The sequence below is a fragment of the Balaenoptera ricei genome, chromosome 17, assembly GCF_028023285.1.
Source record: "Balaenoptera ricei isolate mBalRic1 chromosome 17, mBalRic1.hap2, whole genome shotgun sequence".
NCBI classification, from domain to species: domain Eukaryota; kingdom Metazoa; phylum Chordata; class Mammalia; order Artiodactyla; family Balaenopteridae; genus Balaenoptera; species Balaenoptera ricei.
Window position 1 is genome coordinate 16,351,470 of NC_082655.1, and position 128,563 is coordinate 16,480,032.

The 128,563-nt window shown below is 45.0% G+C and overlaps 3 protein-coding genes and 1 non-coding gene across 5 annotated transcripts; 3 read left to right on the forward strand and 1 right to left on the reverse strand.

The window, feature by feature from the left end:
• Window positions 1-1,739: 1,739 nt before the first annotated feature.
• Window positions 1,740-25,181, forward strand: ZHX1 (zinc fingers and homeoboxes 1). Of its 2 annotated transcripts, XR_009498458.1 has the most exons (5): window positions 1,740-2,113; window positions 9,648-9,764; window positions 18,223-21,072; window positions 21,459-21,555; window positions 23,595-25,181. XR_009498458.1 is itself a non-coding variant. In XM_059901665.1 (4 exons), exon 3 carries the CDS (start codon window positions 18,448-18,450, stop codon window positions 21,067-21,069), a length of 2,622 nt encoding a protein of 873 aa, XP_059757648.1. In that variant the 5' UTR covers window positions 1,740-2,113; window positions 9,648-9,764; window positions 18,223-18,447; the 3' UTR covers window positions 21,070-21,072; window positions 23,595-25,178. The 2 variants fall into 2 exon arrangements, 1 of the variants encoding a protein (XP_059757648.1); XM_059901665.1 differs by lacking the exon at window positions 21,459-21,555 and having other exon boundaries at window positions 23,595-25,178.
• A 12,533-nt stretch (window positions 25,182-37,714) lies between these two features.
• Window positions 37,715-61,569, forward strand: C17H8orf76 (chromosome 17 C8orf76 homolog). Its single transcript, XM_059901666.1, has 6 exons — window positions 37,715-37,864; window positions 40,814-40,909; window positions 41,618-41,761; window positions 46,134-46,591; window positions 56,884-57,016; window positions 61,246-61,569. The coding sequence occupies exons 1-6, from the start codon at window positions 37,748-37,750 to the stop codon at window positions 61,441-61,443; spliced, it is 1,146 nt and encodes a 381-aa protein (XP_059757649.1). The 5' UTR covers window positions 37,715-37,747; the 3' UTR covers window positions 61,444-61,569.
• A 13,279-nt stretch (window positions 61,570-74,848) lies between these two features.
• Window positions 74,849-96,040, reverse strand: FAM83A (family with sequence similarity 83 member A). Its single transcript, XM_059901824.1, has 4 exons — window positions 95,561-96,040; window positions 85,439-85,606; window positions 83,694-83,818; window positions 74,849-75,383 (listed from the first exon to the last, which is right to left on the reverse strand). The coding sequence occupies exons 1-4, from the start codon at window positions 96,038-96,040 to the stop codon at window positions 74,849-74,851; spliced, it is 1,308 nt and encodes a 435-aa protein (XP_059757807.1).
• Window positions 96,041-113,920: 17,880 nt separating this feature from the next.
• TRNAM-CAU (transfer RNA methionine (anticodon CAU)) lies at window positions 113,921-113,993 on the forward strand. The gene has a single exon. It is a non-coding gene; the product is annotated as a tRNA-Met (tRNA).
• Window positions 113,994-128,563: the final 14,570 nt, after the last annotated feature.

Genomic DNA, 128,563 nt, shown 5'->3' on the forward strand with positions numbered 1-128,563 from the left:
ATAAATCCTAAGCAGTTCTCAGTGGGCACAGCAGTGCCCCTAGGGGGCATATTGAAATTTTGTTGGGGCAGTTTTTGTACTGTAGTTCTCGTATTGGTGCCAGTTTTTCCATAGTGAAAAACATATTATTATTTTTATTGATATTAGTATAGTATTTTTTAATAAATTTATTTATTTTTATTTATTTATTATTTTTGGCTGTGTTGGGTCTTTGTTGCTGCTTGCAGGCTTTCACTAGTTGCGGCGAGCGGGGGCTACTCTTAATTGCGGTGCGAGGGCTTCTCTTGTTGCCAAGCACAGGCTCTAGAGCGCGCGGGCTTCAGTAGATGTGGTGCGTGGGCTCAGTAGTTGTGGCTCGTGGGCTCTAGAGCGCAGGCTCAGTAGTTGTGGTGCACGCACGGACTTAGTTGCTCCGCGGCAATGTGGGATCTTCCCGGACCAGGGCTCCAACCCGTGTCCCCCTGCACTGGTAGGCAGATTCTTAACCACTATGCCACCAGGGAAGCCCAATATTAATACAGTACTTTAAAAGACATTGCTTTCGCTTATTTCACCTTTGTATTATTAGAATATTACAGTGTTTTCTTGCAGATAGTTTACATTATCAATAAATTTAATTCCAGGAGAGTAAAGTGGTGTTAAATTTTTGTTGTGTTGAGTAATATACAGGGTGTTGAGTATGGCAGGATTGAATACCTACGTTTACAAGATTAAGCTTTGCTTGCTTCTGCTTCCACACGTTCTAGGATTCTAGGACGAAACATGCAAGTAAAAGGAAGCTGGTGTACATTGATTTCAACCATCAGGCTTTCACTTTAAGCAACTGCATGTTTTAGGTTTCATGTGGCTCAATGGAGCGCTGTTGTCAAAGCACAGAGGGTCCATGACTGGGATGGGGGCGGGGAATGAACATCAGGGCACCAGAGAGTCCTCACACGTCCTGGCCCGTGAATCCATGCAGAGTAGCCTGGAGGGTGAGACGTTTCTCTTTGCTTTGGTCTGTATTTTTCTCCATTTTAAAAATGATGGGGGTGGGGGCTGCAGAGGGAAGGAGAGAGGTGGGAAGGGGCCATTTTCCCCAAAGCCTGGGTCCTTCGCTGGCCTCTGCCGGGGCTGGTTCACATTGACGCTATCTGGATTTGAAGACCACAGCTTGAAAAGAAAACCCTCCAGAAGAGTGACTCGTAAGGGGGAAAAGGAGGGTTTTCGGGGAGCAGAGGGCGGCTCCGTCTTGCACCGCGGTTCGAAGTGAGGTTGAACCGAACTTTTGCTGTCAGCGAGTGGAGCGGCTGCTTTTGGTGGAGCAGGAGGCGAGAGGAGGCGGGACAGCAGTTGACAGGAGGTGGGGCTTCGGGGTAGAATCGAGAAGGGTCTCAGGAAGGCGGGGCTTCTGTTGACAGTGGGTGCGGTCTCCCGCCTAAAGGGGCGGGGCTTGGATCGTACTGCCGCCAAATGGGGCTTATGATGACAAGGGGCGTTTCTCACGATCTGGCGCTGAGACTAGAAAGGCGGAGCGCCCAGAGGGCAGGGCCACAACTAACAGAGGGCCGGGTGCCTTCTGGATTGACCTGAGTGAAGACCAGTCTTCTGCCAGTAGCGGGCGGAGCTATCACCGGCAAGGGGCGGGGCCACTTCGAGACCTGGAGAAGGCGGGGCTTCTGTTGACAGAGGGCGGAGCTTCCGTAGACTGGGGCGGGGCTTCTGTTGACAGAGGGGCGGGACGGTTCCCTACCTCCCGCCGTGAGGCAGGGCCCGCAGAGGACCGGGTCGAACCCCAGGGGAGCAGGAGGGTCCGGGAGTGGAGAGCCAGGCGCGGAGCGGGGTGGGGGCGCGCGGAGGGCGCGCGCGCGGGAGGGCGCCGCCTGGGTCGGCTCTTCCCCTCCCCCCGCTCCCGCCCCCGGTCGGCTGCTGGGGCGCGCGCCTCGCCTCGCACCCCCACCCCCGACTCCCTACGCTCCGCGGAGTTCGCAGAGCTTCCGAAGCCGTGAGCCGGCCCGCCGAGCGGTTCCGGGTGTAGGGTTCACAGGTCAGAGTTGACTCCCTGAAGAGTGTAGCCGGTTTGAAATGCAAGATGGCGGCGGCGGGGCTCTGAGAGGCGCGGCGGCCCCTGCAGGTAGCTGCGCGAGCGGGCTCCGCGACCAGCGGCCCAGGGCGTCCGGGGCTACGGGTGGGAACCGGCGGCGCAGAGTCCGCGGCCGGCGCGGCGGGCCGGACGGGGGAGGGCGGCCCTGGGGCAGAGACCCCGGGGAGCTAAGCGCGCTCGGCGCGGCGGGTGGCCGGGCGGACGGGCGCGGGGCGTCCGAGGGGCAGGGACCCGGCCTGCCTGGGCCGGGATCGCCGCCAGGGGACAGACCCTGAGCCTCCTTTGCGCTCTCGGGGTCTCTGCGGCCGCGGAAGGAGCTGGAGTGGGCTCTGTAAGGGGAAATTTCAGCCCCCCTGCCTACGAGAGGGCTGAGCAACTTGGGATTGTTGAAGGAAGTGAGGACTGGGTCTCCCTAGAAGGGGGGCAGGCGCCGCAGGGATGGAACACCCCAGCAATGTTGAGGGTCCTAGGGGAGGTCGGGAGCCCTGCCCTGCGGGGGCGTGTGGCCTCGTGGGGACTTAGTCTCCCTGAGAGTCAGGAGAGATTCTCTTGCTGGAGCTGAGCGCACTGGTATTGGGGTTGGAGCCCGGAGAGATCCTTCGGGGAAGGGCTGTACCTCACTTCGGGGAAGGCTGGGCACCCATTTCGGGGCAAGACTCAGAGCTGAGTCCTTAAGAACTATATTAGCTTTTGAGGGAGCCCTGGGACTTAGGGAGAAGTTGATTAGAGAGAATGGAAATGTTATCCGTCCCTTTCAGGAGGGAGAGAGGGAGGCTGACCATGGACCGCTCCAAGCCTTAGGGCCTGAAGGGAACAACCTCCCGGTCTTTGCAGGGAATGAAGGGCTAGGAAGGAGCTGTGAGAGGAAGGGGGTCTAATGGCAGTAAAGAAGAGCCCTGGCGGATGCTCTTTCCCTGTGTATTTACACCAAAGTTCTAGGAAACGGGACTTGAAATTCTTTGTTTCAATACGTCCCTCCCCACCTCTCTGTGGGTAACAGTAAGGGAAAAGCAAAACCCCGGAGGAGAAGAAGGAAAAAAAAAAAAGATAAATTAAAAAAAATACAAGAAAGAAAGAAAAAAATAAAGAGAAGAAAAAGGTTCCTTTGGATATCCTTAGCTTATGTTAGTGCAGGATCAAGCTCTCTGGCGGGTTTCAGTGAGAGACTCGGGTAGGAGAATTAGGAAGCGGGAGAGGGGATGGATAGAGGAGGCATATGGGGAAGAGATTGGGCAGAGCGGGAATTCCACAGGGCTTTTCTGTCATCTCACCCCAGCTCTGAAGAAAAACATGAGAAGAGGCTAATCTTTGTGGGGAGAAAAAAATGTCAGGAAAACTAACTGATAGAGAATTTGTAATGTGTTTAGGTTGGGATTGCATGTAACTTGAAGGGAAGAAGCAGCTCTCTTGGAGAGTGAGAGGATAGCAAAAAAGGGAAAATCACAGGATTGGGAAATAGAGTAGTTCCCAGTTAGGGAGGAAGAAGCAGCTTTATCCCAGGAATAGTGAGTATTTGTTGGGTTGGAGTATATGTTTGTGCATAACCTACATGAGTGCACCTTAAGATTTGTCGGTATTGGTCATTGTTTCTCAGTCTTTGTCTGAAAGCTTTAACTTGTGTTATATGGTGCTACGTGAATTATCCTTGCTTCTGACAAATTATCCTGAAAAAGTCGTTTGTTTTTATGCCCGTGGTGAGGATGAACAGGATTTGGTGTTAACAGAGATACTGACCCTAGCATATCCCATAGATTTTTTTTAAAATTTCTTAAGTAGCAATTCTGACTCTTGACTTTAAGCAAAAGAAATGTGAGTGCTGCCAAAAACAATAATGCTGTAACAGGATATAAAAGAAAAGGGGCTCTCATGAATATTTTTTCCTCTTAGTTTTTCCCTTCTTACTCTAAGCATTTTAGGGCTAAGCAGACTAATTTTGTGCAAAATAAGTTGTCAAACCTTGGGTCCTTTCAATATAGAATTGATAGCATTTCATTTATCAAGGACTCTTTTTGTAGAAGAATCTCTTCAAATGCTTTATTTAGTGATCAGGATTAAAATGAGAAAAAAAAGAATTAAAGTAAGACTTGGGTAACTGATGACAGCTCTGATTCATACAGATTTCTTGAACCATTCTAGTATTTTTTAAAAGAGCTTTAACGTCTTCAATAGAAGTGTTTTTAAAAACATATTTTAAGTATAAACTAGTTTAGAGCTACATGTTTGGAACATTGTTATTCATGTGTGCAGTTCTTTGGTTTCCCCAAAGTGCACGTAAGTCGAGTTTTATATTCAATTCTGACCAGATTAGGCTGGGTGAACCAGAAAGGCATTGCTGCCAGATGGTTTGAAAATATGCTAAGGCTGAAAACATAAATGTGCCTGTGCCGGTGAGCGCTCATTAGTAGATGTCTCTCCTTTATAGTGAGCTGATTATTTCACTGGATTGGAGGACAGTTCATGAATGATGCAGCAATTATTTCACCTTTAATGATACTTGTGTTATAAGTTCTTTTTTTCAATAAATGTGAAAAAAAGTTTTACAATTATTTTATTAATGAACTTGATAGCATAGGTGAGGTGGCTCATTTTGGAGATTTTTTCCCTTTTGTTATTATATTTCACATTGAGACTGAAAAGTGATGTTATGATATACTATACATTTTCCTTCGTGTAATGTTAAATAGGCACAAAAATGTGATATTTGGGACTTACTTAAATGGAAGTACTCTTAAAATTAATAAAATGATTACAAGTGTAGCTGAGGAAATAACCTTTTTATGTGCATTGCAGCATTGTGGATTTGGGCTCAAAAGACTCTACTTATTTGAATATTAACAGTATTGAAATTTCAGTGCCTAAGCTAGTTTTTAATCTAATATCATATTCAGTCAATTCAGGGAGGTGTCCAGAAATATCTATTGCACTGTTTGTGGTAATAGCCAGTATAGCACATTCACTTTTATGTCTAAATTTTTTCTAACTTAAAATCCTCTTAAATCATCCTATGTAATTTCAAAAGTAATTTAAATTACATTTATTTGAAGGGAAAAAAACTATGGTACTAGCCTTTGAGTAATAGCCAGTGTTTCCCTTATATTATTGTATCCTGTTGCTCTGATACATTAACAGTTGTAGTCCGTGAGTAACCAGATTCGCATGACTGAGCTGCTGATTAAATTACTAATCAGGATATACATTTGCATTTACATTTTGGAGATCTGTATTTTATACAGTTAATTTTTTTTAATATAGATTTTATTTATTTATTTATTTATTTTTTGGCTGCGTTGGGTCTTCTATGGCTGTGCGCGGGCTTTCTCTAGTTGCTGAGGGCTTCTCATTGCGGTGGCTTCTCTTGTTGCGGAGCACAGGCTCCAGGCGCGCAGGCTTGAGTAGTTGTGGCTCGTGGGCTCTAGAGTGCAGGCTCAGTAGTTGTGGCCCACGGGCTTAGTTGCTCTGCGGCATGTGGGATCTTCCCGGACCAGGGCTCGAACCCATGTCCCCTGCATTGGCAGGCGGATTCTTAACCACTGTGCCACCAGTAAAGCCCTATACAGTTAATTTTTAAAGTAAATATTTATGTAAATTTTTATGTAGGTTGCCAGGTTTTGGTCTTAAAGGGTACTTAATCTTTTCAGTTTATATAATCTGTATCCCATAATGTATTTGAAAGGTATAACGATGGTCTTATGTACCTTTGGTTTAAACAAATATGATGATATACTTTGGAAAAGAAGTATATATGAGCAGTTTAAGAGTGACGTTTATTCAAGGGAGTAAAAACTGAGTAAACCACTTTTTATACAGGATTTTTGTTTTCAGTTTTAAATTTATATTTTTAAAAAGTCATATTATCAAAGCTTATCTAAAAAATTAAACCATTAAAGTGATAGACATATCATATACATATTTATCATTTAAAATAAAATAACTTTGTCATTAAATTTTAGTGATTTAATATTTCCCTTAGGACTTCTGACTCCCTTTTTCCCCTTCCTAAAAGTCTTTTTCTTTTTTTGATTGTTGTGAGGAATGAAAGGACATAGGAATATTCTGATATTTCTAAGCACTTCACTCATATTTATGTTTTTCTTCTTTACTAAGTTTATTCCCTTTTACCTTCCAATATTGTGAAAAAGAAGTTTGTTAAAACTTGTCTGGGGGCTTCTCTGGTGGCGCAGTGGTTAAGAATCCGCCTGCCAATTCAGGGAACACGGGTTCGAGCCCTGGTCTGGGAAGATCCCACATGCCGCGGAGCAACTAAGCCCACGTGCCACAACTACTGAAGCCTGCGCGCCTAGAGCCCGTGCTTCGCAACAAGAGAAGCCACCGTGGTGAGAAGCCCGCGCACCGCAACGAAGAGGAGGCCCCGCTCTCCACAACCGGAGAAAAGCCCACGCGCAGCAACTAAGACCCAACAACACAGCCAAAATAAATAAATAAATAAATAAAATAATAATAATAAAAACTTGGCTGGGCTTGGACTCTACTTGGGAGTGGGGGTTGGGAAAAAAAGAACACTCTCACTGTATTACTATAAGATTTATATCAGAAGTTTGCGAGTTCTATGAAACACCCCTTAAAACGTGTCACATATTAGTGATTCATCTTGAAGCTGAGGTCAGAGGAACTATGTGCATGTTGGGGTGGGGGGTATAAATTATGATTGATTAATGTCTACCTGCTAAAGCCAGCCTATTCTAGCATTGCTTAATATGCTCAGAGGTATGAAATGGAAAATAAAATGGATTGTTTTGTAGACTTTTAAAATATTTTATAATGTTTCAACATTTAGCAAATTGTGTGTGTGTGTGGTAAGAACTCCTAGGATTTCGTCTTTTGACAACTTTCGTATATAACGTAGAACAGTGTTAATTATATTTATCATGCTGTACAGTACATCCTTAGTACTTATTTATCTTATAACTTCAAGTTTGTACCTTTTGACTACCTTCATCCAATCCCCCCTCCCCCAAGTCCTGTACCCTGCCTCAGTAACCACAAATCTGATCTCTTTTTCTATGAGTTTGTTTGTTTTTTGAAGTATAACTGACCCAGAACACTATGCTAGTTCTCAACATTTAGCAAAATTTAAACAAAGACTTTCTTTGTTGTATAACTTAGTTAATACCTTAAATAAGAGTCAGAAAAATCTAATTGCGGACTTACTATGGGCCAGGAAATAGTCCAAGCACTTTACATGTGTTATTTCTTTCAATACTTACAGCAACCCTATTAAATAGGTACTATCATTGGCCCCATTTTACAGATGATGAGGCTATGGCACAGTCAGGCTAAGTGGCTTATCCGGGACCACACAGCTAGTAAGTGACAGAGCTGGGACTTGAACCCATGCACTCTGGTTCCAAAGTGCAAATTCTTCATCTTTATTTCCAGTCCGTCCTCTACTGCCAAAATAACTGATCTGTTTTATTACATAATGTATGTGGTTGAGATGACTTATTTAATTTTCGAAGTTCACTCTGTTCCTAAATTTTAAAAAGATACTTTGAATTTGAGAGGTGTCCTAAAGTACTCCCAGTATCAGGAACCGAACTAACACCAGGCAAGTATGCTTTTCATCCAGAAATACTGAGGAACTCATTCGTTCCTCCTCTAGTTGCCTTGTGCCTTTGCATGTCTTGGCAGCTCTTCTCAGAGACTCTGGTTCAGTAAAACATCTTGCAATTACTGTGTGATTTAAGAATGGATTCAAATAGGTTACCAATTTCCTATAATATTAATAATTCATTTTGGAAAATAACCTCCCCGCTTTGGCAACTGTTTCCTATCCTCTCTTCTAGTCCACATCTTGTAGATGGATGGCTGAGGAGTGTCAGAACAAGGAGGTACCAGGAAATGAAATTGTAGAATCCCAGGCTGCAGACAGAACAGGATGCTCCACTGGGTCTACCAAGAAAATGCTCTTTTGCTTTTCATGAAAATAGTGTAATTATTCAGCCTAAGCTTTAACTTACCCTACAAGTATTTTACTAAAGGACTGATATATTTACATGATTTCTTGATTTAAGTGGGCTCTTCATAAGCAATGCTAGAATAGGCTGGCTTTAGCAGGTAGACATTAATCAACATGCACCCCAACACCTACCCCAACATGCACATAGTTTCTCTGACCTAAACTTCAAGATGAATCACTAATATATGACACGTTTTAAGGGGTGTTTCATAGAACTCACAAACTTCTGATATAAATAATCTTATCATAGTAATACAGTGAGAGTGCTCTTTTTTCACCAACCCCCCACTCCCAAGTATAGTCCAAGCCCAGCCAAGTTTTTTTTTTTTAACTTTTGGCTGCGTTGGGTCTTTGTGCCTGCGCGCGGGCTTTCTCTAGTTGTGGCGAGCCGGGGCTACTCTTTGTTGCGGTGCGCGGGCTTCTCATTGCGGTGGCTTCTCTTGTTGCGGAGCACGGGCTTTAGGCGCGCGGGCTTTGGTAGTTGCAGCACGTGGGCTCAGTAGTTGTGGCTCGCGGGCTCTAGAGCGCAGGCTCAATAGTTGTGGCACACGGGCTTAGCTGCTCCGCGGCATGTGGGATCCTGCCTGACCAGGGATCGAGCCCGTGTCCCCTGCATTGGCAGGCAGATTCTTAACCACTGCGCCACCAGGAAAGTTCCCAGCCAAGTTTTAACAAACTTCTTCATAAAGTTGTATGTAATAATAGCAGGAATCAAAGGATGAGGTACTGAGGGAAATCATCTTCTTTAATATTCATTCACTATGGTTTTCAGAGTTTCAGTGCTTAAAGAACAATAACAAAAATGCTTCAACCCTTCAAAAGCATTATTTACTTTTATTTAATAAGACAAACAATTATAGTTTTTACTTAATTTTCCTGACTGGTTTAACAACTGTGAATAATATACCACAACATTTTTAGACACAAATCTGAGTTTTCAGAGAATTTTCAGTTTGCTTGATTTTGTGCCATCTAATGCTTCACAATGCACTGATTGAAAAACCAGTTAGTAGTAGCTTTCTTACAAAAATGAAATAACCACCAGTCATTCTATTAGATATATCATACGTTTAGGGGTAGAATACCACTAGTTTATTTAAGTAGTATTGGCATGTCCCCAGCATTAATGATCCACTGCATTCCAATTAATACGTAGTAAATTAGGGTACAAATATCACTAGGCTTATATGTAAACATACAAACACACACCGCCTCCCAACTCTTAGTTTAACTAAGTTGTCTATCATAACTTTTGTGTACTAATTTTTTACAATCCCCAGTTTCTTCATCTCAGCTTTCATATTATAGACTGCATATATTCACCTTTTGAAAACTTTTATTGAAAATAGTACAATAGTGACTTGGTTGTTTTATAAAATATAAAGATATTTTGAAGTATAGTTTTCAGTTTTGAATTTCTTACTAAGATTGAGTTTGGCATTTCGATGATTCTTTTAAAAGTTCTGTGAGGATATGAAATTTTTTAAAAGTTACATTTATTTTTAAAAAGCCAAGGCATAAGCTTAAAGTTTCCGAATAAGACTGAATCGTATCTAGAATAATAAAGCGATATTACTTTTCTTGTAGGAGATGGCAGATAGGTACTTTGGACCTGTTGGTAATGATGGCCTGAGCTAAACATCTCCTAATTTGAAGGGACACCCTTCTGTGTCAAAGAACAGAATGCGGAGGAAGCTATGGCAAGTATGTGTTTCATCGTTTTGGTATGGTAAAAACTCAGATACTGAATGTGCTCACTTAATATAGTAATACTATATTTGGCTAAAGTTTTAAAAGCTTTTCTTAAAAAAGCAGCAGATATATTCTTAACTCTTTTTTAAGAAATGTACTTTCAAACTTGAAAAATATAGAAGTATTGTCTGCTTTAATTTCAAAGGAAACAGCATCACACTTCATAATAAATCTATGTGGTATATTTAGAATTGAGTTTTCAATCTATTCAGTACGTCTGCTGACATCCACTGTGTATCAGGCACTGTACCAGGTGCTGTGGTAATAGTGGTGAACCAGACAAATGAAGGTCATGAGTGAGGGTAGAGACCTTTTCTGTGGGGAAATTGATCTAGAAATTTTACTATTCTTTTGCCTATATCCAGAAAAATTCTTCAAGACTTACAAGAACAACTCCTGAAAATATGTTTTCAGTATACAGTTCTCTAATAATAGTTAATTACAATTATAAAATTTAAGATATTAATAATTAAATACTTTGATTTAGGTTAAGCATACCACTATTTAAACATTTGAATATATTTGTACATAATTACTTTTATATTTTATCTACCTGGTACGAGTTGGCTTTTATAAGAAGCATTAGATTACATACTATACTGTTGGAAATATTTATTTAGTCCAATTGTTATTGTATATGATTCCAGAAGGTACTAGGAAAGATTCCATAACCATTAATATGGTGGTTCACTTACATTTTTTGTGTTCTTACAAGTTGACATTACCAATACTAATTACCATTATCCTTCAAAGTATTTTTTTAATTAATTAATTTTATTTATTTATTTTTGGCTGCATTGGGTCTTCGTTGCCGTGTGCGGGCTTTCTCTAGTTGCGGCGAGCAGGGGCTACTCTTCGTTGCTCTGCGCGGGCTTCTCATTGCGGTGGCTTCTCTTGTTGCAGAGCACAGGCTCTAGGCGAACGGGCTTCAGTAGTTGTAGCACGCAGGCTCAGTAGTTGTGGCTTGAGGGCTCTAGAGCGCAGGCTCAGTAGTTGTGGCGCATGGGCTTAGTTGCTCCGCGGCATGTGGGATCTTCCTGGACCAGGGCTCGAACCCCTGTCCTCTGCATTGGCAGGCGGATTCTTAACCACTGCGCCACCAGGGAAGCCCCCTTCAAAGTATTTTTAAAAATTGAATGATTATATCCTGAGTGAAATAGGTAACAGTTACTTTATTTTATAAATGGGGAAGATAATGGAGAGATGAATGGCTTTTCAGCCTTTCAATGATAATCTCACTTAGAATCAAGAATAGCATTCTTGTGTAGATTGTCTGTGAAAGACTTAATACACTTCCTTGAGAAAAGTAGGGGAAAATTATTTTCAGCCGAAAATTACTTTTGGATCCTATTCACAAACTTGAATAATAAAGACAGGAGATTTCATTATAGGGCTAGTTTGTGTATCACTCTCATTATATGTTACATACCGACCTACATGCCAGCAGAAGGTGGAACACCAAGATGTTAGTGTCCTGGAGACCATTCAAAAAGACATTTCACTCCTCAAATCTGGAGTCAGAGCTTACCAGGAGAAATCTGTCCAGCTTAGATTCTTCTTTTAATCTTTAGCAGCGTTAAAGTTGGCTTTCTTGGGTAGAAAAAAAACAGGTAGGATAGAGTTTCTAAACCTTTAAGCCTTAATTAGCATTAGCAAAGGGATCTTCTGAAATTAGATAATCTTTGGCCACAGTTTCTTAGATGCTACTACTTGGATCATATTCACTCCCGTCTGTATTCACCTTGATCTTGAGTTTTTATTGTCTTGAGACCATTTTGGCAATTTTCTTGAGATTTATCTCTTAGGTAATAATTCTAGGTTTCAGTAATTTTTACAAACGTTTGTTGTGGGTACAAATTTGGGTTGACAAATCGCTCATTTTTGTTTTTGAGAACTTGACTCTTGTTTCTAAATATTTTTATATTTTAGCTTTGAAAAATGCCTCAAGTGTGTAAAGACCAAAAAAAAATTTTGTAATTAAAAAAAGTATCCTCTTGGACACCTTTTTTTAAAAGAACATGGTAGATAGCCTTTGTTTTAATATGAGTCCATTATTCTTTGTTCCTACTATTATTTCAGGCATTCTGTGATTTTGGTGGATTTGTGACTTTTAGTTTGAATACAAACATGTAAAAATAAGTATTTTCAGCTGGCTAAACAGAACTCTGACTCAGAGAGGGAGAAGTGAAACTAAATAGAATACAGAGTCCTAAGAGTTCTCAGTTTATGTATAAATACACATTTCAAAGGATTCTTAGTTTGTATATTTTAGTTGTCCTAAGAACAGTTTTACTTAGTTGGTACTAGGTCAAAACTACCACAGTACTTAAAAATTATAGTTATCTTCTAAATGTTCTTATTTGACCCAGAATTGGCCTAAAAACAAAGTTTGTTTTTATTCGCATAAAATCTTACCAAAATAACATGCCTTTGTGGCATAACTAGGCCAATAAACTGTTAATCATTTAATTTAAAGTACAAGACAGCCAGAAAAATAGAGGCTTGGAAATTCAGTGTAGCTATGGCCCTACTTATAAAATTTTTTAGACTTTTTTTTTAGCACTAAGTATAGAATTTGAAACAATCCACTAACTTTTTATAGTGTATTTTATTGAGAACCTGTTTTTAAATCTCTTTAAAAATATAGAATATCATTAAAATATAGTTTTCTCTTATAGAGAAATAATGATTCTAAGTTCAGATTTGCACTTGCTATCTTTATAAGAACTGTGCCTTTTCTTCCGCATTCTACTGCAGGACTAATTCTTTGAATGAATTTATCATCCTTGCTTCATTTTTATATAGTCTACAAATTTAGATATACACTAATCACACATAAAACTGATTTGTTATGGTAGAATTATAGATATTGGTAAATATTTGTTGAATATCCATTGCTATATTTTAATAAATAGAGTGTTTTATATTTGAGCATGTTTTCATATTCTAGTGACTAAGGTAATTTTATTAGTAAGGATTTTACCAGTGAAAGTACTGTAAAGCGAGCACAGTTGTTCTTTATAGCTCCTCTATAAATGAGTGCTTAATGAGTAGAATGTATGTTATAATACACAATACACATATATTTTAAAGCTTTTTTTTTCCCCAGCAAATATTATTGGGGACTTCATAGGCACTGTGTTTGGCCCTGGGAATAGTGGAGAGCTAAACAGACATTCTCTCTGACCATGTAAGAAGAACTACTTTTAGAACTGCTCCAGATTTTTATTCTGTGATGAAATAAATTTTGCTTTCACTAAATGCTTTTCTGCAGAGAAAATTTCATGTAATTATTTTCATGAGTTAAGAATCATGAATTGATTAAGGAGCATCCTACCCTCAGGAGAAGAACCAGTGCGCAGATAGAACCATGGAAATTGGCTTGGCCTAGATCTACACCCTGGAGATTATGTGTGGTCTTGCGGGCTCTTAGAACCAGTCTGACTTCTCTACTGTGGGGCAGCAGCCCCCAAAGATGTCTGGAATACCCCTGAATGCTGTACATACTCAGATTCTTCTTCTTCCTGAAGAAACCTTTATGTAGCACATGTTTTTGCTTTAAAAATAGAAAGTAAACTTTGTTTCCAGCTTGAGACAAATGACCATAGAAATATTTTAGTCTATTTGCAGTTTTAAGGCCTTGAAACTATTGTTTGTTGTATTTACAGTAAAGCAATGTCATAACAATATTAAAAAAAACTTGTAAATACCACACATAAAAAGATTTCACCCATAATCTCATGTGAAAATTTCATTTTTTATGTTCTCATCTAGTCTTTGTCCACATGCATACATATTTTCCCATAGTTATTTTATAATCAGTATACAAATTTTGTTCTGATTTTTAAAAATTTAACAGTAAATGGATACTTTACCATATTCCTTAATTACTTTTTTGAATATCATTTTTAATGGCAGTGTAATGGATTTGATCATTTTTTTTTTAAACATATTTCTCTACTGAAAGATTAACTGAAAATAGCGTTCAAACAAAATTATATTTACAGTGCTGGATGCATTTAGAGCATAATTTTTTCTTTTATTGGCAGACTTCACTTTAATTATGTTTTAATTGCAAAGCCACCTAGCTCCTCAACTGAACTCTAACCCTCTTTTATAGGTAAATAGTGCAAGCTTCTGCACATTGATTTTAAGCTTTTTTGAGTTGACTTTCAGAGGGAGGATGAGATGCCTGTCAGCTAATAGCAATTTCTATATGGCAGTTTTCCTGTCTCAGCCCCACTGCACTGTAATGACGAAAGGAGATGAATTGAAACCACACCATGGAAATTCTTATTCTGTATTTTTAACCCCTTTTGCTTTTTCGTTCAACTTGTGTGCCTTATGTTGCTTGAGAGATAGAAAGAAAGAGAATAATAGTAAATAAATGGTATTTATCCATTCCCAAAAGAATTTTTCAGGGACTGGGGGAAAAAGCATTAATTAGGCACCTAATGTATATCAGAGTGTGTGAAGCATTTTTATTTGATCAGCCTCTGAGGTAGGATACCAGTATTCTTATTTTCTCCAGGGCAGCCTTCTCTGCTTCTTTTCTAGAAGCCTCCTGTAATGTGCTTATATAGTTCCCGATACTTCCTCTCTCACTGCATTGATCATAGTTAGTCTAAGGAATTGTTTACTGCCTGTTTTCCTTGCTCAACTGCTAGAACCTGGAGAGATGCTAGAGATGATTTGTCCTGGTCACTGCTGTAATCCAAGTGCCCAACACAGTGCCTGGCACGTGGTTGACCTTCAACAAATAGTTGTTCAGTGGATTTGTTGAACTGAAGAATTTTGGTTTTATAGGTGAGAAAACTGAGGTTGATATGAGGTTGATATTGGGTAACTTTTCCAGTCACCTAACTACTAAGTGACAGAGGAGACTCTAAAACCTGTGGTTTTACCCTATATCACAAAGCCTCTGTGAACTTACCCCCTGGGCCTGGGTTTCTTCTTCCATAAAAAATGGGACGATTGTACTGAGGTCCCTGCTTCCCCCCCAAATCATGACTTTATAATAAGGACCACGAGGATGCCCTTGTTTGTGCTTTGATTTATTTTTATGTTATATACGTAATAACAGAACTGAGCCATTGGACCAAATCTTGAGGCTCTTTTGGGAACTCTTAGTCTCCCTTTGGAAATATGTTAAATAATATAGTGACTCTGGTTTGTTAGCAAAATGTGAGCAAACAGTTTTAGAAGTGAAGAGGAAAGAGTATTTCTCAGGTCTATGTAGTTGAGTATAGAAGTAATCCAGGTTGAGGCAACCTAGGATACTCAAAATAATCAGATTTTTAGTCTTTTGCATTACTGAAGATTTTTTTTAAGCCTTTCTTTTAAGTAGCTTATTTAAATTTAATTATAATTTTAAAATTATACATTTAATTTAAAATATTTAATTTAAATAAATTTAATTTATAATTTTAAATTTTCGAATTCCTTTCAAAGACCAGTACTTTCAAAGGAAGAAGCACAATTGTGTGTATATATCATTAGATAATAATATATGAATATTTTGTAATTTTCATGACTTTAGCAAAAAATATTTAAGCTTTTAAAATTTTATATCTGTTTCAGTTCTTACAAACTGACCATCCTGAGCTAGTGAACTATAAGGAAAAGAAATAAAAGTAATAATTTCGTAGCATATTCCTATTTTTATACTAGATAGGATAAAAAGTAAGAAGTTTAACCCAAGAGCTAGAGAACCAGAATAATAAAGGGATTTTAGCTCCTCAAGTTTCTCTTCTGTATCTTTTTATTAGTATGGGTTACTCTGTTCTACTCCTGGGCGCTCCAGGCCTGCCTTTTAGAGTGAAACAACCTGAAAGGACACATTAAATTCACTTTAGCTTTCACATTTCACTTAGCACTGGCAAGCTGAGGATTTTTGATGAAAGTATTTACATTTTTAAGGCAAAGTCTTCAGACACATCTCAGAACCCATCAGAGGTGGGAGTAGGGATTGTGGGGTCCGTGGGATGGGGTCAGGTAGTAGTTTAGCTTCTATACTTCTCCGACCAGTGGCTATATTCTTTAATCAGTTTTGCACTTGGGCTTCTCATAGAATTTTGTTTGAAGAAAGGGCTCTCCTGCTTACAACAAAAAGTTTGAAAACCACCACTTTCAGGAAATGTAGTTTCAAGAAAAACCCCTCTATCTTTGACTTCTGGCTGTTAATATACCCTAACTAAATATAATCTAAGATTCTATGAGAATAGCAGTCACAAAATAGCTTACTCCCCTGCCTTTCAGCAATTCTCCTTCACTGTCAAAAATGTGGGTGCTGCTCATTTGTTACTCTTCTGCTTAAAGTCTTATTTGAGGAATTCCCTGTTTCTAATGAGGAAAAAATGATCAAAACAGTGGTGTTCCCTATTGAATTGAGTAGGAGAGATGGTATTATCTTAGTTTATAACATTTAGTTAAGAAATCGTTTTAAATTTCAGTGATTTGTTTATTTTCCCTTAGAAATCAAAGATTTTTTTATAGAAAAAAAAAACACTGACACTTTTGAGAGTGGGGTTTGGACTGTTGATACCATTATTATTACTAAGCTGATGCTCTTTATTTTGTAATATGGGAAATCAGGACATTTAGTCCGACTTTTGGTCCAACTTTCCATCTGTTGCTTGGATCCATCAAATGGATATGTAGTATATATTTGAATAATCCCAGTGAGGATGATCTTACCACCTTCAAAGGCAGGACATTCTCTCTTTGGACAGCTCTGTTTCCTAAAAATGTTTCTCCCTTTACTGAGTCTTGGAGACCTAGTTTTGCTATAATCTTTGAAATAAACTTTTTCTCCTCATTCAGCTAGGACAAGGATTATGCTAGTAAATGAAAATAGTTCCAATTTGTGGTACAAAATAAGTGATACCACTTATTGTATTCATTTTCATTTGGTTTAGAATTTAGAAGGACACCAACTTTGATTTAGCATCAAAATTGTATTTTAACTATTTTGGGTACAAAAGTATTAAAATGTATTTGTATGAGCATAATTCACTTTTTCTTGATGATTCAAGGTCATTCTTGTGAATTTCAGCTACGTTTTCCATGGTGATGCCCTTAGGACATTTTGAATTTTACAGGACTCTTTTTCTATTCATTCTAGTTCAGGTTGGAAGTAGTTTTGTGTGTGTGTTGGGGGGAGGATCTTAGTTCCCCAACCAGGGATTGAACCCCGGGCCACAACAGTGAAAGCACTGAATCCTAACCACTAGACCACCAGGGAACTCCCTAGTTCAGGTTAATAAGCATTTAGTGAGTCTCTACTTCCAGGCTTCTGTATGCAAAAGGAGATATAGAAATGTATGAGAAGTCAGCCAAGATAGCTCAGCTGGGAGAGCTTAGATTGAAGACATAAAGGAAATTGCCTCCATCCAGTTTCAGGAGCTTTGCTATGTCTCAAAAAAGCTATTACTTTAAAAAAGAAGGAAAAAATGAATAAGGAAACTGGAGGTTTCGGGACAGAAGTGTAACATTCCTCTGGTACAATATGGTAAGTGCTAGACTAGAAAATAAACCGGGGAGGAGGTTGGGCCGAGCTAAGGGGAGAAGGTGATCTCTCAGGCAGATCTATAGAGAGGTCATCACACCCAGTGCACAAACAAGTGTCCTGGCACAAGGAATGGCCTGCACTGAGAGTCCCTAGAATAGCAATCGTTTTTGCTCTGTGCCTAAAGCATAAGGAAATAGGAGTCAGGAGGGAGATGGTAGGAAATTGAGGTTGCAGCCAGGATGTGAAGGGAACTACATGTAGCTTAAGGAGTTTGAATTTCATTCTTTCAGCACTGGGGACCCATCATAAGCTTTAAGTCAGGAGACTGATATGATTAGATATGTTTTACCAATTTTGATAGCATTGTGGAGAATGATTAAGATAATGTTTCTGAAACTTTGATCATTTATATTCTGCCTTTGTTGCTTTTGCCATACTTGGGCATGCTTTTGGGATAAGACAGACCAGGAGGAAGAAGCGGGCATAACTGATGGATTGAATTTCTTATATACTTAGTGGTCATAGTCTTGAGTATCTGTGGCTGCTTTTATAGTTTTAAAGTTCCTCCCCTGTTAACAGATTATCATTTCACATTGATATTAGTATGCCTGCCTAAGCAGACTCTTTTTCCCCTTCCCTTCCAATATATAGCTGGCTAGCTGAAAAATCCAAATAAACAAGCCCGTGAGCTGACCCATGAGGTACAGTACATGACCTTGAGTGAGTTGGCTTGGAGACATCTATTTTGATCCTTAGAGGACTTTTTTCCTGGTCTGGTCTTATTCTACATCTTTATAACTGAGCTCTCCAACAACTTCATGTAAGTGAAATATAACTGTAATTTGTTTAATAGATCATAATCACTCATTTAAAAACATTTTTTAATTTATCTTAATGTAGGTGATTGGAGTTGTGCTTCAAAAATTTCAGCAGTTCAGCAGTATTTTATTTGCCAACCATAAGCTCTTTACTTGATAGCACCATGAAAAAGCTGCTAATGAGACTTGTTGAGCACAAAGACAGACTTGAAGAACCAAAAGCCATTGTTTTCAAATGAAGAATACTGAACAGTTTTAAGCCCCAATGCTTTTTAATCACCACTGAGATTTCCCCCGTAACATCAGAATGGCAAGCAGGCGAAAATCCACAACACCCTGCATGGTCCTAGCCAGTGAACAGGATCCAGACCTCGAGTTGATATCAGATTTGGATGAAGGTCCTCCTGTACTTACACCTGTAGAAAACACCAGAGCAGAGAGTATCTCAAGTGATGAAGAAGTTCATGAATCCGTGGACTCTGACAATCAGCAAAATAAAAAAGTTGAAGGTGGCTATGAATGTAAATATTGTACTTTTCAAACTCCAGATCTAAATATGTTTACTTTTCATGTGGATTCAGAACATCCCAATGTAGTGCTAAATTCATCCTATGTTTGTGTCGAATGCAATTTTCTTACCAAAAGGTATGATGCACTTTCCGAGCATAATCTGAAATATCACCCAGGAGAAGAAAATTTCAAGTTGACTATGGTGAAACGAAATAACCAGACAATCTTTGAACAAACAATAAATGATCTGACTTTTGATGGTAGTTTTGTTAAAGAGGAGAATTCAGAGCAAGCTGAATCGACAGAAGTTTCTTCTTCGGGAATATCTATCAGTAAAACTCCTATCATGAAAATGATGAAAAATAAAGTGGAGAACAAACGGATTACAGTTCATCATAATTCAGTTGAGGACGTTCCGGAAGAGAAAGAGAATGAAATCAAACCAGACCGTGAAGGAACTGTGGAAAATCCAAGTTCTTCAGCTTCTGAATCGAATACAAGTACTTCCATTGTAAACAGAATACATCCAAATACTGCCAGCACAGTTGTGACCCCAGCAGCAGTTCTTCCTGGGTTAGCACAGGTTATCACTGCTGTATCAGCTCAGCAGAATTCCAATTTGATTCCCAAAGTCCTCATCCCTGTTAATAGCATTCCTACCTACAATGCTGCATTGGATAACAACCCCCTTTTGCTTAACACCTACAACAAATTCCCTTATCCAACAATGTCAGAAATTACTGTTCTTTCTGCCCAAGCAAAATATACAGAGGAACAGATCAAGATATGGTTTTCAGCCCAACGTCTAAAACATGGTGTTAGCTGGACTCCCGAGGAAGTAGAGGAGGCGAGAAGAAAACAATTCAACGGAACAGTCCACACTGTACCTCAGACCATAACTGTCATCCCCACCCACATTTCCACAGGGAGTAATGGTTTACCATCCATCTTACAGACATGCCAAATAGTTGGCCAGCCAGGTCTGGTCCTTACCCAAGTGGCTGGCACGAATACCTTGCCAGTAGCAGCACCTATAGCCTTGACAGTGGCAGGGGTTCCAAATCAAACAAACGCACAGAAAAGTCAGCTCCCGGCCGCTCAGCCTACTGCAGAGACCAAGCCAGCAGCAGCAGGAGCCCCATCCTCTCAGCTTGTAAAAAATGAAACCGCAGTGGCGAACCCTGATGCGTTCGGCGTTCGGGCAAAAAAGACTAAAGAGCAACTGGCAGAATTAAAAGTTAGCTACCTAAAGAATCAGTTTCCCCATGATTCCGAAATTATCAGACTTATGAAAATCACAGGGCTGACAAAAGGAGAGATTAAAAAATGGTTTAGTGACACAAGGTACAACCAGAGAAATTCAAAGAGTAATCAGTGCTTACATCTCAACAATGATTCCTCCGCCACTATTATCATAGACTCCAGTGATGAAACCACGGAATCCCCAACTGTTGTTACTTCACAGCAGAAACAATCCTGGAATCCTTTTCCAGACTTTACTCCCCAAAAGTTTAAAGAGAAGACGGCAGAGCAGCTTCGTGCCCTACAGGCAAGTTTTCTCAACAGCTCTGTACTTACAGAAGAAGAATTAAATAGGTTAAGAGCGCAAACCAAACTTACCAGAAGGGAAATTGATGCTTGGTTTACAGAGAAGAAGAAATCAAAAGCTTTAAAGGAAGAGAAAGGAGAAATAGAGGAAAGCAATGCAGGTAGTTCCAAAGAAGAAACTGGAGAAACTTCTCCTGGAGATGAGTCTAGTGCACCTAAGTCAGGGAGTACGGGCAAAATATGTAAAAAGACACCCGAGCAGTTGCACATGCTTAAAAGCGCATTTGTCCGAACACAGTGGCCGTCGCCAGAAGAGTATGACAAATTGGCTGAAGAAAGCGGGCTTGCTAGAACAGACATAGTTAGTTGGTTTGGGGACACCCGTTACGCTTGGAAAAATGGAAACTTGAAATGGTACTACTACTATCAAAGCGCCAATTCAAGCAGTATGAATGGTCTGTCTTCTCTTAGAAAAAGGGGGAGAGGGAGACCCAAAGGAAGGGGAAGAGGAAGACCTCGCGGGCGGCCCAGAGGAAGCAAGAGAATGAACAACTGGGACAGGGGGCCGTCCCTCATCAAATTTAAAACTGGAACTGCAATACTTAAGGATTATTACCTGAAGCACAAATTTCTTAATGAGCAAGACCTCGATGAACTTGTTAACAAATCACATATGGGCTACGAGCAGGTCAGAGAATGGTTTGCTGAAAGACAGAGAAGATCAGAGTTAGGTATAGAATTATTTGAGGAAAATGAGGAGGAAGATGAAGTTATTGATGATCAGGAAGAGGATGAAGAAGAAACAGATGACAGTGACACTTGGGAACCCCCACGACATGTGAAGCGGAAACTTTCTAAATCAGATGACTGAAATGTAAGTTGTTAAGCTGCGTGTGCACTCACCAACCACATACATTTAGCACAGTCACCTTGTATTTGTCATCGTCACTTTTGACGGATTTTTTCTAAAATAGTTTCTCTTATGCCTCATAAGAGGACTAGGTGCCATGAGTATAGCCAAGAGATACGATTATCATGTGTAGTCTGATTCTTGTGATGGTTATGTTTATTTTGTAGAGTTTAATGTTGCCTTAATTATTTTTTATGTGAAATGTTCTTTACTTTGTTTTAAGGGAAAGTTACCCATACTCTAAGAAGGAAGACTGGTGGGCGGGTTGGGGATTCACACATACTAAAGATAACTAAAATGTATTTCTTGCAACCCTCCTTCACTAAAGCTTCATTTTTTGCCTGTTTAAGGAAAGAATTCAAAAACGAAAACTAAAAAGAAGGGGAAAAGTATACCGAAGGAAAGACTTACCACAGGGGTGAAGATTGCTCAGTTTTAGGAAACTAGGTGAAAATGGCTATCTCTCTTTCTTTATTCATTGTATTGCCCCCCAAACTATTAGATTTTTAACTAGAGTTTAAAATGCTTTAAGTATTAAAATTATTCAATTTTTTTTCTATTAAAAGCCAAAGGTCTGTTTTAAGCGATATATAAATTCATGTTTGCTTTGGTGGCATCTGTCTTTGAAAACTGTGATATAAATTATTTCTGTTTTAGGGATCAGTGGTAAATAACAAATTTTATATTAAATTTACTCAATTGCCTAAAATGTCTTTTCCTTATTTGATATAAAACAAACCTGCTACCAGCAGAAACACATTATTAAGTTAAAAATATTTCTCTGTAGGCATAAAAGTGCAAGTATATATGCTTTAAATTTGAAAGGTTTGGCATGTTCCTTAACTCTTAATTCTTTTATAGGTTGGATTAATTAAAATTTCACTGTAGTTGCAAATCCAGATACCTGATTTGGAGTTAGAACTTGAATTCTTAATACTTTTGGAATTCAGTAGCATAGTTTGCTTCTTTTCTACTCTCTGTTTTGGAGTGTTCTAGGATAAGACTGTACTTTTTTTAAAAACAGTGCAGTTGTCATGAAGTGTTTGTATCTGTCCATCAGTAGTCCAAAAGCACCTTGTTGTCAGAAATCACTGCAGTGTTCTCAAACAGCAGGGGAGGAAAAGAGGCTTAGACCCTCATCATGTGAGCATATTTATTATACTTACTTCCATAGCTTTTTGCATCCCTACCCCATCTGCTACTTTTACGCTCTCTTATTCTGCACAGAATTTCTTTAATTCCCCCATGCCTTCCTCCCTGGTTTTATTTAGTTTTAACAGTTGTTTATAGAGAGCTTAATATGTACCAGGCACTATTCTTATTGCTTGGCAGTAAGCAAGATATTCTTTTTTTCCAGATACTCTTTTCATTAACAGGTTTTTTTTTTTCAGGCAGAAAAACAGATGAGACTAAAAATGCACCTATTTTAGAATGAATCTTACTCCAGGTTATAGAGCATAATGTATCCTTGTGAGTCACAAGAAGTTAAACAGCCTTGTACGGCTTTATCCTGAAACGCAGCCCTCCATTTCCTTATGTCAGAAATCTTCAGGACAGGCTTTTTTCTGACCCAGATGCAGAAAATATTTTTTACAGGCTTTTTTTTTGTTGTTGCTAAACACAAGAATGTGCACTCGGCCAAGATTGAATCAACAAATTTGTTGCTGCAGTGAATTGTTGTCATTGTTGTAGTAGTAATCTCTGCAGTGATTTTGGAGGAAGTTGTAATCTCATTCTAAAAATAATGTGAATTTTGTTGTACAGCTTAGTTTGACCTTACTTTAAGTTTGTGTGGATAATTCATAAGTTATATATCAATATGCTAATGGACACTATGGTCAGAAAATTCACACAAAGCCATGCATGATTTTTTAAAAATTGTATCGTATATGTTATACATGTGCTTTTGTGGTACCTATATTGGCATGCTCTAATTTTAAAATGTGCAAAAGTCTAAAATTATAAAACCCATTAATTAGCAAGTTATCATTGGTTTAACAAAATAATTTTTCATCTTATAAAAGGATTCACTGTAAATTTCCTCTAAACTGTTACTTCTTCATTTATATACGGTTTAATTTACCAAAAAAAAAGTAACCAAAACCTTTCCAAAATAGTTACTGCAAAAAAGTCATAAACACATATGTCTTTTGCACAAGCTAGCCCCGTATATAAATAGAAAAAAATACAAGTCTTTAGATTTCATAGTCTATTATGAATACAATGAAATATATACTTCCTACTAGTATTTTTTTATAAATTATTACATGTAGGTAAAAAATGTCTATAAGCAAATCTGGTATATGCAGAACATATACACTGGAGTTGCAAAATCTGCATTACACAAGATACATGTGGCAAGTGATCTCAGGATTAATAAGTGAATACAGAGGATGTATTTTAATCGTTTTTGTTCTAAAAGTGGTAAATGTTAAAATATGGTTATCTTTAAAATTTTAGTTTTTTATTATGTTTTTCTTTTATAGCTGCCTAAAACGTTGGAGGAGAATCAATTCTTCAACTCCAGATGTCTGGTTTACTGTGAATGGGCCCAATCTTTGATGACACTGAAAACGTTTGGGGGCATACACAATCTCAAAAAATAGGATCCAATACCCAAAAACAGTGGGACTCAATGTTGTGTCAAAGTTAAACTGCTGCAGACGGCAGAAGTCCTGCAGCGCACACAGGACACTAATTAAAACAACTTGTAAGAAGTCACATTTCAATGCAGTGCATTTTTATTCTGATATGATGGAGACATTCTGATTCTTAGACTTTCTGAGGGGGTTTAATGACCACTAGAGCTTGTCCTCATATTCTGTTCAGCTTAATACTGTATGTCTCGTAAGATGGGCCTTATTGCCTGTATTCTTTGATATATGATTAAGATTATAGCTTTGAGTGACCAAACATTTTACAGAGTAAAACTTGTTTGAAGCAGGAAAAAGAAAAATCTGATTTATTTCTGTGTCTCATTTCTCAGGCCCTGCACTAAGATTAAGGAGTTGTGCCTGGGTTTATGTAATTTCAATGTAAGTGAAAAACAGGCTGTGGACATATGTTGGAGCAAGAAGGTTTTGTGGTATCATTGGCGCTTAATGATTGGATCTTTCATTGAACACATTCATGGATACCACTATTACTACTTGTAATACTCTGTTACTTTTTTTCATTAGAAACTGAATTAGCTTTTTCTTAAACCCAACATAATCAGTACTGAAGAAGGGAAAGAAACTGGCATAAGAATTTGGATAGGGTGAAACTCTGAAATAAATATTGTACCAAAAATGTGAAAAAGAACCATGTAGTAAATATTAACTTAGTGTTTTCTTACAATCGTATAGAAATCAGAAATTTTGTACAGGTGTCAGATCAGAATTTTCAAGAATTATCTTTTGGTGAAATTCTTTGTGTAACAACTTCAATGAATAAAGAAAAAAATTCTGAACTGATCAGAATGAGTTAAAACTTAGCTTTTCACTTATGAACATGGCAGTGTTCACTGTTAACTCTTGCCATTTCAGGAGACTGAAAGTTCCTCCTAACTCAAACTTTGTAAAGACCGGTGCTGTTCATTTGTGTTGAGAAGGACCCTTTCCTTTGTGACTATAGGACCATTTTTCAAAATGTGCTTTCTTCATAGAAGAAATGTTCAGTTTCATTAGCTTTGGATTTTAAAATGTTTTTCTGAATGACCAGATGTAGTGGGCTTGGCCAGTTTATTTTATCTAATTTAATGAATAATAAATATTAAGCTCTTGTTTTTACCTAAATGTTTGTCATCTAATGAAAATGTTATGAAAAAGCCTTGACTATGCATGCTGCTTTCATTTTTATAAACTTTTCATTTTTTAACTATAGCTTTATTAGTAATTCCAAAATGCTGCAATTTAGCTTATTTCTTCATTCAAACAGCTGGCTTTGTGGGTGGCTTTTTCATACTACTGTTAACTTTTTTTAAGAGAAGCAATGTAAAGACAGTAACGATTTAATGCACTAAACTGTTCTTTCTTTTACACGTTTAAAAACTTCTTAAAGCACTCTGTATTATAATGATTAAATTGCTCCCTTTTTTAAATCATTGCTAATGTGGTCTGAGTTTTGTTTGACAATAATTTTAATGTTTTCAAAATTTGAAATGTCAAGTATTGGAAATGAAACCTTTGAATATATTTATATTATGTTTCCCTTGCAATATGTTAACTTTGTATAGCTGTAAATAACTATTAGTAATTTTCCCCCAGTCTCTTAAGACTTGACACTTAAATCTGCTCTGATGTTTGCTAGCTTTTAAATATATTTATTTGACAGAGCAAAGAACCCTCTTCTCCTGGTTAACTGTGTCCTTGAATACAAAATAAAAGTTAGCAGTGATTAGTAGTTTTCAGTGATTTTTTTTCATTTTATTAACTGAATTTTCAAAAAATTATGGTAAAATATAACAAAATTTGCCATTATATCCATTTTTAAGTGTACAGTTCAATGGCATTAATTATATATACAGTGTTGGGCAACAGTATCCACTATTTCCAAAACTTTTCATCATCCCAAACAGAACTCTGTAACTGTTAAGCAATAACTCTCTATTGCCCCCTCCCTACAACCCCTGGTAACCTTTCATCTACTTTCTGTTTCTATGAATTTGCCTATTCTTGATATTTCAAATAAGTGGAATCATACAATCCTTGTCCTTTTATGTCTGAATTATTTCATTTAGCATAGTGTTTTCAAAGTTCATTCATATGGTAGCATATATCAGAATTTCATTCTTTTTTTATAAATTTATTTATTTTATTTATTTTTATTTTGGGGGGGCTGTGTTGGGTCTTCGTTGCTGTGCGTGGGCTTTCTCTAGTTGCAGCGAGTGGGGGATACTCTTCATTGCGGTGCGTGGGTTTCTCATTGTGGTGGGTTCTCTTGTTGCAGAGTATGGGCTCTAGGTGTTTGGGCTTCAGTAGTTGCGGCACGTGGGCTCAGTAGTCGTGGCTCGCGGGCTCTAGAGCACAGGCTCAGTAGTTGTGGCGCTCGGGCTTAGTTGCTCCACGGCATGGGGGATCTTCCCGGACCAGGGCTCGAACCCGTATCCCCTGCATTGGCAGGCGGATTCTTAACCACTGAGCCACCAGGGAAGCCCTCATTCTTTTTTATGGCTGAATAATATTCCAGTGTGTATGCCCACGTGTGTGTGTATTCATCTGTTTATGGATGGACACTTGGGTTGTTGTCACCTTTTGGCTAGAAAAATGCTACAGTGAACATCAGCATACAACTCATAATGTGAGTCCCTATTTTCAGTTCTTTTTGGTATGTATCTAGGAGTGGAATTGCTGAATCTTAGGGCGATTCTGTGTTTAACTTTTTGAGAAACCATCAAACTGTTTTCCACAGTTGTGTGTAGCCATTTTACATTCCACCAGCAATATACAAGGGTTCTAATTTCTCAGCATCCTCACCAACACCTTTTATTTTCAGTTTTTAAAATTATTGTTATCACCATCCTAGTAGGTGTGAAGTGATATCTCACTGTGGCTTTGATTTGCATTTCTCTAATCTAATGACTAATGATGTTGAGCATCTTTTATGTGGTTACCGACCATTTGTATATCGTCTTTGGAAAAATGTCTATCCGAGTCCTTTGCTAAGTTTTTAATTGGGTTGCCTTTTTGTTGTTGAGTTTTAGGAGTTTTTCATATATTCTGGATGTTACACTCTTATCAGATACACGATTCGTAAATACAGTCAATCCTCATTTACAGATTCTATATATGCAGATTTTACTTGTTAAAACTTAACTGTAACCCCCGAATCAATATTCATGGCACTTTAGTGCTCATTCATGTGCTTGTGCATAGTGGCAAAAATATTTGAGTTGCCCAGTGTGTACATTCCCAGCTGAAGTCAAAAAAGGTGCCGTTTTGCCTCTCGTTTCAGCTCTCAGACTGCAAAGAAGCATCCTTTTTGTAATGTTTAGTGCCACTTTAAAAATATTTTTGTGTTTTTTGTTGGTGAGTTCACTGTTTAAAATGACCCCCCCAAGTGTAGTACCAAAGTGTTGTCTAGCATTCCTAAATGCAAGAAGGCTGTGGGGTGCCTTGTGGAGAAAATGTGTGTTAGATAAGCTTCATTCAGACATGAGGAATAGTGCTGTTGGCCGTGAATTCAACGTTAATGCATAAACAGTATATATCAATATATATTAAATAAGGTGTCTTTAAGCAAAAACACATAAAGCAAGGTTATGTATTGACTGATTGATGAAACTTATGACCAGAAGATCCCAAGATCTTTTTTTTAAATTAATTAATTAATTAATTAATTAATTAATTTATGGCTGCGTTGGGTCTTCGTTGCTGCGTGTGGACTTTCTCTAGTTGCGGCGAGTGGGGGCTACTCTTGGTAGTGGTGCGTGGGCTTTTTATTGTGGCGGCTTCTCGTTGCGGAGCACGGGCTCTAGGCACACGGGCTTCAGAAGCTGTGGCATGCGGGCTCAGTAGTTGTGGCGCACAGGCTTAAGTTGCTCTGTGGCATGTGGGATCTTCCCCGACCAGGGCTCGAACCTGTATCCCCTGCATTGGCAGGTGGATTCTTAACCACTGCGCTACCAGGGAAGTCCAGATCCCAGGATCTTAACCCTAGGAGCATCTGTTCAGTATTCGTGGTGACTTTATAGAACATAATTACTAATGAGAATTGACTGTACTTTATCCCCTTCTGTGGGTTGTCTTTTTCACTTTATTGATAGTGCACACACAAAAATTGATGCACACACAGTTTTAATTTTGGTGAAGTCCAGTTTATTTTTCTTTCTTGTTGCTCATGCTTTTGATGTCATATCTGAGAATGCATTGCCAAATCCAAGGTCATGAAGATTGACCTCTATATTTTCTTCTAAGATTTTATGGTTGTAGCTCTAATATTTAGGTTAATCCAGTTTGAGTAAATTTTTGTATATGCTGTGAGGTAGGGGTCCAACTTCATTCTTTAGTATGTGGCAATCCAGTTATCCCAGCACCATCTGTTGAGGCACCTATCTTTTCCCCTTTGAATGGACCTGGCACCCTTGTCAAAAACCAGTTGGCCATATATGTAAAGGTTTATTTCTGGGCTCTCAGTTCCACTCCATTGGTCTATATGTCTAGCCTTATGCCAGTACCACACTGTTTTGACTATTGTAGGTTTGTAGTGCATTTTCAAATCAGGAGTACGAGTCCTTCAACTTTCTTGTTTTTCAAGACTGTTTTGTCTATTTGGGGTCCCTAGCAATTCCATATGAATTTGAGGGTTGGTTTTTACATTTATGCAAAAAAAGTTTTTGGAAGTTTGAATTATGAATTATGGAAGGAATTATGTTGAATTTTTAGATTGCTTTGGGTAGTACTAACATCTTGACAATATTAAGTATTCCTATATATGAACACAAGATGTCTTTCCATTTATTTAGGTCTTATTTAATTTCTTTCAGCAATGTTTTGTAGTTTTCAGTGTACAAGTCTTTCTTTCACCTCCTTGGTTACATTTATTTACAGGTATTTTATGCTTTTAGGATGTTATTGTTAATTGGAATTGCTTTCTTAATTTCCTTTTCAGATTGTTCATTGCTTGTGTATAGAAACACAACAAATTTTTGTTTGTTGATCTTGTAACCTGCAACTTCTCTGAACTTGTTTATTAGCCCTAGTAGATTTCTTGTGGATTCTTTAGAATTTTCTATATATACGATCATGTCATCCATAAATAGATGTTGTTTTACTCCTTTCCAATTTGGATGCCTATTATTCTTTTTCTTGTCTAATGGTTCTGGCTAGAACTTCTAGTACTGCGTTGAATAGCAATAGTGAAAGAGGGCATCCTTGTCTTGTTCTTGATCATAAAAGAAAGCTTTCAGTCTCACCATCAAATATGATGTTCTCTGTGGGTTTTTATTAAATGCTGTTTATCATGTTGAGGAAGTTCTACTCCTAGTTTTCTAAGAGGTTTTTTTTTTAAATTTATTTATTTTATTTATTTTTTGGCTGTGTTGGGTCTTCGTTGCTGCACGTGGGCTTTCTCTAGTTGCGGCGAGCAGGGGCTCGTTTCGTTGCGGTGCGTGGGCGTCTCATTGTGGTGGCTTCCCTTGTTGCGGAGCTTGGGCTCTAAGTGTGCAGGCTTCAGTAGTTGTGGCAGTTGGGCTCAGTAGTTATGGTTCACGGGCTCTAGAGCGCAGGCTCAGTAGTTGTGGCAGGCAGGCTTAGTTGCTCTGCGGCATGTAGGATCTTCCCAGACCAGGGCTCGAACCCATGTCCCCTGCATTGGCAGGCAGATTCTTTTTTTTTTTTAATTTTTTTATTATTTTACTTATTTATTTTATTTATTTATTTTTTGGCTGCACTGGGTCTTGGTTGCTGTGCACGGGCTTTCTCTAGTGGCGGTGAGCGGGGGCTAGTCTTCATTGTGGTGCGCAGGCTTCTCATTGCGGTGGCTTCTCGTTGCAGAGCACGGGCTCTAGACGCACGGGCTTCAGTAGTTGTGGCTCGCGGGCTCTAGAGCGCAGCCTCAGTAGTTGTGGCGCACAGGCTTAATTGCTCGGTGGCATGTGGCATCTTCCCGGACCAGGGCTTGAACCCATGCCCCCTGCATTGGCAGGTGGATTCTTAAACACTGCGCCACCAGGGAAGCCCTCTAAGAGGTTTTATCATGAAAGAGTTTTGGCTTTTGTCAAATGCCTTTTCTGCATCGATTGAAATGAGCTTACTTTTTTTCCCCTTCATTCTGTTAACATGATGTAGTACATTGATTCATTTTCTTTTGCTGAGTCACTCATATTCCTAGGATAAATCCCACTTGGTTATGGTGTGCCATACTTTCGATATGCTGTTGTATTCCATTTGCTAGTATTTTGTTGAGGATTTTCACACTAATATTCATAAGGGATATTGGTCTATACGTATCTCTTCTTGTGATGTCTTTATGACATATGGTAAAAGTATGTTTAGTTTTGTAAGAGACTGCCAAACTATCCTCCAAAGTGGTTATACCATTTTGCATTCCCACCAGCAATGAATGAGAGTTCTTGTAGCTCTGCATTCTCACCAGCATTTGGTGTTGTCAGCATCCTGGATTTGGGCCATTCTAATAGGTATGTAGCGGTATCTCACTGTTGTTTTAATTTACATTTCCTTGATGACATATGGTGTTGAGCGTCTCTTCATGTGCTTATTTGACATCTGTATATCTTCCTTGGTGAGATTTCTGTTAAGGTCTTTGGCCTGTTTTTTAAATCAGGTTTTTTTTTTCTTACTGAGTTTTAGGAGTTCTTTCTATATGTTGGATAACAGTCCTTTTTTAAAAAAAATTCTATTTATTTTTTGGCTGCATTGGGTCTTCCTTGCTGCATGCGGGCTTTCTCTAGTTGCGGTGAGCGGGGGCTACTCTTCAGTGTGGTGCGCAGGCTTCTTGTTGCAGTGGCTTCTCTTGTTGCAGAGCACGGGCTCTAGTTTTGTGGGCTCGGTAGTTGTGGCTTCCAGGCTCTAGAGCACAGGCTCAGTAGTTGTGGCACACGGGCTTAGTTGCTCCACAGCACAGGGGATCTTCCCGGACCAGGAATCGAACCCGTGTCCCCCCTGCATTGGCAGGTGGATTCTCAACTACTGTGCCACCGGGGAAGTCTCTGGATAACAGTCCTTTATCAGATTTGCCTTTTGCAAGTATTTTCACCCAGGCTATGGCTTGTCTTCTCATCCTTTTGAAACTGTCTTTCACAGAGCAGAAGTTTTTAATTTTAATGAAGTCCAGTTTATCAATTATTTCTTTCATGGATCATGCCCTTGGTGTTGTATCTAAAAAGCCATTGCCATACGGAAGGTCATCTTGGTTTTCCCAATGTTATTTTCTAGGAGTTTAATAGTTTTGCATTTACATTTAGATCTATGATCCATTTTGTGTTACTTTTTGTGAAGGGTGTAAGGTGTGTGTCTAGATTCTTTTTTTTTTTTTTTTTTTTTGCCTGTGGATGTCCAGTTATTCCAGCACCATTTGTTGAAGACTATCTTGAAATACAAAGTACCTTAGTGGAATTAAGCTCTCTTTCTCCTAGACTTCCTTTGCACTTTATATTTCTCTTAAGGGGTTTCATTACTTTCAATCTTGTATTATATTCAGGCCCTTGTTCATTAACTGTTTTTTACACAGGTACACAGCTGCTTTGACTGAAATAATACATTTATGCTATTCCTTCTGTCTGGCTTGTTCTTCTGACGTCACCACCACAGTTGCTGCCCCCTTGAGGCCTCCCTCATTCCCTTCCTGCTCTAGTCAATACTGACTGCTCCCCCACATCTACCCAACAGGTCCTGGTTGACTCTGTATGTACATCTATTTCACTAGCTTATAGCACTTTGAAGGCAGAAACCACATTTAAAAAAAAATTTTTTAAGCTAACATTTATTGAACACTATGTGTCAAGCAGTGGATTGACAGAGTTACATGATTTATTTCAATCCCCATGGATGATCCATGAGGTAGATATTATTATTACCCCCACGGTATAGATAAGGAAAGCAAGCCTCACAAAGGTTCAAACTCACATACCTAGTAAGTGTTGGAGGCATCAAACCTGAACTGTCTCCAGAGCTCTCACCCTTAACCACTGCCTCTAGTGCCTAGCCTTGTCTTCACAAAATTGTTGCTCAGTAAGTGTTCATCAAATTGCACTGAAGATTGCGAGTTTGGGAGCCAGGAGAGAAAAAAGCAATGCCGGCTGGTTGTGCACATAGCCGGTGTTGGCAGGCAGTGTTTGTCTTTGGGGCAACAGCCTGTGATACTGGAATGAAATGATCTCAGCAAGAGACAGTACACTCCACAAGTCCTGAGAAAATTTCATTTGGCTCAAGAGTTGCTGACCTGAATAAAAGGGCATGAAATTGAGTTTTGTAAAGGGAAAGAGGAAAGAAGCCAAAATTCAGCTACAGAGTCAGATCATATGACAACTGAGGGAGTGATGGCAAAATAATGCGACATCATGGGCACCAGACACAGTAAATACAATAAAATACAGCCAAGAAGCTTACTGGTACTGGCCACTTGCCAGATTCTGCTCCCCCAGGTCACTGTCTCCCAAAAAGGAGTGTCATCTGGGACCTACCAGGCTGCACTGAATCGATCTGGTTGTGCCTTACACACACACACACACACACACACACACACACACAGGCATAATGATTGATTGCTTAGAATGAGTTCCTCTAGGATTACCTTTTTTTCTCTAAATTAGTGTTCTCTTTAAATTTAACCTTCAGTTTTGAGTCACTTAGTTGGCTGCTGCATCAAATGATTCTTTGGTTTTATAGGTTGCCTCCCAGTGATGGCAGATGGGATCAGCACAGCCCCAGGTGCTAGTTGCTAATGCCTATAAAATACCACCCACCCCCAAAAAGGAGAATCATTTAACAGTTCTTTGGACTTCATCTTCAAAAGTAGCCAAAGAATTCAAGTGACAGGTTATCCCAGAAAATCTTTTGCAGTTAGTGAAGTTATGGTATAACTAAGAACATTCAGAATACTACACACAGAGTTTAGATGATCTTGGTATAGTGGTAGGACAGCAGTGATTATAAAATGAAAGTAACATGTACATGCTCTGTTGGGGGAGACTAAAGGGAAAGAGGTGTTCAGCCTAGAAAAACATTTCTCAGTGGATTTCCTATGAAGTCAAAGTGTCTTGGGTTTAACTTTGAAATAAATTTAAAAATTTAAAAACTGGAAAAAAAAATATAGCCAAGAAGCTAGTAAGATGCAATACTTGAAGTCTGGGATCATTAGATCATTCGTTCATTCAATAAACATGTGTTGTGCACACGATTTGCTCCCTGCCTGGCTACCCGCTCTCCTGTCTCAGGCCACACAGCAAGCTCTCCTGCACGCTCGCCTGGCCTCAGCACCGTGGCTCGCTTCCCACTCCTCGTTCTTGCCTTGCAGTTTTTCAGATACTCTTGCCCCAGATGTCCTCTTGGCCAGCTCCTTCTCTTCACTCCAGGCTCAGCTTTTCAGAGGCACCTTCCCTGGCCACCCTACATGAAACAGTCCCTTATACATCGTCCCTCAAATTTTCTTTGTAGCACTTAACATGGTCTAAAACTACCTTGTTTGTTTACTTCCTTGTTTATTATTTGTCTGCCCACTACAACTGAAGTTCCATGAGAGCAAGGATCTCACCTGTCTTATTTATCACTGTATCCTCCACTCTTAAAACAGTCCTTGCTTATAGCAGGTACTCAATAAATTTTAGTTGAATCAATGAATGTACCTACTATAAAAATTTACAGAATATGGGAAATAAATGAGCAAGCTTAATATGGTAATATAAATTAATAAATACTCGAGAATTAGTGGGCTGGAACTCATGACAGTAATGGAAGGGTATGCTTTGCTCAAAAGAAACAAAAAGAGATGGAAAAGGAGGAAAAGCAATATTTACAAATATCCATGGAAGCTGAGAAAGGGAGGTCAGAGGTAAACTGCTTGGGTAAGAAAAGGATAGGAAGACATGTGATTTCATCATGGAGGATGTTTTTCACCTGCTAAGCCCTGTTATTCTCTATCCTAGCACTTTGACACAACCTGTAATTAAATAATTTGCTTGCTTGCATGTTTATCACCTGTCTTCCCCACTTTAATTTAGGCTCTTTGAAAGCAGGGACCATGGGTGGTATCCTCAGCCCCTGGCACAGAGCAGGCCCTCAACAGTATATTGGGTGGCGCACAGAATGCAGAAGTGAATACTATGGACCAAGTGTTTCCCTAGAGGAGGAGGGCACAGTGTACAGGGGAGAGAATTCTTTGCAAACAGCTAATGATTAATCCATTCAACAAACAGAGTGAGGGCCTACTGGGTGCCAGACACTGCTCGGTGCTACACAGAGAGAGAATGACCCAGTCCCTTCGAAGAACGAGCTCACAGTCTCCTGCAAGTGATGGACAAGTGAGCAAGGGCCAAAAAGCGAGCTTGGACAAGAGCTGTCCGGGATGAGAAGCGCCCTGTTAGAGGAAAGCACGTGGAGCTATGTGAACCCAGATAGGGGCCATGTAGCCCAGACTAGGGGATCAGGAAAGGCTTTCAGGGAGTCAGCCAGATGGAGGGCACTGGGAGGGGCTTTCCTGACAAAGGAAATGGTGAGCCGGAACCTGGTAAGCAGGGAAGGTTGCAGGATGAGGGAAAAACTCAGGGAGAAGAATCTGGGAGGCGGAATCTGGGTAGGACCAGCCTGGGTGTAGAGCAAGGATTCAGTTAAGGGGATGGGGAAGAGGCGGGCGGGGATAAATTTTCAGGGGTGATGCACGTGTTCATCACCTTGACTTTGGGGAAGGTTTCACAGGTGTATACTTATATAAACTCCTCACTTTCAATGTGTGAAGTTTATTGTTCCTCAATTATACCTCAATAAAGTTGTAAAAACTAAAACACTAAAATAATAATAATGAAACAGTATTGGTTAGGTTGGCAACAGGTTGTAGATGGCTTTGATTGCCTAGCTAAGGGGTGCGTAGTTAGAAAGGTGTCAGGCTTTGGGCCAGGCAGGAAAGTGCTAACCTCAGATACCCATCTTTGAGGGCTGGATAAGAACTTCCTCTGGCTCCCTCTTGCCTCACAGAAGGTCTGTATTTCTGGGCAATTCCAGAAATGCTCTGAAGACAACCAGTCATCCCACCTTTGATTAAAGTCCATGGTCAAAGATGATATTTTGGTGTTCTGCAGGGGAGTACCTTTGAGAGGCAGAGGTGGAAATTGAGAGCGGCCCGATACTGGGAGGGGCGTGGAGGACTGCAATTGCTAAGTATAGTGAGAACAGTCCTATCCCTGGAAGCACCCCTAAGAGTTATGTGCTCAGGGCCTCCCAGCCAAGGCCAAGGCAAAGATCCCAGTGGTTGTAAATCCTGTAGACATCCATGTCTATTTGGCTTCCCTGTCGCCTCCCAGCCCCACAGCCTCTTCTGAGCAACCAGCAAAGCACCAGAGCCTTCAGCTCTTTGAATGGAAGTAATAACGTCTAATTCAGAGAGAGAGAGATTGTGAGGATTAATTAAAATAAAGCTTATAGGTTGCCCATAGCACAACCTAGTTCATCATAGATGCTCAATAAATGTTCTCCCCTCCCCCACTCACAGAGAGGACATGAACATGTGACTTACAACTGAGAAGTGCTCCTGTCTGCTCCTTCTGCCATTTCTATCCATGCAACAGGCATTGATTGAGCTGCTCTGGGCCAAGCCCTGTCTGGGGGCTGAGTTTACAAGAGTGAAAAAGACACAGTCTCCAATCTCCAACAGTCCACGGTGTGATTAATGCCACAGTGGATAGAAGCATGGGGAAATTACAGGAAAGAGGAAGGCGGGCTGCCTCGAGGAGGTGATAGCTACCTTGCCTGGGGGAACTCAATCACACCCCTCTATCTAAATTCAGATTTTTATAGATACAAATCTATAGAAATCAACTTTTATCACTTTTATCACCATCCATACCATTTTAGATGCTTACAGAACTTCCGTTGACTCCCTAACACCTGGCATTTCCTAGGTATGTGAGATGTATTTAACAGTTACAGAGTGCTCTTCTATCAGTTTACTCTCCTCTTTTAAAAAAGTATTCCAGGGCCTATCAATTGAGGTGGTGGTTTACAACCTGGGGTCCCAGACCCCGGGTCCTCAATAGTGATAGGGGTCTTTGAGCTGTTTTCATTATTGCCAAAGACCCAACATCAATCACGTTTAACCTTTCCTCAGGCTTCCCAGGGTCCTTTGGCAGTTACTTCTTTGCTTTCATAGAATCCTAACACACAGCGAGGCAATGCTGATAGGCTCAGGCTGGGCAGAAGCTTGGGTTGGCTGTTATACAGGATTTGGATTCAATTATTTTTTTAAAGGAAAATGAAGCAAGCATTGGTTAATAAATGCAGTTTTATTGCATACACAAATCCTCCACTACTCTGGGGGAAAATAACTAAAAGGGTTCTTAGTGGTAAAAAAGCTGGAAACCCCTTAGCTTAGGAAGCCTGAGTTCAAAGAACTATTTTTTACCTGTAAACTGCCCTTCCATGACTTCCTGACCATTTCAGCAAAATATCTACCTGTTAGTTGTTGGGCCAGGAGGAGGTCAGACCTGGGGGCACCTCAGAACAGGAGAGGGTGGAAGTTCCAAAACCAAGGAGACTTCAAAAAGAGAAAGCTGAATAAAATCTCCCTGCCTGCCTTTGCTTTGCTCTTTGCACTTGGAACAGGAATTTTGAATGAACATGTATTACTCACTCGCTATCTGACAGGCACTTTACATGCATTATTTTAATCAATGCCCACTTCACGGATCAGGTCACACAGTTGACGAATAACTGAACCAGGACCATGAATCCAGACAAATCTGGTGCTTGAGGCCCTTTGACACTATGCTGTATTGCCTTTTGTTAGGACAAGGGCATATTAGAATTAGGGCAAATAGGTTTACCTTCTTTAGACTTCATTGCTTCTCGGTGACAATATTATGGATACCTTTTTTTCCTTCACTTTTTTATAAGTTCTAAATTTTTCCTAAGAACTTTTTCTTAATGGCCTTTCTATGGATGGATTCATCAGTAGTTAATGTCTGGAGGCTGTTCTGGTGGAGCTTTCCACCAAGGATATATGAGCTGATTCTAGATTTGGGGAGTCATCAGCAGAGACACGGATTCTGAAAAATCGGGGAGTGAATTAGGTTCCCCTAGGGTGAATGTGTGGAGTAGAAATTTGGGTTGAGGAAAGAATCCTGGAAGACAATTGGTGGAAGAGGAGCTGGTGAGAGTGAGGAGAAATAGGAGGAAAACCAGAGAAAACCTCCATGTCTATTACCTGCTGTGTAATATGGCACAGTAATACCGTGCTGTGGAATACTGGCCGGTATCTTGTCAACAATCTCTACCTTCTTGTCTCAAGGAACATCTTGAAGGTATAAGAACTCTAGTAAATGTTGGTGTTAGAATTCTGGGATTTAGTGTTTTTCTAGGCAGAATTAATGCTCCCTGATGGAGTCCCCAGAGTAAATCTCCATGTTCTCTGTTTTACAAGTGCGTGAATTACTGTACCCTGGTCTTTATTATTGGTGTGTCTCTTCTATGGAGACACGGGGGTATTATTGACTCAATTCTTTTTTTCCCAGCTCTTTGCCACGTAATAATTGATCCTGAGCAAGATACGTAACCTCTCCAAGCCCCAGTTTTTAATGAGAATCATCGTGCAGTTCAGAGGTTGTTAGGAAAGGATACAGTAAAATGGAAGGAAAAAAAAGTGCTTAACACAGTGCTAGGAGTATGGTCAATAGTGAAAAACTGGTACCTACCAGTTTTGAACAGCTACCCTGAAGCTAGTGCTTTTTGATGCGTGCACGTAAGGATCGCTCTGTCCATCTCCAGAAAAAGAAAAGTCAAGTTCTGTCCTGGCGTCGTGAACCAGATAAAATCTCAGCTCAACGACTCCCAACTTGCCCTGGGCCAAGTCCCGGTCTGGCTCCCTCCCAAAGACTACAAGTCCCAGCATGCCGCTCGCTGGGCCTCGACGGCCCCGCCCCTTCCGCGTTGGCCCGCACGTGGGCGCCGCGCTAGGCACCGCCTCCTCTCGATGCGCCTGTCCTGGGCGCGCAATGGAAACCGGGTCCTGGTTGCTTGGCGGCGAGTTTGAGGACTCGGTGTTCGAGGAGAGGCGGGAGAGGCGGCCTGGACCGCTCGCGTCCTACCGCGCCAAGCTCTGCGAGCCGCAGGTGAGAGAGCGGGGCCTCTCGGCCTCATCCCAGCCCCCGGGCCTCGCGCTCCCGGGTCCCGGCCCGACAGCGCTTCAGACGCCCCAAGGCCGCGTGGCCTACCCCCGAACCCAAACCCTCCCGGCACGAGTCCGGCCTCCCTACGTCCACGCGGACTCCCTGCCATCCCTTCCCCAACACGAGCCCCAGCCGACTGGGCCCGGCCCCCTCTGCCCCCGAGGGAATCCCCGCGCCGTCGGCCATCAACGCGCACCTGGCGTTCGGCCGGCCGGTCTCCCCGAGGCTCGCTGGCCTCACGCCCCTGTGCTGAAATCCGTAGTAGCTCCCGTGGACCTTCACTGCTTCTGCTGCCGGGCAGTCAGGGCCCCCAGAAATCCAGCCACCGCCCCCTTTTCAGACCTCGGTGTTGTCTGCTCCCTGAACCGTGACGTCCCACCCACGGGCCTGCCCTTGTTCACTGAGTTCCCCCTGCCCATGGTAACCCCGTTCAGATGGTCACAATCGTTCATTTATAGACATTTCTCAAGGCGCACCTTAAATGCCGCCTCCTCCAAGAAGTCTTTTCTGATTCCCCCTTCCAACTACATATTTTTTGTTTTGACTCCTTTTCCCTCTTTTACCTATTAAAGCAATTGTCAGTATCTCATAAAACTCTTAGACCCAGAATGCTTAATGATCACAGGAGCGTGCGTGCTTAACTTTATGTCCTCCGCAGTGCCTAGCAGTTTTTGTTCATAGTGGGAACTCCGTGAATATTTTGAATAAGTAGGGTATTAACCTGGTATTCTTTCATGTGTGTAAATCTCATCTCACCAATAATAATTCCTTTTTATCAGATAGTGTTCCAGGCACTGGGCAGGGTTCCTTTACACGTATTGTCTCATTTTTCCTTAAATCCCTTGTACTTACAGATGTCAGGTTCTCAGAAATTACTGAATTGTATTTTTGTTTTATTTCACTTACATTTTCTCCTTGCCACGTGCAGTCTTTCAGAGCGACCTTTAGTACTTGATCGTGTAGACTAAAAGCGGGGAATGGGCTTTCAAAGTCATGTGGTACCGCATTAAAAAGCCATGGGTGTGAGATAGGACCCTTGCATTCCAGCATTGGCTTTACTGGTTGCCTTTCAAAGTGTCAGTTCCTTATTTGTCATTTGAGAAAAAATAATGTTTGCTGGCTCACAGGCTTATTGTGAGAGTGGAATGAGATAATACTTTGCCAAGGTGTGGTATGCTGTATACTTATAAAGTAAAATCCAAAAATCACTCGTCTTTAGAATTTATTTGGTAAATGGTAACTGCTCATAAATTCAGGCCTCATTCAAGTCCTCTTGGTTTCCCCAAGTGTAAAACCAGGAGTCTGGGTTAGAAGATCTGTGTTCCCTGCCTATTTGGTGTGGGACCAGGTGTTTGCCTTACCGGCACTTCCCTTCTTAGTCTCACCCTTGTTCACAGCTTTTCCCTCCTACTCTTATCAGAATGGGGTATTTAAAGCCATCCCCATCTGCGCTCTTGCGTTTGAAAGCCAATTTTGCTTGATTATTTCCCAGTAGGATGATGAACATTGGATGGAGGTTTGCAGTTATTCAGTTATTGTTCAAGAACTTGGGATTGGCTGATAATCTAATACAGTATGTGACTGGTGAGCAATAAAGTGCAAAGGAAAATTATGGGTTCAGTATATAGGCTGTTGTTGAGTTACACAGTACTTCAGGGAGAACAGAAAAACAGTGGTTGCTAGCTTTCTCCACAGTGATGGATCAGGCTAAGGAGGGAAACGATATTACTAATTAACGACATTACTAATTAACAGGGGGGCAGTGATACCCAAGTAACTCTTTTAGAAATAGAACCAAGAAATTTTGATGTAATGGTGGAACCATCACAAATGCCGTTACGTTTGAATTAATAATAGTGTGTAACTGACTTTATTCAGCCTCAGTGTGTTTTACTCTGAGTAAAAGGGAGGGTGGGGAACTTTCCTGGGGGCACAGTGGTTGAGAATCCGCCTGCCAATTCAGGGGACACGGGTTCAATCCCTCATCTGGGAAGATCCCACATGCTGCAGAGCAACTAAGCCCGTGTGCCACAACTACTGAAGCCCGCGTGCCTAGAGCCTGTGCCCTGCAACGAAGAGTAGCCCCCGCTCGCCGCAACTAGAGAAAGCCCATGCACAGCAACAAAGACCCAATGCAGCCAAAAAAAAAAAAAAAAAAAAAAAAGCGGTGGGGGGGAGGATGAGATACTTCTTTGGAGCTGAAGAACTGGCACACAGAGTGCTTTTTGTCATTCCTGTTTTCTCATTTTAACGTTCTTTATGCAATAATCAAAAAAGATCTTTCTATCCATAGGGTTTAAATCAGTAGAAAAGTGAATAAAATATTCCAGATGGGCATTTCCTGAGAGTTTTCTCCTACAGCACTTTGGCATTTGATTGCACGGAAGCCTCCTTTCAGCCTTCATTTCTATTTCCTCTTTGCTTCGATTCTACTTTTGGCTTTTACACTTTCATAATAGCACTATAATGACAATTCTTCTTTTCTATGTCCTCTCCATAAAGAGTTGTCAGTCGCTATGCCATCCACCCTAAAAATTTCTCTGCAGGAAAACATCTCAGTCTAAAGAACCATCGTGAACTGTGCTAGTTAAATGTAGGCTCCCAAGCATCACAACCCCAAATTGAAAATGCTATAGATAAAACCATATACTTTTGTGTTTTAGTAAAGAGGTATCGTATTATTGGTATATTTATTACTTGTGATAATTTTCATAAAAACTGGGCCACCATTAAAATTGTCATTCTTCTTTGTCAGATGTTTTCCTGAGTCTTATCCTGAAGAATTATGTCTTTTTTGAGGTTTAATCAATTATATATGGGAAATTGCTTCTGAGTAGGGAGTGGAAAAGTGTAGTTTCATTCTTTATAATATGCTGTTTTCACAATTTCTAGTGGTTTTATGAAGAAACGGGGAGCAGTGATGATGTTGAAGCTCTGACTATCCAGAAATTCAAAGGGGACCTGGCCTACAGACGGCAAGAGTATCAGGTAGAATTTAACATATAGAAGATTACACCACTTGAAATGGGCTTTTGTTCTGTCTGTTACAGTGTATTTAAATAACAGTATACTAAGTTATGAGTGTGTTGTTTGTGAAGATGAATTTAATCTTTTGTGATATGTGTTTGTAATCTTAGAATCCCAAGTTTCTAGCTCTGTATAATTTGTTTTGTTTCCTGTAACTCCAGTATAGAGAGCTTGCTGGGATCCTTGTAGGTCTGTTTCCCCAGGTTCTATATCTCCTAATTATGTGGGAGCCTCTAGCACAGATACCTCATGGGGCCACAGGAACAAAGCACCCTAAAATGTGTAAGAAAAGGAAAGAACTAACAACTAGATGTCAGCTTGCTTTATTTAGAGACTTCATGTCATCTTCACAAGAGTCTGGTTGTTATTTTGCTGATGTGAAAAGATTATACAGCAAGTTAGTGGCAAACCCAGGATTCAAATTCTGGTCTTTTGGGCTCCAGAATGCTTTATTTATAGTCTCCAGCCATTTCTTCTCTACCTTTCAGAAAAAGAGTACTGACTAAAATGCTCCAGTCTTCCTTTAGTTCATTGTAGGGTCAGTTATAACATTACCTTCTGCCTAGGAAACACATCACCCCCATGACTGAATTCTTTTTTCTATTGTGTTTTCTGCCTTTCTTTTCATCCCTTCCCTTAATTTTCCTTTATTTAACAAATATTTGCCAGAAAGCACTGCAAGAGTATTCCAGTATCTCAGAAAAACTGCCATCTACGAATTTTGCCATGAAAAGGGATGTCCAGGAAGGCCAGGCTCGGTGTCTCGTTCACCTGGGAAGGCACGAGGAAGCCCTGGAGATTGCTACAAACTTGGTGAGTGGTTTCTGTGCTTATTTCCATTTGCTTCCCTAGGATGGCGGAATCATTTATTTTGTAAAAAACAAAACAAAACAAAAAACAACTTCTTGCAGCTAAATCTGTGGGTTTGGATAAGCAGAAGAAAATTGTCAGTGGTGGAAGAACTTTATTATGATGAACAGTTTGGAGGTCTAGACATAATCCTTTGCTTGTAATATTTTTTTCCTGTGTTATGCTCAAAATTTTTCATTGCCTGAAAATCTCACTTGCAAAGGTTTTTTTTGTTTTGTTTTTTTAATTTTTGGCTGTGTCGGGTCTTAGTTGCGGCATGCAGGATCTTTCATTGAGGCGTGTGGGCTTCTCTTTGTGGTGTGCAGGTTTTTTCTCTTTCTAGTTGTATCACACAGGCTTCAGAGCATATGGGCTCTAGTTGAGGAGCGTGGGCTCACTAATTGCGGTGTGCGGGCTTATTTGCCCCGCAGCATGTGGGATCCTGGTTCCCTGACCAGGGGTCGAACCCACATTCCCTGTACTGGAAGGCAGACTTTTTAGCACTGGACCACCGTGGAAGTCTCACTTGCAAAGGTTTTTACTCTTGTTAGGAGTAAATACTCAAGAGTGGAAGGATTATCAGGGATCTGTTTTCTTCTTTAGGTGTTTTGTTGTTATTTAGATTTTTATTTTCCAAAATTTCTACAATGAACATATATTGCTTTTATAAACAGGAAAAGAGTTTACCAAAAAATAACTAAATATCATACTAGGCCAAGCTTAATCCTTTTTATTCTTAAATGGAGTCTGCAGAATTTTTTTAAGGAATTTAATAAAAGCAGTTTTTTTTGCAATTCTAGATTCTGCTTGTTTTTGTTTTCAGATTAAAGCACCTACGGTTTTTAATGTAAATTTTATATGGGGACAAGTCTAAGTCGACCAGTCCTAGTTTATAGATGACCAGTTTTCTTCCTCAGAGGGACTTAATGAGGCACTGAGGCTCTGATCTTGAATCCTGTGGATCTCGTTGACCAGAGGTCAGCCTGAAGTATGCATGCAATTGAGTTGTCCTCCTCCGTCTCATTAACTAAGAGAAATCCCACAATTTGCTTGCCGGGGTTCATTGCATAGGACCTCAGCCTCTTGCAGTGAGAGGAACCCTTGGTGGTAATTGTCTTCGGAACATGGAAAACAGCTGTGTTTTATTCGTTCTTTTTCTCCCCTCTACTAATTGGGGGTTAATTCTTAAGCTGGAAGATAAGATTACCCTGTTAAAGAAGCACATGGCATGAACACAGTGAACTTGGCGGGGTTTAATAGTGGTCAGTCTCCCTGGTCTGAAAATTAACAGCAACTTCGGTTCTTTCAGTTGCTTTTTCTGGACATCAGTCACCTGTCCTTCCTCACTGTTCTGCTCTCCCATCGCCTCTCTCTTCGTCACATCTCCTGCATATCACTGTTGTGCTTTGTCTTCCCCACCTAGACCACCGAAGGCAGTGACAGGTAGATTCGTGTCAGGGGCTGGACTGGCTCTCGGGTTCCTTCTAGCTTAGTGAGTCTCTGCTGTTGTGGCTCAGAGAAGGATTTGTTGCTGGCAGATGCCATCCAGAGCTTGGGGTGGTTACCAGGCAGGAGGAAGGACCAGTCAGAAGACCCTCAGCTCCTCTGTCAGGACTTTGAGAACTAGTCGCTGGGCTGCTGGGCACCCTGGTGGGCAGGAGTGTTGGGGAAGAAGTGTCAGCGTAGGCTGCTAATAGGTCTCACCCCTTTCTTTGGGTCTCTTCACACGATCTCAGTGGACCCTGCCCATTTGCATGGTTTTCTCATTTCCTGATGCCCTGTGTTTTGTTTTCTTTTAAAAATTTCTTCCCTACTTGTAGGCCCTCTTCTTCTGTGACTCGCTCTGGCCCATTTCTGGGTTTTGTCCCCGTGGTTACTGTCCCCTCATGCTCTGTGGTGGGACAGGTCGTTATCCAGCACTGAACAGAACAGACCGTGAGTCTTGGAGTGCCCAGCAAGATGTGAACATTTTATGCTCACAACTTCTACTGAAGTTTATTCACCTCTCTTTTTAATAATTTTTGGATAAAATCTGTAATGGAACTTATTTCTTTATTTTATTTTAATTTATTTAATTTATTTTATTTTATTTTATTTTATATTTTATTTTATTTTATTTTATTTTATTTTAATTTTATTTAATTTTAATTTTATTTTATTTTGCCTGCCAACGCAGCCAAAATTTTGTTCTTCGTTGCTGCGTGCAGGCTTTCTCTAGCTGCGGTGAGCAGGACCTACTCTTTGTTGCAGTGCACGGGCTTCTTATTGCAGTGGCTTCTCTTGTTGCAGAGCACGGGCTGTAGGCACGTGGGCTTCAGTAGTTATGGTGCACGGGCTTAGTTGCTCCACATGTGGGATCTTCTCGGACCAGGGCTTGAACCCATGTCCCCTGCATTGGCAGGTGGGTTCTTAACCACTGCGCCACCAGGGAAGCCCTGGAACTTGTTTCTTAAACAAATAGCTTAAACATCTTATAGCGGCTGATAGGCTCATGTGATAAACTGGTAAGGAAACTGCTTTTTGACAGTTACTGACTTTTTTTTTCCATTTATCACTTCACAAACATTTATTTCAGTCTTACCATGTGCGCAGTTCTGGGTTCAGTGCCAAGGAGACAGAAAACCATGTCCATACCCTGCCCATACATTGCTGACCTAGTGTCTAGTGGGAGAATCCTAAGCCAGCTAACACGCATCAGCTCTTCTGAAGTACCTTTTTTCTGTGACTTCTAGTGGGACCAGTTGTAGCTCTGCTACTTACTAGCTGTGTGACATCAGGCAGCTTATCTGACTTCCCTCTTATGACTCAGTTGCCTCAACTATAAAATGGGGATAGTGGTAGAGTCTATTTTAAAGGATTATCATGAGGATTAAATGAGTAAAGCACTTAGAATAGTGTCTGGCATATGGTAAGCACTCTGTAAATGTTAACTATCGTCATCATCATTGCATTATAGAAGGAGTTGCAATATTCTGGAACACAAACTCGTTTAAATGGAATTTAGTTTCCAGAGAGTTCTTTACTAGTTAGGCCATCAGAACCAGCGCACCAAAACCATGGTCTGCATGCTCCACCCTACCCCACCACATACTTGCTTCCACAATCTGAAAATGTTTGTAAACAGTATAGAGCACTATAGACTGTAGAGGAAAGGTAGCGTTTGCTGTAGGTAGTTTATATGTGTTGCTTTCACTATTATAAATAAGAAACATGAAGATGTATTACTCAACAGTTATTACACATCTGCTATGTCTGAGGTGCTGTGCTCTCTACTAGGAATTCAGCACTGAACAAAAACTCTTCTGGAACTTAATGGTCTCTGGGGAAGGACAGAATACTGAACAATAGTAATAATAAAACCAGATCAGATCTGTCATCGGGAAGGTATAGTATGACTGAATAGGTTACATTGGTCTTTATTTCCTGTCTTTTCACTCAATATATGAATATTTAGAATCCTCCTCAAGCTTTCACTCACTGGTCAGCCAGTTTCTTCCAGCTGCATGCTAGGTAGTTTTACTCATATTTCTTGCTCAGTTCTATGCAGGGCCTTGATCTGAATACTAGTAGGCAAGGTTTTCCTTAGACTTAAAATGAACTGAATCTGTACAGACTTTAACTTAGAAAAAGGAGGCTTGTTTCCCTAACCCACAGGGCTTTTGCCATTTGGCAAGTTAGGCAAGAGGTGGTGGCTCTGATTAAGGAGACTTGAAAAGGATTTTCTGATCAGAAGGAAACCAAGCAATCCCCTCCAGCCAGAAATAATTGGCCCTGCTAATAGTTACCAGAGAGGGCATTTGGATTCAGTTACGATGCATCACGAAACACTGAGAGCTGCAGGGCCATCCTGTTTAGGATGTCTAGGCCAAGTAAAATTTGGAAATAGAGTCCATTTGAATCCTCAAGGAAATTACGATTTGGATTTTTAGAAAGCCTGGAATATTAAAATGGAGCCATTAGCCCAGGGTATAAAAAAGTTGGCTTGGGTCTTTCAGATATCTGGCTGAAGACAATAAAGATTATAATACAAATGGAAAATAAACTGACACAGAGACTTTTGGTGCTGAACTTTGCCAGGCCACTATCACCTGGATTATGTGACTGTTGTGACATTAGGGTGTTTGGGAATGACTGGTGATTATTTTGTTAGGTTAGTTTATATTTTTCTAGGTTTATGGTTTAGAAATGAGATCTATTGAAAAATATTTAATTCACCCTACTTGTGTGGCTACTTGTAATTTATAACATGTACAACTTGGATTTTTAGGCATCTTCATTTTTATATGGGCAACATTCTGTAGCTTAAACTTCCTAATCTTTTTTATTTTCTCCTTAGGAAAATAAGGCAACTAACACAGACCATTTAACCACTGTGCTCTACCTCCAGTTTGCTATTTGTTCAAGTTTGCAGAACTTGGAGAAAACAATTTTCTGCCTACAGAAACTGATTTCTTTGCATCCCTTTAATCCTTGGAACTGGGGCAGATTGGGAGAGGCTTACCTGCATCTGGAGCCAGTGCTTGCAGCGTTGCTTGTGTCATCTCAGAAACAGAACAGTTTCATCTCGAGTGACAAGGCTATCAAATCCTCCTGTCCCCACTCAGGAAAAGACTCTCTTTTGTGTTTCCCTGAAATGTTGCCCGAGAGCTCTGCGTTATCTGTGGAAACGAGCAGTGGTAATAACCAGAAGAATGAGAAGGCTTTTAAAAATATTCAAAACTGTATGGCAGAAGAGAGAGCAGCAGTGTTGCTAGAAACTCAGATGAAAGCCTGTGCCTCCTTTATACGAACCAGGTAAGCTACGAGTGCATTCAACACACATGGTGCTAAGCTCAGAGTAAAGGTTTTATTTTTCTAATTTTAAGCTTCTAAAAATTCTAGGCTACACACTTAGTATATGTTTTTGAGATTTTTCCCATGGTCTAGATAGAATCCTTTGAATGCGTCCTTTTAGTATGTAAGATTTAAAAGCAAAACTATGTTTGCTCAAAAATACAATTTGTATCATCACTCAAGATAAAAGGTTAAAATTGGCAGCCATTAAAATTAGGAAAGAAAATTAAATGTATAAAACATTGACAAAGGGGGAAGTGATATATATATATATTTTTAACATCTTTATTGGAGTATAATTGCTTTACAATGGTGTGTTAGTTTCTGCTTTATAACAAAGTGAATCAGCTATACATATACATATGTCCCCATATCTCTTCCCTCTTGCATCTCCCTCCCTCCCACCCTCCCTATCCCACCCCTCTAGGTGGTCACAAAGCACTGAGCTGATCTCCCTGTGCTATGCGGCTGATTCCCACTAGCTATCTGTTTTACGTTTGGTAGTGTATATATGTCCATGCCACTCTCTCACTTTGTCCCAGCTTCCCCTTCCCCCTCCCCATATCCTCAAGTCCATTCTCTAGTAGGTCTGTGTCTTTATTCCCGTCTTGCCCCTAGGTTCTTCATGACCTTTTTTTTTTTTTTTTTTTACATTCCATGTATATGTGTTAGCATACGGTATTTGTTTTTCTCTTTCTGACTTATTTCACTCTGTATGACAGTCTCTAGGTCCATCCACCTCACTACAAATAACTCAGTTTCATTCCTTTTTATGGCTGAGTAATATTCCATTGTATATATGTGCCACATCTTCTTTATCCATTCATCTGTTGATGGACACTTAGGTTGCTTCCATGTCCTGGCTATTGTAAATAGAGATGCAATGAACATTTTGGTACATGACTCTCTTTGAATTATGGTTTTCTCAGGGTATATGCCCAGTAGTGGGATTGCTGGGTCATATGGTAGTCCTGTTTTTAGTTTTTTAAGGAACCTCCATACTGTTCTCCATAGTGGCTGTATCAATTTACATTCCCACCAACAGTGCAAGAGGGTTCCCTTTTCTCCACACCCTCTCCAGCATTTCTTGTTTGTAGATTTTTTGATGATGGCTAGTCTGACTGGTGTGAGATGATACCTCATTGTAGTTTTGATTTGCATTTCTCTAATGATTAATGATGTTGAGCATTCTTTCATGTGTTTGTTGGCAATCTGTATATCTTCTTTGGAGAAATGTCTACTTAGGTCTTCTGCCCATTTTTGGATTGGGTTGTTTGTTTTTTTGATATTGAGCTGCATGAGCTGCTTGTAAATTTTGGAGATTAATCCTTTGTTCGTTGATTCGTTTGCAAATATTTTCTCCCATTCTGAGGGTTGTCTTTTGGTCTTGTTTATGGTTTCCTTTGCTGTGCAAAAGCTTTTAAGTTTCATTAGGTCCCATTTGTTTATTTTTGTTTTTATTTCCATTTCTCTAGGAGGTGGGTCAAAAAGGATCTTGCTGTGATTTATGTCATAGAGTGTTCTGCCTATGTTTTCCTCTAAGAGTCTGATCGTGTCTGGCCTTACATTTAGGTCTTTAATCCATTTTGAGTTTATTTTTGTGTATGGTGTTAGAGAGTGTTCTTATTTCATTCTTTTACATGTAGCTGTCCAGTTTTCCCAGCACCGCTTATTGAAGAGGCTGTCTTTTCTCCACTGTATATTCTTGCCTCCTTTATCAAAGATAAGGTGACCATATGTGCGTGGGTTTATCTCTGGGCTTTCTGTCCTGTTCCATTGATCTGTATTTCTGTTTTTGTGCCAGTACCATACTGTCTTGTTTACTGTAGCTTTGTAGTATAGTCTGAAGTCAGGGAGCCTGATTCCTTCAGCTCCGTTTTTCTTTCTCAAGATTGCTGTGGCTATTCTGGGTCTTTTGTGTTTCCATACAAATTGTGAAATTTTTTGTTCTAGTTCTGTGAAAAATGCCATTGGTAGTTTGATAGGGATTGCATTGAATCTGTAGATTGCTTTGGGTAGTATAGTCATTCTCACAAGGTTGATTCTTCCAATCCAAGAACATGGTATATCGCTCCATCTATTTGTATCATCTTTAATTTCTTTCATCAGTGTCTTATAATTTTCTGCATACAGGTCTTTTGTCTCCTTAGGTAGGTTTATTCCTAGATGTTTTATTCTTTTTGTTGCAGTGGTAAATGGGAGTGTTTTCTTAATTTCACTTTCAGATTTTTCATCAGTAGTGTATAGGAATGCAAGAGATTTCTGTGCATTAATTTTGTATCCTGCTACTTTACCAAATTCATTGATTAGCTCTAGTAGTTTTCTGGTAGCATCTTTAGGATTCTCTATGTATAGTATCATGTCATCTGCAAACAGTAACAGCTTTACTTCTTCTTTTCCAGTTTGGATTCCTTTTATTTCTTTTTCTTCTCTTGAGTGCTGTGGCTAAAACTTCCAAAACTATGTTGAATAATAGGGGTGAGAGTGGGCAACCTTGTCTTGTTCCTGATCTTAGTGGAAACGGTTTCAGTTTTTCACCATTGAGGACAATGTTGGCTGTGGGTTTGTCATATATGGCCTTTATTATGTCGAGGAAAGTTCCCTCTGTGCCTACTTTCTGGAGGGTTTTTATCATAAATGGGTGTGTTGAATTTTGTCGAAAGCTTTCTCTGCATCTGTTGAGATGATCATATGGTTTTTCTCCTTCAGTTTGTTAATATGGTGTATCACATTGATTGATTTGCGTATATTGAAGAATCCTTGCGTTCCTGGGATAAACCCCACTTGATCATGGTGTATGATCCTTTTAATGTGCTGTTGGATTCTGTTTGCTAGTATTTTGTTGAGGATTTTTGCATCTATGTTTATCAGTGATATTGGCCTGTAGTTTTCTTTCTTTGTGACATCTTTGTCTGGTTTTGGTATCAGGGTGATGGTGGCCTCGTAGAATGAGTTTGGGAGTGTTCCTCCCTCTGCTATATTTTGGAAGAGTTTGAGAAGGATAGGTGTTAGCTCTTCTCTAAATGTTTAATAGAATTCACCTGTGAAGCCATCTGGTCCTTGGCTTTTGTTTGTTGGAAGAATTTTAATCACAGTTTCAATTTCAGTGCTTGTGATTGGTCTGTTTATATTTTCTATTTCTTCCTGGTTCAGTCTCGGAAGGTTGTGCATTTCTAAGAATTTGTCCATTTCTTCCAGGTTGTCCATTTTATTGGCATATAGCTGCTTGTAGTAATCTCTCATGATCCTTTGTATTTCTGCAGTGTCAGTTGTTACTTCTCCTTTTTCATTTCTAGTTGTATTGATTTGAGTCTTCTCCCTTTTTTTCTTGATGAGTCTGGCTAATGGTTTATCAATTTTGTTTATCTTCTCAAAGAACCAGCTTTTAGTTTTATTGATCTTTACTATCGTTTCCTTCATTTCTTTTTCATTTATTTCTGATCTGATCTTTATGATTTCTTTCCTTCTGCTAACTTTAGGGTTTTTTGTTGTTCTTTCTCTAATTGCTTTAGGTGTAAGGTTAGGTTGTTTATATGAGATGTTTCTTGTTTCTTGAGGTAGGATTATATTGCTATAAACTTCCCTCTTAGAACTGCTTTTGCTGCATCCCATAGGTTTTGGGTCGTCGTGTTTTCATTGTCATTTGTTTCTAGGTATTTTTTGATTTCCTCTTTGATTTCTTCAGTGATCTCTTGGTTATTAAGTGTATTGTTTAGCCTCCATGTGTTTGTATTTTTTTTTTTTTAATACAGAGAGTCCAAAGGCCCCCATGTCAGCTAATTTAAATTTATTTATTTATTTATTTATGGCTGTGTTGGGTCTTCGTTTCTGTGCGAGGGCTTTCTCTAGTTGTGGCAAGCGGGGGCCACTCTTCATCGCGGTGCGCGGGTCTCTCACTATCGCAGCCTCTCTTGTTGCAGAGCACAGGCTCCAGACGTGCAGGCTCAGTAATTGTGGCTCACGGGCCCAGTTGCTCCACGGCATGTGGGACCTTCCCAGACCAGGGCTCGAACCCGTGTCCCCTGCATTTGCAGGCTGATTCTCAACCACTGCGCCACCAGGGAAGCCCCTTGTGTTTGTATATTTTACAGATTTTTTCCTGTAATTGATATCTAGTCTTATAGCGTTGTGGTTAGAAAAGATATTTGAAACGATTTCAATTTCCTTAAATTTACCAAGGCTTGATTTGTGACCCAAGATATGCTCTATCCTGGAGAATGTTCCATGAACACTTGAGAAGAATGTGTATTCTGTTGTTTTTGGATGGAATGTCCTATAAATATCAATAAAGTCCATCTTGTTTAATATATCATTTAAAGCTTGTGTTTCCTTATTTATTTTCATTTTGGATGATCTGTCCATTGGTGAAAGTGGGGTGTCAAAGTTCCCTACTATGATTGTGTTGCTGTCGATTTCCCCTTTCATGGCTGTTAGTATTTGCCTTATGTATTGAGGTGCTCCTATGTTGGGTGCATAAATATTTACAATTGTTATATCTTCTTCTTGGATTGATCCCTTGATCATTATGTAGTGTCCTTCTTTGTCTTTTGTAATAGTCTTTGATTTAAAGTCTATTTTGTCTGATATGAGAATTGCTAGTCCAACTTTCTTTTGATTTCCATTTGCATGGAATATCTTTTTCCATCCCCTCACTTTCAGTATGTATGTGTCCCTAGGTCTGAAGTGGGTCTCTTGTAGACAGCATATATACGAGTCTCATTTTTGTGTCCATTTAGCTAATCTGTGTCTTTTGGTTGGAGCATTTAATCCATTTACATTTAAGGTAATTATCAATATGTATGATCCTATCACCATTTTCTTAATTGTTTTGGGTTTGTTATTGTAGGTCTTTTCCTTCTCTTGTGTTTCCTGCCTAGAGAAGTTCCTTTAGCATTTGTTGTAAAGCTGGTTTGGTGGTGCTGAATTCTCTTAGCTTTTGCTTGTCTGTAAAGGTTTTAATTTCTTCGTCAAATCTGAATGAGATCCTTGCTGGGTAGAGTAATCTTGGTTGTAGGTTTTTCTCCTTCATCACTTTAAATATGTCCTGCCACTCCCTTCTGGTTTGCAGAGTTTCTGCTGAAAGATCAGCTGTTAACCTTATGGGGATTCTCTTGTGTGTTATTTGTTGTTTTTCCCTTGCTGCTTTTAATATTTTTTTGTTGTATTTAATTTTTGTTAGTTTGATTAATATGTGTTTTGGCCTGTTTCGTCTTGGATTTATCCTGTATGGGACTCTCTGTGTTTCCTGGACTTGATTAACTATTTCCTTTCCCATATTAGGGAAGTTTTCAACTGTAATCTCTTCAAATATTTTCTCAGTCCCTTTCTTTTTCTCTTCTTCTTCTGGGACCCCTATAATTCGAATGTTGGTGTGTTTAGTGTTGTCCCAGAGGTCTCTGAGACTGTCCTCAATTCTTTTCATTCTTTTTTCTTTATTCTGCTCTGCAGTAGTTATTTCCACTACTTTATCTTCCACATCACTTATCTGTTCTTCTGTCTCAGTTATTCTGCCATTGATCCCTTCTACAGAATTTTTAATTTCATTTATTGTGTTGTTCATCGCTGTTTGTTTGGTCTTTAGTTCTTCTAGGTCCTTGTTAAACGTTTCTTATATTTTCTCCATTCTCTTTCCAGGATTTTGGACCATCTTTACTATCATTATTCTGAATTCTTTTTTCAGGTAGACTGCCTATTTCCTCCTCATTTGTTAGATCTGGTGGTTTTTTGCCTTGCTCCTTCATCTGCTGTGTGTTTCTCTGTCTTCTCATTTTGCTTAACTTACTGTGTTTGGGGTCTCCTTTTCACAGGCTGCAGGTTCGTAGTTCCCATTGTTTTTGGTGTCTGTCCCCAGTGGCTAAGGTTGGTTCATTGGGTTGTGTAGGCTTCCTGGTGGAGGGGACTAGTGCCTGTGTTCTGGTGGATGAGGCTGGATCTTGTCTTTCTGGTGGGCAGGACTGCATCCGGCTGGGTGTTTTGGGGTGTCCGTGGCCTTATTATGATATTAGGCAGCCTCTCTGCTAATGGGTGGGGTTGTGTTCCTGTCTTGCTAGTTGTTTGGCATAGGGTGTCCTGCACTGTAGCTTGCTGGTCATTGAGTGGAGCTGGGTCTTGGCATTGAGATGGAGATCTCTGGGAGATTTTCGCTGTTTGATATTATGTGGAGCTGGGAGGTCTCTTGTGGACCAGTGTCCTGAACTTGGCTCTCCCACCTCAGAGGCACAGCCCTGACACCTGGCTGGAGCACCAAGAGCCTGTCATCCCCACAGCTCAGAATAAAAGGGAGAAAAAAAGGAAGAAAGAAAGAAGACAAAATAAAATAAAATAAAGTAAAATAAAATAAAGTTATTAAAATAAAAAATTTAAAAAAAAAATTTTTTTAAGTAATTAAGAAACAAAAAACGAACAGACAGAACCCTAGGGCAAATGGTAAAAGCAAAGCTATACAGGCAAAATGACACAGAGAAGCATACACATACACACTCACAAAGAGAGAAAAAGGGAAAAATATATATATATCGTTGCTCCCAAAGTCCACCTCCTCAATTTGGGATGATTCGTTGTCGATTCAGGTATTCCAGAGATGCAGCGTACATCAAGTTGATTGTGGAGATTTAATCCTCTGCTCCTGAGGCTGCTGGTAGAGACTTCCCTTTCTCTTCTTTGTTCGCACAGCTCCTGGGGTTCAGCTTTGGATTTGGACCAGCCTCTGCGTGTAGGTCGCCCAAATGCCTCTGTTCTTCGCTCAGACAGGACGGGGTTAAAGGAGCAGCTGATTCAGGGGCTCTGGCTCACTCAGGCCGGGGGTGGGGGGAGGGAGGGGTATGGATGCGGGATGAGCCTGCGGCCGCAGAGGCCACCGTGACGTTGCACCAGCGTGAGGTGCGCCGTGCTTTCTCCCGGGGAAGTTGTCCCTGGATCATGGGACCCTGGCAGTGGCGGCCTGCACAGGCTCCCGGGAGGGGAGGTGTGGAGAGTGCCCTGTGCTTGCACACGGGGAAGCGGTATTTTAAACAAGGAATTTTTCACTCACATTCCACAGAAAGCTACCGAAGAAGGAAATGTGCTCGTGTTTTCAAATCACTATTAATAACGCAAATAAACAACGTTTAATTCATTCTACAGGGAATTCCCATGGTTCAGGGACTCCCATGGTTTTGGATCCATAGTGTATATAAGAGTTTAGGGAAAGGGGAGAATACACTAGACCAGTTCTGTAATTTATGAGAGAAACAGACTCTCTTAGGTCTCAGATAATACCAAAAAACGTGGCATTGGGTTTTGGTTTTTTTATTTTTATTTTTTTTAAACTCTGAAGAATTCAAGAAGTATTGATGTTAACAGTGAGTCTTACTGAAATCGGTATCTATTTGGCAGATTTTAAACTTCTTTCAGAAGATGTTTATTTAGCATTGCCTATATCACTTTAATTCAGAAGTGCATTGAACGACAGCTGGGTTCCAGGCACCTGCTGGGGCCTGGGATCATAAAGATCATCAAAAAAGAGTCCCTTTCCTTACACTACTCAGCGTATTGAGGAGAACATATGTGCATCAGTGACCGGCAGCACAGGTGCTAAACAGTGTGTCAGTGGCAGAGAACCCTTCAGGGACCAGTACCCGGGACCTGTGCAGAGTGGCAGGAAGAAGGACCTCCACAGAGGGAATGGGGCTCCTGGGAACATTTGTCAGTTGTGTAGATGAATGTGTACTCGATGCTGTGTATACATTATTTCATTTTAACCCTCACCACTCTCTGGGGTACATGTTGGGATCCCAGTGTACAGACTGGGGAGCTGATTTGGAATCATGCCCAAGGTGGCGCAGCTGTGAAGTGCTGCCGGGATCTGGACCCAGATCTTTGACTCCAGAGCCTGTGTTCTTGCCAGGATATCTTGCGAGAGAGAAAGCACGGCCCAAGGAATGGAAGGGCTGGCGTAGCATGGTGGTGTCACGTGGTCCGGTGCAGTGAGAGCAGCTTTGGTGGCAGGAGCCCGAGAGCTAGGCTGTGGACCCCGAGACCAGAACAGCATCGTGAGCAGGAGGCAGGACCTTGGAGTCAAATCCCAGTTTAAGGAACCTAATAAATCCTTGTTATTGAGGGAATAAGCCTGGACTTGCGCGCTTGCTCGCTCACCATCTGACCTTACACAAATTACTTCACCTCTCCGATCTCCAGTTTCCTCATCTTGACAGATGGAGAAATGGGAGAAATGCCTACTTGGTGGAGTTGTGAGGTTTAAAGTATCTGAAGCACTTATTGTAGTATGCAGTGTGTGTAAACATTTGGTAAATGTACTTCTGCTGTTTTGTTTTTATTAGCATGAGGCATTAAATGTCATCTTAAAGAGTTTGGTCCTTATGCTGAAGGTCTGAAGAGTATTTAAATGTTTAAGTGGTGTGACAAGAGCTCTGATTTCGAGGGAGATCTGGTGGCTAGGAGGACGTATTAGAGGAAGGAGTTTGGATCCAGGGACAGCAGGGAAGGGGCTGTGGACTAATCGGTGGATGGTGCCGAGGCCCTGACCTAGCACAGTGCGGTGAGAATCAAAAGGGGAAATGGATGGCACTGAGGATGGAACAGACAGGACTTGGTGACGAGCTGAATGTGTGGGTAGGCCGGGGTGGGGAGGGGAGGACAGAGGAGTCAGACAACCCTGAAGAGTCTGCCTTGGGGGTGAGGGTGGATGGTGGTGCCTCCGCTGAGACAGGACAGGGCGGGAGAGCAGAGCGGATCGAGAGTGGGAATCCAGCTGGAGTTTTCCGTTAGAAGTGGGAGCTGAGCTCAGAAGAAGGGAGGTAGAGGTTGAGGAGCTCCAGGAAAGATCAGCGATCAGATGGAGTGAGAAGAAGCTTTGAAGGCGGGAGGTCTTGTGAGACCTTTGAGAAGGCAATTCCATTAGCAATGCGGTGACAAGGCAGATTGCAGAGGACTGAGGGTGAATGAACATGAAATGGAGGCAGCAAGGGTAAGCAGTATTTTCAAGTAACTTCAGAAGCAAGAGAGAGAAAGCAAGGACATAAAGAGGCCACGTGTGTAAGTGCCTCCAGAGGCCAGGTAGGTGATGTGAAGAGTCAGAGTGAAGGCCAATGAGGTCATGTTCTTTTATAAAACTCCAGCGGCTTCCCATTGCACTTATGTAAACTCCACGTTTCTTTCCGTGTCTTGCAAGGGCTTATGTGAATTGGCCCTGCCTGTCTTTTTCTCCTCTTTCACTACAGTTTTCTTCTTGGCTGTGTTCTGGCCACAGAGATGTTCCTGATTTTCAGACTCATCAAGGTGGTTCTTATGTCAGGGCCCCCTTCCCCTGGCCAAGCCCTCTTCCCCGACATGTTCTTGTGGCTGGCTCCTCACCAATTGAGCCTTAGCTTGAGTGGTAGCTCAAAAAAGCCTTCCATCACTGCCCCATCTGAGGTAGACGCTTCGTCCACCCTGTCTTGAATTTTTGTTTCATAGCCTTCATCACTGCCTGAGATGATCTTATTTACTTGGGATTGCTCTCCTTCTGTTCCTTGAGGCAGAAACCTGTCTGTTTTGCTCACCAACATCCCTCAATGCCTAGAGTAGTGTGTGGGGCATTTCTCAAGGCAGGAAATGAGTGAACAGGAGAGCTGAGTGCTTCTGGATGTAGCAGTGAGGCCTGAGGGGAATTGGGAAAATCTACAGTCAGCATTTTAGAAAACAATGAAGAGAAGGAGGCGTGGGAGGAGAGCAAGAGGAGGCCAGGTCATGACCGTGATGGGGAGATCGGGGCCAGCCGGTTGCAAAGTGGTCATCAGAGGGTCATCGAAGGTTTGGCCCTGCTGCGGGTAATTGAAGCGTGCTAGAGATTCTGTTTAGTCCTTGAGGTCAGGTGGCCCTGGGTTCAGGGAGACGGAAGGGTCATAGAGCACTGACTTCAAAGAGCTACATCCTGACACTTCTGGGGAGGAGCCTTTGATTGGGAGGTTTGTTCTTTTCACTCTGAATTGTTTGTGCTTTCAATCACTTGACTTCTACAGGAAGCTCTTTTTGAGGCTTGCTCTCTAAAGATTCCTTTGAGAAGTTTTGGTCTATGAATTTTAGAAAAGATAACTCTCCAGTGTAAAGTTGGGCAATTCGTTGAGAGTAGGAGCTTTAGGGATTCACATGAAGGTGAGGACCTTCTCTTTAGCCGAGTTGGACTCACATCCAGCCCAGTTGCAGTGCTGTGTATGAGCATGTCCTCACTGCTGTCCTTTATGTGAGCCTACAAATTGGGACTTTCTGTTTTTCAGGCTTTTGCTTCAGCTCGCCCAATCTCAGCAAACATCGTTTGCTTTGGAGAGGAACTTAAAGACTCAGCAGGAAATCGAAGCTAAAATGAAAGGGTTCAGCTTCAAAGAAGACACTTTGCTGTTGATAGCAGAGGTGAGTGTGTTCTCTAGGGTTTATGTGAAACAAAGTATCATAGATATTTTTCCTGGCTCGGAGACCATTTTTTAAAAAACAGGGCCAAATCGCATCTTCTAAAGGACTTCTGTCTCCCTCTTTTACGTGCCTTTTGATCACTTAACCCCCGAAAGCGGCCTCTTCATCCTTTCTGAGCAGTAGCCTGCTGTGAGGCAGGGGCTGTGTTTCGTTTACTTGTCAGTGCTTGTTAGTACCTGCCTGCTTGAACATCAGAAATGCCCCGTAATTGATTTGTGAGTGCTGAATAAATGAATGAATGAGTGACTTGACATTTGGGCGGCTCTTTTGTCTGTTTTTTCTCCTGTTCTTCCTCAGAACAGCCTGTGGGATGGGGGGGAGCTGGAGTGAGGCTCATAGAGGCTGTGACTTGCCTAAGGTCAGATTTTAAGTGGCAGAACTAGTTTGGAACCCATCCAGCTCCAAGTCCATTTTCTTTCTGCTCCACCCTGTTACTACTTTGATGGTTGCAGAGAAATTCAAATGTCAGGTTTTTTTTTTAACTTGGTCTGTGGTAATTTCTGCCTGAACTCAGATAGAGTGATTGCTGGAATAGATAGCTCTTTGGGGCCCCCCCAAAATTTAAAAATGTCTTATCTTTTCAGCTAGATTTTAAGTTCCTTATAAGTAAGACATCCTTACAAGATGTCTTAAACATCTTCATGTTCTTCCCCACGTGTGACTAGAATAGTAGTCCTCTGCCTGGACAATGCATGGGAAATACCTGTGTTTAAAATAGCTTTTTTAAAAAAATGTCTGGGCCCTCTTTGGGATGATAATGTGCATTTCATTTTGGCTCTGTTACTTTTACTTAACATTGTGACATGAGCATGACCCTGTATACTTTTTTTTTTTTTTTAATTAATTACTTAATTTTTGGCTGTGTTGGGTTTTCGTTTCTGTGAGGGCTTTCTCTAGTTGTGGCAAGCGGGGGCCACTCTTCATCGCGGTGCGCGGGCCTCTCACTATCGCGGCCTCTCTTGTTGCAGAGCACAGGCTCCAGACGCGCAGGCTCAGTAGTTGTGGCTCACGGGCCTAGTTGCCCCGTGGCATGTGGGATCTTCCCAGACCGGGGCTCGAACCCGTGTCCCCTGCATTTGCAGGCAGATTCTCAACCACTGCGCTACCAGGGAAGCCCCTGTATCCTTAAGTATTTCTTAATTACATACTTTTTTCTTTTTATAGTTGTTTTATTTGAATTAGGGTCCATATAAGGTCCACATACTGTGTTTGATTCTTTTGTCTCTTACATCTCTTTAATTTTATAATAGTTCCCCTTCCCCCTCTTTTTTTTTTTTTTTGGTGATAAAAAATATATCTAACATAAAATTTGCCATCTTAATTGTTGTTTAGTGTACAATTCAGTGGCATTAGTTACATTCACGGTGTTGTGCAACCACCAGCACTGTTTCCAAAACGTTTTCATCACTCCAAATAGAAACACTTTAACCATTAAGCAATAATTCCCATTCCCTCTCCCCACCACACCCCTACCCCAACCTCAACCTCAACCTCTGGTAACCTCTAATCTGCTTTTTGTGTCTATGAGTTTGCCTGTGCTAGATATTTCAAATAGTGGAATCATAGAATATTTGTCCTTTTATGTTTGGCTTTTTTCACTTAGCATAATGTTTTCAAGTTTCATCCATATGTATCAGAACTTCATTCCTTTTAATGGCTGAATAATATTCCATTGTGTGTGTATGTGTATATACACACACACCCACACACCCCACATCCTGTTTGTCCATTCATCATCTGTTGATGGTCACTTGCATTGTTTCTACCTTTTGGCTTTTGTGAATAATACTGCTACGGACATTGGCATACAAGTATCTGTTTGAGTTCCTGATTTCAGTTCTTTTGGGCATCTACCTAAGAATGGAATTGCTGGGTCGTCTGGTAATTCTGTGTTTAACTTTTTGAGGAACTGCCAAACTGCATTTTATTTTATAGGCTGATATTTTTACCTAACATTGTGGTATGATCATGACACTGTATCCTTAAATATTATTTGAGTACATAATTTTTAATGACTGGATAGTAGTCCAGTTACAGCTTTTGATGAGCTATCATTTATTTACTTAAGTCCTACATTGGACATTTAACAAATATTCAGTACCGATTTTAATAAGTCTTTGCAAAAAAAAAAAATCAGTTTTTGTGTTTGTTTTAGAATAGATTACTGGAAATAGAATCACTGGGTTAAAGTATATGAACATTTTAAAGCCTCGAAGCATGTTTCCAAATTGTCATTAAGAAAGATTGGTTCCGGGAATTCCCTGGCAATCCAGTGGTTAGGACTCAGCGCTTTCACTGCTGAGGGCTCGGGTTTGTCCCTGGTTGGGGAACTAAGATCCTGTAAGTCATGCGGTGTGGCCAAAAAAAAAAAAAGAGAGAGAAGAAAGGTTGGTTCCATTTATATATCCTCCAGCAGCATATGAGAATACTGATTTTCCTTCTCCAAACCTAGGTATTAGGTTGAACCATGTGAAATTGTCAATATTCAATCATTTTGACCATAAAACCAGAATTTTATATTGAACAACTTAATGTTATTACTTTTTAAAATCTGTATTTTCATTGGTAAAAATAGCGCTTTTTAATATTACTGTTGATTTGATTACTAATAAAATGAACAATTTTTTCACACATTCATTGGCCATTTATATTTTGTGAAATACCTAGTCATGCTTTTTCTTTGTTATTCGTATGTTTCTGCTTTTCTTATTAATTTTAAGAGCTCTCTCTACGCTAGGCTTACTAACCTCTTATATGTTGCAGTATTTTCTGAAGTTTATGATACTTTTGATATATAGAAGTTTAAAATTTTTATTTGGCCAAAGACTTCTGCAGATTTTTTGACACCTGTGAGTGATATACCTGCCGAGCCCGCTTTTTGGAATATTGCATTGTTTGAGTATTACTATTATTCAATTCTCTCTCTTTTTTATTTTAATTAAAAAAAACACTTTTGGTGTTATACCCCAGATTTTAAAATACTGTATTTCATTGAGTCCAAGCAGTCATCAGTTGTTAAGAGGCATAATTATTTGATGTGCCACTGAAAGAAAGTAAGATGCTCTTTACACTGTGACACACCAGTGGTTATAAGATACATCTTGATTTCAGAAATGTTAAAATACAAAAACAAAAATTGTCTTTGAATTGATGAAAATAACCTGGCTTAATAAATCCTGACAGTTGCTGTTCATCCCGTCAGCTCTTGCCTCAAACAATAAGTAGTCTTTGAAGATTTAAAGCCATTGGAACCCGTTCTTTGAGTGGGTTTCTAATCCATTATAATTTGAGTATTCATGGACACATAGGACCTCAGGGTTTGTAGGAAACCTAGGGACCATCTAGTCCAAATCCAAGTGACAAATTCCCTCTACAACATCCCTGCCAAATGGCTCCCTAACTTTTCATGCTGAATCGTGGGAAATGTTTTGGGACTTAATTTTAGTTCACTGTCCTTACCAAAGGTGGGCCGGTCACTTGACGAGTTCAGATGCAAGCTTCTTACGAACTTACCTTGGTGGGTGTCTTGTCAAAGAGAAACTAACGCAGAACCTGGACCTGGATCTGACCAGTAGGGAGCAGTATTGTGCCTTCAGAGTGCGGGGCATGCTCTTAAGTCCCTGAGGTTGCTTTGGTAACCTTTCTGGAGGGATGGAGTCTCTCTGGATCAGGAAAGTGTGGACTCAGCTACTTGCTGCTTGACTGTTTGCTGCCTTTGACTTCTTTGGAGAACTTCTAAGAGAAGGGATCTGTGCTCTCTACACAGCAGCAGTTACATTCTGTGCAAACTCTGCTTTTCTGTCATTTTACAAGGAGGGAGGCTCCCTCGCGGTGCATTCTTGTCAGCTGAAGATGCTCTATGATATAAGAAGGTTGACTCACTCCCTGTAGCCTGAATGGTACTGCTGCCATGCTAGTGCTTTGGTGATTTGTTTACTCAGGGAAAGATGAGACTGGAAGTAGGGGATGTTGTACAAATGTGGTCTTGGATCACTGCTTCTGAATAAACATCTTTTCGATATGTTGAATTGTTAGAGTTGTCCCCTGGCTGCTAAAGAAATCCTTCTGTACGAAATCCTTTACGCTTGATAAATAGCATGGTGTTCATTCCGTGTCTGCTTCGCCTGTTATTGGGACAGGGTTTTTTTTTTTTTCCCCTCCTACTGCAGGTGATGGGCGAAGATATCGTCCCAGAAAAAATAAGAGATGAGGTTCACACAGAGGTGAAGTGTGTTGGCCCTGCAGCTCTGACTGCCTTGGTGATCGCGTCTTCGAAAGAATTTGAAGACAAGTGGTTCAGAAAGATCAAAGACCACTTCTGTCCCTTTGAAAATCAGTTCCATACAGAGATACAGATGTTGGTTTAGTGGTCCCTTTAAAAACAGAACAAAACATCTTGTATTGTATTAATTGTGCTGGTTTACTTCAGACAGAATCCACTGCTAATCATGGAACACACTGAATTAAAAACAATTATTTATGTCTTATAAAAATGGCTTCTCTCCCAGCTTATTTCTACTGTGTTCGGTTTTTTGGTTTTTTGTTTTCTTTTTAGATTTTTGTCATTCACTTATGTGAGGCCTACGGCCCCTTTAGAAGATAATCTGTTGGGAAAGTGTATAAAAGAGACTTACAGATTTTATTGTCTTTTAAAACAGTTATTGTATTATAATCAGCGATGTAAGTATCTACGTTGTTTAGGTGAATTCATCAGGAATGACCAAGAATGCTGCAGTGTGATGGTAAACCATTTCCAGGAAGGGTGTGTCGAGGTCTGCGAAGGCTCTGAGACTTGACCACACCTGTCAGCCCACGCATTAACCTGCCAGTGTCATAGGTGCTGCAGGAGACTTGATTACTTGTGGCCCAGGGAACAGGATAAGCTTCAGCATATTTGTATCAGTTCCTTTGCCTCCAAGTCCCAGGGCAGGTGACACATATGAGCCCAAACGAAAGAGTGTACGTGCAGTGGGGTGCGTTATAGGAGAGGAACCCTGAGCTTAGGAGACGCAGATCCTTTATAATGAACAGTAAGCAGGCCTGCCCTGTGCTCCAGGGGAGAACACTCTCTCTTTTTTAAGGCTGTTTGCTTTGCAAGCATCGTTGAGAAGATAGTCTGGAATGAAGGGCTGTAAGTGCCTTCCTTGCTCACAAGATGTACAGAAACACGAGACCCATGGAGCTCTGTCTCAGGTGATTATCCTCTCCTTTTAGCCACACAGATTATAATCAGTATAACATCATCTTCAAATGCAAAAGGCTTACTTGAATTATCCGGGTGGAAGAGCTCCCTTATGAGAAGTGAAATTTAGTAATAGACCAAAAACTTTGTCAGGTGTTGTCCCACATAGCTTTTTTTTCCCCCATGGTTAATATTTTATTTTCTTTAAAAATGTTTATGCCTTTGTAAATTATTATAATTACATTTCAATGTTATATTCTTTTTTTTAACATCTTTATTGGAGTATAATTGCTTTACAGTGGTGTGTTAGTTTCTGCTTTATAACAAACTGAATCAGCTATACATATACATATATCCCCATATTTCCTCCCTCTTGCGTCTCCCTCCCACCCTCCCTATCCCACCCCTCTAGGTGGTTATAGAGCACCGAGCTGATCTCCCTGTGCTATGTGGCTGCTTCCCACTAGCTATCTGTTTTACATTTGGTAGTGTATGTATGTCCATGCCACTCTCCCACTTTGTCACAGCTTACCCTTCCCCCTCCCAGTATCCTCAAGTCCATTCTCTTGTAGGTCTGTGTCTTTATTCCTGTCTTGCCTCTAGGTTCTTCATGAATTTTTTTTAGATTCCATATATATGTGTTAGCATACGGTATTTGTTTTTCTCTTTCTGACTTCACTCTGTATGACAGAGTCTAGGTCCATCCACCTCACTACAAATAACTCAATTTCGTTTCTTTTTATGGCTGAGTAATATTCCATTGTATATATGTGCCACATCTTCTTTATCCATTCATCTGTCGATGGACACTTAGGTTGCTTCCATGTCCTGGCTATTGTAAATAGAGCTGCAGTGAACATTGTAGTACATGACTCTTTTTGAATTATGGTTTTCTCAGGGTATATGCCCGGTAGTCCCACACAGCTTTTAATTTTTTTTTTCTCAGTAGAGGGAAGAAAATTCCAACCCTGGGCAAAAAGGTGAAGTCATCAGGATTTCCCATCCACTTCACCAGCTCGTTTCTCCCTTTCCCAGGCCCCTTCCCAAAACAGACAAAGGTCTGGTTTTGTTTATAGTTTGAGACTTTTAGTATGAGTGAGAACATGACTAGCAATTGCAGGTTTAGTCATTTATCTCTAATGTGAAACAAAAGACTTTGTATATTTAACAGGCATTTCAGTTTTTAGGAACCATTAAAAAGTATGGAAACCCCTTCACCGCTCCCCACTGCCCCCCATCCCTTCATTGAGTCATTAATAATCACTTACTGGGTCCTGTTAGGGGACAGGCATTGTGTGGTTGCCATGGAGACACTGGTTACTGTGGAGTTTATGGTCTAGTTGTGGGTGGCCTGCAGGATAGAGCCCAAAGGGACCGTGGTTGCCAAGCCCCTCACGACACAGCCTTTGGCTCCCAGGGGCTTCTCGTCTTTGTCTTTCCCCACTCCCAACCTTTGAATGTGCCCTATTTGTCACCTTTAGGCTTTCAGGCCAGCAACTCAGCCTGTAACCTCTCCCCACCCACTGCCCTCATGTGGCTAATTCGTATTCGGCTCACAGGTCTCCACCTGGTTTCAGCTTCCAGAAATCTTGATCCCCAAGTGGTGGTAGGTTTCGCGCTGTGTTCCTTCCCTGCTCTTTGACCCCTGTATTGGCCCTTATTATGCTGTCTTGTCATAGCCTGTTTGTTTTCCATGAGACGCTTTAAACTTTGTAAACTCAGGGACTAGGACTGTCTTGTTCATATTTGTATCCCGAGGGCGGAACACCTGGCATCTGGCCAAATGTTTGTGGAGCAGAATCACTGAATTAATTGGCCAGCGTCTTTGTTTGCACAAAAGGTTAATGCCCCAAAGGTCTGACAGTGCTGAGGCAGTCCGCTCAGAAACGTTGCGCATTTCTCTTTCTGTAGCTGAAACCCCTTCCTCCCGTTCATCTAGGCCTCCTGGATATGCCCTTTTCTCTCTTAGCTTCTCTAGGTTTCCCGTCTAATCCTAGTGCCCTTCTAACTTTGCCCAGACTTTTAGCTTGCAGCCCCTTGGCTTTCCTCCCAGACCCACTATCAATGCTCTTGTGCACCGCTGAGTGGTCTCCGTGGATCTGCCCACACCCTCACTCCCGCCCCACCTCACTCTCCTGGCAGCAGCGTGTCCACCCACCTGAGAACCCAGCCTCCTGTACCTTGATACCCCAGCTGTAACGCAGGGCAGGAAAGGGCAACCCAGGAAGAATGGGCATCTCTGGGTGTCATCACACACAAGTCATCTTGATCATTTCCAGCACAGATGGTGAAGGCAATTAACTGAGCAATGATTATGGTAAAGAAGTCTTGAGCCTGCCTCGTAACCCCACCCTCTTGTTGATGAATGAATCACTCAGAAGGTGAGCAAATGTGAAGCACAGAGATGTCTGTCTGCCCTCCAGTAGGTGGGGTGGGACCCAAGGGCAATTCTTGCCTCTCGTGACTCAAAAGGCCTGTCTTTAGTGTTTTCTCCCAAGGGGGGGTGGCTGTGCCCAGTATTTGAGCTGGTGAGAGTCCTTTGTCTTTTATATTCTTACACCACTGCAATTTTATACTATAGCCAAAGAGATCTTATACAAATAAAGATTGCTCTCAGAGTCCTTCAGTGATTTCCCCGAGGCCTGGGAGGCCCCGTGTGGTCTGGCCCTGGCCCACTTCACCCCAGCTCACTCTGGTTTCTTCTCATGTCTTTGAACTCGGCAAGTGTCCTCCCACCCAAGCCCTATGCCCATCCAGTTACCTTTACTTGGAACACTCCTCCCTGTCGTCCCTCAACCCTGCCATAAACTTTGCCCTTCCTACAGATCCCAGCTCAAAGGTCACTCTCAGACAAGATGATTCTGAGTCCAGACTTGCTCAGGTCCTCCCTTTAAATGTTGTCAGAGCGCCTGCTTTTTTATTCCCCCTGCAAGGTGCTTAATGGAATCGTAATTGAATATTCTTTGTATGAATCCTCCTCGCTAGCTCATAAGCTCCGGGACTGTGTCTCTGGTTTGCCCCTTCATGGCAGAGCTCAGCTTCCTGGACATGCCGTGACTTCTGCCCAGTGCTGCTTTCCTGGAGCCCCAGGCACTTGAAGAGACAGCCTGAAGCCCGCTGAGCCAACAGCCAGTGCCTACAGAGCTCCACTGCCAGCGCCACAGGTGCCCCCCGCCCCCCGCCTGTGAGGTACCACATTCAACAAAGATGTGCTTCATTTTAGGAAAACCTAGGGTAGAAATCTCTCTGAAACAAATCCAAGGCCGCTGTTTATAAAAATGATTATTTTAAATAGCAGCTTTCTAGTGCTTTTGAAATTTCGTCTATAAAAGTAGTTTATACACGACTTTCCAAGGTCTTAATCATGAAAACAAACAAGCAAACAAAAACCAGAGAGGATTATACAAAAGAATCCAAAGCTTGAGAAACAGTGGTCCTGATGAGGGGCAGCCTAGGGCTGCTCCAGTCCTATCTTTGTGATCGAAGTGTGTCCACCAGGTGACTTTGCTAATGAGGTCAGAGAAAAAGGACAGGCATTTGTCTGCTTGGGGCTCACTGTTCCTTATCTTTTCCTCCTTCCTCGGCACAGAATGACTTGGTCACCTAAAACTTTGATGTTGTGTCTGCTCAGCCCTTGAGCTGACGACCACCCTGCCCCCCATCTCTGGGAACCTGGCAGCCATATTTGTCTTCACTGACCCAAATGATGGGAGAGAGGAAGCAGGGTTTACCTGACCTAAGCTGAGCCAATCAGAATCTCCCCAAGAGATGTAGAAATGAGTCTTCTCGTGTCTGAAACTGGGTCAAAACCGGGGCATGGCTGTGTTTGCCAAATGGACTGGGGGATAGAGCAGGTCTGCAGAAAGAGAATGAAAGAGATGCCCAGAAAGGGGCAGAGGGACAGTCTCTGCTCTGCTGCCTCCTGATTCCAGGCCCTTCCTGTTCTCTAGGCCCAGCTACAGTCTTGGCTGAGACCTCCACGAAACACCTGGAGTGAGGTAGGCAGAATAATGACTCCCGAAGCTGTCCTGATCCCCCAGGGTGTCCTAACCTGTGAATATGTTAGGTTACAATGCAAAGGGGAGTTAAGGTTGCTTATCAACTGACCTTAAAATAGAGAGTATTATCCAGGTGAGCCCAGTGTAGTCACTGAGATCTTAGCAAATGGAAGATGGAGTGTATTAGGACTTGCCAGAGAAACAGACCCAATAGGTCTGATACAGATATATGTGAGAGGAGATTTTGTATAGGAATTAGCTCAAGTGGTTATGGAGGCCAAGAAGTCCCACCAGCTGTCTTCTGCAAGCTGGAGAACGGGGAAAACCAATGATACCATTCAGTTGAAGTCTGAAGGCCTGAAAATCAGGGGGCTGATGGTATAAGTCTTGATCTGAGTCCAAAAGCCCGAGAACCAGGAGTGCCGATGTCCAAGGGCAGAAGGTAGATGTCCCAGCTCAAGCAGAGAGCGCAAATTCATCCTTCCTCTGCCTTTTTGTTCCATTCAAACCTTTGACAAATGGATGATTCCCACCTGCACTGGGGAGGGTGATCTTACTTAATTCACCAGCTCAAATGCTAATCTCCTTCAGAAACACTCTCAAGACACACCCAAAATAATGTTTTACCAGTTATCTGGGCATCCCTTAGCCAGTCAAGTTGACATAAAATTAACCATCACACGGAGGCAGAAGGAGTGGGTCAGGGTCAGAGAGATGCTGTGCGGCTGGCTTTGAAGATGGAGGAAGAGGCCATGGGCCAAGGAGTGCAGGCGGTCTGTAGAAGTTAGAAAAGGCAAGGAAACAGATTCTCTCCTAGGGTGTCCAGGGGGGAACACAGCCCTGCTGACACCTTGATTTTAGTCCAGTGAAACCAATGTGGGAATTCTGAACTAGAAACTATAAGGTGATACATTTGTGTTGTTTTATGCCATGATGTTTGTGGTCATTTGTTATAGCCGCCATTGGAAACCAATATACAAAGTAACCTACCCATAAATTAAGATTGCTTGAGCTAGTTTCAGTATCTGCTACTTGCAACCAAAGAATCCTGGTATGGACCACTTGGGTCCTTTCAATCTTGGTTTTAGAATAAGACATTGTGTCTCAGAAGGCTATTTCTTTTTTAAATGACATTCTTTTGTAAAACCTTGATAGAGCATCGTTGTAGGAGATATCAAAGATAAGACACAACACCTATTTTTTTTTTTTTTTAGAATTTATTTTAGGCATCACCTTTCTCCAGAATACTTCCTGTCTCTCTAAGTCTCAGCTTGGATCCCTTTCTACGTGCCCCCTTAGTACCCTGTGCTTACCTGTGACATTCCACCTGTGACACGTTTAACTTTTCTGTCCTTTTCATTAGGTAGTGTGCTACATGAGGATAGTGACAATGTCTCCTTTATCTCTGAATCAGCAAACATAGCCCTTGATACATAATCAACCCAGGGCAAAAGCTGAATGATTTTACTGACAGTAAGGCAATCTCTATAGAAGTTGGAGGGAGATGAGACTTTGAATGGAATCCCTAGGGAGAAAGACCACAGAATTGCTTTATCCTAAACAAAAGGTGCAAAAGTTTTCCTACTCAGGTGTGATCCACAGGTGAGAGAGAGATTGTAAGTAAAGAGTCTAAGCTTTGCTATGAACAAAGACTGCTAGGTGTGCTAGAGAACAGTAAGGTTGACAGAGAACCAAGGACTTAAGGTCGTTTCTCATGCTTTGCATGGCTAAAGGGGATCAGTTTTCTCCTAGTAACTGAGGTTTTTTTGGTTTTGTTTTTTTAAAAAAACAAAGTTTCAGAATATCATTGATCTGTTCTTATAACTGGTGTTAGTCTTCAGAATTGGAATGACTTGAATCAAATGGTAAGGACTTCATTTCTGATTTCATTAGTAATTACCAGGAATTCATAATTCTGTCTCTGGCAAGTCATCTAATAGAGCCCAAGTTTGTGGAAGGGCCTTGGCTTGGTATCATGGACTGAAAAAGCTTGAGAAACTCATCTTTTTTTTTTTTTAATTTAATTTATTTTTTTATACAGCAGGTTCTTATTAGTTATCCATTTTATGCATATTAGACAACACCTATTTTCAAGGAGCTTCCATCTCTAGTAGGCGTAATAGGACATCCACATAAGTGGCAAATAAGGGTCAGGAGGGAGGACTTGACAGCGCAGGAGTGCAGAGGAAGGGGGTTTTCATGAAGGTGGTAACATCTGAGCTGGACCTGGTGGGGGGCGGGGTTTGTAGCAGGCTCGGCAGAGAATGGAAGGCAGGCCTGCGAGGTTTCGCAGTCGAGGGATGAGAGCAGCCAAGGCCTGGAGGACATGAAGGCTGGTCATCCAGGTTAGCGGGTGTGAAGGGATGTGGTGGGTAATGAGGCTGGGCAGGTAAACCAGCATCAAATTCTGGATGATCTTGAGTGCCTGGTAGGGAACTTGACTTGGCGTGGGATATACTGAGCTATGAAAAGTCTCTGAGCCCGGGAATGGATGGTTTAGGGTTGTGCTTTAAGCTGATAAAGCTGGTTTCACTTCCTGCGTGTTAAACAACCTTTCAGCTTTGTGCAATATGTGTTTTCTGGGTCTAGGAGATAATGAGCACTAACGTGGAGGGTGGAGGTGAACTCAAGTCACCGAGATGTCCCAACGCTTTGGGGAATTCACACTGTTGCAGAGTTTGTTACCCTGAAGGGCTTTCCCACCTAGAAAAGGCCAAACTCTTGACAGCTTTGCCCACTGCCCCTCCTGCCTTGTGCGCAGGTGAGTCCTCCCCACTTTCAGGTCTCAGCTCCGTCTCTCCTTTGCCCTCATTCCCTTGTAGACCCAGCAAACCACCGATCAGGGAACTGCAAACGCTGGAGGCAGGGAGGCTCTTGGCACCATCACATAAGCCCTCTGGGAGCTGGGACACCGCTGTTTCCACCCACGCGGGCTGCCCAGCCCCTGGCATACTGGGGGACAGGGTGGGGGGCAAGTGTGTGGTTAAATACATGAATTCAGGCCCTTTGGGAATGGAAGCCAGGGCTGGCCTCCAAGGATGGGGGATAGAATCATCCAGCCAGGGGACTCTGCGCTGGATGCTGCTTCATACCGTGCCCACAGGGAGGGCTCCCAGAGCAGCAGTGCTGGCGCGCCTCTCACAGGAGCTGCGCTGGGAGGACAGCACAACTGTGGGTGTTGGGGGGAAAAATCGGGGAGCCGGCCCTGGGGCCTTTCCACTTTAGGGCCACCATTCTCGAAGAACAGCCGGCCACCAGAAGCAAGCACTGGCTCTGCTGGTAGAGGGGAGCAGTTTGTATCAAGAAGGGCCATCTCCGGAGGCCCAGCTGAGGTGACGCAGGTGTCTGCTGTCCTGCAGCGGGGCCGGGGAGTGTGCGGGGGCGGAGGGCGAGCAGCTGCAGGTGGGTGTACAGAGCCGGGGCTCCTCTGGCCACGTGGGCCGACGTGGGAGGCCTGCCTCTTATGCCTGCATTGTGTCCCCCTAAAAGGCATACGTTGAAGCCCTAACCCAGTACCTCAGAATATGACCGTATTAGGAGATAAGACCTTTAAGCTCCTGGCACCAAAATCTGTATTAGTCAGGAATCTCCAGAGAAACAGAACCAATAGGATGTGTGTATCTACAGCTGTATCTGTATCTGCATCTCTGTATCTATATTATCTGTCTATATCTATAGCTACTTATGTACAGAGAGATTTATTATGAGGAATTGGCTCACACAGTTATGGAAGCTGACAAGTTCCAAGACCTACAGGTTGAGTCGGCAAGTTGGAGACCCAGGAGAGCCAGTGGTCTAGTTCCAAAAACCAGCAGGTTCAAGCCCCAGGAAGAGCCAGTGTTTCAGTTTGAGTCTGATGGCAGGAAAAACCTATGTCCCAGTTCAGAGGCAGTCAGGCAGGAGGAATTCTCTCTTACCTGGGGGAGAGTAAGCCTTTTTGTTGTATTCAGGTCTTCAGCTGATTGGGGAGGCCTACCCACGTTAACAAGGGCAATCTGCTTTACTTACACTACCATTTTAAATGTTTATCTCATCCAAAAACACCCGCACAGAAACACCCAGAATAACGTTCAGCCAAATACATGGGCACCCCATGGTCCAGTCAAGTTGACACATAAAATAAACCATCAAAAGTCCATACTTTGTCAACTTCATCTCCTTAAGTTCGTAATCCAATCTGACTGGTGTCCTTATAAGGAAAAGAGATTTGGACACACAAAAAAAGACACTAGGGATGCATACGGACAGAGGAAAGACTACGTAAGCACACAGCAAGAGGATGACCATCTGCAAGCCAAGGAGAGAGGCCTCAGGAGAAGCCAATCCTGCTGACACCTTGGTCTTGGACTTCTAGCCTCCAGAACTGTGAGAAACGTCTGTGGTTTATAAGCCACCCAGTCTTTGGTATTTTGTTATAGCAGCCCAAGTGGACAGGTCCTCACCATTTCTGAAAAGTCAGGGGAGAGGCCTGGCTTGTGCTCTTCAAGATCACAGGGAAAATGAGGTTCAGAGAGCCTGGGGGTTCCTCGTTAGCAACCATTTCAGTGGGTGCGTCTAGAAACTCTGTTCTCAGAACCCAGCCCACCAGCCTAGAAGGTGTCTGTGTGAATTTGCCTGGTACGGTGAGCAGGCAGTGGAGGAAGGTGGCCTTGGCAGGCACGCTTATGAGCGCTGGATTCCAACCTCCCCTCACGTTTGGCCTTGTGCACACACTGCAGCCTCATGCTGCGGCCACCTCCTCTGGGCCTCTCTGTCCACTCAGCCTGGCGCATCATCGCGTGGACACCCTCACTCACCACACCCTGCAGAGGAGTGAAGTATGGAGCCCCTGGGAGGCAGCATGTCTATCTCAGTGGATATGCAGTGAACAACCAGGAAAAAAGGTCGTTTATACTCGTACATGTGTCTGCAATATTTACATTCTCTGATGACAGTTTTTCTGACACAAATACGCTCTTCAGGAGGAAGCTGAGAAAGTGAGTGACAGTTTCTCTGTGTCCAACAGCTTTTTGGACCGAGTCCAGAAAATGAAGCACGTGAAGATGCAGCTCTGGCACTTCTAGGCCAGGCCAGCAGAGCCAGCAGAGTAGAGGCAGGGAGCCCAGGTCAAGGTGAGGGGGAGTGCCGGTCATCCTGGGGTGTCTGAATGTTTGACCCCCTCAGGAGCAAAGCTCCTTGACCAGTCAGTTAGCAACCATTGTGTGCGGGACCATCCATGGGGGGCCTGCAGAGATGCCCTCGGCCTCTTACCAGACAGATAGGGAGATAAGAGATCAGTGTCTGGTGAGGACCAAGTGAATGCCACAGATCATTTCTAGGAGAGGGAGGCCTGGGGGGAAGGGATGGTCATTCCAGTCAACACCCCAGTCCTGGCTGATAACCGTACAGGTGGGTAATAGGATCCCTGATCCCTGGTTGGGGACTGTGTTTCCACCGTGTCCCCCCCCTGAACATGACCATCATACAATTTCTTTCATTCTCTCACGTTCTTTTATTTTTTGGCTGCGCCTCACGCAGCTTGTGGGATCTTAGTTCCCCATCCAGGGATCGAACCCGGGCCCTCGGCAGTGAGACCGCGGAGTCCTCACCACTGGACCACCAGGGAATTCGCATTCTCTCGTGTTTTTCACGGTGGTGGTTCTCATGGGTGCCGCCCCCAGCTGACTCTGGCGTTCTCCAGGACAGATGCGAGGCTGGGTCTCTTTGCCTGTTGCTGAAATCTGTTTGGCACACGGTGGGCACTCCACTGCTGTCACTGAATTTCACACTGTAGGAGAGACTCTGTACGTCTCAGGACGGCCCCCAGCAAGCAGGCCTGCCAAGGCAGGTGCAGGTGTGAGTCCCGCCTGGAGCAGAATTAAAGCTGGGGCAAAACTGGGTTTGGGAGGATTGGAAACTTGGATAAGGACTTGGCTTTGGCTTTCAAGCACTGCCTTGCCAGGTGTGTAAAAGCCACGTAGTCCCCTGGTGGAAATGGTGTTTTGGGACAAGAGCCCAAGGCTGGGGGCCCTGGAGAGTCCAGTCCCACAAAGGAACGGCCCAGCCTCACATCAGTGGGTCCCGAGATTTTCTCAGTGAGGCTAGGCTGGATCATGGTGCAGTAAGAAACAGCAAAAGTTTATTTCTTGCTCATACCACTTAGCCAGTGCAGGTCAGTGCGGTAGGCATGTCCTGTTCTTTGTAGGCTCTTAGGAACCTGGGCTGGTGAAAGGGGCTCCATCTTGAGGTAAGGCCATCTGCACCCAAGTGCTTAAAAGCCTGGAAGCAGTCCTCAACACTTCCGCTCGCATTCCACTGGCCAAAGCAACCCACACCTAACTTCCCAGCCGGCTGGGATCACGAGGAAGTGACAAGGTGCTCAGAGGAGGAAAAACAATACTCACAAACCCCTAAGACGACTGCAGAGGGGAAACTGGCCGGTGGAGGAGGAGGGCTTGTTCTGGCTGCAGGCCCCCCTGTCCACCCAGACTGAGCCGGACGCAGGGGCAGAGCCCATCTGTGGAGCTCTTGGCACCCCAGCAAGCTTTACCTTCCCAAAGCTTTCTCGTCAGGCTGTGAAATCAAGCTTAGGACACTCCACAGCCCTGGTCATTCTAACATCATGACAGCGGTCATCAGGACTGGGGCTTAAAAAACCTTCAGGAGGGGCTTCCCTGGGGCGCAGTGGTTAAGAATCCGCCTGCCAATGCAGGGGACACGGGTTCGAGCCCTGGTCCGGGACGATCCCACATGCCGCGGAGCAACTAAGCCCATGCGCCACAACTACTGAAGCCTGCGCTCTAGAGCCCGCGAGCCACAACTACTGAAGCCAACGTGCCACAGCTACTGAAGCCCGCGCGCCTAGAGCCCGTGCTCCACAACAAGAGAAGCCACCGCAATGAGAAGCCTGCGCACCGCAACGAAGAGTAGCCCCCGCTCGCTGCAACTAGAGAAAGCCCACGTGCAGCGACAAAGACCCAACGCAGCCAAAAATAAATAAATAAATAAATAAATAAATTTATTAAAAAAAAAAAAAAACCTTCAGCAACCAAAGGGCTTTTGTTGTTATTGTTGGATTTTCAGGAACTAAGGAAGAAAAAGGTGAAGTGAGGACAGAAATACAGTTTAAAACAAAAGCAAAGATGCCTCTGCCTCTGCCAGGAGTGTTGGACAAGCACAGACAGGGCTGGGCTGCAGGGAGATGCCCCCTGCAGAGCGCCACTCGGGATGCCGTGTGCGTCAGGAGTCAGAGGCCACCAGGAGGAGGGATTGGCCTCCCAGCCTCTGCAGCAAAGGCAAAGCTTCTGAGCCGGAGAAGGGCAACAGGAAGACATTTGCTGAGACGACTTGGTGGCGGGGGAGGACATGGAAACCCAAAGACGTGTGTGGGGCTTTTGCCCCTGCTTCTCTTGGACTGAAACAGCCCGGGTCGTATCCCTCTCCCTAGCCATACAGCCTTGTTCCTTAGGTCTTGGGTTACCTGTCACTTCTCTGGGAAGTGTCCTCTGGCCTCCCCAAGCTGGGCTGGCTGGCCCTCCTTTGTGCTCCCTAAGCACCCTGTGTTCTTTCTACCCCAGCAAGGCTGTGCCCTCAGGATCTATTACCATCCCAGGAACAACCAGGATGTGCTGTGACTCTGAGAAGGAAAGAATGATGGGACTGGGTGCTGGTGAGGGTGACAGCCCAGCATTCCTGCTGCAGGACGTCAACAAGCCAGGTAGAGGGGCCGGGATCTGGAGGTAGCTGACTACACCTGGGGGCTGCAAGGTCAATGCGGGGTCCTCATTGGTTGCTCAAGGCTGCCTGAAGCACCACTGCAGGGCCATTCCCAGATCTGACAACTCAAGCCCCTGGGATCCAGCCCAGACTCCAGGGACCTCCAGGCCAGCCCAAGGCTCTTCAGAGCAAAAACCTGAGCTGCCAAACTGCCTTGTCCATCTCCATCCCCTAGATGCCTTGGTTTGCTCCACCCTTGGTGGCCACACTTTCAATCAGCCACACACAACTTACAGTGGCAGGTTCTGGGGCCTCATCCCTAATTCATCGGGCCAGGGATACTCTAGTATTATGCTCTGCAAGGGAGGAGGAGTTTCCCTCCCCTCCCAGAAACATCTAGAATGTCCCCATACTTTCTCCTGAATCTGTCCAGAATCTCTGGGGAGCAGACCATCCCTGGGCACTGGGACACACAGGAGTACCTTGGTCACACCCACCCCCTGCCTCTCAGGCCTCAGTTTACCCATATGTAAAACTTGGGCTGCATCAGCCACTTCTCACATTACAGAGATTCGGAAAATGTTAATATGAAAGCACTGGCTGCTCTTTGGAGGATGGGGCTCTATTTTCATGATTTTGTTCTCTAGCTCCCTGCCCCCCACCTCCCTGGAAACTTCTGGAATGTGCTGCATAGGCCGTACTAGAGAGGGGAACCAAGGGAAGTGTGGGGGTCAGCAAGCGAACGGTCTGAGGCCTGGGAACATTCAAACACAGGCAACGGTTTCGTCCAAGTGCCTTTAGTTCGAAGGGCCACTGGTTAAAGTGGGGTCCTTGAGCCAGAAAATCCAGGAATGCCCAGCTTTGGCCCTGGGGAGGTGAGCTGGAGGAAGGGACCCTTCAGAAATTCAGGAAGGCCTGTGGAAAGGGCCTCCGGGTGTGGGCCACCCTGGGCACCAGGCCAAGCTGCTCGACCTGCAGCCGCAGAGGCCTGTAGCCGTTGAGGTTGCTGTAGGGAACAGACAGGCCATCATGGGGCCTCGGGGAGAAGTGGGCCTGTGAGGTCAGGGCCCCCCAGGGGCTATGATAGGGCTGGAACCTGGGGGCCAGAGGTGGGTTTGGGGCCAGGGGGCTGCCGGGCCCCGAGGACGTGGACAGACTCCGGTTCTGGGGGTTGCTGCCTGTCGACAGGCTGCTGAAGGGGTTGGAGGACGCGCGGTCGCTGGTGGAGTGGCTGCTGCCACTGAGGCGGCCGGCTCGGGGGCTGGGGGCCGCTCTGGGCTGGAGGGGGGCGGCCAGCCCGGGCGACTTGAGGCCCATCACGGGCTTGGAGGAGGCGTAGAGGTGGCGGAACTCCTCGTCAAACAGCCCCACCGCCTGGCCCGTGAACTTGGAGAGGATGTTCCTGTGCACGTGTCCACAGAGCCAGGTGAAGCTGGAGGCGAGAGGAGAGAGTGAGCGGCGGGGATGGGGGGGCCTCGGGCACCCTGCTCCCGCAGGGTCACGAACGCGTGCCCACCGCTCCTCCGCGCCGGCTCCTTCCACCCGGGCCAGAACGCCGGTTATCCCCTCCCACAGATGGGAGAACTGAAGCTCAGAGACCAGCAAAGGTTTGCAGGGGAGTAGTTAAGACGCAGAGTGAATCCGGGCATCCGGTCAGTGTTCCCTCCCGGTGCTCAGATTATGGCCCTTAGAAGATCCCTGTGGAGGCACAAAGGGGCCGAGTGCCAGTGTCCCCAGTTCTGTGCTGACGTGAGTCACCCAGCTGCTGGGGCCTTAGTGGCTCCACCTGTGACAGGTGTGACACCTGCCTCTTCTAACCAAATAGCTTAGCAGTCTGGGGCTGCTCCTTGGAAGGAAGGGCTGTATTTCCATGAAAAGCTAAAGGGTGTAGCCCAGTTTTCAGGCAAATGGGCCGGGAGGGGTGCGAGTGGGAGGGAGAGTCCTATGCTCTTTGGGGATGGAAAGGAGAACACAGGGTGAGCCCACAGGAGGAAAGATGCCACATCAGTGGGCTTGCCCAGACACCCACGGGAGGCCGCCTTTAAGCAGAGGCCTTGGCCTTCCCTCTATTTACACGTTTTATATGGAAACAAAATGTTCAAGGCATTTGTGTGTTACGTTTTATGATTCCCTAATTTAAACAGATTCCTTTCTATCTCTGATGGAAAATTCCCCTCATCACCCTACTCCAAGCAAAAAAGCCTGGTGGCAGCACAGAAGACCCACCAGGAACGTCATTTTAGAGATTCCTGGGTCTCTAATCCTGTGGACCTAGGCGTGGGGAGCAATGGGGACAGCATGGTCAGAGGGGGACAGGGTCACTGTGGGGGACAGAAAGGACCCAACCAAGAGTCTCAGCCTCCAGCCCCCAGCCGGCATGTCTTGCCACCAGAAGGCGGGCCCAGCTTCTGGAGTCCCCTGCCCTGTGAGGCAGGGCAGGGCCCACGCAAGGCTGGAGCGATCCTGGGAAGAACAGCGAGGCTTTGTTTAAACCTCACCTCCTGCCCAGGAGCCACCCACGCACCCGAGAGAGGTGAGCAGCTCATGCCGTGCCTCTGGCCAACCAGGTGACGGGGAAGGCAGCAAACTCTGGGACAGCCGGACTCTTGGCTACACGAAGAAATCAGTCGCCCTGTGTTCTTTGGAATCAGGCTAGATTAGAACAAGCAACTGCATGCTTTCTTAACAAAGCAGGTCTAGGGGACTTCTCTGGCGGTCCAGTGGTTGAGACGCTCCGCACTTCCACTCCAGGGGTCACGGGTTCGATCCTTGGTCAGGGAACTAAGATCCCTCCCGCCACATCCCCCCCCCCCACCAAAAAAAAAAAAGGCAGGTCCAAAGGTGCCCGGGCAGCTTTTCAGGTCTCCATGCACCCTCTGTGCCCCTGTGTCCCTTGTGTATCCCTGCACCACCTGAGTGCCACCCCCCTCACCCTGCTCACTGCTCAGGGGTGTCCCTCCTTTACACCCCACATGTCCATTCATCCTGTGCTCTAGCTTTTACACTTTCTTTTATCACCACCCATGGTAAGAATTACATTTTATTTTTATTGCTTTTTTGGCCCTTAAGTACAGAGAATTGATTTAATCATAATTTTTGGCTCAAGACCCACTCTCATCATTGATCTGTTAATGACCCATTTACATTTATGCAGCTTTATTTTATTTTTTGGCCACGCCAAGCGGCTTGTGGGATCTTAGTTCCCTGACCAGGGATTGAACCCGGGCTCTTGGCAGTGAAAGTGCAGAGTCCTAACCACTGGACCGCCAGGGAAATCCCTTTACTTAGTTATTTTAAATAATCTAATAAGCACCTATGAACCCATCACCTAAAATAAAAAGCTAGCATTTTGACAATAACCAGCATCTAAGCACACGGTCCCTCCTAGGAACCCATTCAGTTTCCCCAAAATAGAGGAAATCATCACCCAGAATCCTGTGTCATGGTTCCCATACTTTCCTTTTTCTATAGTAAAAAAAAGTTTTCTGTATTCTTGAAAGTACCGTCAGCCCTCCGTATACTCGAGTTCTGCATCCGACGATTCAGCCACAGATGGAAAATATTCAGAAAAAATTTTTCCAGAAAGTTTCAAAAGGCAAGACTTGAATTTGCCCCATTGGCAACTATTTACATAGTATTTACATTGTATTAGGTATTATAAGTAATCTAGAGATGATTTAAAGTATTCAGGAGGATATGGGTAAGTTATATGCAAATACTACACCATTTTGTATAAGGCACTTGAGCATCCTCAGATTTTGGTATCTGTGGGGATGCTAGAACCAATCCCCCACGGATGCGGAGGAACAACTGTAAATATTTCTATTTTAGTTGTTTTTAACATATATCTTTGGGGATTAATCTTTGGGGATTTTCTTTTCACTTAAATATTGCAGTTTATCCATGTTATCTCTTGTTGCTGTACTTCACTTGTCTTTGACTGTTGTATGATATTCCACTGGGGGCTATATCATGGTGTATTCATGCATTCTCTCATTGATAGGCATTTGGGTTGTTTCCATGGTTTTTCTGTTGTGACCAGTGCTGCAGTGAACACTCTTATACCTGTCTTCTACTGTCCTGTGGACCCGTTTCTCTTGGAAATACACCTAGGAGTGGAATTGCTGGATAAAGCTAGGTGAATGTTCAGCTTTAGAGAAAATACCAAACTCTTTCCAAAGTCACTGTACCGATTTGCAATCCCATCAGCAGTGTAGAAATTTGTAAATGCACTATTTGTTTTGTCAGGCTTCTTACTGGCTGGCCAAAAAGTTTGTTCAGGTTTTTCTGTAAGATGCTATGGAAAAACCTAAATGAACTTTTTGGCCAACCCAATTTTTTTTTTTTTTGCTGAATAGGTATAAAATGGTAACTCATTCTAGCCTTGATTTGCATTTTCCTGATCACTGAGGATGCTGAACATCTTTTCGTGTGTTTCCTCCCCGGTGAAACGCCTGCTCTCACCTCTCCCCCCTCGCCCACACTTCCATTGTGCTGTTTCTTTTGTGGTTTGTGGGAGTTCATTGTGATTCTTGACACTAATCTCGTCAGGGCATCATGAAAACCTGCACCCAGTTTGTAGTCTGACTTTTCACATTCTTTGAGCTGTCTCTGAGGGAACCAGAGTTCTTAAGTGTAATACAGTCAGATTTAGCAATCATTTATAGTTAATGCTTTTTTGTGTTCTGTTTAACACAGAGGGGTGTCTATGTTAAGACACCTAATCCTCATCCTAAGGTCTAAAAAGACATTCGTCTCTATTTTCTACTAAGAGTCTTAAAATTTGTTTTTGACATTTAAGTTCTTTTAATCTATTAGGTGATTTTGTGTGTGTGCACGCATGTGTGCGTGTGTATGTGTGAAGTAGAATCCAACTTTCCACATGGAGAATTTTTTTTTCTGGTTTCACCTTTCCCCACTGCTCTGACATGCCCTGTCATGTGGGAGTCTGTGTCTGGGCTTTCTCTTCTGTTCCATTTGTCACTTTGTGTGTGTCCTTCACCCAATGCCACATTGTCTTGGTTACTACAGCTCCATCTGGAAGGACAAGTCCGCCCTGCCTGTTCTTCTTCAGACTCATCTTGGCTATTCTTGGAGAAATACATTTTACTGATACACTGTAACCTACTCAACATACACAGATACATACATAACCTCACAACAATCTCCAGAATGTCCTTTACCTCAGTGTGCTCTGATTCTTTTTGTTCTATCCTATTTCATTTTTGAAGAATTCTGGGGATCATCCACTAAATCAATTTCATAGACAGTGATACACAGTTTCAAAAACTGTATTCCTCTAGCCATACTGGATGGCCAGGACCTAACATGAACATCCATTCATTCAACAAATATTTATGGTCATGTATAAACATACCGGCACTGTATTAACTGTACTTCCTGCCAGGAAGCAATAGAAAAGAAAAGAGACCCAGCTCAGGCCCCGACATCATCTTTCTTAAATCTTGGCTAAACAAGTTCACAGAAAAGGTCTCTAGGGAATGATCTGGAAGCTGCCTTCGGCAAGATGAGTTAGCAGGATAAAGACAACAGGATTGAGCTGTCCAGCGAAGGGAATAAACAGCAGCGAGTGTAAAGACCCTGAGGCATGAAAGACCTGGGAGGACGCCAGTGTGGCTGCAGCACAGAGGAGGGGAAGAAGAATCCTGCTAAGACAGCGGCCGTGGTAAGAAGGTGGATTTTTTTTTTTTTTTTTCCCTAGGAGCAATGACATGCATTGAAGGATTTTAAGGATGGAAGTGATGTGATCTTGTTTGTGTTTAAAAATCTTTCTGTTCCTGGTAAAGCCCAGGGTGGCAGCAGGGGTCAGGGCAGGAGTGGACTCAGGAGCCGGTTGGAAGGCCATGCTGATACCACGCTGTTACTCATGCTGTTCCAGCTGCCTGATTTCGCACCCCGCCCCCGCCCCAATCTTCTTCATCCTCCAAGCCTCAGTCCAACCTCCTGGACCTGCCAGCAGAAGTGGGAGTTCCCTCCTGGCTGACCCCAGAGCACTTTCTTAGCTCATGCTGATCTTAGAGCACACACCCTACCACACCCTGTGGTCATTCATCTACATTTCTTGATGAGAGAGAGGAGTTCTGTGTCCCCAGCATGTGGCACAGCTCCTGTGCTGGGTAAGACCCTCAACAAGAGCTGAAATGTTGAAATGCACACCCTCCCCACTCCCACCCCCGCGGCTCAGCCAGAGAAGCAGACAGAGCCCTTCAGTTTGGGAGAACTGTGTGCAACCAGAGGGAAGGGCCCAAATATCTGAAGCCCAGAGACAGGTGTACTGAAAGGATGGGGTGAAGGCTTTTCTGATTGATTTTTTGTTTTTATTGGAAACAGCTAAGGGTCCCAGGGAAAAGGATCCTCTGAAAGGCTGGCAAACAGATCACCTTTGAATGTTGAGAGCAAAAACATTATAGTTGTCCTGCCCTCCCTCCAGAAGCTGGATTCTCCACAGGTTGCAGGAATGGCCCAGTATGTCTTCAAGCCCATGGCCACCTTCCTCCTGGTACCTCCCATATCAAGCCCAGCCTGGCCTCAGCAGGCGCTAGAGAGCTGGAGATCCTAGTCAAGGAAGCTGGTGACCCTGACCCAATCACCTACCCTCTCTGTGCCTCAGTTCCCATCTGTCAGTTAGAAGAATAATGCCTCCCTCAGAATGTCACGAGGATTAAGGGACTTCCCTGGTGGTCCAGCGTTTCGGACTCTGCACTTCCACTGCAGGGGGCATGGGTTTGATCCTGGTTGGGGAGCTAAGATCCCGCATGCCGTTCGGCAAGGCAAAAAAAAAAAAAAAAAAAAAGTCACAAAGATTAAATCCTTACTAAAGGTCTGATCGCACCTGGCCCGGGGCCTGGCACAAAGCTCAGCAAGGTGGTTATGCTTCCTTCTGCCCCTTCCAGGGGCAACGCCACCCCTGCATGATGAGCTCAAAGGGCAAATACAAACGAAAACTGAGAGGCTTAGTTCTCCTTATTGAAAATAAGAGAAGAGGCTGCCCCCGCTTCATCTTCTTTCAGAATTTCTTTCTCTGTCCTTTTCAAATGTATGGAAATCTTTTTAATGGCTAAATAAGCCACTTGCCAGTCGCACAACTGGTTGCTCAAAGATGGGGAAGGGGAAGTGACCGCTTAGTGGTGGAGGGGCTGTGGATATGCCACCCCCACGTCTATGTATGCCGCTCTGACAGAAGATGTTACTTTGAGCTGAAGGAATTTGAGAAGCAGGTTCAGGAAGGACTCTCTGACCTCCCCCTTCTCCCTGAAGCCAGTCACAAGGCCCTCATGTGAGAGATGCCCTCCCTGTACCCAGAGGAAAGGAGCATCCTTATCTCCAAGGGCAGGGGGACTCAGAGGGATCCGAATGGACCGGCCTTGCTCTGTTTCCCCCAGTAACTACCCTTAGCTCTTCCCTTTCGTCCTATCACGTTTTTCCATGACTGTCCATTCTTCATCCAACCTCATATAAAAACACTCAGGTTTAACCATTTCTTTGGGTCTTCATTTCCTTTTGAAGGCTCCTGTGTCACGTAAAACTTGTATTAAATAGATTTGTTTGCTTTTCTCCTGTTAATCTGTCTCTCACCAGTCCATTTTACAGGGCCCCAGCCAGAGAACCGAGAAGGGTATTAGGAAAAAGTGTTTCCTGGGACTTCCCTGGTGGTGCAGTGGTGGCCCGGGACCACTGCGCTTCCGCTGCAGGGAGCACAGTTTCGATCCCTGGTCAGGGAACGAAGGTCCCACAAGCTGTGTAGCCGAAAAAAAAGTTTTTCCTCCCCGTCCAATGGGTGCGGGGTTTCTTTGGGGGGCAATGAAAGTGTTTTGGAACTAGATAGTGGTGATGGTTGCGCACACTGTAAATGTACTACATGCCTCTGAATTTTACATTTTAAATGGTTAATATATGTTACGTGAATTTCACCTAATAAAAAAGAGTGCGAGAATTCCTCTGCTTTGGTGGACCCCCTCCCTCCAGGCTTGGCTCCTGGGGTCTGGGGCAACTGCCCAGGCACAGACCTCACCCTTCGCCTCCAGGTGGTGAACTCGGTCTAGTGGTGCTTGGTCAAGGTCAGAGGTCAAGGTCGGAGGCGTGATGTAGGGTTTTAGGCTGAGCTCCCACCCTGAGCTTTATTTGCTTGCTGCCCAGAGGCCTTTGTCCCTCTCGAGGGAAAGAATCAAAGGCTGATAAGGTGGCTTTGGCCACTTGGGGAGGGGAGCTCAGCCCCACCTCAGCCTCTTACAAACAACCGAGGGCTGGAGACAGGGCCTGAGAATCAGAAGCAGGGGGACTCCGTTTTCCACAGGTGCCCCCGGATGGAGCGGAGGATGAGGAGAGAGGCTGTGGGTGGAAACAGATGTGGGCTCAGTGACCCCCGGACGCTGGAGGTGTCCCCTCCGGCCTGCCTCGTCCCTGAGCCCCTTCCCTGCACACTAGTTGTAAAACCTCAGCTCTTTCCCTCACAGAGGGACAGTGCCTCCCAGCTTCCTTTACTGCAGCCTGTGAGGTGGACGCCACAGGCCCTTCGCACAGCTGAGGAGAACAGGCTCAGGAAGAGGTGGAGATGCGGAGCCAGAGAGGGGCACCCTGGCGCCGTCCCAGGCCCCCTTCCCTCCCCTGGGTTTGTTATCGGTTACCCGCCTAGTTTGAGCGGAGCTGCAGGAGGGAGCCCCATCCTGTTCCACGCCTGCAGCAGGCCTGGTCTGTATCTACTGGGTCTCTACATAGCTGGTGAGTGAATGAAGGAACAGAGAGGTGCAGTGACTTGCCCAAGGTCACCCAGCCAGGAAGCTGCAGAGCTGGGAACTGAACTTAGCTCATCTGGCTTCTAGGCTGGGCTGCTGCCACTTCTGGTCCCTAGCACCAGCCTGAAGTCCCATTAAATCTGGAGACACTTCTGACAGGGAAGTGGAGGAGGGGCCAGGAAGCTGGTGGTCAGGGGCCACAGAGGGTGACTCTTGTAATCTTATCTAGGACATGGTGACAGCTCAGCAAGCCCTGGCGATTCTGAAGTGAGAGGAGGGCTGTCTCGGTGCTCTGCAGTCTTCTCAGGGCCCACACACCCTCTCCCCCAGCCAATGTGGTGTCGCCCAGGCCTGCTCTGCTGGACAGCCCTTCACGACCAGCGTCTTCTCAGCCCACACCCTTTCAAGTCTTGCCTATTCCATGTCCCTTCCCTCGGGGCTTTGGCTGGCTGATAGCAACCACTTATTGAGCACCTACTGTGTGCTGGGAGCTACGCCATGCTTTGTAAATTTTATCTCATTGAGTCTTAACAATAGTCAGCAAGGGGAAGTATTGTTATCCCCATTTTACGGATGAGAAAAGTGATGCTAAAAAGAATTGCACACTTTAAATGGATGAAGTATCTGACATGTGAATTACATCTCAATACATTCGCTATATTAAAATAACCAAACATTTTAAAAATAAAATGGGGCCCCCATACACAACCAAACAAATCACATGGCTTTAGAATCACACCTGAGAGATCTGAGGAGGGAAACAGGATTTTATGTCCTATTGCCATGCAAAGGGAAACCAAGGCACTTGGAAGTGTCTCCCTACCCCGAAGTGCCCCCAGGAAGGGCCCAGATTTTCCCCTTTCGCCCAGGCTGGTCCTGCCTCCAGCCTCGTGTATATGATGAGTCCCCAGCTGCCCCGGGGGTTGCTGGTGGGCGTGTGGGCCTTGGCCTCCGCAAAGCCCCGACAGAAGATGAAGCGCAGTGCTCACCTGTACGATCCGCACAGGACGTATCTCCAGTCCGAGATGATGAACTTGTCCTGGATTTGGCCGGCGAACTTCCTGCCTGATTTGGCGCAGTACACCTCTCCTGCCACGCTCCGGACAGAAACGTTCTGTTGCAAGGGAAGTCAAGGTGTCCTCGCTAATTGCGTATCCAGAAATACGCACTTGCCTAAGAAAACATCTGGAAGGATGCTCGCCAAGAGTAAACGGGTTATTGCTAGTTGGTGAGATTGTGGGCCATTGTTATGTTTTCCTTGGCTGAATTTTCTAAATTTTCTTCAATGTTCTGACATTATTTGAGTAATGGGAGAAAAACGAAGAAGAAGAAAAGAAAAGAAAGGGGAGATGGTAGAATTCAAACAAAGCAGAAAATAGAAGGAAGATGAGGGCCTGGTGTCCACAGAACCCTCCGTCCAGGCTCCCATGGCCCACAGAGGTCTGGCAAGCCCAGCCTCGCCCTGTAAGTGGCTTTAGTGACATGAGTCCCTGACTCCAGGCTGGTCAGAGGAAAGGCCCAGTGCAATCGGGGGGGCGGGGTGCTTTGTGGAGACCTCAATGGACCCTAGATTGCTCTAAGAAAAGGTGTGGCCACAACCCAAATTGTGGCCCTGTTTGTCCCTTTCCTCCCCAGCGGCACCCGCTGCTCTAGCCCTCAAGCCAGCACCCCTGGAAGCTGAAGAAATGAAAGGGCAGGTGAGGCAGGGGGATGTCAGAGGCCGGCAGGACGCTCCTGGTGCCGAGAATGCCCACTGGTAGCTGGGCGGGCTCTGGGAAGGGGATACCCAGCGCCTCTAGCCACTCCTTCCAGCCTCTCCACAAGCTCCGGGGGTGGTGGGAACAGGGCCACGTCCTGTCCCTTGGTGCAGCGGGTGTGGGCCACGAGGACAAGGCCTGCACTGACTCTCTGGACCTGTTTCGATGGCCTCATGCTGAGGCCGTGTGATCCACGTTACGTCAAGCGGACCCAGCAGTCGGGGGACCTGAGGCCTGTGGCGACCGGAGGTGCCTGGACTCAGCTGCATCCCGGTCAGTGTGGAGGGGAAGGGAAGGAGGAAGGCGAGGAGGCTGGGGTCTCCTGAGGCTGACCTGCCTGGGCTGGGGGGCAGTCACCAAGGAAACCACCTGTCAGCTGTTCAGCTGGGTCTGTTTGTGAAAGCTGTGGGCGGTTTCACGTTAGAGCTTGAATTAACTGCCCCAAATTTGCCGTGACTAAATGAACCCTCATCTCTGGGTTTCCCTTCTCCTTGCCGGAAGAAGGAAGTGAGGAGTTTGGTTAAGTCCAAGAGAATCAGCATCCTGTTGGAGCCATGGAGTCCTAAAGATGCATCACAAAGGTCCTGGATGTCTCCCTGCCCTGGAATTGCAGCCACTGGGTCTCCTCAGCTGAGGGGAGAAAAGGCAGAGGTCGGGCCCCTTTATCCTTCCCAGCCCCCAGTGGATCTGTGTGAGCTCAAAGGGCTATGAGCGGGAATGATGGAAATCTCTTCCAGGCCGGGTCCTAAAGACATCCCTCGGAATCCTCCCTCCCTCTCCCTCCCTGTCACTATGTCTCGGGGGCCGTGTATTCCTTATGGTGCAGCTACAAGATGAGGGAGGGCCGTCTGAACTGGACTTTGAGCAAGAAAGAAACGTGTATTACGTTAAGCCATTGAGATGGGGGCATGCGTTACCACAGCGTAGCCTATTCTATCCTAACACAAAATACCTTTTACACTGTTACGGGACCCTACCTTGAGGTGACTGTCAGAGACCTGGGCTTTGTCACACATCTCCTGGAAGAGCTTCACGCCTCCCTGGTCCAGGAGCACACAGACGAACACCCCGCGCTTGTTGGCCGCCTCTAGGATGTCACAGAAGATCTCCACGTCCGTGAACACATCCATCAGGATGGCCAGGACCTGGGCCAGGGCAGAGGGGTCGGACACCAGAGAGTCAGGGCCAGGTGCTGACTTCTTTCAGCCAAACTCCCTCAGTCCCAGCCGGCCTGGGAGAGCTGTTCCCTTTGCTGCTGCGCTGGAGGGGGGAGGGTCTGACAGGGCAGGACTCAAGGAGGGGTGCAGAGCTGCAGTGCGGCCCTGCCTCTGTCCTGAGGCCACCTCTCCAGCCCCACCCCAGATCCTCTGGCCTCTCCACCCACTGCTGGAGTGGAGAGTGCGGAGGAGAAAGGGGAGATAAGCAAAAAGAGGAGGCAGAGGGGGGAGATGAGGCCAAGGGAAGGTGGCCTGGCAGGGTCACAGGAGAGGGACAGATTTAAAGTCACAGGCTCTCAGCCATTTGGAGCTTTAAGGCACTCTAGGGCCACTGGCTTTCAAATGTTTTTAAGCCGTGGAATCCTCGCCTCAAACAAAATCCCTGTGGAGACCCCAGGGGATATGAGCTAGACTAGACTGAGCTGCCCCAGTGGGATGGAGAAGGGAGTCCGGCTCAGCCAGCAGGTACTGCATCCTCCGTCGTAGCAGAAACTTGGGGGGTGGGGGGCCCTAGATACCCAACAACGGGGAGGGACGTATGTGTTCCTGCCTGCCAGGCACCCGTTCCTCCTCCTCCTGCCAACAGCACCCCAGGCTCACTTTATTTTATTTTTGGCCACACCGTGCGACTTGTGGGATCATAGCTCCCCAGCCAGGGATGGACCCCGGGCCCCCTGCAGTGGAAGTGCCCAGTCCTAACCACTGGACCGCCAGGGAACTCCCCCAAGCTCACTTTAAGGAATTACCTCTGCTCCACCATCCATGTGCTTTGGGTGGAGTTACTGCCGTGCCCTGGATTGGGTGCGGGGGAGGCACACTGAAGCCAGGCCACTGGCCACAAGGATTGGCCCAAAGGTGGTCACATGACATGTTTTCCTCATGGGAGTCAGCCCAGGACTATTGCTGGGACTCCTGGGGAAAGGAGGCATTCCTTCTACTGGGATTGCTTAGCTAGTGGATTATAAACTACAGCTGCTGGCAGCCATCTTGCCCCATGTGGGGACAGCCTGCCTGAAAGCAAAGCCGGATCTGGAGAAACCAGGGCTAAGAGGTGGAGACAGATGCCCAGCAGCGTCCTTTCAACATCTGGTTGCAGTTACCCCCGAAGCCAATCCTATGCTTGACTTGTCCACTGAGGATGTCAATGCATGGTCCTCTTCTTAAGCTTTTTGGGGTTACTTTCTGTGATGTTGTGACTTATAATAAGAAATGTATATTTGGTCTTCATATCAGTTTCTGACACAGAGCTCCTAATACCCTTGGAATTTCCAAGGTGATGAGAGCTGAGAGCAATAAAGGGGTCTTTTGTTATGTTAATGAGGCGACTTTCAGGCCTAAGGGCATTGGCACTTAAGGATGCAGGAGCTCTTTGCCAGGAGAACCGACCTTGTGATCAGAGGGTTGGAACTCTTAGTCTAACCCCACAGCCTCTGGTGGAGAAGGGAGGAGCTGGAGGTTAATCAGTCACCAATGGCCAGTGATTTGATCAATCACGCCAATGTAATGAAGCTCCATAAACACCCCAAAGGAGAGGGTTCAGAAAGCATCTCGTTGTTGGACACGTGAGGGTTTAGGGAGATTGGTGCACTCAGAGAGATGCACTATGCATCTCTTCCATCCGGCTGTTCCTGAGTTATATCCTTTTATAATAAACCGGTACTCTATTAAGGAAAACGTTTCTGACTGCTCTCAGCCACTCTAGCAAATTGATCAAACCCAAGGAGGGGGTTGTTGGAATCTCGAATCCGTAGCTAGTTGGTCAGAAGCACAGGTGACAATCTCAGCTTGCGATTGGCGTGAATTGAGTTGTAGGACACCCAGCTGATGTCCAAGAATGCTTGGTGCTGTGGGAAAGGCTCCCACACAGTGGAATGGAACAGAACTAGAACTTTTTGTCACTCAATCAAAAGTCCTTCCTAGTACCTAAATTGTGGTGTGTTGAGAAGTGGATTATTAGGCAGCCAGTAAAAATGATCATTATAATGGTTACATAGAAACTATAGGACTTCCCTGGTAGTGCAGTGGTTAAGAATCCACCTGCCAATGCAGGGGACATGGGTTCGAGCCCTGGTCCAGGAAGATCCCACATGCCGCGGAGCAACTAAGCCCGGGCACCATAACTACTGAGCCCACGTGGCACAACTACTGAAGCCCGTGCGCCACAACTACTGAAGCCCGCACACCTAGAGCCCGTGCTCCGCAACAAGAGAAGCCACTGCAATGAGAAGCCTGCACACCGCAATGAAGAGTAACCCCCACTCGCCACAACTAGAGAAAGCCCATGCGCAGCAATGAAGACCCAATGCAGCCAAAAATAAATAAATTTATTTAAAAAAAAAACTATAAAGCATGGTGAAATGTTAAAGTAAAACTTGCTGTTTAATATATGCTCACCAAATGTGCATTAACAATTAATGAATTAAGTGGAAAAAAAAACCAAAACCACAGCACAAAATGATAGCATGTCCATTATGATTGCCAGCAAGGGAAGGTGGTGTACAGATAGATGAGTGCAAAGCCAAAACTAACAGTCATATTTGGATGGGGGACTATGGCGATCTTTTCTTCAACATTACCTGTAATAATAATGTTCAACCACTTTTCTACTAATTACAATAAATTTTTTTGACCATCAACATCTGGGAAGTAGCAAGGGCAAGAATAGTGTCATGGAGACAGGTGAAGGAGATGGCTGGTACCCACTCGGCGCTGACTTTCTGCTCAGTTGATGTGGGTGTCTGGACAGGGGAGGGAACTGCGAAGAAATTGCTCACCCTGGGCTAGAGGTCACTAGAGATGTTCTAATAGTGAGGCCCATGATCCTTTAGAACCATGGCCCCGTTAACACACAATTAAGTGTATGTGCACATTTAAGCTTATGGCACCAATAAGGTCCTCTCTCCTGAAAGATAAATGCCTCCTCATCCAACGTATTGGCAAAAGAGACAATTCTCTCTCCCCAGGAGGTCAGTAAATCCTCCCAGTTGTGTTCCAGTGAGTCTTTGTTGTCAGAGACAGGGCTGGTAAGCAGGTGACCGATTGACAGAGAAGGGGAGAGGTCTGCAAAAAACCCAGTGTCCTGATTTAAGCGATGCTTGGAAGGACAGGCTCATGATATCTAGGTTTATCTTGTTTGCCTCCTTTTGGGATTGCCTCCCAGATGGATCGATTCAAGGCCAATAACTTCTTCCATCCCCTACGTGGGCGTCCTACCTCACAGGGTGTAGTGTGTTGATCAATCAGGTCCCAAAAGGTGTGTCTGCATCCTAACCACCAGAACCGTGGATGTGACCTCATTTGGAAAAAAGGTCTTTGCAGATGTAATTAAGATTCTCAAGATGAGATCATCCTGGGCTTTCTGGTGAACCCTAGATCTAATGACAAGTGTTCTTATAAAAGACACTCAGAGGAGAGACAGGGAGAAGAGGATAAGGCCATGTAAGGACGGAGGCAGAGACTGGACTTCTGTAGCCACAAGCCAAGACTCGCCTGAGCCACCAGCAGCTGGGAGAGGAGGGAAGGATCCTCCCCTAGAGTTTTTCGATGGAGTATGGCCCAGCTGACACCTTGATTTTGGACTTCTGGCCTCCAGAACTGTGAAAGAATACTTATCTGTGTTTTGTTTTGGTTTTTTTTTTTAAGGTTTTTTGGGGTTTTTTTTTTTGATAAATTTATTTCATTTTATTTTTGGCTGCGTTGGTTGGGTCTTCGTTGCTGTGTGCGGGCTTTCTCTAGTTGTGGTGAGCGGGGGCTACTCTTCATTGCGGTGCGCATGCTTATTGCGGTGGATTCTCTTGTTGCGGAGCACGGGCTCTAGGCACGCAGGCTTCGGTAGTGGTGGCACGTGGGCTCAGTAGTTGTGGCTCGCGGGCTCTAGAGCACAGGCTCAGTAGTTGTGGCGCACGGGCTTTGTTGCTCCACGACATGTGGGATCTTCCCGGACCAGGGCTTGAACCCGTGTCCCCTGCATTGGCAGGCGGATTCTTAACCACTGTGCCATGAGGGAAGCCCTTATCTGTTGTTTTGAGCCACGAAATGTGTGATAATTTGTTCCGGCAGCCCTAGGAAACTAATACAGAGCAGTAGCACATAATCCAGGGGAAGAACGATCTACTGGGAGATAGGGAACTTTAGCTCCAGCTGTGGTGCTAGTGGAGGCTAGCTGAGTGCCTTCGGACAACTCACTTACCATCTCTGGGCCTCAGTTTCTTTACCTATAAAACATTGCACGATAGAAGAGCATTAGCTGTCATGTAAGTTGGGTCTAACCGTAAGCCCAGGTAATATAAATGGAAGCATATGCAAAAGTAAAGTGCGTAGTTAAAATATGATTGTGATTTTTATATGCATTATTCTTGAGCAAGTGTGGATAATGTTAGAATAACACCATGAGAGAATAACAACACCATGTTGTTTTAATTCAGGTTATGGGAGAGGGTTAAAATCAGTGCCCACACCACTATGGGCATAAGAAAGAAACAGAGTAGGGTTCCTGTTAGGGCCAATCAGATGGCCCACCCCAGAGGTGTGGGGTTGGCTGAGAACAGGAAGGAGATACTTCCCGTGCTAAGGAAGGAAGTTGGCCTGGGAGTGCTGCCTGGCCGGTGGGCTCTGGGAATCTGGAGTTTCAGTGAGATGGCGGGGCCCAGCCAGGGGGCTGCTGGTCCGCTAGGGTGATACCCACAGACAGGGGTCATCCTGCGGGGACCTCAAATCCTGGCTGAGAATCCCTCACTACCTGCCTGGCAGACGTGAGTTCCTCATGGGCTGGAAATCCTGCTGCTTTGGGAAGGGCAGGGGGCAGGAGGGGAAAGAGGATTTGGGTCCTGGTGGGACCACCAAGCATGCTGGGGCCAGGTGTTGGGGGCACTTAGCACCCCGTGGCCCACTCTGTGCTTCGATTGCTCCTCTTCCCTCTTTCTCTCCTGTGTGCTGATGCCCCGTTTTTGAGCTGGCTTTTGCTGGATGAGTAATAACAGCAGCAACTCTTTCTCGAGCACCTACTCTCAGCCGTATGTTCGTCCCCTGTAACCTTCACAACACCGTTACCCTGGCTTCCCGGGTGAAGAGCCAGGAGTGCAGAGATGTTAAGTAACTTTCCAGAAGCTGGAATGCGAGGGGATGCCCCAGACCCCAACCCAGAGCCATGCTCCCAGCCAGTCTGCTGCAGGCCTAAGAGAAGGACTCTGATCTCTGTTTACATCAGATACAGCCTGTCCCTCCTCCGCTTGTGGGTTAGGATGGGCCAAGGAGGGAGAGCCAAGCCCTGGGAGGGTTGGGGGACCCCAGAGAAGAACTCAAAGAGAGTGTGGACAGAAGAAGGGAAGGGGGCCCAGGTGGACCCCCCCCCCCCATCACCTATCTGCTGACCACAGTGCGGGGGAGCCAACAGCCCTTAAAAAGGCCGCAGTGAGAGGACCATCCCCCTGCAACCACACGCTCCCACCTGCTTGTGTCGCCTCTGGGTGTGCCGGTGCTCCCCTCCCTCACTGCCAGTCTGGAGCAGTGACAATATGCCAGCGCTGAGCCCCGGCTCCCAGAGGGGGAGAGGGACCTACTCTAGGGAACTCCCGTGGGAAGGGAGACAGGCCAATCACAGATCCCAGGAGGATGCCGGGGGGGCAGGGAGCACCTCTGCTGGCCCTTGGGGGCCGTCCCACCCCACTCTGGCGGGACCTAGATGGGACCTGGGCTGGGTATAGGCACTCCGTTGCCCGGAGACCCCACGGGCCTGGCAGGCTGGACCCGTCTCTCCCAGGTCTGCCCGAGGTCCCTCGGTGGCCCTTGTCGGGGGAACAACCGGAGACCTCGCCCTGGGGACCCTGGTGGTGTTCGAGGCCCTGCAATCCCAGTTGCCAGGCATGGGGCAGACCTGCTCATCAACTCCCTGGGGGCGCAGTAGGGGTGGGGGCAGGATTGTGCAGTTCCTGCTCAGATTTCTTGCTGTGTCCCGTCCCTCCACCCTTGTCCCTTGTTCAGCCGCTCCCAGGGCAGGGGCTCGGCCTGAAAAGGTGGTCCTTGACACCTAAGGGTGGGGGGACCTTCTTTGGGACCTTCTCACAGCTGCCCCCTTGGTCCTCTGCATGCTCCCCCCACTCTCCCCCCACCTCCCCAGAGAACCGAATAGAGTTTTCTCTCTGCAGTGAAAGGGAGAGGGAGAGGGGATCGAGCAGGGACAGGGGGCTTGCCTGCTCAAGTTCTCCAACTTTTCGGTCTTGGGACCCCTTTACACTCTTAAAAATTACTGAGGATTCCAAAGAGCTTTGGTTTATGTGGATTGTAACTACTGAGACTTGTCAAATTAGAAACAAACTGAGAAAATTCTTAATGTTTATTAGTTATTTTAAAATAACTAATATTCCTTACTTAAAACAATATTAAGCCCATTACATGTTAACATAAATAACAATTTTAAAGCAAAAATAACTATACTTTCCAAAACAACAGCAAAATGGAGCGAGCAGAATGGCATTATTTTACAGTTTTGCAACTCTCTGTGGTGCCTGGCTTACCAGGAGACAGCTGGTTCTCACATCGGCTTCTGTAGCAATCTGTTGTGATGTGTTGTTGGGAAGGAGATATATAAAGATAGTCCGGCCTCACACAGATAAGTGGTTAGAAAGGGCAGGACCTCCCAGACCCATTGGAAGGGTTTTGGAACTCTCAGGGATCCTGGACCACGCTTGGAGGATGGATAATCCATGTTTTTTGTTTTCTGTATTTTATGACACTTTGACATCCCAGCGCCAACTGATTACTAGAGATAACAAGCACCTCGACTAGGTGCAGCCTGTGATATGCTGACCAAGCAATCCAGAGCCATGTCCCAAGCCTCCTTTACCTGACCCCCCAGCATCCAGACAGTATTTCCCTGCCCGTCCTAAATCACCCCAGTGCCGGCTATGGGACAACCAGGGACCATATGTGGCCCAGAGCCTGCTAGAATTATTCAAACTAGCCAATCCTAAACTGTTCACCTGGCCCTGCCTTGCCTTTCCTGCAAAACCACAATAAAGGCTTGTGCCTGTGTGTTCCCCTGGCTCCTTCTGCCTCCTGATGGACCCTGGTGCTCCCGGTGTGGCCCTGCATGGTGTGTGGTGCCTCCTGCTTCTAGGAAACTGTGAGTAAAAACCTCTTCCTTCCTGACAGTCCTTTCCACGTCTCCCTACCTCTAGGTCATCCAGACCTCTCACTCCTCTTGACGTCTGCATTTGACACACCCTAGACCTGGAATTCCTTTACGTCCCCTCTCTGCCCAGCAAACTCTTACTCAGGCTTTGAGACTCAACTCAGAGGCCACCTCTTCTGTGAAGCCGGCCTTAGTCACCCTCCCCTCGGCTCCCCGGCACAAAGCATTGCTCAAGCCCAGCACTGCCATCCACCGGTGTCCCCTCTCTTCCCACCTCTCCCCTAAGGGCAGGTGGCTGGAGGGAGGGAGGCCTCTTGTTCTGCTCTGCCATCCTGGGTCCAGGGCCTGACCAGTGAATTCGGCTTTGTGGAGTAGAGGAATGAGAGCGTGAAGGGAAAGAGGGAGAACTCCTGCTCCCTAGGGAACAGAAGCTGCTCTGGGGAACACCCAGCAGGCTGGCTCCGTTCGTTCCCCTCTCTTCTCTTCTCGAGGGGCTGAAGCCACAGGAGAGGGAGAAGACAAACCCCCTGTCCTCCCTCTGTGTGGACACAGCCTACTTCCATCTACAGCCTGTGGCTGGGGATCCAGCCCCCGCTGGCGTCTCTGTGGGAACAGGTCACCGGTCACTCCTGAGCCCTCTGTGTGTGTGTGTGTGTGGTGTTGTGTGTGTGTGTGTGTGTGTGGTGTTGTGTGTGTGTGTGTGTGTGTGTGTGGTGTGTATGGGAGCGGTATTGCAAACTGCCTGCAGGAGTCTGACAGGTAACAAAATGGGTGAAGTCCATCACGGCCTGGGACAACAGGGAGTGGTGGGGACTGCCGCAAAGGTGACCCACCCAAAGAGGTGACCTCAACTCAGCGCCAACAGAGCCAGGTCTTCCGACTTGCCAAGAGGAGCTGGAAATTCTTACTTTCAGGTGAAATCTTCTGATTTTTAAGTGTTGTCCTAAATTTGTAACATACTGTGTTGATACAGCAAGGGACAGCAGCAGGCCTCAAGGCCGCAGAGGTGAAGAGAGGGAAGCCTCTCTAGGTGGGGTAGGGGGAAGGGGAAGCACTCAGCCAGGGGATGATGTTTCACAAGCCCCAACCTGGCTTCTTTCCAGAGAGTCTCACTCACCCTTTGAGCTGCAGCTGCGGTTGAGAATTTCGCCAACACCATTGGTCCCACCCCTCAGGAGAGCACTGAACTTCAGCACAGAGACCAGAGGTAGCACACTTAGGAACAAGCCCTGGGAGCTGGAAGGGGCCCCTTAGTCCAGTGTGGGATCTGGGGCCTGGGGAGGTCAAGGGACTTGCCCTGCGTTGTGCAGCCCACCCCAGGCAGTGCGGGCGCTCCTGGCTGCCTGCCTGAGCCCACCTGTCAGTTCCTGATGCTGCCTCACCAGGGAAGCATGAAATGCTGCTCTGAAGTAGCCCAGCAGCGCGAAAAGCCAATACTCCACCCCTTGTCACCTTCTATTTTATTCTCCAGAGCTCCACTCCCTCCCTCCCCGTTTGAGCACAGCTTCCCCACTCCTGGTGGCTTCTTCTGGAGCCATGAGATTACACACACTATTAGACATGGGAGGGGATTCTGTCATGAGAGTGGGATCTCAGCAGAAAATGAGCTTAAATATCAGTTTGTTCTTTTTTGAACTCTTTTAAATGTAACAAAATAAATCATTTTAGTGATGAGAGAGACTCTTTACAGATGACAAAGTCCTTTCCTTGGAGTCCACTCTCACCCCTGCCCCTGCAGCTTCAGGAGGGTGGAGGGGCACCCATACCCCTGTGCTGAATGGTCATTTTGTGCACCTGGGTAGAATGATCTGGAGTCCCTCCCCCATTCCCCGGGGGAGCAGGCAGCCCCTATGGGCCCGCAGTTCCAGGAGCATTGGGAGAACTCCCGACCAAATGCCAGACCGGTGCCTGAAATTCTGCCAGCTAAGCTCTGGCCTTGAAGGATTTTTCTTCTTCTAAAGCCACTTATTACAATGTAAACACTCTGGGGAGGGAGAAACCTTCTCTGCTGCCTCCTCTGTCCTCTGCCTGACCGCAGGTTGGATTCAAGCGCTGCACTGAATTTGTGGGCAGACAGGTCTAAGCTGAGCCTGAGAGGAAACGGGATGAGTTTGTGTCCCAGTGGAGTGGCCCCTTCATTCAGAAACACAGAAGTGAGGCACCTCGCCTAGCCTGGGGAACTCAGGAAAGGCTTCCTGAGAACGGGACTTCAGTGCTGGGTCCTGAGAAGGAGTAGGTGTTAAGGGAAAAGCAGGGAAGGTGAGGGGGCTCCAGACAGAAGGAACAGCATGTGCAGAGGCCTCAAGACAGAACCTGATGTGTTTGAGAATCTGCAGGTCACTCAGGATTGAGTGGCAGGAGGTGGAAGAGGAGCTGGAGAGGTCGTGAGCCATGCTACGGAGTCTGCTGGTCCCACTGGGGGCAACTGGGAGCCACTGAAGGCTCTAAGCAGCGAAGGGACCAAGTTAAATTTGAAGTATAGAAAAAGTGTCTACAGCAGCTTGGAGACTAGGTGGTCGGGATCAAGATGGAAGAGGAGGGTCAGATGGGTGTTGGTGGCCGGGACCCAGATTGTGACAAATGGGATCAGGAAGTCAGTGATCTAGGGCAAGGCAGAGAGTAGCATCCCTGGTTCCATCCTAAGCTCCAATCACCTGGACCCCATCCCTTAGAGCAGGACACACACCTCTCTCCTTTCCTCCACCAGTCCCCCCACCCCGTGGCCAAGGAGACGCAGACTCCGCCATCGCTACCTGGCTGGTCCGGGTGATGCAGCGGCGGATGAGGTCCCTGATGTTGTTGTGCTTGTCCGTCTGGAAGTACACGGTGACGCTGGACTTTTCCTTCAGGTAGGGCTTCTCGGCTGAGGCCCAGGCATGCAGCAAGGCCGGCTCGCTGCCCTCCGAGGCCACAGGGAAGTAGGTACTTGATGGCAGGGAGCAGGAGTCGAGTCCCTTGGAAGCTGCCTCGGCCCCTCCTGGGGGCTCCAGGGCAGAGGGGGGCTCCTTGGCCTGGGCCTGGATGTACTGGGCCTCCACCGAGGACAAGAAGTCCACCTCGCCTTCCTGGCTGAGCACCCGCCAGTAGGCCTCAGGACCCCCATCCAAGAGGGCATCTGTGGCCAGCCGGGCACTCTCATTGTCACTGAAGTCAGCCCTGGCTTGCCGGACCCACTGGCTCTTGACATCTTCCAGGCGTTTCTGGAGCTTGCCCACGTGTCTTGCCCGGCTCATGCTGCCCTGTCCCTGAGTCGTGTGGGGGGCAGCTGGCACCTGAGCTCTTCCTGATGTCAGGGGCAAGCGGGCCACACCACCCAGGAGGAGCGGGGCTCACAGCACTTCTGGAAAGCACCCACTCCTAGCACTGGTGTGCGGCCAGCATCCAGGATTACCTGCTCCAAGGTAATCCTGCTCTCCTGAGCAATGCTTCACAGGGATCATCACCCACTGCCAGGGGTTGGTTTATCTCTGAGCGACACCCGCCCTGCCCGCGGGCCAGGAGGGCTGGCTCTATCACGCCTGGGCACACTCAGCCCTGGGAGACTTCTTCTCCTCCCAGCAGCCAAGGTGAGCTGGCTTTCCAGCTTGTTGTGCAATTCTCCCGAGACCCTCAGGCCCCATTTACAAAGCAAGCAGCCTCTCCCAGCACCGTCTCACCGCTGTGCCTCAGGTCCCCTCCTGTGCTCCTCATTTCAGACGCCAGTTGGTTCAAAGACAGTTTCCCTGATGGGCCCCTGAGATCTGCCATCCATCCTGTCCCCACGTGAGGAGGGAAGCTGGATGCCCGCCAGGCAGAACTGATCACCAGGCACTTCTTCTTTCTCTTGGTAACACCCCAAGTTCCCAGCCCTCCCCGTTCTCTGGGAAAGCCTTCTCTCCCATCTCTCTTCCCTTATTGTGTTTGCAGTGGTCATGCTTGAACAGAACCCCCAGAGAGGTTCCATTTCTGGGGCCAGCGCTGATCTGTTGGAAGCGGCGGCTGCTTGGAATACTATCTGGAGAAGAATCTTCGGCTGTGTCCGGGCCCACAGACCGATGGGATCAGTCTGTCTCGGTGCTGGTGGGCAGGTGGCCGCAGGGCGTGTTTGAAGTAGATGAACTGCTAAGGGAGAAGCCACATTTTCTTTCCAGATCAGGGCATGGTCAATTCCATGTCAATGGAATGCAAAACCTAGAGTCCTGATGTTACTGAATCAGGTCTGACTGCTTGACGTTCAAAAATCAATATTCCAGAGAGAGACAAAAGTTGGTGAAAAGGAAAGCTGCCTTTAATCAGAATGCTGGCAATGTGGGGAAATGGTGGACCCAGTGTTCCCCAAAAACCACCTCCCAAAATTCTGCTCAGCCATGAAGTTTGTAAAGGGAAAAAGGGAAGTAATCTCAGTTAATCACTGAGATCGGGGGTCAGAGTCGTCGCCATCCCTCACTGTGTGCAGGCTTGTCGGCTTCTTGCGATTCTTCTTTAGGTGCTATCTTGTTCACACAGTTTGTTTGTGAGATTGCTGAAAGAAAAGCTAGGGAAGAGATCTGGTCATCTGCTGATTACTTATTCTTCATTTCTAATTTGATCTATGGAAAGAACCAACAGATTAGATGAGATGTTGTGTGATCAAAAGATTTGAAAGGTGTGCTAGGGCCGGAGGTGAGTAGAGCATGGGGTGCCTGGTTTGAGGTTAGTGACAAGACAAAGGGGCCTCCTGCAGAGAGCTCTTTCCTGCCCAAAGCTGCTTACACTGACTGCCTTTGATTGAGTTCTTCCAGAAACAGACTCTGAGACTAGGATTCGAGTACAAGTAGCTAACTGGGAGGTGACCCCAAGATGCTCTGATAGGGGAGCAGAGGAGTGAGACAGGAAGGGGAGGAAGCTGCTCGGGGCAGGGTATGTGGGTATGTTAAGGAGCAGGTCACCATTGTGGACACCTGGGATTTATGAACATTTGTGGGAACGTCTGGGCTCCGGTCCTGCCGGGGACCTCCAGGAGATGGTATAGAATACATCTCAGATTTTTCCTACCCAGAGGATGAGAAAACCGCAGAATCTATCTACCAACCCCCACCGATCGTTGGTCGAGGGCTGCTTCTGGGGCTGCATTAGTTCCCCAGCCCTACTGGCCGGTTCTGTGGGCTCACCAAGCACAGCCCTGGAGCCCGAGAAAGCCTGCAGGCAGAGGTCGCAGGCGCATAGGACAAGCTAACGAGGTAAGAGCGGGGCCCTGACAATATCCGCTATGAGAATTATGGCAGGAAACTAGGATTGAGTGGTCTTCAAACAGCTGGCACGTGGTACGAGCCAGATGCCTCTCTGCGGCATATCTATCTACTCTTTGGAGGAAAGTGCTATATATAAGCATCTGTAACCCCACGAAAGCTGTGGAGTGAGGCTGTCTGGAAGTAGAGCAGTGTCTTTAAACACACAGTCCAAGAAAGAGAAAGGGGATTTAAAAGGGGTTTCTTCTCTTTTGAAGGATATAGAAGGAATCTAATTCAAGACCTCAGGCACCCCTCCCCTTATTCCACTTTATCTCCTTCCACAGGGCCTGGAACCTCAATGGGGACAAACCTAATACCCTCTCTGTCTTTGGTGCCCCTGGCTCCACGCCCTCTCCCTTCCGCCAGCTCCTGCTTGTGCAGATTGACTTCACTTCTTGCCCACATTCTCCTTGGACCTTCCCTCCTCTCCATCTCCTCTGGGTCCTCAGCCCACTCTCCGATCTGTGTCATCAAATCCAGTCCCCAGTCTGGTGAGGGGATAATAATCCATGGGATTTGTGCTGGCTCACTCCGAGGCGCAGAAGCTGTCGATGGCTCTCAGTTGCCTGGCACGTTGAGTGCCAAGTCTTGAGCCTAGCCTTTGAGGCCCTGCGTGTCTGTGATCTGTGTGAACATTGCAGCCTGACCGCTCCTTCACTTGGCCGTCATCGAGTCCTCCCTGCACGCTGGCTTTCTGAGCTAAGGGGCACATGGAGGACCAGGCTTCATTTCACAGATGAGGTAAGCAAGTTTCAGAGAAGGTGAGTAACTTGCCCAGCTAGTAAGTGGCAGAGCCCGACACAGTCCCTCCAAAGCCGATGCACTTTCCACTGTGCCAAGCTTCACTCTCCCTTCCTTTCCCCTGTCCCTTTCCACTCTCGGAACAATCCAAATCCTCTTATCAGTTCCAGAAATTGTGTATGGGAGAAGGACAGAAGTGGGTAGATGTTCTGGGGTTCATCTTTCACCTGGGCCTGATTCTCTTTGTTAGATGAATAAGTGACGGGAGGTCCCTCTGAGGCAGAGGCAGGGCTCCGTGGCCTGTGGGGACCATTTTCACTAGTCTACTTGCACAGTAGCTATCTTTTTTTTTTTTTTTTAAAGACTCTTTGAGTGGAACTTTCCCCTCAAGCTGCTGGAGGAAGAAGAGCCCTGCTTCTCCTGTCCCCAGCTCCCTGCCCTTATGCAGACCCCAGGGACTCTATCAAATCCTTTAGAATAGACAGCAAATGCAGTCTATGTGTGCTGTCCCATCTTTGCCCCCGTTCCTGCACTCCTGGCAGACGTTACTAGTTGATCATAGAACTTCCTCCCTATGAGCTGGGAACCATGCCCTCACTGCTCTTTATGGGGCTCAAAGAGAAGTTCTCACCTAGAAGGAATCTTGGATGTACTACAGCAGTACATCCAAGATGTACTGATGAGAAAACCGTACATCCAAGATGTACTGATGAGAAAACCGTACATCCAAGATGTACTGATGAGAAAACTGTAGCCCGGAAAGGGAAAGTGACTGTTCTCAGAGTCACGCAGCTGGCCAGTGATTGTCATCAGCGTTGGCCCTCCCCTCCTCTGCAGCCCCAGCCATGTGAAATGTCATCATTCCTGCTGGCTCTGCTGGCTGAAATAACAAATTTCTCCCCTGGGATTGCACTCCTGGACCAGGAAGTCTGGCCAGCTGTTGAGCCACATTGTCATACGTTGAGAAATCCTTATCAAAGAGCCCTTGATACCAGGCACTGTGGATTATGGACCACTTACTTCCCTTCTTCCATCCTGTGACCTGAAGTGTAGTCTCTCTGACTCATGGGGACACTGATGATGAGGTAAAGGATGAGAAGCCAGTCTCCTGTTAGCAAATGAGTGGTGTGTGGGGCTTCCTGAGAATTCCATTTATCTAGGGCCATGGTTCTCAACAGGGGGCGATTTTGCCCATCTAGGGGGGGGATGTGGCAGTGTCTGGAGACATTGTTGGTTGTCAAAGCCTGGAGGCGTGATGATGCCACTGGCATCAAGTGGGTATAAGCCAGCGATGCTGCTACACCCTGCAATGCACAGGACAGCCCCCACCATAAAGAACTATCTGGCCCCAAATGTCAATAGTGCTAAGACTGAGGAACCCTGGCCTAGGCCCGGGGAATGACGAGTGGAATGACTGGTCCTCGCCCATGTGGGAGGTCCAGTCCCCTGCCTTTGCTCAGCCCGCCCCCTCAGCTGGAAGTCCTTGCTTCCCCCAACACAATTTATTCAAATCCTTCTCAGCATTCAAGGTCTCTCCCGATTCCCATCTATGGGAGGGAGCCTTTCCTGACTATTCCTAAGGAGCCTTAACTGCTTCTCTTCTGAGCCTACAAGGTGCTTCTAGAACTTGTCTCAGTCAGTCTTGTACTAGCGATGGGTGCACTTCCCATCTCCCACTGCATTTAATTCTTTGAGTGGTGCAAAGTCAAAAAGCTTCCATGCCTTTGGAATCAGGCACAACTGTGTTCAGATTGTGCCTGTGATCATATGTGACCTTGGGTAGGTAACTTAGAGGACCTCCCTGAACTTCACTTTTCTGTCCATATAACCACAGAACAGTTTCGGAACACATCCTAAGTACCAGGTGCTATTCTACGTGCTCTACGTGTGTAAACTCATTCAATCCTCACAGCAGCCCTGTGAGTAAGTGCTATTGTGACCATTTCTGTTTCATGGATAAAGGAAACTGAAACACAGAGGTTACCTGACTACCAAGTTCACTGGCCGGGAAGTGGCTGCTCCAGGAGCCGCAGACGGGTGGTCTGGTCCCTCTGGTAACCACGGTGCCTTCTGCCTCCTTCACGGGATGAGCCTCAAAGGGTGTGAGATCTAAGGGAGAAGGCCTGCGTGATGAGTGGTCCAAACTTGCCCAGTTTCTGCTCTGCTCTTCGGCCTAATACAGCACCAATATATCTTCCAGAACATTGTCGATGTTCTATGATACGCTGCATCCTGTCACAGCCCTGCAATGTCTTTGTAAAACCGAGGCACAGGGAGGTTAAGTAAATTCCTCAAGGGCCCAAAACCGCAGAGCCTGGGTTGGGTTTGTCTCCAAAGACCTGGCTCCTCTCTGCACCCAAATTCTGTAATTGCTGGTGTAAGTGAAAATCTCCTCCTTTAGACTGTGAGCAGTTTGAGACGGGGGATAGGGGACAGGTTAGGCACGACTTAGCTTCCCCAGCGCCTCTCCCACTTTGGGGCTGCACGTGGTAGGCATTCAATCAATGTTTGTTAGGTGAATAAACGGCTCAGAGCTCCTGGGGCAGAGGCCCGCTTACACAGGCAGAAGGTACTCAAATAGGATTCCAGAGCTTGTCTGTGGGGCAGCCGGGGGCTGAGAGCTTGGGCTGTGGGCCCAGGAACCTGGAGGAACAGGGCGCCTGTTTGACCTCAAGGAGCACCTGCCAGCCTCTCCCTGCCACATCCCCATCAAGGCCTGCAGCAGCAGGAAAATTGTACACTTTCATTACCCAGCGACCCAAGAAGTGCAATTAAGTTGAGAATTAGTTGGCATAATTAATTAGACGGGTAAATAGCTCCCTGTCAACACCAATCAATCCATTCTGCATATAATCAGCTCAGTGCAGGCAGGCCGGAGCTCAAGCAGCTGCACTGCTGCTGGCAGGCCAGGGCCTAGGGTGGGAGCAGAAATGGGACAGGGTGTCCAGCCAGGTACCCTAAACCCAACCCACCCCCAGGTCCTCCTACAACTGCTTTTCATGGGAGCAGCCTCCTGGCAAGTCCATCTTCGGCACCCAGCAAAGCCACAGCTTAACTCCCAGGAAGCCACAGCTGCAAAGTCCCTTTGCTCCCTCAAGTTTCCTACTTTTGAGTTCCCGGTCCATTGCTCGAGGTTTCTGACATGCATAAAAACCACAAGAGCTCCCTTTTTTTTTTTCCCCTTTTTTTGGCTAATAAATTTGCAGATGCTTTTTTAAAAATTAAGGTATAACTTAGATGCAGTAAAATTTACCCTTGTTACTGTACAGCTTTATGAGTTTTGAGGAATGTGTACAGTTGTATGACTGTAACCGAGCAGGACCCTACAGGGTCTTCCTGGGACAGACCTCCCCACGTCCTCAACCTGCCTCTTGTGTGTAGAAAAACTTTAGCTTCCTAAGCCTTCCCCGACTTCCAAAGAATAAATTTAATCAGAGAAGTGATAAAAGGCAAAAGCAAAGGAAAACAGTCAAGCAAGACAAAATAATAGTTTAGCCATTGTTTAATGGCTAAAGTCAAGGACATCTAACTCCTCCTCAAGGACTATAGATAATATTCTGAGCCATGTCCTTTGAGCCATTTAGCAGATATTGAAACCCCCATCAGGTGGAAGGGTTAACTGTATGCTGCCCACAAGCACATAGACCCCAGACCAGTTGGAACCAGAAGGTTGATGATGTTGACTCCTGATTACCTCACCACCAACCAATCAGAAAAATGTCCACGAGCTGACCACACACCCTGCAACCGCTCTCCCTCATCCTATCTTTAAAAACCTTTCCCTGAAAGCCATTGGGGAGATCAGGTCTTATAAGCAAGCACTAGCTGCCTGGACTCCTTTCTTGCCACCCTGCAATAAACGCTGCCCTTTCCTTCACCACAACCCGGTGTCACTGGATTGGTTTACTGGGCGCAGGTGAGTGGACCCAAGTATGGTTCAGTAACATAACCACCAGCATGATTAAGATCTAGAATACTTCTATCACCACACAAAAAAATCCCCATTCCCTTCTGTAGTCAACTGCTTCCCCCACCCCCAGCCCCTGGCAACTACTGATCAGTTATCTCTCCCAAAAGTTTTACCTAGGGACTTCCCTGGTGGTCCAGTGGTTAAGACTCTGCCCTTCCACTGCAGGGGGCATGGGTTCAATCCCTGGTTGGGGAACTAAAGATCTCATGTGGTGTGGCCAAAAATTAAAAAAATAATAATAATAAAATAGAGAAGTTTAGAAAACAAAGAACAACAAATACCTCAATATTAAAAAAAAAAAAAGTTTTGCCTATTCCAAAATGTCCTATAAATGGAATCATACAGTGTGAGCCTTTTGAATCTGGCTTCTTTGTCTTAGCATAATGCACTTGGGATACATTCATATTGTGGTGTGCGTCCCTGCTTAGCTACTTTTTATGGCTGAGTCATGTTTCATTGCATGCATGTGCCACGTTTTGTTTATCCCTTTCCCAGTTGAAGGACATTTGGTTGTTTCTAGTTTGGGGCATTTATGAATAAAGCCACTGTAAATGCTCATATAGAGGTTTTCGTATGAACATAAGTCTTCATTTCACTTAGATAAATACCTAGGAGCAAGATTGCTGGGTCTATGGTAGGTGTATAGATAACTTTATAAGAAACTGCCAAACTGTTTTGTAAGATCCTGTACCATTTTACATGCCCACCATCCATGTAGGAGACTTCTGGTAGCTCCATATCTTTGTTACTGCACAGACTTTACAAAATGATGACATCCACTGCTGGTGACAGCAGGGCCAGCTACATAATTTACGTGGCCCAATTGAAAATGAAAATGTGAGGCCCCTTGTTTCAAACAAAAGGAAAAAGTGCCATTAATGGTATTAAAATAGAAAGTTTTTTCCTTTCTTCTGTAGTCTTTCTCTCATCTTCTCATGGTATTTTTTTTTTTTTTTTTTTTTTTATTTACTTATGTCTGTGTTGGGTCTTCGTTTCTGTGCGAGGGCTTTCTCTAGTTGTGGCAAGTGGGGGCCACTCTTCATCGCGGTGCGCGGGCCTCTCACTATAGTGGCCTCTCTTGTTGCAGAGCACAGGCTCCAGACGCGCAGGCTCAGTAATTATGGCTCACGGGCCCAGTTGCTCCGCGGCATGTGGGATCTTCCCAGACCAGGGCTCGAACCCGTGTCCCCTGCATTGGCAGGCAGATTCCCAACCACTGCGCCACCAGGGAAGCCCCCCTCATGGTATTTTTTAAAATTTGCTATTTAATGTTTTAAGTGAAGAAAAACTAAAATTAAAAATTATTAGCATGAACTTTACCATTTACCACTTATTTTTATATTGTGCAATGCCATTTTTTTAAAAGACTTTCTTTCTTTCTTTCTTTTTGGCCGCAGCTTGCAGGATCTTAGTTCCCTGACCAGGGATCAAACCCAGGCCCATGGCAGTGAAAGCGCCAACTCCTAACCACTGGACCACCAGGGAATTCCCATGTGCAAAGCCATTATAAATGCAAATATGAGAGCTTTTAACTTGTATGTAGAATCACTGAAATTACATGGTCTGTATTTCATTTATACATGCGTATATATTTTGTTCTTATCGGAAAGTGGAAATGCTGCAGGTGGCCAAATGGTCAGAACCTGCCCAAGGTGGCCATTGGGCTGCCAGGTGAATCAGGGCTCTCCCTCTGAGCTGGGCTGGGAAACTCTTCCTCTGGTTTTTTTCTTCTGAAAATAACTCTATTGGCTTTTGCTTTTGTTTTGTGAATATTATGGGCTCATTATAAAAATTTGGGGAAAACAAGCAAAAATAAATAAAATGAATTAAAATGAAAGAAAAAAATCAAACATCTTCCATAGCCACACCATTAGACATTGTAATTTTTTTAACATAAATTTATTTATTATTTATTTATGGCTGTGTTGGGTCTTCGTTGCTGCACGCGGGCTTTCTCTAGTTGCGGCGAGCGGGGACTACTCTTCGTTGCGGTGCGTGGGCTTCTCATTGCGGTGGCTTCTCTTGTTGCGGAGCACGGGCTTCAGTAGTTGTGGCACGTGGGCTCAGTAGTTGTGGCTCACGGGCTGTAGAGCGCAGGCTCAGTAGTTGTGGCGCACGGGCTTAGTTGCTCCGCAGCATGTGGGATCTTCCCGGACCAGGGCTCGAACCCGTGACCCCTGCATTGGCAGGTGGATTCTTAGCCACTGCATTGTAAGTTTTAACATTTTCTTGTGTGTTGTGGCAACAGTGTAGATTAGATCCTGCAGAACCCACTGCAATCTCCCTCTCATGTGCTTTCCCATGGCATCTGGGAAGCTCAAAACTCTTTTTCCCAGGCCTCCCAAAAGCAGAGCTCTGCATGGAACCCACGCTCTGACAGGCAGCAGCATCCTCACATGACTTGGAAGGTTTTTCTGTGGCAGCAGCTTAAGCAGACAGGAACGCTGCTGCTACTCCAAGGCGTCAGAGGTGGAGAGCGGTGGCAGCAGGAAGGCTTCCACTGGAACAGTCCGTGGTGGGGCTGGGCATCTTCCTGGCTGGGTTGTTTTCTGTAGCATCCAAGTGTGGTTCCCTAGGCCTCCTGGGAATTTTGTAGTGAACTAAGACTCTGGCAACAAACCCCTTTCTACTTAACCAGTTAGAGTGGATTCTGTTGTCTGCAATGAAGAACTCAGCCTCTGGGTCTCAGCTTAACTTTTATTGTCTCCTTCATAGCACTTACCAAAATATGGAATTGCCTTGTTATATATTTGTTTACCTACTTAGTGTCTTTTAATGAGGAGGAACCAGTTCTGTCTTGTTCACCACTTTGATCCCAGTGGCTATCCCACAGCAGCACTTGGTAGATATCTGTTGGGTGAAATAATTGGTCACCTTCCAGCACCCCCTACCCCAAGAGAGAGCAGAAACACTAGCCTCAGCCACTCCTGTGGACCAAGTGGGCTGTATTCCCTCTATGTGTACAACTGATCCCCCCACCACCAACACTTGCTGATTGCTTCTTTTTGCAGAGAAAAGCAATGTTGTAGAAGATTCCCGCTCGCACCCCTCTTTGTCGCTAGTGACTTAAAAAGACTATAAGGATGAATCAGCTCACTGTGGCCAACTCCCTGCTCCCCTTCAATGAGCAAAGCCCTGCTCTGTGGTGAGTACATGTGTCTGTGTGTGATAGCTGGGGACAGATTTCTGAATAGAATAAGACCCACAGACTCAGGAGGGCAAACATTATATCATTCATTCATTCCACAAACACGTACCAAGTGCCTCCTAGGCATGTATGTGCAAGGTGCTGGAAGGGACCCAGACCTCCCGGTAAATGCCCCTTTGTAATCAGACTTTCTCCTTTTGGCCATCAGACTGTCACCTAAATTAGTTGAAGACTCTAAGCGTTAAATTATGAGCCTGATAATGCAACTTTGCCATGTGGTTGTGCAATTTCAGGTACAAACCTTATGTTTGAAACACAGGTGCAGGAATAGATGTTAGTGACATGATCTGAAAGGATTACTGTGCAAGCAGCCCAGCCCCTAGATGCCTGCCAACTTCAGGCCAGAACCATGACACCCATGAGCTCTGTGATGAAGGTGGCCTCATGGCTGTGCATCCCAGCACAGCTTGGGGTGCCAGGACATATACCGTGACCTCTGCCATTGCCATTACACCTGTTGGAACTGTGGGCAAAACCACTGCCCTGTTCCAGGTCTGAACCTGGAAGGGGCAGGCCCAGTTCCTTGTGGCCCCAGGGCTGCTGGGACCACACCTACCACCACCTGTCTCACCTGTCAGAGGGGGTGGAGTGGGAGGGCCCTGAGAGGTGAGTGCTGTAACCCTTTCCTCTCCTCTGGCTAGGGGACCTTGCTGTATGTGGAGCATGGGAGATGGACCTGAATGTGTTTCTGGCCAGTTCATGGAAAGGCCTGCTTGGTTATTGAAATCAGAGCCTGCCCATCTTTGGAACTAGGAACGAGGTCTTTGATCAGGCTAAAGTTTGGGGATCTAGAAATGAACCCACTGCAGCGTCTGCCCTCAAGGAAAACCAAGCAAATACAGTAGAATGCGAGAAGCCTTTTGTGTCATCATCAAATGCTCAAGGGCCCACCATGGGCTCTGCACAGCCTATAGCATGACCCCCGCTGTGGCCGTGCCTACAGTCCAGTGGGAAAGACGGCAAATGAAACGTCATGACATTGAACTGGAGTGAGTGTTGAGGTCAGAGGAGCAAGAGCCAGGAGCGTACAGAGCGGGAGGCTGACCTAGCCTGGGGTCAGGAGGCCTCTCTGAGGTCACGACAGGTTGGAGGCATTAGCTGGGGGAGGTGGGAGGGAATGGGTGCCCCAGGGGTGCAGGGGTTGGGTGTGTGCTGGGGGGGCAGGGAGGAGTGGGAAGAGGTGAGCTCCAGAGGTCAGACCCTGGTGGGAGGGGGGACGGCAAGAGGACCTCGGTCTTTATCTCATGGATGTGGGAGCTACAGAAGCTGTCACGCGGACGGAGAGAAGGCCAGACAAGCATTTTCTGTGACGGCTGCCTCTGGCCTCAGTGTGGCAAGAACACAGCCCCTCAGGGAACATCCTGGCAGTCAGGGGCGAGGCCCTCTTCCTCCTGAGTGCCCTGTCAGCACGGCTCAGAGCAGTGACTCCCAGAAGCTTCCAGCAACAGGCTGACTCACGCGGTGGCGGCCGCTCGCCCAGTCAAAGACGGAGCTGGAAGGGCCATGGCCTTGCGCTGCCTGGGACAGATGACAGAGACGTGCCGGCTGCTCTCTGCAGGGCGTGTCTGAGGAAAACCTCCTCCTCCCGCCCCACACGCGGCCTCCTCAGCCTCCCTGGACTTGCCCAGCTGGCTGCGCCCTGGCTTCTGGCTTGTCACAGCCAGAATAACCAGATGAGACCTGTGGGCCCGCGGCCAAGCCCTGCCACGTTACCGAGTCCTGGCTGGGAAGGGGCCAGGTCTGGGAAACCTCTGCCTCCTCCCAAAGCACCATGGGAGAATCCACGCCCCAAACCGGTCCCTTCTCTCCAGCCTCCTTCCTTCCCCAGTAACCTTTTTCCTCACTTAGCCTCTTGACTCCCTCTATATTTTCAATTTTTATTTATTGACTTTTGTAAGCAGAGGGAACTGGAAAGGAGCTGAGAGTCACAGTGAGCATGATTCTGAAGCCCACTCACCCCGACTTCCCTCTCACTGGACCAGTGACTGCAGGGGACTGTGCAAAGACCGTGGGCTGTGGTCAGGTCGGATGCCACCCACAATCTGGCTGTGACCCCTGCCAAGCAGATGGAGACCATGACCCGTGGGGGAGGATGGAAGTGCAGGGAGAGGTCAGGGGTGAAAAGAAAAGCTCTTAACAGCTGCAACTGCCCTAGCACAGGCAAACGCCCAGAACCTCTGGTCTTCACCCTCGGGTAAATGGAAAATTCCTCATGTGCTCCCTGTGGGGTGAAACAGCAAACCCACCTGAATCCAGGACAGAACATATTTTTCGGCTGCCCACAAGCTCCTCAGACGTCCATTGTTAAAGGTGTACAAGAATGTTCGCTACAGTAATTGTTACTGATTGGGAAGAATTCGATGTTCTAGAATTAGAAGACCTAGAGCGGCTTGGACTGCGAGGACAAAGTACCACAGGCTGGGGGTGGAGGGGTCAGGGGTGGGGTGGGGCTTAAACCATGGTAATTTGTTCTCTCGCAGTTCTGAAGGCAGGAAGACCGAGATCAAGGTGTTGGAAGGGTTGGTTTCTTCTAAGGCCTCCCTCCTTGGCTGGCAGACGGCCACCTTCCTTCTGAGTCTTCATCTGATCTTCCCCCGGGCGGGTCTGCATCCTAATCTCCTGTTCTCAGAGACAGTTTCACTGCGGTTACAAAGAATGAGGAAGATCTATATGTATTGACAGGGAAAGAGTTCCCAGCTTATTGTTACGTGGAAAAAGTAAGTCACTGGACAATATGATACTGATATCAGTGGTTCCCTCTGGAGAGGTAACAGGATTGGGGTAAGGGTGGGGTGAGGGAGACATTTATATGTGTAAGTCTGTGCAGAGATTGGATTATTGTTCTCAATTCTTCATTCCCCTCCTTGCCCTGGCTTTGCAGCTTTTCCCCTATGGGCTGGGTATATTTCCCTGGCCCATGGATGTTGAACTTGGCCAGGTGACTTGATTTGGCCAATAGAATTTGGATGGAGGTGCCCAGAGTAGAGGACTTAAATGTGCTTGCTTGGTATAGTTTGGTCTCTCAGGCTTCTGTGACCCTCAGTGAGAAGAAGGCACCCCAGGAAATGGCTGACCATGAAGACCACGGTCTTTAAGACTGACCAGTGGAGACCATGAAGACATGACAAGCAGCGCTGAACCCAGCCACAGCCTGGCGCTAGCCCAGCCGACAACACACCTGTGAGCAAGAAAAATACATGCTTACCTGGAAAACATTATGCTGAGTCAAGTAAGCCAGACACAAAAGGACGAATATCGTATGATCCCACGTACATGAAATATCTAGAAAAGGCAAATTCACAGACAGAAAGTAGATTAGAAGCTACTGGGGAGGAGAATGAGGGGAGAGAGGGGAAAGGAGGGTTATTACTTAATGGGCACAGAGTTTCTGCTTGGGGGGATGAAAAGGTTTTGAAAACAGATAGTTATGATAGTTGCACCACATCACAAATGTACTTAATGCCACTGAATTGGACATTTAAAATGGTTAAAGTGGTAAATTTTGTGTTATGTATATCTCATACCACAATTTTAAAAAATAATAATGTAATATACCAAAAATACATTGAATTGTACACCTTTTTAAAATATTTATTTATTTTATTTACTTAGTTTCCTTAGGCTGTGTCGGATCTTAGTTGTGGCACACAGAGTCTTTGCTGAGGTATGCAGGATTCTCTCTAGTTGTGGTGCGGTGGCCTCGCAGCATGTGGGATCTTAGTTCCCTGACCAGGGCTTGAACCCATGTCCCCTGAATTGGAAGGCAGATTCTTTACCACTGGACCACCAGGGAAGTCCCTGAATTATACACTTTAAACAAGTAAATTGTATGGCAGGAGAATATATTTCAATAAAGCTATTCAAAAAGAAACCCACATTGTTTAAGCCATTAAGTTTTGGGTGATTTGTTAAGCAGCACTTGTGCAGCACTAGCTGACTGATACAGTACGTATGCATGTGTTTTATAATGAGCACATATTATTTGTGTAATAAAAATATGCAAAATCAGAATTTATCGGGTTCCCCCCAAACAGGCCCCTCTTTTCTGTTTTCCTGCCCAGTGGTGGCACCAGGGCATTTATGGACATTGCTCCTCTAAATTTGGAGTGACACTTTGCTTCTCTCTTTATTCTTGGCAGTAACTCAGACCCAAGTCCTGGCCGTTCCTGTAGACTGTGTCTCCACTCGGCTCTGCAGCATCTCCCAGAACATGTTTTCATCTCCCTAGGCCTGGATTGTTTCCTGGCTTCCCAAGTGGTCTCCCTGCCAGGGTCTATCCAGGCCATGGGGGAAGAATAATTTGCAACATGTTTCCAGTACATTACTCTGCTCAGCCAGCCCTGAGCCTGCCTCTCAACATACACACGCACATACACACACACACACACACACACACACACACACACACGCTTTTCATCTGTAAAGAAGGCTTACGAAAGCCTCTGCTGCCCATCAGAACAAATCTAAGCCCCTCAAATGTCACCTGGATATGCACCTCAGGGGTACGATGTGATGATGTCCCAAAATTGATCAGCTGGAGAAAAAGCTGCTGTAGGCGGTCGGGCCTCTGCTCCCTTCCTGTCTCTCTTTCACATCTGTTCTTCCTCCACCTTCAGGATTTTATGGAAGATGAGAAAACCTCCAGTGCTGCAAACAAAGGGAATGTTCAGTTCAAAACATTGGTTTAGAAGTTGAGAACGTGAAAGACTCTAATGACTAATTGTTGTGGCTTCTAATTCAAAACTGAAAGAGGACATACATAACCAAGGCGATGGATAAGAGATGATTGTTTAGAATATAGCTCAAAATTGTTAAAGGAATTGAGTTTTAGTGTCGACACAAAGCTCTTTCCATCCTTTTTTATTTCTTCATGTGAACAGAGTGTCTCAACATTTACATCTATAAATATGGAAAATAGGAACAGAATTAATGCTGAATCCCATCTCATTCTAGAAAAAGGGACTAGCTAGCCACGCAGACATGAATTAAGTGGGATTAAAAAGTTGTATCCATCTCATGGATATTTGTTTCAGATTTTCCATTTAATAATTATTCTTCAAAATCATAAATATATTTATGATTTTTGATTGTGTACTAACAAAAATAGTGATATGTCAATTTAGAAGAAAAATATGACACAAAACCTTATGGTCACAGGAAACAAAATTTTCAATTTATGTACATATTCTTGCTGCTGAGAGGCAAGTTAGGGTGCTCAATAACAGACATTCAAACATAAACTATTATATGAAGATAAAATTCTGGGGGTGGGAGTATAATGGAAATACGAGTTCTGGGGTGAAAATAAATGTAAACTTAACAAATGTTAGAGAAGCTTATTCATGTGTATTTAAAATAGATTGTGGTTTGTATGGAATCCATAAGGTATTTCGATTTCATGGGATGCCTGGTTAAAAAAAAATCATACATGCAGTTTTATTTTTAGAAAATCAGCATATACGGTCTACTGGAAATTACATCCTTTGTAACTGAATTTACAACGAAAACGTTTAGATACAAATTTAGCGTTAATCGAGGAGGTGTGTAGACGCTTTTCAAGATTATTGTAGGAGGTGCACGTGAGGAAACACTTGAGGAAACTGCTGCTGGCGGTGACGGATGTGCTGGTGAGAGCCCCGCGCCGTGGTCCGACTCGGGACGGAGCCCCGCCTGGCGTAGCTACGAGCCGCTCGAACTTGGGCAGGTCGCCCAGCCTCTGTGAGTTTGCGTTTGCGCCTCCGTGCGTGTAGTGCAGCGGTAACACTGACCCCCTCCGGGTGGTCTACCCCGGGAGTAAATGAGCCGCCGCCATGAAAGCGTTTAGCCTCCATTCAGCCAAATGAGGGAGGGAGGTGGGGAAGGGAGAAGTAATCCTGGAAGGAAAAGGGGATCCGATTGCTCAGAGCAGGTGACCTTTGACCTGGCTGAAGAAGGGCAAGGAGGAGATGCCGGCACAGAAAAGGGGCCTGATACGGGAAAAACCGTGTCAGGCGGAGGGAACAGCCCTCGCGAAGGCCTGGAGGTGGGAATTGCTTGCTCCAGGAGCCCCTGCCCCCAGCCCCCGGAGGGAAGGGACAACCTGCCTTCACCCCGCCACGGTCACCCATCACTAGACGAGACTGGGGGTCGCCGCCTGCAGGAGCCTCTGCGCCTGCGACCCTGAAGGGCACGTAACACCGACCACTGAGCCCTTCATTTCGGACTCAGGGCGCAGCCAGCCGTCGGTCCCTCCACCGCATCCAGGAGGTGCTCAGTGGGGCTTCTGTATCTGGCCAGATTCTGCCGCAGCTTGGGCTTCCTTGAGGCAGTAAGGAAGTCAGTCAACGCTCCCCGGGCCTGGAGACCTGGGTGAAACTGCCGCGACGCTCCCGGTTTGCCGTTCTCGGCGTCCCCGGATTCCTCCGTATGTGTGTGCTGGGGGCGGGATCCCTCTGCCCGGGCCTCTGTTCTCCCGCACCTGCCGGGCGGTCCTGGGGCCCCAGCGACCTCAGCCCGGAGCACACTCCCTCGGCCGGGTTCTCGCAGCGGAGCGTGGGAGGGAGAGCTCCCCCAGGGTTGGGTAAGTTCCATTCAATCTGCGAGGCCCGGGGTCCAGGCAACCTACGCCGTCCGCGACTCCTCCTAACGAGACGGGAGGACGCCGTAAGGCGCCCACCCCTTGTCTGCACCGACCTCACTCCCAGGGGTCTCTCTCCAAATGATCCGCGCTCCCCCGCCCAATGTTCTCTACACCAACAACCAGGAATTCTGGTGCCTGCTCTTACGATAATATTATTTTTTACCTTCTTACGCTGATGTTGCGAATTTCCCCCTTAACATCCCCCAATTCTGGGTGATTTAAAAAACACTCCCCAACACTTCATAATGAAACATTTTCAGGTAAACAGAAACGTTGAAACAATTGTACAGTGAATATTCGTACACCCACCTCCTAGACCTACGTTAACGTCTCACTGCTCTCGCAGTCTCCCGAATCTCTCTCCACCTCTCTGTCCTTAGGTCCATCAGTCTATCAAACCGTCTTACCCTTTGAAACACTTCAAACTTGCAATCGTCCAAAGCCCTTCTGTTAGCCTGTCGTTGGCTGGAGTTCAGTCTTAGTTTACATTTTTTAAGGTAAAATTTACACAGAGCGAAAAATACAGATTTTAAGTGTGCCTTCCTCTGGTTGATTTTAGATGGTACGTGGAAGAGTGCTTTTTATTTTAATATTTATTTTAACGTGTATTAGGAGAAAAATAAACACCTGTTTTCCACTTATAATAGTGACAAAGTTTCCTTTAACAATGAATGTATTTAAATGAGCTGATATAAAGGGCTGTGGGTAAGGGAGGGGAGAGGGCTTCCAAGATGCTGAGGCTGCGACCCGAGATGTCGTTTCCAGAGCTGCGGACGCTTCTGAGAAGAGTGGTCTCAGCCGCCGAGCTCCGGGCAGAGATGGAAACTTGGGGCGTCATAAGAGGCTGGGCACCGGACTGGATCTGGGGATCTGCGGTGGGGCCGGAGTAGTGTGCATTGTGTGTGCGCGTGTGTGTTTTCAAATCATTATGCATGTGCGCCCCGACACCAGTTGTTTGAGGCTGAGAGTGTCTCTGTGAACGCAGCACCCAGCACAAGGCTGGGGACACGGTAGGTGCCCAAGCAGTGTTTCACGAGATCACGCATGTGCAAACGCTTTGTAAACAGTCTACAAAAATAAGAGTTTACAACAGCAGGGCACATGGGGTCCGACAAGCCGCAGTGCTTGTTGATTGATAAATAGACCGGCAGGCGAAGGAAGACCGGAGCGGCGTGGCCGGTTCAGCCAGGGCCGGCACTGGGGCCGGCAACTCCTGTGTCGGGGGTCAGGGACTCAGCGGAGAAAATGAAAACGTGGTTTTCTGAGCATGCGCACTGGGCCGCCGCAGCAGCCTCATTATCTTACTCCGGGAAGCGCTTGCTAGGTGCCTCGTTAGCGCAGTAGGTAGCGCGTCAGTCTCATAATCTGAAGGTCGTGAGTTCGATCCTCACACGGGGCACGATACTTTTGTTCGCTCTAGCTCCTTCACTAGTCCTAGAAAGATAAGTTTTAGCTGCTTGTGAGGGGACCTGTAGACCCTGGGCGTCCGCGCTTTTCCGCCCTGGGGTCAACAGCGTGTTGGCATAGCCAACCCGAAGTACCGAGGCGGGGCACTTTCGTTGATAGAAGATACCACTTTTCTGCTCCGCCGCCCTGCCGGCTCCGGCGTTCTGGGCCCCGGTGGGAGGACTGGAAGGGAGGCTGGCGCCTGAAGATGGGGCGGCAGGGGGTGGGGGATGGGGTGTGGGCACGTGAGAAAGACTAGCGCGCGGCGGGCTGGGGCCCGGGTGAGCCCCTCGGGAAGATCCCCACTCTCACCACCAGCGCTGCGGCCCGGGTACCCAGGAGGTGCACTCACCCTGCCGTCCCACCCTCCACCAGGTGTCCTGCCCTGGCCCTTGAGCCCTGTTGGTGGCGGGAACGTGCACAGCCCTGGGTGAGGGGAGCTCGGGGTGCTCGAGGTCCGGGAGGACGCAGAGGGCGCCGCTGGCTGCAAAGCCGCCTAATGGAGGCCCCCGGGCAGTGCCTGGAACCCAAAGCCTCCTGGGGAGGGTCCTGATTATCAACACCCGGCCCCAGGGAAGGGTGGGTCTAGGCAACTGTGGGGAAGTGGGCGGCACCGTGATGAGAGGCCAGAGAGTGCACCGCGCTGAACACCTTGGTGAGGAGTTTGGGCTGCAGAGCTTTGCAGTGGCAGGAGAAGATCGGTCTCGGGGATGGGGGTGTTAGGGAGGTCATGCAGGCTGCAGCCCGGCCTAACGTGACAGGGGCTGTGCTGACTGCATCTGAAACAGTTGCTGCATTGCAATGATCACCCGTGAAATTTCTGATAATTCAGTCATTCTGAACAGGCCAAATAGCAAATTAAATTGAGATGTGATGTAAAAGGGAAGAACCTTCGTATTCTGTTACAAGTTAATCACTAAACGGATGTTGCCTATAAGCTTAAATTATACATAATGGCCCATCTCTGGGAACCCTGCTTCCCAGGTAATGAGCATTAAGCTGAAACACCTTTGTTTAACTCGCAGGAAACATCCTGACCAGGTCCACCTGTGCACGACTGCAGAGAGGAAGAAATGAACACATCCCCTCAGGAGGCTGATGGGAACCAGGAAGTGTTTGACTTTACTCCCCACCCCAAACACACACTTTTAGTATAAAAGAAGCCTGAATTCTAGCTCAGGTAAGGTGGTTCTTTGGGATACGGGTCCACCGTCTTCTTGGTCTGCTGGCTTTCTGAATAGAGTCGCTATTCCTTGCCCCAGCAACTCGTCTCTCCATTTATTGGCCTGTCCTGCCTTGCTACTCCTGGCTAGCTGGCAGTTGGGGAATTTGGGGGTAAGGCCCGGCAGCTGCTGCAACCGCTTTTCCTGAGGATCTTCCCTTCAAAACTCCCCGACGCTGCACTGAGTGCCCCAGCGCTTGGCAGTTGGAGCAAGGAATAAACATTTGGGAGCGGACAGGCCCCGCCGTACAGTGGGGTAAGTCACTCCGGGTGTGTACAGCCAGGAACTTTATTTCCTCTCCATTTGGGGTTTGGGGATTTTTCTCCGGAATAAGCCAATTTGTATTTGAGTTGGGTACCCTGCTGGAGAGAGGAAAGAGTTGTTGGACTTTTACCTGATTTGTGAACTGGTTCATTTGTTTCTTTGGATGCTAGCATTTGTGTTTGCGGTTTGTGTTTTGCTCGTCTTGAAATTCTGTCTTTAAAAATGGGAAATGTTTTGGGGAAAGCGGGTGGGGTGGTGGTGGGATGAATTGGGAGATTGGGATTGACATGTATACACCAATATGAACCTGCTGTACAAAAAATTAAATTAAATAAAAAAAAATTTTTTTTAAAAGGAAATATTTCAACTATCCCTAAAGAAAGTCCTCTGAGGTGCATTTTGGATAAGTGATCTGATCACAGCTATGAACCCATGGGTGAGGGGAAGATGATATTTTATTGTAACAATGTGTGGCCACAGTACCTGTTAGGATCTCCACAAGGGGTTTAGGCAGGGTTATCTTGGGACCCTGTGCACAATGTACTGCTACCCTTGCTGTGTTAATTACTTCATTTATGGTCTCCTTATGGTCTCCGGTGTCATTGGTATATGTAAAACCTCAAGACCAAACTTGAGGGTTTACTTAGGATTTTCTGTTTGTCCTTTGCGTTTTTCGTTTCATTTTGTTTGGTACTATTTCTCCATTTACAGCCAAATCCGTTTTGTGATACTTAAAACTTCTACTGATGTCAAATGGAGGAAAGGAACAGAAAAAGACAAAACCAAAACCAAAACCTGTCTGTTCTTGTCCAAGAGAGGGACATTCCCAGGAAGAAGAAAAAGGTTCTACTTGGTTCCTAACATCACCAAAAGCTACAAATAGAAATAGAAGTGTCTTTTCCATTAATATTAGTAAAAAGGTTTAGCCATCTAGACAGGTGACCTTGATTTGTCCCATCTGCTAGAAACCCAATTTGAATCTAACCTCTTCTGTTACTGATGGGTTTTACACTGTTGGACCTGATTCATGGCTGAAATTTCAGAATGGTAACCATGAGGTCCCTGTGTTTGTGTACTTGTACATGTGTTATAGATGTGTGGCATTGCCAAAATTAATTTGTAAAAGAGCTCTATTTAATTGGCTTAAAGGAAATTAAGCACTCATATAAATACTCAAAAATAAAAGAAACTGGCCAGAATGAATTTCGGGTTCACATGATCTAGGAAATATTCAGTATTGAATTAATATCTGGTATTAATTAGCTTGAGCTTGTTGGTTTGATTAATACATACAGGTCTTTAGAGTCATCAACATTAAGTATAATACTTTTATTGTACTTAGGTTTACTAGAAATGAAGTAAGACCTTATTATTCCTGTTACAAAGTTTGTCAGCAAGAAAAACAACAATATGACAAAGATTTTAAGTAAATAAAATAGAGGTAAATGAGGTAAGACTTTAAGGTAGACTCTATAGGAATAATTATGTTTTGGGAATGTCTATCTAAAATAGTCTCTACAGATTTTCAAAATTTAAAACTAAACTAAGTTAAATTAAGAGAATTCATTGACTGGGTCATTTCGAATAGGATAAAACATTAGAACATTAATTTCTGGTCAGGTCTAAATTTACCTACTTTCGCCCTCTTAGGAGAGGAAGACTAAAGCAAAACTTTGTCAATCAGGAAATTCTGGTATGACAAAGAGTTTACAATTACTTGCTTTTTGGTTTTCACTAAAGATTAAGGTTTTAAGGTTAAGAATTGTGAAGGAAACACTTCAGTATGCAAAGATAAGGGATGTGTGTTTTCAGCAAAGAAGGTATGAGGAATGAAAATGCATTTTGTTAAAGGGAAAAGGGTGGTTTTGTCCTGGAGGTGGTTGTTTCTGAATGGAAAAGAAAATGAGGAACAGGTTAACATGGATACAGAAAGTTGTGGAAGGTTTGTGGAGGAGGATCACTGAAAGAATTTTGTGCATAGACAGGACTGGCTAACAAGATTGAACCTAATTAAGAAAATGAATCTTAAAGGTAAGGTGGTACAAAGCCTGAATTTGGTTCTCTAAGAGGACAAAGTTTTCTTAAAATATTGAACTGCTTTTTTTTTTGAATTTTTGAATTTTATTTTATTTATTTATACAGCAGGTTCTTATTAGTTATCCATTTTCTGACTTACTTCACTCTGTATGACAGTCTCTAGATCCATCCACATCTCAACAAATGACTCATTTCGTTCCTTTTTATGGCTGAGTAATATTCCATTGTATATATGTACCACATCTTCTTTAGCCATTCGTCTGTCGATGGGCATTTAGGTTGCTTCCATGACCTGGCTATTGTAAATAGTGCTGCAATGAACATTGGGGTGCGTGTGTCTTTTTGAATTATGGTGTTCTCTGGGTATATGCCCAGTAGTGGGATTGCTGGATCATATGGTAATTCTATTTTTAGTTTTTTAAGGAACCTCCATATTGTTCTCCGTAGTGGCTGTATCAATTTACATTCCCACCAACAGTGCAAGAGGGTTCCCTTTTCTCCACACCCTCTCCAGCATTTGTTGTTTGTAGATTTTCTGATGATGCCCATTCTAACTGGTGTGAGGTGATACCTCATTGTAGTTTTGATTTGCATTTCTCTAATAATTAGTGACATTGAGCATCTTTTCATGTGCTTCTTGGCCATCTGTATGTCTTCTTTGGAGAAATGTCTATTTAGGTCTTCTGCCCATTTTTGGATTGGGTTGTTTGTTTCTTTAATATTGAGCTGCATGGGCTGTTTATATATTTTGGAGATTAATCCTTTGTCCGTTGATTCATTTGCAAATATTTTCTCCCATTCTGAGGGTTGTCTTTTCGTCTTGTTTATGGAGAAACAACTTTTAGTTTTATTGATCTTTGCTATTGTTTTCTTTGTTTCTATTTCATTTATTTCTGCTCTGATCTTTATGATTTCTTTCCTTCTGCTAACTTTGGGTTTTGTTTGTTCTTCTTTCTCTAGTTTCTTTAGGTGTAAGGTTAGATTGTTTACTTGAGATTTTTCTTGTTTCTTGAGGTAAGCTTGTATAGCTATAAACTTCCCTCTTAGAACTGCTTTTGCTGCATCCCATAGGGTTTGGATCGCTGTGTTTTCATTGTCATTTGTCTCTTCATTGTCATTTGTCTCTTCATTGTCATTTGTCTCTAGGTATTTTTTGATTTCCTCTTTGATTTCTTCAGTGATCTCTTGGTTATTTAGTAACGTATTGTTTAGCCTCCATGTGTTTGTGTTTTTTACATTTTTTTCCCCTCCTGGATCATCTTCACTATCATTATTCTGAATTCTTTTTCTGGAAGGTTGCCTATCTCCACTTCATTTAGTTGTTTTTCTGGGGTTTTATCTTGTTCCTTCATCTGGTACATAGCCCTCTGCCTTTTCATCTTGTCTGTCTTTTTGTGAATATGGTTTTTGTTCCACAGGCTGCAGGATTGTAGTTCTTGCTTCTGCAGTCTGCCCTCTTGAACTGCTTTTTGTAATAGATTGTGAGCTTCTTTAAATGATCTGTATTTGCCATTGAGATCTTTTATTATCACTGGTTAAGTGAATGAGTATTGTTTCACAGTGACCTATGATTCTGTTTGACCAAGTGTTTTAAAGCTTTTTGACATTTTTGACAGACTTCCCAAAGATCAAATTCTAAATGAAGTTCATTTGACCTCTAGCTAACTTTGAGGTTTTTCATGGGGTCCCTGGAACACCTCAAATTATTTGTTTCTCTCCATTTCAGAGAGAGGAGTATTAAACTAACTAGGCTTATTTGGTATGTTAAGTTACATGGGAAGCATTGTCAAATAAGTGGTGATACAGTCTAAGAAGTTTTATCTTATGGGTAAACATTATTAATATGCACATTCTAGAAACTATATGGAACTCCTACAATTCTGGTATATCCTAGTAAATGATATTGGTCATGATTTTAGTAATTATCTTAAATTGTTGTATGTCACAGCAATAACCAAGTTTCTTTTCAATTGCACTGTAATCCCAGTTGGTTGATGCCAAAGCAAAAAGGCATCCTTTCAATGGTTAGAGATGATCAATTGCTATCTGTGGTTTTACAGTGGCTTTTGAACACCACTATAGTTCTTTTGTGAGGAAGCAGGAAGAATGATGAAGTCCTTTATGTGCAAGCATTTGTGTTATTACATCAGGGAAAATAAGAAGGGAAGGGAATAAGAGTGAGGATACGTTGCTTCAGACCTTAACTGCTCCAGCTCAGCTAGCTGTCCCATCTACTCTGGCCATTATGCCAGTATATCCACCCTTTCCACCACCTTCCATGCCTGTCTAGCCCTAGTTCCTGACACTGGGGCTCAGGACTGCCCCTCCTTCTAGGGGTCAGTTAGAAAAGCCTGTGTTAGCTTCTGGGGTACAAGGACTTGGTCTGATGATCACCATCTAAGACCCAACAGTGTATCCAGTTTGGGCCAGAAGCCACTCCCAGGGCGGGGCGCTTTCCATTGCTGTTATCTCATATAGGGGGCTAAATGCAAACAACCAGCCAGCTGGGTTTCTCATCCTTCTTTAATTGGAAGGATCACAACCCTCCTTTATAGGAAGGATCCTCTACACCCGAAGCCCACTTGACAGGATCCACAGCTGAACCAAATTAAGACCACAATGAGGGAGGAATGCCCTTATTAGAGCATTACTAATTAGTATATCTTGGCAAGGCTTTGAAAAGGGGAACCAAAGCAAAAGAGTTTGAATAAAATTAAAGAAATCCAGCAAAACAAATGAAGACCTCTCTGAATTTTTGGAAGGGATTTATTAAGCCTGTAGACGTCATCCTAATGCAGATCCCAAGGCCCCTGAAAATATTAGAATGATAAATTTGACCTTTTTTGGAGGGGAAGGAGGGGGCAAAGTGCCTCAGATATCAGGAGAAAGTTGCAAAAACTAGATGGTGCATTTGGAATGAACTCTTCTCAATTGGTAGATGTTGCTTTTAAAGTGTTCAACAGGGAACAACTGAGAAAAGAAGATGCAAAATAAAACGCCACTTTTTTTTTTTTTTAAAACGCCACTTTTTTGGCAGCAGTGTTGGATTCCCAGAAGGCGAGTAACCCGAAGAGATAAGCCATCACTATGGGGGAGAAACAATGCACTTACTGTAAGGAGGAACGACTGCCCAAGGCTAAAACATAAGAAAAACAAAAGATGAGAGTTTCTAACAGGGTAGAAAGAGAGGAACACTGATGAATGAAGAGGCCCAGGGGCTCCCTTGGACTTGAGGCACCTAATTCCCCACAGGAGCTCCGGGTAAAATTGACAGTGGGGAATGAGCTGATTAACTTTCTGATAGATTTCACCCTGAAGTCTTTCACCAGAACAGCTTGACCTCAGAGTCCCACCAGGACACACTTAAGCCTAGAGATGGGGCTCCTGAGAACCCCAGAAAAAGAGACAGAGCTCTCCCCAACCCACCACAGGTCTACGAAAAGGTAAGACCAGAAGTGTGTGCTAATGGCACCCCAGGGAAGGCCAAAAGCACGTGACCAATATGAATCCTATTAAAAGGGGACGCTGGGACACCTAATCTATCCTCTGAGGTAAGAGGATCACTTCTCTCACAGATGGACCAGTCAAAATACCAGCCAGTGTATTCAGAAAAGGACAAAGAGAGGGCCAAAGAGTGGGGTTTCACTTGGGTCACACTTGGCTGGAAATGGAGTGCACAGTTTTTTTTTGTTTCCTGAGGCACTCTTATGCTGCAGCACATTCATAATATTACCCATTATAGGAGAGATGCCACATTACAAAGGGTTCAAATATATATATAATGGGACCTAACAAAAGACCATCCAGCAAGTCACTCAGAATTGCATGATTTGTGCTAAAAATAATCCAAATACTGCTGTCAGAACTCCCCAGAAGGGGACTCAACATAGAGGAATCTGCCCCACGGAGGACTGGAAAATGGACTTTACTCAAATGCCTTGAGCTGCAGGAAGTTTCAGATAACATGCTAGTGTGTGTGGACACTTTTTCAGGATGGGTGGAAGCATACCACCTGGACAGAAAGGCTCTGAAGTGGTTAAAGCCCTCCTTAGGGAAATTATCCCCTGATTTGGATTACGGCATTGCTTTCATCCTAGAGACCACAATCATCAGGAAAAACCAAGAAAATGAATCATACATTAAAAAGGAACATCATTAAAATATGTCAGAAGACTAATTTAACTTGGGATAAGGCCTTGCCAGTTACCCTGCTATGGACCATGGATCCCAGAAACAGTCTTAAATTAAGCCCCTTTGAAATACTGTATGGTAGGCCATTCAAGGTGCCTGCCTGGGCAGGAGAATCTATAAACGCTTTAAAATACCTAGCAGCTGCTAACTACGTTAAAATGTTGGGCATTGTACTAACCTCTGTTCATGACTTGACCTCCAACAGGCCTGCCAATCCAACTGAAGTAGATGGTGATTTCATTGTAGCTGGAGAAGCGTCAACCAATTTGTTTAATTTTGTCCAAATAAATAGCACAGGAATTTAGTATATGTACTGAGAACCAGAACCCAAACCCCAAGTTCAATTACAGATTAGACAACAAAGTGCTAAGGAGTTTCATCAGGTTCAAATAACTGTAGATAGAAAAAGGACTGACTAAAGATTCTAAGGAATAGTCATTGCCTCTGTTCAGCAGTTAGTAGCCAGAGCGATCTTCATCCCTTTTGCCACAAGATTGTGGAGTGGACATTGACAATAGGGAATTGTAATAGGGAATAACCTTTGTATTTGATTATTAATACAAGTTAATCACTAAAGGGATGTTGCCTGTATGCTTAAATTTTACATAATGGTCCATCTCTGGGAACCCTGCCTCCCAGGTAATGAGCTTAAGCTGAAATACCTTTGTTTAGCTCATAGGAAACATCCTGACCAGGCCCACATGTGAATGACTACAAGAAGGAAGAAATTAACATATACCCTCTGGAGGCTGACCGGAACCAGGAAGTGTTTGGCTTTACTCCCTCCCCTTTTAGCATAAAAGAAGCCTGAAATAACTCAGGCAAGACGGTTCTTTGGGACATGAGTCCACCGTCTTCTTGGTCTGCTGGCTTTGTGAATAAAGTCACTATTCCTTGCCCCAGCAACTCCTCTCTCCATTTATTGGCCTGTCCTGCAGCAAGCAGCAGGAGCTTGGACTCAGCAACAGAGATAGCTATAACCACCCCTTCATCTTCCAAGTCTTTGATAGCACACTGGTCTCTGCAATTCTCCATTGAGGATGTGATAATACTTTGGGGTTAACATCGTGGTAGGGAGGACTTTCAGAGGCCTTCACTTGGCTCTTCCTATTCTAACGACCCTTACTCAGTGGGTCATAGCACCAGTGTAGAGATTCTGCCCTTTGTCAAATATGTTTACTCCAATTATACATTCAGGTACCCAAAATCACCACAGTTGGTTTCATGGCCTTATTGCATCCAGTGTAATTCAAACTGGCCCAAGTTTCCTTTTTCACCTGACCACTGTTAGCTCTGACTTTGGTGGGCCCTAGTAATTAGTGTCATTTTACAGCCAATGTCTAGTAATCCCTGAAAGGGCTGGGTGTCTTCTTTTTCCTGCCACCCAATCTTTCAGGTAAGTGCCAACAGATCTCTTTGGAAAGGACTGAGGGATTATTTGTAGCATATATATGTGTCATTCACAGCTGCAGAATCCTTCACCATAGGGACCTGGTCTTCCCTTCAATCAAGAGACATTGAATAGAAAATAGAAAACCAACAAGGACCTACTGTGTTTTAGCACAGGGAACTATACTCAATATTTCATAATAACCTATAAGGGAAGAGAATCTGAAGACTATATATGTATAACTGAATCGCTGTGCTGTACACCTGAAACTAACATGACTATACTTCAATTTAAAAAAAAAAAAAAGGCTTTGAATCTGGGGATGAGTTTAGGTCTGGAAAATGGGTGACAGACATAGCTCTCCATTATGGTGATGTCATCGAGCAGGACCCTATGGGGCCTTCCTGGGACAGACCTCCCCATGTCTTCCACTTGCCTCTTGTCTGTAGAAAAACTTTAGCTTCCTAGGCCTTACCTAAGTTCCAAAGATAAATTTAATTGAAGAAGTGAGAAAACACAGAAACAAAGGAAAACAGTCAAGCAAGACAAATAACAATAGTTTAGCCATTAAAAAAAGTCAGGGACTTTTAACTCCTCCTCAAAGGCTATAGATAAAAATCTGAGTCAAATCTTTTGAGCTGTTTAGCAGATACTGAAGCCCCCACCAGGTGGAAGAGTTAACTGCATGCTGCCCACAAGCACGTGGACCCCAGACGGGTTGGAACCAGAAGGTTGATGATGTTGCTCCCGATTACCTCACCACCAACCAATCAGAAGAATGTCCACGAGCTGATCACACACCCCACAACCCCTCTCCCTCACAGTGTCTTTAGAAAACCTTTCCCTGAAAGCTACTGGCAAGTTTGGGCCTTTAGAGCATTAGCTGCCTGGACTCCTTGCTTGGTGCCCTGCGCTAAATGCTGCATTTTCCTTCACTGCGACCCAGTGTTGGTAGATTGGCTTAACTGCATGCAGGTGAGTGGACCCAAGTTTGGTTCAGTAACAGTGACTCAAGTCAGGTTTGGGGCCACCAGATCTTAAGATTTCCTGTTACATATATCAAGCAACATTTTAGTAGGCTGCCTACCTATTTCTTTCTTAGGGAAAACATAATCAATTACTGATAGCCAAGAATCCCTTAATACTTCTTCTCTGCTGCCCGCAGCTGTAAATGGTTGTCTTTGGTAGTTAAACCACTAACACTTGGCCTCTGCTGCGTGAAATCCCATCTCCCCACTGAAATCAGGAAGCATATTGACGGGCGTCTCTCGCCACAGAGTTTTTCAAATTTGCAGATACTCCCTTCACTCAATGCCTTAAGAAGGGAGTGTCTTTGGGGCTGAGCATGTAGCTGGGAAGAAAGTGAGAAGTTCATACGTGATAAATCCACTCCTGCGTTCATACCTTCCCAAGCCTTCCTATGCCTTCATCTACATCACACCTGCGTCTACATCACATCGGGGATATCCTGGCATCTCTGTGTAATTAAAGAGGCCAACATTGAGTCCACGTTTCTGCCAACCAACCAAGTAAACTGTTAGAGCCACTTTCAATTGCACAAGAGTGCCTGTGATCAATTTATGGCCCCTGAGCTCCAAATTCACTCTTCAGTGCCTGCTCTGCAAAAACAGGTGAGACCCTTCAAGCCTTTCTCCTTATGGTGTGCACGGTGTTAGGCTGTCAGTAGAGGGCGCAGGAGGACACTGCAGGAGGAATGGGGCATCTCTTTCTAGCTCACATGTGCTGTTTTCTTTATTCTATTGATAGTTCCTGCTTCGTGGTCCCTCAGTGGTCGGAGTGTGTGGGGACACCCAGTGGTGCTCTGTGCCAGCCGTGTGCCCAGAGCACACAACCTCTTAGTGACTTCACAGCCCAGCCTGAGGACCACTTCACTGTGGTCCTCCCAACATGGGCATGGCATGTTCACTTCTAATGCCAGCAGCAGCCCCGACACGCTCTGAGTGCCTGGCTTCTGGCCTTGGTTTGCCTGTGCCCCAGGGGGTGGTTCCGCGTTGTTACCAACCAGGGTTCTTGGCCTTCCTTAATAGAAATTGATAAGAGGCCAGACAAAAAATTCCGGCAAGCCTTTATTGGGGCCCCTGCTGCAGCAGGTGGGAGTGAAAACAAGTAACACGTCCCCTTGCTCACTCCCCAAGCTGGGGGGGAGCTGGTTCCTTATCTGGGGTGAAGGTAGGGGTGGGTCCCGGGGCCAGACCAGAGGGGTGGCTTAGGTGTCTGCCCACCTCTCCGGTCCTGTTGAGTGCAGAGAACATGCTCAGTATGCTGCTTTTTGCTCCTGACACCCTGCTTTTGCTTCTGGCTCTTTAGAAGTGGAAGTTGGGTTTTTTGGTCCTTTTGTATCTTGTCCATAATTTGCCCCAACTGCCCATGCACACAGTTATTTTTAGTCCCTTATAGTTTCTTTGTATTTTGTCGATCAAGGAGACATTTGCCTAGGTGCAAGCACTGCAGCGAAGGGTCCCAGGTCCCAGCCTGTCTCACCGTGACCCTCCCCTTCCCAACATGGCCCAACCGGGCCACACATGGCTATGGTAACACTCGGGGGCCTGACTTCCTAACGAGCTTTCACTTGGCAGCCTTGGATTGCCTGCACCCTGGCCACTTCCTTCCTGCTGCCTGTGCAGGTGGGCCAGCTCTGGCCTGGGCAGCCCACCAACCCCTCTGCTGGCCAGTGCGGTCTGAACCTGAGCCTTGAGGAGGGAGGGACCTCCTTCCGAGTTTGTCCTTCCTTGGGTACTCTCCCTCAGCCCTAGGCACCCTTTAGCATTTTTATAGTTACTGCCCTATCATAGTTTACTCTTTACATTAAACTTCTCTTGTTCAAATTACGTGGTTTATCTCCTGTTTGGACCCAGACTGATCTGAGATTAAACATAAAGAATCTGTGTTAAGTGCACCCACATTAATAGACGAACACTTTGGCAGTCCTTGTAGTCATCATTACTGCTGTAATGGTCGAGTGGAGTCACAGTGGGAAGGCCTTGAGCAAATATTCAAATCTTGCTCAACATCAGAGAATTCATACCAGAGAAAAACCTTGTGAATGTGTGAGAAGGCCTTTAACCAAGTCAGTAACTTATTCAACACCATTGAATTCATACTGAAGACTCTTTAAGTGGAGTCAATGTGGAGAGGGATTTAGCTGAAGCCCCACATTTATCCAACCAGAAAGAAACCTTATGAATGTGATAAATATGAAAAGGCATTTAGGAACTGCTCTTCTCCAACTAACTCAAGGGAGTACTGGAGAAAAGCTTTGTGAATGTAGGCAGTGTGGGAAGAATTTTATTTTATTTATTTATTTATTTTTAAAATTTATTTATTTATTTTTGGCTGTGTTGGGTCTTCGTTTCTGTGCAAGGGCTTTCTCCAGTTGCGGTGAGCGGGGGCCGCTCTTCATCGCGGTGCGCGGGCCTCTCACTATCGCGGCCTCTCTTGCTGCGGAGCACAGGCTCCAGACGCGCAGGCTCAGTAGTTGTGGCTCACGGGCTTAGTTGCTCCGCGGCATGTGGGATCTTCCCAGACCAGGGCTCGAACCCGTGTCCCCTGCTTTGGCAGGCAGATTCTCAACCGCTGCGCCACCAGGGAAGCCCGTGGGAAGAATTTTAGCCAAGCTCAACCTTCATTCAATTCCCAGAGGATTTATATTATAAAGAAATTGGGGGACTTCCTTGGTGGTCCAGTGGCTAAGACTCTGCGCTCCCAATGCAGGGGGCCCGGGTTCGATCCCTGGTTAGGAAACTAGATCCCACATGCCACAACTAAGACCCGGTGCAGCCAAATGAACAAATATTAAAAAAAAAAAAAAAATTGGGGTCAGGTTGAGGATATACTGTCAAGAAGCAGGAAGAGATGATCAGAAATGTATTTCGCAGATTTCATTAAATGTGATAATCTCTGAAATGCCAAGCAATCCCACGTGACTTATGAGACTCAGCCAACTGCCTCTCTGCTAAGCCAGTGACTTTATCAAGATTATTGCTGGGAGAATTGCAGGCTCAGGGAAAACTGGAGGGAAGAATGTAATAAAAAAGAACATGTGCCTGAAAGTATGTATAACCCACTTTCACTGGATGGATGGAAACTTTTTTAAAAAGTTTAAAATATTATACTACTATAAAAGAGTGTGTGTGTGTGTGCACGTGCATGCAGTTTGCAAAACCAATCTGAATGGATGTAAATTCTAGTAAAAGAGGACCTGAAGTAGAGGTCAAAAACAGGCAATATATAGCTGATTCTGGCTGGCAGAATCACAATATTTTAGAATTCAAATGGTTTTAAAAAAAAATTTATTTATTTAGGCTGCACGGGATCTTCGTTGCAGCACGTGGGATCCTTTGTTGCAGCACATGGGATCTTTAGTTCTGGCACGTGGGCTTCTTAGTTGCGGCATGTGTGTGGGATCTAGTTCTCTGACCAGGGATTGAACCTGGGCCCCGAGCATTGGGAGGGCAGTGTCTTACCCACTGGACCACAAGGGGAGTCCCTAGAATTCAAATACTTTTAGGTGAGCAATTTCTAGCTCATCGAAGTTGCCATCACACGGGAAATATTTTATATCCTGTGACTTTCTGTTGCCACATACACACACCAGCCTGGCCCATGAAGGTATGCTTCTAACAAACTGACAAAGAAAATGAGGCTGATGAAAGTGCTCTTGGGAAACCAATGCCTTGCATAATGATGGTGTATATATATTTTTTAAATTGTTTTTCCTGACGTAATCTGAGGTGTTTTTTTTTTTTTGGCTGCGTTGGGTCTTTGTTGCTGTGCGCGGGCTTTCTCCAGTTGTGGTGCGTGGGCTTCCCATGGCAGCGGCTTCTCTTGTTGCGGAGCACGGGCTCTAAGTGCGCGGGCTCAGTAGTTGTGGCACGCGGGCTCTAGAGCGCAGGCTCAGTAGTTGTGGTGCACGGGCTTAGCTGCTCCGCAGCATGTGGGATATTCCCGGACCAGGGATCGAACCCGTGTCCCCTGCATTGGCAGGCGGATTCTTAACCACTGCACCACCAGGGAAGTCCTATAATGGGGTATTCTTTTAGGACTTTGGACAAAAGAGAGCATTTGGCTTACCATAAGGTTATGCTTTGTGCCAAAAAAAAAAAAAAACAAAAAAACAAAACACTTGTACATACTCTGTGCTGTGTGTTAAGCACCATACCAGGAAAAGCACTATATCAGGAACTTTATATACATGATCTTATTTAATCTTTACATCAAAGACCACGTGCTGTTTCTACTCTCCCTTTAGAAATGGGTTCAGGGAAGTAATTTGCCAAGATGAGGAAGCTGGGAGAAGCCCTGTTGTGGAGCTGAGCCGGTGCCGTCAGGAGAAGAGGAGACAGTGGCCCGGGTGCTGTTGGTACAGCGGATTGCTGACGAGGGGAGGACCAGCTGCTG

Excerpts from the sequence above, each read along its gene's own strand:
- ZHX1 (XM_059901665.1), top strand. The coding sequence starts at position 18,448 with ATGGCAAGCAGGCGAAAATCCACAACACCCTGCATGGTCCTAGCCAGT.
- C17H8orf76 (XM_059901666.1), top strand. The coding sequence starts at position 37,748 with ATGGAAACCGGGTCCTGGTTGCTTGGCGGCGAGTTTGAGGACTCGGTG. Across the intron at positions 37,865-40,813 it reads CCAAGCTCTGCGAGCCGCAG|TGGTTTTATGAAGAAACGGG; the intron begins GTGAGAGAGCGG and ends CACAATTTCTAG. Across the intron at positions 46,592-56,883 it reads GCCTCCTTTATACGAACCAG|GCTTTTGCTTCAGCTCGCCC; the intron begins GTAAGCTACGAG and ends TCTGTTTTTCAG.
- FAM83A (XM_059901824.1), bottom strand. The coding sequence starts at position 96,040 with ATGAGCCGGGCAAGACACGTGGGCAAGCTCCAGAAACGCCTGGAAGAT. Across the intron at positions 85,607-95,560 it reads GCATCACCCGGACCAGCCAG|GTCCTGGCCATCCTGATGGA; the intron begins GTAGCGATGGCG and ends GCCCTGGCCCAG. Across the intron at positions 75,384-83,693 it reads GTCCTGTGCGGATCGTACAG|CTTCACCTGGCTCTGTGGAC; the intron begins GTGAGCACTGCG and ends TCTCGCCTCCAG.